General features: G+C 51.8%; 3 protein-coding genes, 1 long non-coding RNA gene and 1 other non-coding gene across 12 annotated transcripts in view; 2 read left to right on the forward strand and 3 right to left on the reverse strand.

Moving 5' to 3' along the window:
• The window catches only part of RPL3 (ribosomal protein L3), a 7291-nt gene extending 6561 nt beyond the window's left edge, over positions 1 to 730 (reverse strand). Inside the window, exon 1 of the mRNA XM_004279497.4 lies at positions 614 to 730. Coding sequence (XP_004279545.1) covers positions 614 to 616 — 3 coding nt within the window. The 5' untranslated portion in view covers positions 617 to 730. The remainder of the gene's footprint in view (positions 1 to 613) is intronic.
• Positions 67 to 131, reverse strand: LOC117196503 (small nucleolar RNA SNORD43). The gene has a single exon (XR_004476735.1). It is a non-coding gene; the product is annotated as a small nucleolar RNA SNORD43 (small nucleolar RNA).
• A 26141-nt stretch (positions 731 to 26871) lies between the features above and the next one.
• SYNGR1 (synaptogyrin 1) lies at positions 26872 to 55817 on the forward strand. Of its 3 annotated transcripts, none has more exons than XM_004279499.3 (4): positions 26881 to 27062; positions 46110 to 46347; positions 47756 to 47895; positions 51980 to 55817. In XM_004279499.3, exons 1-4 carry the CDS (start codon positions 26964 to 26966, stop codon positions 52199 to 52201), a joined length of 699 nt encoding a protein of 232 aa, XP_004279547.1. In that variant the 5' UTR covers positions 26881 to 26963; the 3' UTR covers positions 52202 to 55817. The 3 variants fall into 3 exon arrangements, with proteins under 3 accessions (XP_049549780.1, XP_004279547.1, XP_004279548.1); XM_004279500.3 differs by lacking the exon at positions 51980 to 55817 and adding an exon at positions 49129 to 49883 and having other exon boundaries at positions 26891 to 27062; XM_049693823.1 differs by lacking the exons at positions 47756 to 47895; positions 51980 to 55817 and adding an exon at positions 49129 to 49883 and having other exon boundaries at positions 26872 to 27062.
• Positions 55818 to 65359: 9542 nt separating this feature from the next.
• Positions 65360 to 80931, reverse strand: LOC117196466 (uncharacterized). 3 transcript variants are annotated; one of them, XR_004476652.2, is made up of 3 exons: positions 80778 to 80931; positions 71682 to 71795; positions 65360 to 67451 (listed from the first exon to the last, which is right to left on the reverse strand). It is a non-coding gene; the product is annotated as an uncharacterized LOC117196466 (long non-coding RNA). The 3 variants fall into 3 exon arrangements; XR_007469931.1 differs by having other exon boundaries at positions 80592 to 80861; XR_004476651.2 differs by having other exon boundaries at positions 79233 to 80861.
• A 12-nt stretch (positions 80932 to 80943) lies between these two features.
• Positions 80944 to 107070, forward strand: TAB1 (TGF-beta activated kinase 1 (MAP3K7) binding protein 1). 4 transcript variants are annotated; one of them, XM_004279501.4, is made up of 11 exons: positions 80944 to 81082; positions 94469 to 94605; positions 95003 to 95156; positions 96254 to 96340; positions 96839 to 96977; positions 97935 to 98048; positions 98675 to 98786; positions 100566 to 100710; positions 102248 to 102470; positions 103473 to 103635; positions 105218 to 107070. In XM_004279501.4, exons 1-11 carry the CDS (start codon positions 81050 to 81052, stop codon positions 105423 to 105425), a joined length of 1515 nt encoding a protein of 504 aa, XP_004279549.1. In that variant the 5' UTR covers positions 80944 to 81049; the 3' UTR covers positions 105426 to 107070. The 4 variants fall into 4 exon arrangements, with proteins under 4 accessions (XP_004279549.1, XP_033260993.1, XP_033260994.1 ...); XM_033405102.2 differs by lacking the exon at positions 80944 to 81082 and adding an exon at positions 85278 to 92201 and having other exon boundaries at positions 105114 to 105346; XM_033405103.2 differs by lacking the exon at positions 80944 to 81082 and adding an exon at positions 85280 to 92201 and having other exon boundaries at positions 105222 to 105346.
• Positions 107071 to 128469: the final 21399 nt, after the last annotated feature.

Below are 128469 nucleotides of genomic sequence, written 5' to 3' on the forward strand. Positions count from 1 at the left end.
TAAAGGTTCCTCATGCTCCCAACGGGAGCTAACTGGCAAGTGGAGGCCACTAGAACTCGACAGAACCAAATCAGAACATGACAATCAGCACACAAGTCTCTGTCCGCCCGTCAATAAGCTCATCATCTCTGGTTTCTGATAACTCTAGAGGCCCATGGAGTTGTACCAACCGTCCCGGACGTTTCAGAATGAGGATTCAACAACCCATACACAAGCCTCCCCTGCCGCCTGCGGCCTGGATTTCTGCACCTCCCACTTTCACAACAGTGCCAAACGCTCCCACCCAAGGTCCTCCTGGCGAAAGTGCTCATGACTCGGATCTCGAATGCTAAGGCCGAGATCTAGGAATAATCCATGGCTTGGAGATTGTCGGGCCTGGGCCCCCCAACCCAGCTCCCGTGGCAAGGCCTCTCGCCAGCCGACCGGCAGGCCCAAAGCCAACCTCAGGCCTCGGACATTTTCAGAAAATACACCTGACTGCGGATTCTGCTGAGTGCCCCATGCCCCTAGAGCAGAACTCCGGCACCGGGTGAGGCGAGATGGCGGGGATGTGCCGCGGATTCACTCATGCCGCCGCGACAGACAAGTAGAAGTCCGCCATAATGTCCCTTACCATCCTGCCGTCGGATGCTGCCGGTAGAGATCGTTCGACTCTCGGCGCGCGATATATAAATTCCAGTCTGGCTCCGCCCCTTCCGGCGTGCGAGCGCGCGCCCGCGGCAGACGTCGGGTCGGGGGGCGGGTACTGAGTGCCGTTTCCACGCACGCTCGTCCTCTCCTTGCTTACGTTCCGACCGGGACGTCAGTTTCGTAGGCGGGACTTAGAGGCTCTACGGCGAGCGGCTGAGTTCAAACTTAGTGAAAAGCCTCGGACTCGCCGGCAGAGAGTTGTCCTGAGGCGTTGGGCAGCAGCCAAATTTGATGAAACGGCTGTTACGGTGAAGGAGAATGGCTACGTCGGTTCTTTTCATATGAAATCCAGGTTTCATATGAAACCTCTGGAATTGAGTAACCCTGTTGGGGCTTCAGTTCCAAGGCGCTTTCCCACGTGGTATCCCGCTTCCGTCCCACACAGCGTTGTTGCCATTTTGCAGGCACATAGAAGTGGGACGAGTCGCACCGCTTCCACCCGCTCGAAGTTGGAGAGGAAAGACGGGAACCCTGGTTTCCTGGCTCCCAACCCAGAGCCGCTTCCCGGTACCAGCTTGTCTTTAATGCTTCCTGATTTCGGGCCCCCCTCCCTCAAGCCCCATCTCGGCTATTCCTCCGAGAATCTGGCTGTGGGGGCCCGTGCTTGGTTCTGAAGATCTTAGGCGACGGAACCACCTCACCGTCTAGGGTCATGGGTCCAGCTGCCCGGCCTCACGGACCCTGGCCCTCCCTGCTTCCCAGACTCTGCATGAATCGCCCTTGCTGATGTCTGCTTGGGCTCGGGGTCACCTAGGTCCTAGGCGGCTCCTAGCGGCTCTCCCTGCCGCCAGGCTTGCCCCTCCAAATCTTTCTAAGAATCAAATCCCTTTTTGTTACTTCCCATGACCCTGCCCACGCCCACCCCCAACCCTTGTTATTTCCCGTGGATTAAGCCTTAACTTCTGAGCCTGCCAGCCAAGAAGCTGCCCTAAGTAGCTACTCCAGCCTCTTCGCTGCAAGCGAATACACACACTTTTTCATAGATCACCACCTTCCACTTCCATCCTACCCCGTCCTGTTCTTGGATTCTGGGACTGACCATTGCTCACACCATTGTTAAAAAACATTCTCTCGGGCTTCCCTGGTGGCGCAGTGGTTGAGAGTCCTCCTGCCAATGCAGGGGACGCGGGTTCGTGCCCTGGTCCGGGAAGATCCCACATGCCGCGGATCGGCTGGGCCCGTGGGCCATGGCGGCTGAGCCTGCACGTCCGGAGCCTGTGCTCCGCAACGGGAGAGGCCACAACAGTGAGAGGCCCGCGTACCGCAAAAAAACAGAACAAACAAACAAACAAAAAAACATTCTCTCATGTAACCCTCGCGCCATCCCCCAGTGGCAGTTCTGACAATCCTCAGCCCCTTACTGGAAACCTTTGGGGCCAGATATGTATCCAAATTCAGCATTCTTCATGTTTTAGATAATACCGTGCAATATGGTGCACATACTATATATTATGTAATCATCCCTAAGCTGTTGAATGAAACACGTTAATTCTGCTAAGAAACGTGAATATTCACATGGAGTGGGATAAGTATAAATAGCCTCACAGTTAAAGGCTAACTTAGCTACCTAAAAAATTCAGGTTAGGGCTTCCCTGGTGGCGCAGTGGTTGAGAGTCCGCCTCCCGATGCAGGGAACACAGGTTCGTGCCGCGGTCCGGGAAGATGCCACATGCCGCGGAGCGGCTGGGGCCGTGAGCCATGGCCGCTGAGCCTGCGCGTCCGGAGCCTGTGCTCCGCAACGGGAGAGGCCCGAGTACCGCAAAAAAAAAAAAAAAAAAAAAAAAAATTCAGGTTAGTTTGGTTTTTGCCACCAAATGACTTAAGAAGATTTTTCTTAATGCCATTTACAGCAACATGGATTGACCTAGAGATTATCATACTGAGCGAAGTAAGTCAGAAAGAGAAAGACCAATACCGTGTGATATCACTTATATGTGGAATCTAAATTATGATACAATTGAACTTATTTACAAAACAGAAACGGAGTCACAGACATAGAAAACAAACTTACAGTTACCAAAGAGGAAAGGGGGAGGGATGGATTTGGCGTTTGGGATTAGCAGATACAAACTACTATACATAAAATAGATAAACAAGGTGCTACTGTATAGCACAGGGAACTATATTCAATATCCTGTAATAAACCGTAATGAAAAAGAATATGAAAAAGATATAACTGAGTCATTTTGCTATACACCAGAAGCTGACACAACATTGTAAATCAACTATACTTCAATTAAAAAAAAGTTTTTTCATTTCAGAATTGCAGACAAGGAATTATGGCCCACATGACACAAAAAACTAAGTTCAGGCCAAGAGGAAATAATTTGGCAAGTCATGCAATTAATAAAGGACAGAGCTCAAGTCTGACTGAGTCTAGGTTGGGTTTTCATGACATCAGACTCAGGGTTCAGTAGCCCTTTCACTGGAATAGGAGCTCTGTGGTCCTGAGTCACTCATTCACTCAATAAGAAATTCTTCCTAAAGGCCTGCTCTGTGCCAGGTACTGCACCAGTCTGTGGGAATTTGTAAGAGAACAAGACAGCTACCATTGCAGACCAAATAAGACTGTTTAAAATTGTGATGAGGGTTGAAAAAGATTTAACAATGTTACCAAAGGTCCTGGACAAACCATTCCCCCTAAAAGGAATTCCCTCTTTCCAGTCAGAGAAAAGAGAGTATCAACAGACCTGCACAGTCCTGCCAGTAGTGCACATAGCTCACTGGGTTATGGCCTTGGGCCTTCTTTCCCCATCTGTCAAATGAGGGATTCATTCATTCACTCAGCAAATGTGTACTGAGCCTACTCTGCCTAAGAATGACATTAAAGGACCAACTAAAGGTGAGAATAAGGTAGAAGGGCTTTCACTACTCTATGGAAGCTGTCAGGTGGGTGACCTGGAAAAGGACACTGAGGGTAGACATGAAGGAGCAGAATCAGGAGATATTTAGGATAGCAGGATCTGGAGACTATTTGGATGAGTCATTGTGGGTGGGGGCAGGGAGAGGAAGCAGAGATGGCAGGAGTCAGGATATCCGTTTTGGAATATTGGATAGATAACGTTACTTTTAGAAAGGATAGATTATATATGTAGGTTTGGATTCAGTTATGAGGTTAACTGTATCTTTCCTTCTTCCAAGAACATGTCTAAGACTACAGAGCGAGGTGTATGCAAATCAACAAGAAAAAAATAAGGGACTTCCCTGGTGGTACAGTGGTTAGGAATCCGCCTGCCAATGCAGAGGACACTGGTTCGATCCCTGGTCTGGGAAGATCGCACATACCTAGGAGCAACGAAGCCCGTGCACCACAACTTCTGAGCCTGTGCTCTAAAGCCCGCGAGCCACAGCTACTGAAGCCGGCGCGCCTAGAGCCCATGCTCTGCAACAGGAGAATCCACCGCAATGAGAATCCCGCGCACCGCAACGAAGAGTAGCCCCCGCTCGCCGCAACTAGAGAAAGTCCACGCGCAGCAACGAAGACCCAACGCAGCCAAAAATTTTTAAAATATATTAAAAAATTATTTAAAAAGGAAAAGTCTAGGGCTTCCCTGGTGTCAGTGGTTGAGAGTCCGCCTGCCGATGCAGGGGACGCGGGTTCGTGCCCCGGTCCGGGAGGATCCCACATGCCGCGGAGCGGCTGGGCCCGTGAGCCATGGCCACTGGGCCTGCGCGTCCGGAGCCTGTGCTCCGCAACGGGAGAGGCCACAGCAGTCAGAAGCCCGCGTACCGCAAAAAAAAAAAAAAAAAAAAGGAAAAGTCTATTTAAAAGAAAAAAAAAAAGTAAGGACGTGAGTGAAGGGAAATAAGATGAAGCCAGAGAGGGATTGATGCCGAAAGCTCAGCCTCTCTGTACACCCATGCCGAGTCGAATCTTGGAGACAGTTTTGGGTGAAGCAGAAAAGAATAGCTTTATTGCTTTGCCAGGCGAAGGGGGACACAGAGGGCTCCTGCCCTCGAAAACTATGTGTCCCAACCCAGGGTGGGGTTCTTAGTTGCTGCACGTGGGGTCTTCGTTGCGGCTGGCGTGTGGGATCTAGTTCCCTGACCAGGGATCAGAGCCGGGCCCCCTGCATTGGGAGGGCGGAGTCTTAACCGCTGGACCACCAGGAAGTCCCTGGTCCCTTTAATCTTGCCTCAGGGGGTTTCTCGGCTGCTCCTCCCTTGATTAGCAACTGTTCGAATCTGCCCTTTGGAACTCAGGGAAGGTCAGGAAGGCTGCAGTCTTGCCTACAAGAAATGGGGGGACAAAAAGGCCTCCGTGCCCGGGAGCCCCACAGGGCCCCGGTTTCACGATCACACCCAAAACAAACATTATAGAACTCTTGTTTGCACTAGAGTAGTCCTCCCATTAGGTTTCAAGCCTCTGTCCAGCTAAATAAGAAAGGTAAGTATGATTAGTAACATGATTCACAATATCCACATGATTAAAACAAACCAGTGGCCAAAGGAATCCACTGTGCCTAAAATAAGGCTTGAAAGAAATTTCTCTGGGGAGATGGGGTTCTCCTAAAGGAGCCAAAGTGGGATGCAGCTAATGACACCCTGAACTATCACCCCACAGCGAACACACAATGGTTGAGCATATTTGATGTGGACCAGTGAAATCAGGGTGACTCACCAAGCCCATGTGTGCGAGCTCTTTACAAAAGGCCAAAACAAGGGGGTTGGGTTACCCGATGCCGGATTGCTGGTTTAATCCAAAGGTAAAATCCAGAGTCTGGAAAGAAATGGATTAATTTTGTTTACAAATGATCCCCCATCGATACTGTTTTTCAAAATGGAACTTCTAGTAAGGAATGGAAAAGGGTCCAAGGTTTTGCTCACATCCCTGAAGGGCAGATGTTCTCTGCTGCCAGGGAAAACCAGAGACATGGACTAAACTCGGCAGAAGTTAGGGGGCTTGAGGAGCAGAATGGGGAAGCATGGGGGAATTCCCCGGTGGTCCAGCGGTTAGGAGTTGGCGGTTAGGAGTTGGCGCTTTCACTGCTACGGCATATGAAAGCACCAGGTTCATCCCAGGTTCAATCCCTTGTCAGGAACTAGGATCTTGCAAGCCACATGGTGTGGCCAAAAACAAAAGAATGGGGAAGCACGAGTGATGCAGTTTCGTCACGAGGGCGTTTCAATGTCCATCCCTCTTGCTGGACGGGAGGCTTTGTGGCGACAGAGATTGCAGGTCCTAGCCCAGAGAAGGCTCTGGGTCACATTTCGCGATGTGCACATGAACTAGAACATCACAGTTTCCAAGGCTGCCTCCCTTGCCCATTGAAGCAATAACACTCTCTCTCTTTTTTTTTTTTTAATTTATTTTATTTTTGGCTGCGTTGGGTCTTCGTTGCTGCGCGCGGGCTTTCTCTAGTTGTGGTGAGCGGGGGCTACTCTTCCTCGTGGTGTGTGGGCTTTGCATTGCGGTGGCTTCTCTTGCTGCAGAGCACGGGCTCTAGGTGCGCGGGCTTCAGTAGTTGTGGCACGCGAGCTCAGTAGTTGTGGCTCACGGCTCTAGAGCGCAGGCTCAGTAGTTGTGGCACACAGGCTTAGTTGCTCCGCGGTATGTGGGATCTTCCCGGACCAGGGCTCGAACCCGTGTCCCCTGCATTGGCAGGCCGGTTCTTAACCACTGCACCACCAGGGAAGCCCAGCTCCCTCTTTGACAAGAGCTCACATCCTGATCTTTTGTGCTGTCATTGATTGTCGCAAAGCCACCTGGCTCAGATGACAGGGCATTTGGGCCAGAGGCTCAGTTAATATGAGCTTGTGGCATGAGTGCAGCCCCTTGCCCCTGGAGCAGGAGGCTGGGCACAGAGCCTCTGGGTCATGAAGGCCCCCCTCCCTGCTCCTCCACCACCAGCTGCCACGGCAATGCCCCTCAGAAAGGGAGTCGGCTGGCCAGAGGCGCCTGGCAGCTTCTGCTCCTGTGCGGGCCGGGCCTGGTGAAATTCTATGGAGCCCTGCTGGGGCCACAGGCAACCATGGCAAACATGGCTTCTCACTGCCCTTCTGTTTCCATGCTGGGCCTCTGCATCCCGTGCGGCAGGAGTCTGCAGGTGACTGGGGGGCTTGTCCTGGCCTGGAAGCTGTGTGTGGCTGTACTGCTGCCCATCCAGCAGGCCTGCGGCAGCTGCTGACTGTCGTGCAGGGCTAGGGCCTTCAGCTGCTTGCCACACTGATGCGTCCTGTGGCTCCAGTGGCACTTGCGGTGGGAGGCCCCCCTAGCCCTGCTCTCTGTGGCCCAGTGGGCCTACTATAGCCTGGTCGACTTCCACCATGAGAACTGCAAGGCCTTGGAGTTGCTGCTGCGGGCTGTGCTGCAGCAGGTGGCAGTGTCCCTGCTGCTCCGCTGCCAGGACAGGCTGTGGGTGATCGTGGGACAGGTGGCTTAGGCCCTGCAGGGCAGTGGCCGGGCCGTGCGGGGCACCCTCCAAAGACCTGGATGCGGTCACCACCATCCTTCCAGCGACCACCATCCTTTTTAGCCAGCACTTCCCTGGACCTGACCTGGCCACCGTGAGGTGGGTTCATGCCAGCCTCCATCAGCCTGTGCCTAGTGGCTGGGGACAAGGATGCCAGTGAGGGAGAGGGAGGCTGCAGACTGGGGGCCAGTAAGGTGCCTATTAGCACCAGTTTCCAGAGCAATAGTACAAGCAAGATAGCCTTCAGGTCTTCATCCAAGCAGGCCCTTGCACGACAAGTCAAGACGACCTGTATTCTCATCGTTCTTCTGTATATCTACGCCATGTGTCTCTTCGTGCAGATCTTAAAATAAATGACCAAGTGTGAGCCAGCCTCTGGTATGTCCATGACTTGCTTTGTCAAGAAAAGATTGAATGGCATCAGATCTGTCTACCCAAGCCTTTGCTGGGCTGGGGGCAAGGGTGGGTGGTAACCAGTATGCAAGCCACATTGCATAGCAGGGCCTGGGCTAGGGGACCTGGTCTCAGCTCTGTCACTTCTATGTGTCCCTGGGGAATTTCCTGGGCCTCAGTTTCCTTCTCTGTAAAATGTGGATAATAAGCCTCCAGGGAGAAGAGATATATAAAACGGAGCCATTTGTAAGTTACAGAGTGCTCTTCCCCCTCAGGTATCCTAACAGCGTACAAGGCCTCCTCGGAGAACACTTAGATTCTATTAAAGGACATAAAAAGAAGACCCGAATAAAGAGGGACATAATCAATTTACGGGTGAACTGGCCTAATGTCTTAAAAAAGTCAATTGTCTCCAAATTAATCTACAAAGTCATTAGGATTCCAACCAAAATCTCAAGGGAGGCTTCCCTGGTGGCGCAGTGGTTGGGAGTCCTCCTGCCGATGCAGGGGACACGGGTTCGTGCCCCGGTCCGGGAAGATCCCACATGCCGTGGAGCAGCTGGGCCCGTGAGCCATGGCCGCTGAGCCTGTGCGTCCGGAGCCTGTGCTCTGCAACGGGAGAGGCCACAACAGGGAGAGGCCCGCGTACCACAAACAAACAAACAAACAAAAAAAAACTCAAGGTATTTGAGGGCAAGGGAGAGGACTCATAAAGTGATTCTAAGATGTATATGGAAAGTCAAGGTCCTTAAAATTTTAAAGCATTTAAAAAAAAAATGGAGCCAAGGTAGGAGACGTGCTCTACCAAATATTAAGACATAGTATGAAATCACAGTAGTAAAAACAATGTGGCAGAAAAAAACAGGCAGATGAGTGGAGCAGAATGCAGAGCCCAGACGTAAGCTGTGGCGACACATAGGAACTTGGTACATGGAAAAGGTGACATCGCAAACCAGTGGGGAGAGCAGGAGCTATTTAGCAGATAGAGTTGGAGAAATTGGTTCACTCTATGAAAAAATAAATAAATATGCGTCTTCTAGTTGGTTGAATGGTGGTCCCCCAAAGATATGTCTATCTAGAACCTGTGAATGTGGCCTTATTTGGGAAAAGGATCTTTGCAAAGGACACTTTGAACTAAGGATCTTGAGATTAGATCATCCTGGATTAGGATGGGGGACCCAATGACACGTGTGTTTATAAGAGAAGCTAAAGGGAGGAGAAACACAGAAGAGAAGGCCATGTGAAGCGGGAAGCAGATTAGCCAAGGAATGCCAAGGGTTGCCAATAGCCACCGGAAGCTAGGAGAGAGGCATGAAACAGTTTTACCCTCAGCCCCTCCAGGAGGAACGAACCCTGCCGACACCTGATTTCAGACTTCCTGTTTCCAGAACTGTGGCGGAGTGAGTTTCTGTTGTTTTAAGCCACCGAGTTTTTGGTGATTTCTTACCGCAGCCATAGGAGACTAATACAGATCCTTACCTTGTATCTCAACTCTATACCTAAGGTCCAAAAATATTTGTGGCAGTATACCAACGCAGAGGTTATTTTAATGTTCTTGAGGCATTTATTATTCTTGGGGAAATGATATTAGCTGCCATTTACTGAGGGCAGAACAGTCTTTTATTTCATCGGATCATCCAATCCACCCTTTGAGGAAAGCACTCTTTTATGTCTCCATTTTATAGTTAAGGAAATTGTCTCAAAAGAATTAAGTAACTTCCTGAGATCATACAGCAGAGCTCACACCTTCAACCACAAGCCTTCACCTCCTGCTCAGGTGTCATGTAGATGGGCTCTGCTGAGTTCCCTGCTAAAGGCCTAGAGCATTTATCCTATGAATGAAATCAGATGCAGGACTTCCCTGGTGGTCCAGTGGTTAAGAATCCACCTCCCGGGCTTCCCTGGTGGCGCAGTGGTTGAGAGTCCGTCTGCCGATGCAGGGGACGCGGGTTCGTGCCCCGGTCCGGGAGGATCCCACATGCCGCGGAGCGGCTGGGCCCGTGGGCCATGGCCGCTGGGCCTGCGCGTCCAGAGCCTGTGCTCCGCAGGGGGAGAGGCCACAGCAGTGAGAGGCCCGCATACCGAAAAAAAAAAAAAAAAAAAAAAAAAAAGAAAAGAATCCACCTCCCAACGCAGAGGACGCGGGTTCAATCCCTGGTTGGAGAACTAAGATCCCACATCCCTCAGGGCAGCTAAGCCATGTGCCACAACTAGAGAGTCCACACAGCCAAAAATAAAAATAAATAAATATTTAAAAAAGAAAGAAAAGAAATCAGATGCAGTGTCCCCTTGTAGACTTTCGCCTGTGCCATCCCCATTTGTTTGTGGTTCAGCAGATACTCAACCCTCAACTCACCAAGTCCAGGTCACGGTCACCTCCCACCTGGATTGCTGAACCAATCTACGGGTGCATCCTCCTGGTCCCCCTCTGCCCCTTCAAGCCGTTCTCCACTCAGTAGCTAGGTAGGTATTATACTGAGAATCAGACCATTATTCCACTGATTCAGACCTCCAGTGGCTTTCCATATGAGACCTCTGGGGACTGCCAGCTGGGTCCCAGCACATCCCTTGGTCCCAGGGTTTCCTCTCACGCTGACCTCCCCGCTTCCACATGCAGCCCTCCCCGCAGCAGAGTCTTTGGACCTGCTTCTCTTCCTGCCCGGAACATGGGCTGACTTCTATTCTTGTTAAAGCATAAATTGTAAAAGATGATAAAATCACGACACTTGTACAGATATAAAAGGAACATATGTGAAAGATTTTTATTTAGCTCATTAATTAACGAGGAAACCAGGCAGATGCTGCAAATGGTTCAAAGGAGAACACAGAACCACATAGTTATATGGAGCAAAGAAATGTTGAAATGAATTTACAAATAGACATAAAACTGGCTTTTTCCACTGGTGGGGGTGGGAGTGTCCTTCCACTGGACAGGATTTATTTGCATGTGTACAGATAAGGATTATGTGCATTGCTATCCTCTGTCTACAGTGTACAGAGATGCAAAATAGTTTAAGGGCAAAGAAGAACCTTTAAACTACAAAGAACTAGACAATCTCTGAGGCTCCAGCTTGTCATTAAAAGGATAGCCAGTGATCTCTTTTGTTTATTCCAAAAATCTTTAAATATTCCTGTACTCTTCACAACTTATCTTGTATGTTATCTCTTCGGGAGCCTTCCTCAGTCACCTGATCTTATAAACTGGCCTCTCTCCCTTCCTCAGATCTTTTTTTTTTAATTTTATTTTTATTTTTGACTGCGTTAGGTCTTCGTTGCTGCACGCGGCGGGGGGGCTTTCTCTACTTGCGGCGAGTGGGGGCTACTCTTCTTTGCGGTGCGCACGCTTCTCATTGCAGTGTCTTCTCTTGTTTCGGAGAACAGGTTCTAGGCACGCAGGTTCAGTAGTTGTGGCGCACGGGCTTAGTTGCTCCGGGCATGTGGGTCTTCCCGGACCAGGGCTCGAATCCGTGTTCCCTGCATTGGCAGGCGGATTCTTAACCAGTGCGCCACCAGGGAAGTTCCCCCTTCTCAGATCTTATCCTGCATTGTGGATTCTAACTTATCAGCTTCTTCAGAGATGGGGCTATTTTCTGTTTTGTCCAGCAGCAAGCACAGAGCAGGGCTGCAGAAATATTTGTGGGTAAATGCAATGGTGAGCCTGTTTGTTTTGGGGATATGTAAGTATTGTCCATGGAGCCTTAAGCTTGGACATCCTGGGTCTCTCTAACAAAAAGTGTAGTTGTATGTCCTGGCCTTCAAGTCTCTGGAAACTTCCCTTTTTGCCATCCCCCAAACACCATGCCCATCGCCCCCAGCATTTTACTAATTCAACCAGCTAACCTAATAGCCAACTAAACCATTGTTTCCTCAGCTGTAAAATGAGAACAATCACATCTAAATCAAGAGGTCATTTATTCATTCAGCGAACACATAAGGAATGCCTGTTACCAGATTCTGTTATACTCGTTACATATAATTCATTATATAATTATAATATTCACTATCTCAGTGATTCTTCAAAATCTCCTGAAACAGTGCTTTTCAAACTTTAATATGCAAACAAATCAGGCAGCTTGTTAGAATGTGGGTTCCGATTCAGGAGGATTGGGGTTCCAAGGCTGCTGGTCCATGGTACACACTTTAAATAGCAAGGCCCTAAGTACATCTTATTAATTATACCCATTTTACAGCCCATTCCTGAGGCTCAGAGTGGTTGAGGGTCCCACAGCTGGCAAAGGTGGAGAGGGGTTTCAGGGACAGAGTAAAGCAGAGATTCTTCAGCATTGGTTGAACATTAGAATCACCCAGGGAGGTTTTAGAAATTCTGAGTCCCAGGCTGAATCTCAGCACAACAAATTGTAGTTTCTGAGGGTGAGACTCAGGCATTAGACATTTTGAAAAGCTCTCCAGGTGATTCCAAGTATAGCCAAAACTGAGAACTACTGGGCTAGAGAATTCAGGAGGAGGATGAAGTTGTAGGTTTCAACCATTCAACCAACCTTTTCTATCTTCTGAATGTGTGCTATGTTGTGCCCTGGGGGGTTGGGGATTTGGAGATGAATCCCTTTGGTGTTCATTCAATTTACCTGGAGAGAGGTGGGGAAGGGCTGTAGGAGGTGAAGGATAGAGGGGGAGGAGGGGGGAAGGGGAGGGGGAGAGGGGGCCGCCTTTCAGAAGGAGGCAGATCTCCCCTGAGGCGAGAGCGTTTCTGTGTCCTACCCTACAGGCTCCTGGGCTGAGTAACTTGTGCTGGGGTAAGTCTCCCAGGGACCTGAGGTGACCCTGGTGTGGTTCGTGGGCACAGAATCCCCTGAAAGATAAAAAAATACATATCAGTCAGGGGTGGTGAAATAAATCACAGCTCACCTTACACGACATTAAGACATTTCACAAAGTCACTCATTCAGCACATATTTTTTGTGCACCTGTTGTGTGCCAGGCACTGATTTAGGCATTTGGGAAAAATCAGTGATTAAAACAACGCTTCCTGGGCTTCCCTGATGGCGCAGTGGTTGAGAATCCGCCTGCTGATGCAGGGGACACGGGTTTGTGCCCCGGTCCGGGATGATCCCACATGCCACGGAGCAGCTGGGCCCGTGAGCCATGGCTGCTGAGCCTGCGCATCCGGAGCCTGTGCTCCGCAACGGGAGAGGCCACAACAGTGAGAGGTCCCCGTACTGCAAAAAAAAAAAAAAACACAACGCTTCCTGCCCTCTGGGTGCTCACATTCCAGCCTTAATGATAAAAAGAGCATGGAACCGGGACAGGTACAGACAAAGGAGTAAAGACAGCATGGAAGCAGATCTCCATGCACGCTGGGACCGGACCCGTGATTGATGAGCCACAGGCATGGGGCACAGATGGACTGACAAGTGATATGTATGGTGTGGGGAGAACCGATTCACTGGGGGGAGACAAACTATGGCATCTTCTACATATGCCGTATATGAAGGCAAATTTTAGGTAGATTAAAGAAATGTACGACTATAAAGATAGCTCTTTTTAAAATGGAAGAAAAATCTTTGTGACTTACGGATGCTGAAAGACTTCTTATATAAGCCCCAGAGGGCTTCCCTGGTGGCACAGTGGTTAAGAACCCGCCTGCCAAAGCAGGGGACACGGGTTCGAGCCCTGGTCCAGGAAGATCCCACATGCCGCGGAGCAACTAAGCCTGGGCACCACAACTACTGAGCCTGCATGGCACACCTACCGAAGCCCGTGCGCCTAGAGCCCGTGCTCCGCAATGAGAAGCCACCACAATGAGAAGCCCGCGCACTGCAATGAAGAGTAGCCCAGGTTGGCCGCAACTAGAGAAAGCCCGCGCGCAGCAACGAAGACCCAACAAAGCCAAAGATAAATAAAATTAATTAATTAATTAAAAAAAAAAAAAGAAAAAAGAATCTACCTGCCAACGCAGGGGACACGGGTTCGAGCCCTGGTCTGCGAAGATGTCACCTGCCGCGGGGCAACTAAGCCCCTGCACCAAAACTACTGAGCCTGCGCTCTAGAGCCCGCGAGCCACAACTACTGAGCTTGAGCACCACAACTACTGAAGCCTGCGCGCCTAGAGCCCATGCTCCACAACAAGAGAAGCCACCACAATGCGAAGCCCGCGCACCGCAACGAAGAGTAGCCCCCGCTCACTGCAACTAGAGAAAGCTCGCACACAGCAACAAGGACCCAATGCAGCCAAAAAAAAAAAAAAAAAAAGATCGACACCATTGTAAACCAACTTACTTCAATAAAAAAATTAAAAACAAAATTTTTAAAAAAGGCCCCAGAAAAACACATTATAAGGGGGTGATTGTATTCATCTATGTCAAAATTAAGGATTGCTTTCCATTGAAGGAGATTATACTTAGCACTTGCCGAGTATTTCCTAGGTGCCTGGCACTGTTCTATGTGTTCACAAATGTTAACCCATTTCATCTCCCAGCTCTATGAGCTCTGTTCCATTCATATCCTCATCTCATACATAGGAAAACAGAGCCATGGAAAGGTACACTTGAAAGTGATGAGAGCAGATTCAAGTACAAGTAGTCTGGGTCCAAGGCCTGGGGTCATTAGCCAGGGATCCACAAAAGCTTTCTGTAAAGGGCCAGAGAGGAAATATTTGGGGTTTTGTGGACCATATAGTTGTGGGGATTCAAAATGCACTCCAGTGGCATTAAGATTATTTTAAGCTGAAAATATCTGAACAAACCGCAGCCACAGAAACAAAACTTACCTAAATGTCTTTGCTGCCTTAAGCAGAACCTCCTGAAAGATACAGCCACCATAAATCCCCGGTCTGGGAGGTTCACGGTCAGAAAGGAGACTAAGCATCATAACCTGAATATTGCTTAAACCAATTTTATCTGAAACTGTCACACCTTCCATTTGTTCTTCCATAGAAGCCCTTTCTACCCACTCCCTATCCCCTTATTAAGTGGGTATATAAATTTATTTATTTATTTATTTTTGGCTGCGTTGGGTCTTCGTTGCTGCGCGCGGGCTTTCCCTAGTTGTGACGAGCGGGGGCTACTCTTCGTTGCGGTGCGTGGGCTTCTCATTGCGGTGGCTTCTTTTGTTGCGGAGCACGGGCTGTAGACTCGCGGGCTCAGTAGTTGTGCCCCTTGGGCTCTAGAGCACAGGCTCAATAGTTGTGGCACACGGGCTCAGTAGTTGTGGCTCACGGGCTCTAGAGTGCAGGCTCAGTAGCTGTGGTGCACGGGCTTATTTGCTCTGTGGCATGTGGGATCTTCCCAGACCAGAGCTTGAACCCTTCTCCCCTGCACTGGCAAGCGGATTCTTAACCACTGTGCCACCAGGGAAGTCCCTAAGTGGATATATAAACCCTTATCTTCCTTTCTTTTTCTTTCTTTTTTTTTTTTTGAAGTATAGTTGATTTACAATGTTGTGTTAGTTTCAGGTAGTACAGCAAAGCGATTCAACTATACATATATACTCTTTTTCAGATTCCTTTCCATTATAGGTTATTACAGATATTGAAGAGATTTCCCTGTGCTATACAGTACATCTTCCCTTTACTTTAATTCAGTAGTTCTTGAAGCAAATGTGAACAGTGGAATTGAAGCAGGAGGTGGCTGCAGCCCCAGTGGCCACCACTGGGGGGATGGATGAATAAGATGTGGGGATGTACACAATGGGATGCTGGACCACATTTGGAATTGCCAAGTTCGATGCTCCTACTATAACGTGGAGAAGTCTTAAAACATAATGTGGAGTTGAAAAAGGGAAGAAACAGTAAGATGTATAGCCCAATGCCATTAATACTATTTAAAAACACAAACACAAATGCATCCATACTTAATTTACAAGGGGGAACAAGGTAGAAACACAAAAGCCCAGGCCATACGTGTCAGCAAAGCTCGGGCTCCGTGTTCTTTCTTAGCTCTCCCGGGGAGGCTGATGCACTCCAGCGTTTGAGAACCTCTCTTTAGAAACTGTTGTGAGGAAGGGCCTGGGAGCAGAAAAGGCAAGAAATTAGAGGAGACAGGAGAGGGCTTTTGACCCAGTCTGGAGACCGAAATGTGTTGTGAGCTGAGGAGACCAATGAACCCGGCAGTTTGCACTTGAGGTGAACAAAGAACAATAATTATTATTATTACCATGATGCTTGTAGGGGAGGAAAAAATTATTTTTCCTTCTACGCTTCTAAGTTCTTGGCTGGGGCTCTATAACATATGACTGATTAACAAAAGAAAAACAAACAGAAGTTTATTAACATTTATATAGTATATACACATGGGAGAAACCCATGAGTAACTCAAAGCAGTGGCTAAACCTTGGGCTTATCTTGCAGCTGCAATAAGGAACCACACGATTATAGAAGAATGACGGGACAAAGGAATGGGTTTAAGCTTCCAAGGGTGGCAAACTGTGGGGAAGTAAATACATGGGGGGGGAAACGAATGGAATACAGTTTGTTTTCAGATTCCTCTGGTGCTGTCTCTGGGCTAATAAGAGTCTAGAGTTGTCTCCAGGAAAGGAAAATTTATACCCTAGAAAAGGGGAGGGGAAAGAGAGCTTTTCCTGTATTTGCTATTTATTAAAAAAATTTTTTTCTTTTTTTTAATAGATTTATTTTATTTATTTATTTATTTATTTATTTTTGGCTGCGTTGAGTCTTCCATTGCTGTGCGCGGGCTTTCTCTAGTTGCCACGAGCGGGGGCTACTCTTCGTTGCGGTGCGAGGGCTTCTCATTGCGGTGGCTTCTCTTGTTGCCGAGCACGGGCTCTAGGCACGCAGCCTTCAGTAGTTGTGGCACGTGGGTTTCAGTAATTGTGACACGCAGGCTCAGTAGGTGTGGCTCACGGGCTCAGTAGTTGTGGCTCACGGGCTCTAGAGCGCAGGTTCGGTAGTTGTGGCGCACGGGCTTAGTTGCTCCGCAGCATGTGGGATCTTCCCGGACCAGGGCTTGAGCCCGTGTCCCCTGCATTGGCAGGAGGATTCTCAACCACTGCGCCACCAGGGAAGCCCCTGTATTTGCTACTTCTTAATTGCCTTCAGCTCAAAAGAATTCTTATGTCAAAGAGGCATATTTGGGGGTGACACATTCTGGTTTCCTTCAATGATATTTCTGTACAATGAAATAGTTTACAGCCTGTTAATCAGAATTAGGTAGATCTACATATAGTGACGTGAGAAGACTTTCGAAACACATCAAGTTAAAGAAAAAAAGCAATTCATGGAATAGTCCAAATGCTATAATCCTATTTATTTAAAAATTAGGGACTTCCCTGGTGGCACAGTCCACTCAGCTAGGGAAAGTTTGGGCAAATCATTTAAGCTTAAAATCCGAGTAATTGTATAAGTCTTTGCTGTGCACCAGAAAGCTCCTGTGGGACATTACAAAGCTCTTGTTGGGAGCCTTTGAGCAAATCCCTTCCCGTCTCTGGAAAATGAGGGGGTTGGACCAGAATCTCTTTAATGGATGGTCCCAGGCCCCTTCCACTTAGCTTTAGGATTCTAGATGAGCTGTGTTTCTAATCCAACCAACCAAAATCTACTACTATGTTGTTAAAAAACAAAACACCAGATAACAGCTGTGCTAATAAATACAGAAAAATAATAGAAAAATCACCCCTTTGTAATCCTAATTGAATCAAGCAAGGATCGTCAAGAGAGGTTAAAACCGTTGGGTGAAACACGGCTGGAAAACGGGCTGGTCAGGCGAAGTATCAGCTACAGATTATTTATTAATAACCAAGGAAAAGTGCGCTTCAACATCAGGGAGACTGATGGTCACACTTTAAGCCAGCAGCACATAGTAGGACAACCTGGCATAATGTCCCTCCCAGTGGGGTGCACGGTGAAGTGCATGACATCATATGTGAACTACTAACGTCCAAATGTTTCACATAGGTGTTATCTTGAGGAAACAGACAAATCATGCCGCTCTGGCCTCCACTTTCCCCCAGCCCCTTCTCAAGCTCTCCCCTTCAGCTCCTCTAAATTTATTGCAACTCCCACAGATGGGGTTTGCAGTGTATGTGGAGGTGACACATATGACAACTACAACATAGAGCAGGGAGGGTAAAGGGACTTCTATGATGGCGAGGTTTTTACAACCTACCTGTATGAGTTGAAGTTCTCCAGAGAAACAGAACCAACAGAACCAATAAAAATATATGTATGATTATTTTAAGGAATTAGTTCATGGGATCATGGGGGCTGGCAAGTCTGAAATTTGTAGAGCTGGTCAGCAGCCTGGAAACTCAGAAAGGGGTTGATGTTGTAATCTGGAGTCTGAATTCCTTCCCCTCTGGGAAGCCTTCAGGCCTTTACCTGATGAGATGAAGCCCACCCATATTATTGAGGATAATCTCCTTTACTTAGTCAAATGATTATATGTTAATTACATCTACAAAATACTTGCACAGCAACAACTAGACTAGTGTTTGACCAAACGGCAGGGCGCTCTAGCCATCAGTAAACTATACCAACGCATTTAATCACTCTGGTCATCCATCTCACTAATTCATTCTTCAGCTGTATCCATGCTGTGTCCTTTATTTCAACATTTATATTTTTCATTCAGTACTTCAAGGGACTTCCCCGGTGACTTAGTGGTTAGGATTCTGCGCTTTCACTGCCATAGCCCAGGTTCAATCTTGGTCAGGGAACTGAGATCCCACAAGCCATGCAGTGCGGCCAAAAAATAAAATAAAATGAAATACTTCTGCTGGATTCACTTTGATTATTTCTTGTTCCTCATTTATATCATTAATATCATCCCTTAGCTCTGTCAGGTCTATTTTATATTCTTGGTTTGTGTTTTCCAGTAGCCGGGCTTCAAATGGTATATGTCCTGCAGTTTACTGTGTTTATTTTCAGGGACTTGTCCTACTCAGACATTTAGTTATTTTAGCCTCTGAGCCCCACCCTCCCCCACGAGGACTTCAACTATTCAATCTGGTAGTGTGTATTGGGAAAAGAAAAAGGGCAGTTTCAGGCTTCCCCGGTGTCGGTGTCGCAGTGGTTGAGAATCTGCCTGCCAATGCAGGGGACACGGGTTCGATCCCTGGCCAGGGAAGATCCCACATGCTGCGGAGTAATTAAGCCCACGAGCCACAACTACTGAGCCCGCGTGCTGCAACTACTGAAGCCCGTGCGCCTAGAGCCTGTGTTCCACAATGAGAGAAGACACTGCAATGAGAAGCCCGCGCACCACAACAAAGAGTAGCCCCCCGCTCGCCGCAACTAGAGAAAGCCCGCATGCAGCAATGAAGACCCAACACAGCCAAAAATAAATAAGTAAAATTAAAAAAAAAAAAAAAAGAAAGAAAGAAGGCAGTTTCTAGTGTGTGTTTGTCCCAGGAAATTGAAGTAGAGGGGAGGGTGAGCCCTGGGGCAGTAGAGCTCCAGGCTCCACAAGACAGCCAAGCATCCCCTCTTGCTGACACTACCTCCCACTTTACCATGGTTTTACCTGAAAACACTTAGGGTGAAGGGGCTTTGGGAGGAGGCCGTCTCCCAGCTGTCATCCCTGAGCTGCTGACTTCGAGGGGAGGGGTGGGTAAGTGACTCCTGCGGCCAGTCCACACCTGTTTTCACAACTGCCACACCCGCTGGGGCTTTTGATTTGCGCTGATGGTACTTGCAACCAGCATGTGGAATTAACTTGTGTGAATGATGTGAGGTAGGAACCCAACCTCATTTCCCCCCGCATATGAATAGCCATTCTTCCCAGCTACTACTTACTTACTGAATGGCCCATCCTTCTGTTTACAGTGTCACTTCTGCTGTATAACACACTTCCATATGTTCACTGTTCTGTTTCTGGGCTCTGTATTCTGTTCCATTGTTCTTTCTGTCTACCACCTTACTTTAGCTTTATAATCAACCTTTACAGCTGCCCTACCTGTCCAATAGGGCTTGCCCTGCTTCCTCAGACTGTTGTACCAATTCTTGGCCCTTTGTTTTTCCATAAAAATGTTAGAATCAGCGTATCAAGTTCCACTAAAAAGCTTATTGATATTTGAATTGGAATTACACTGACTCTGTAGATCAATTTGGGAAGAATTGAGATCTTTATAATATTGAGTATTCATACCTGATTATCTTGGAATTCATCTCCATTTTCTTAGGTCTTCTTTACAGTAAGTCCCCTACATATGAATGAGGTCTGATCCAAGAGCGTGTTTGTAAGTCCAATTTGTTCGTAAGTCCAACAAAGCTAGCCTAGGCACCCAACTAACACAATTGGCTATATAGTATTGTACTATAATAGGTTTATAATACTTTTCACACAAATAATACATAAAAAACAAACACAAAACATAAAGAAAACAATTTTAATCTTACAGTACAGTACCTTGAAAAGTACAGTGGTACCGTACAACAACTGGCACACAGGGGCACGTTCGCATCTTTGAAAGTTCACAACTTGAAGGTTTGTAGGCAGGGGTTACTGTGTTAGGGCTTAGGTTTTATTTTTATTTTAAAAATATTTATTTACTTATTTACTTATTTTGGCTGCGCTGGATCTTAGTTGCGGCACGTGGGATCATCGTTGTAGCACGCGGGATCTTTTAGTTGTGGCATGTGGACTTCTTAGTTGCGGCATGCATACACGATCTAGTTCCCCCACCAGGGATCGAGCCTGGGCCCCCTGCATTGGGAGCACGGAGCCTTACCCACTGGACCACCAGGGAAGTCCCCACACACCCCCTTTTAAAATTACCCCTAGATTTTTAAAAAATGCATTATAAATGACTCCCTTTTAAATTTTACATTTTCTAACTACTGGCTGTGGGAATATAAAAATACGATTGCTTTTGGTATTTTGATTTTCTAGTCAGCATACTTATTAAACTCTAATCAATTCTAATAATTTGACTGTACATTCTTTAGAGTTTTCTATGTACAGTAATGATATCGCCTGGAACTAATGAATATTTCTTTCTAATCTTTGTACCTCACATGTGGTTTTTCCTTGTCTTACTGTGCTGGCTATGATCTCCAGAGCAATGTTGAATATAGTGATGGCTGGTATTCTTGCTTTTTCTCTAATTTTTAAAAGGAATGCTTTTAATGCTTCATCTATTAAGTATACTCATCCTGGGGCTTCCCTGGTGGCTCAGTGGTTAAGAATCCACCTGCCAATGCAGGGGACACGGGGTCGATCCTTGGTTCGGGAAGATCCCACATGCCGCGGAGCAACTAAGCCCGTGTACCACAACTGCTGAGCCTGTGCTCTAGAGCCTGCAAGCCACAACTACTGAGCCCGAGTGCCACAACTAGTGAAGCCCACGTGCCTAGAGCCCATGCTCTGCAACAAGAGAAGCCACAACAATGAGAAGCCCGCGCACCACAACGAAAAGTAGCCCCCACTCGCTGCAACTAGAAAAAGCCTGCGCGCAGCAATGAAGACCCAACGCAGCCAAAAAAAAAATAAATAACTTTTTAAAAAAATTAAAAAAAAGGTATACTCATCCTATAGGACTTTTGTAGATAATCTTAAGTTAAGGCTGCTGTATTTTTAGTTTGGTAAGAGATTTTATATTGAATGGGTATTGATTTTATCGAATAGTCTTAATGCATCTATTGAAATGATCATGTAGTTTTTACCTTTTAATCTGTTTATATGAAAAATTACATTTACTGATTCCCTAAAAATGAACCAAGTTTGCATTCCTAGGATAAAGTCAAGTTGCTCATGATGTATTATCATTTTATGCGTTGCAGGACTAGGTTTGCTAATATTTTCTCAGCACTCTTTGCAATGATATTCATGAATGAGATTGCCCTGAGCTTTTCCTTTCTAGTACTATCTTTCTCCGATTTTGATGTCAAAGTATTCTAACTTCATAGAATAAAATAAGTATACCCACTTTTTTTTTTTTTTTTTTTTTTTTTTTTTTGCGGTACGCGGGCCTCTCACCGCTGCGGCCTCTCCCGTTGCAGAGCACAGGCTCCGGACGCGCAGGCTCAGCGGCCATGGTCCACGGGCCCAGCCGCTCCGCGTTATGTGGGATCCTCCCGGGCCGGGACACGAACCCCTGTCCCCTACATCGGCAGGTGGACCCTCAACCACTGTGCCACGAGGGAAGCCCGAGTATATCCACTTTTTCACTCTAAAAGAATTTGTGTGAAAATGAAATCATCTTTTTTGGGTGATTGTTAAAATACACTCGTAAAATTATCTGGGCCTTGTATTTCATTTGTAACTAGATTTTTTAGCCACTGTTTCAGCTTCTTTAATGGTTATAGGACTACATAGATTTTTCTATGTCTCGCTGCATCCTTTTTGGTAAGCTATATTTTTCTATAAAAACATAGGCAATTGTCCATTTTTCTTTATTTTCAAATCTTATTGGCATAAAGTTCACAATATTCTCTTGCTATATTGGTATTATTATTTTAAATCTCTGCAGCTCTCACAATGATGTGTTAGGGCTCTTTCCTATGGACATATCGGGGATGCCTTGTCTGGGGATGCAGTGGGAGCCTTGCTTCAGCATTCGGTGGCAAGCTAAATCTTTGTCCTCCCTTCCCGGACCCATCACTTTCTTAAGTCAGAGTCCCAGGCAAGAATCCCCCGCAGTTCTATTCTTTGCTTCCTTTCCCGGTGATGGAGTGCCACCCCTGTTGCTGCCTTCAGGCAAGAGCCTGGCTCAGGTTCCGTCTCTTTTGGAAAGTTTTAATCTCTGTTATCCTACAAAAGCCAAAGCTTCGGTGGCTGCTTGGATCCAGAGCTCGAGTATCCATGACTTCCGCCCTCTCCCCAGCTCGTATTTCTGCGCTGTGGTATTCAGCTGGTACGTGATCGGTCTGGAGGGTTCAGGACCGTGGTGGTGATGGCTGGAAGGATGGGCTCAGCTGGGAAAGTGCTGAGTCGTCACCCCTGGACTGCCAGGGAATTCCCTCAGCTGGGATTCTTAACCTGAGTATGGACATGATGTCTCAGTGGTGTCAACAGAGTCAGACTTCTTACGTGACAGCTCAGGGCCGAGTGTTTCAAGAGGTGGAATGTGAAAGCTGATATGTTCTTAAGGCCTGGGCCAGGAAAAGGGCACAATGCCATCCTATTGATCAACGAATCACAAGCCTGCCCATATTCAAGGGGAGGAGACACAGACTCCACCTCTCTGTGGGAGGAGCATCAAAGAGACCACGTACTATGTCACTGTTGGAGGGTCTTCAACGACTTGGAGCACAGTGGTGTTAAAGATATATTGAACAAATGACTAGGCGAATGTGCAACCCAGCCTTAGAGCTAACTAGGTCTGTGTGTACTTCCTACATCCCTTCCTTGGGATTTCTGTATCAAATGGCACACTGCCAAACAGCTCTCCAGAAACGTACCTTTGGCAAATTTTTAACGTTATCATTATGCTGTGGCTCATGCACTCAAATACAATGAATGCGTTGCCCATTGGCCCAGGTAACTCCACACTCGCACGAAACAGACCAAACACCTTCCATACCAAAGCGGCCTCCACGGGGCAGGAGAGAAGGAACAAAGGCGAGTTACAGCTCAGCCTGGGCTGGGAACTGGAACGACCAGGCAGTACAAGGCGTGATCCAGGCAGCTCTGGGTTTGCAAAAGCTTGACCTACGAAGGACAGCCTGGCCTTGCTGCTAATGCAGAACACATAAATACAGACAGTAGAAGAGGAGGATGTTTCTATGACCTGCAATGGTAGTTAAAAAGTAGAGGTTCCTGGGTGAGTAGGGAAGCTACCCACCATTTATAGCTTTGTGTTTCTAAGAAAGTGCCTGTATACCCTGCTGTACACAGCTACCCTGAAGACCAACGGGGATGGGTAGCTCACTAACGTTTACTGAGCTCATTCTTTGTATCAAGCGCTATTCTAGGCACATTTTGTGAGTTCTCTCCTTTAATCCTGTCAATAATCCTCAGAGGTAGGTACTATGCTTATTCCATTTTTCAGATGAGGAAACAGGCACAGAGAGGTGAAGCCATTTGCCCAAGGTCACACAGTGAGTGAAGGGTGGCAGGAGCCAGGACCACCCAAGAATATCTCAGTCTGAAGCTCAGGTTTCTGAACACTACCCTTTCTGAGATTTAATATATTAGTGTGATCAAACCTTAGTGCTGGAAGGTCTAGGGACAGTCTCTAAATTCTTCACTCTTATGGTCCTATGCGTAGCACAAAGCCTTATGCATGGTGGGCTTCAAATAAATATTTATTGAATGAATAAATGAATGAACATGACTCACTGATCTGAATATCACTCACTGATTCAGCCCATCAGCCTTGCACACTTTTTTCTCCATTAAAAAAAAAATTAGGGGGGCTTCCCTGGTGGCACAGTGGTTGAGAGTCTGCCTGCCGATGCAGGGGTCACGGGTTCGTGCCCCGGTCTGGGAAGATCCCACATGTCACAGAGCGGCTGGGCCCGTGAGCCATGGCCGCTGAGCCTGCGCGTCCGGAGCCTGTGCTCCGCAACGGGAGAAGCCACAACAGTGAGAGGCCCGCGTACCGCAAAAAAAAAATAAATTAGGTATAACTTCAATACAGTGAAAGTCACCCTTTTACGGACATTTTTGCAAGTTTTGACAAACATATATAGTCAATTGTATAACTGTCACCACAAACAAGATATAGAATGATTCCATCATCCCCTCAAATTTCCCTGTGCTTCTTAGTAGTAAATCCTACACACACACACACACACACCCCAACCTCACTCCTAGCCCCTGGCAACCACTGGTCTGTTTTTTGTTCCTATAGTTTTGCTTTTGTAAGAATGTCATGTAAAGGAAGTCATGCAGTCTGTAGTCTCTTGTGGTTGAGTGTATCAGTTGTTCATTCCTTTTGACTCCTGAGTAGTATTCCATTGTATGAATGTTCCACAATTTTTTTCATACAATCTACAGCTGAGGGACATTTGGGTGGTTTCCAGATTTCAGCTATTCCCAATGAAACTGCCGTAAAAATTCCTGTACAGGGTTTTGTGTGAATGTAACTTCTCGTTTCTCTGGCGTCAATACCCAGGAGAGGGGTCGCAAGGTCACATGGCAAATGTATAGTTACCGCCATAAGAAGCTGCTAGATTGTTTTCCTAAATGGCTGCACTATTTTGTATTTTCATCAGCAATGTACAAGAGTTCTAGTTGTTGTAAATACTCATTAACACTCAAAACTGTCAAATTTTTATTCAATTTAATTAATTAAGTTACTTATTATTTTTGGCTGCGTTGAGTCTTCGTTGCTGCGCGAGGGCTTTTCTCTAGTTGCGGTGAGCGGGGGCTACTCTTCGTTGCAGTGCGCGGGCTTCTCATTCTGGTGGCTTCTCTTGTTGCGGAGCATGGGTTCTATGAGCGTGGGCTTCAGTGGTTGTGGCACGCGGGCTCAGTAGTTGTGGCTCACGGGCCTACTTGCTCTGCGGCATGTGGGATCTTTCCAGACCAGGGCTCGAACCCGTGTCCCCTGCATTGGCAGGCAGATTCTTAACCACTGCGCCACCAGGGGAGCCCTAAATTGTCAAATTTTTAAAACATTAACCATTTTAATAGGTGTGTGGAAATAGCTCATTGATTTTAATTTGCATTTCCCTAATTACTAATGATATTGAGCATCTTTTCATGTGCTTAGTTGCCATCTGTATATCTTCTCTGGTGAAGTGTGTCTGCTCCAATCTTTTGCCCATTTTTTTAAAAATGGCTTGTTTATCTTATTATTGACTTTTTAGAGTCCTTTATATATATTTGGGATGCAAATCCGTTGTCCGAAATGTGCTTTGCAAATATTTTCTCCCAGACTGTGGTTTGCCTTTTCATTCAGTCTTTTAACAAGGTCTTTGGATGAGTGTTTTTTAAAAAAATATTTATTTATTTATTTGGCTGTGCCAGGTCTTAGCTGTGGCACATGGGATGTTTGTTGCCATGTACTGGATCTTTGTTGTGGCGCGTGGGATCTTTTAGTTGCAGCATGCGGGATCTTTTAGTTGCGGCATGTGGGATCTAGTTCCCTGACCAGGGATCGAACCCCAGCTCCCAGCATTGGGAGCATGGAGCCTTAACCACTGGACCACCAGGGAAGTCCCCGGATGAGTGTTCCTAATTTTGACGAAGTCCAATTTATCGATTTTCTTTTATGGATCATGGTCTTGGTATCGTATCTAAGAACTCTTTGCCTAACCCAAAGTCACAAAAAATTTCTGTTTGCTTCTAGAAGTTTCATATAATCATAGAATATGACTGCTGTATTAAATGGGATAACGTATGTAAAGCCCTTAGCTCAGGCCCTGGTGCTGAGTTAACAGTCACTAAACAGAGCCTAAGATGGACATTTGTCTATGGAATGTTTATAAGGGGTGGCCTCACACCCACCACATTTCCTCTGCACAGATCTGGTGTCCTGTCATCACAGGATGCGGCATGTTCTGTCATCACCAGGACAGCAAAGGCCCCTGCAGATAGACATCCCTATCCAACAGCCTCCTGGAACCAGTGGAGACATGAGGCCCTGGGGACTACAGGTCGTGCTAAGAGCCAGACCTGGAAGGCAGTCATTCTCACTGCAGCGAGCACTCCTCCATCCAGCCTCGGTTTCCATGAAAGCTGGAGCTCTAGGCCAAGCAGTGATGGGGTGATGGGGATTAGGGTCTGTTTACTGAGCACCTACTGTGTGCCAGGCCCTTGGCTACAGCAGTGAACAAGTCAGACAAAATTCGCAGACTAGCAGAGGAGCACAATGAACAAATAACTACATAATTAATTAGTGGATTAAGGAAAAGGGTAGCGTGCTGGTGGGGTGGGGGTGAGGGTGTCTCATAAAGAATTGATTGCCCTTCCTAGGTCTCTGCCTCTGAGCCAGGTACCTTGGACCCCTCCAGGCTGGGGGTGGGGTTGCGCAGACTCGGGGACTCACGTGACGTCAGCGTAAAAACAGGGTGGAAAGGTCCTCCGGGGAGGTGGGGCTGTGCTTAGGAAGGCTCTGAGAGAAGGGTAATTCATTCGTGAATCGAATTCATTCGTGGTTCATTCATTCGAGAAGTCCTGCGGCATCTACTGTGTCCCAAGCACCCCATGAGGAATACAAACGCGGCCCCTGTCCGCTCACTATATTGGGGGCAGACAGAGCGACAGGAAACCAGCAAAAAAGTCACGAAGGTGGTTTCATCCAGGGCCGTAGGCTCGGAGCGGGTAGGGCGGCCCGGCAGACCCGCCACCCGGGGGCGGGGACAAGTCCTGCATTTACTGCACCCCCCCACTCCTCGTCCCCACTACTCAGCAAAGAGGTCACCAAGCCAGCGACGAGCGCGCCCTCCGCCGGCTCCGCAGCACCCGCGTCCCCGCGATCGAGGGCGCGCGCGGCCCGCCCGCCGGCGCCGCGCCCGCCTGCCCGGCGCCCTCGGCTTACGGCGCTCCCTCGCGGGAGCCCTCGGCCTAGCCGGTCGCGCGAGCAGGGGAGCGGGCGGGGGCGCCACGCACGCGCACGGACTGGCGGAGCGCGCCGAGCGGGGTGCACCGCGCGGGTGCAGCCACGATGGAAGGAGGTGCGTACGGAGCGGGCAAAGCCGGGGGTGCCTTCGACCCCTACACCCTGGTCCGGCAGCCGCACACCATTCTGCGCGTCGTGTCCTGGGTAAGGACGTCTGGGTGGCCCGGCCAAGCAGGGGGTGGGGCGGTGTGGGGGCGCGGGCGAGGGCGGCGCGCCCGGACGGACCCCAACCCCACCGGGCCTGCTGCCCGGGTGCGGCCGCGGGTGGGGAGCCGGCCGGCCGGCGTCCTGGCGCCCGCCCCTCCCTCCTTCCCGGGCTCCGGGCGGGGGTCCTGGCCCTCGCGGGGGCGCCTGCTCCCCGACCCCTGGCTTCCCGGTGTCCCCACTTCTTACTCTCCCCCCCGCCCCCCCGTCGCGGTGACCTCCAGGCCGCGACCTGGCGCCTCGTGGGTCGGGTTGCGCGCGGCCGCCTGGGCGGACCGGCGACCGTGGGGACGGAACCCTGGTTTCAGGTGGCCTTTATTCGGGGGTGGATCGGGGCGTGGATCGTTTCGCGGGGTGCACGCGCTCTTGCCATGGACGTTCAAGGAGGAGAGGGCAGGAAACCGGGTTTTTGTGGCTTAGCTGGGCTCGTGTGGAGCGACGCGCCGGGAGCCGGATACCTGGGCTCTCTCCCCGGGAACCGTCTTTCTGCAGCGTGACCTTGGGCTGGAAGCCACCCTAGAAATGTTCACGGAAAGTGAGGAGTTAAATTCCGAGGTGGGCAGCGTCACCTCCTCTAGCTTGCCTCAGTTTCCCGATTTGTAGCGAGGTGGGAGGAGCCTCCTTGAGACCTCCTTGGGCTCTGATATTTCCTGAATTCGTGCAGACACCTGGATGCCTGAGGAGGGCCGTGGGCCGGGAGGGCGGGAGAGAGGTCCCCTGCCCACAGGGAAGAGCAGAGAAGCCCGTTCTGGACCTCTAGCCTGGCGAGGGCAGAATCCCTCAGTGCAGAGAGCTGAGTGGGGGTCCCTGTTCAAACCTGGGGTCGGGGAGAGGAGGATGGGACAGAGTCAGCACACGGGGAGGGGTTCACATGACCTGGCAGCACCCCAGGGAAAGGAGGCCTGCTGCTGTCTGGGGAGGGGTGTCTGGGGCTCCCTAGGGTTGCTGGCCATTGCCCAGACCCCCTCACTAGAGGGTCTTGCCTCTGCAGGCCTGGGGCCCCTTCCTGTGGGCCTAGATCAGAAAGGCCTGGATTGGGGACACTGGGCAGGGCCCCTGTCAGCCACCCCACCGGGCTAAGCCTAAAGCCAGCTGTGGGGTGCTCAAGCTCCCTCACTTCCTGGATTTTCAAGGCCATATAAGGGTGTGATGGGTGGGACAGCTGGGGTGTTTATCTCTGGCCTCCCAGAGGGAAAGGGATCTACCTTTCCTTTGTCTAAAAACGTTAAAACCTCCCTCTGGTGCCACAGGAAGGGTGGCCACGTTTAAACCCCTTCTTCTCAAGTGCCCACCAGATGGGGAGCTCTTTGAGGGCAGGGAAGCCCTGTTCTTTAGTCTTTGGGTCCCTGGTGCTGGCACATGGCCTGGCACCCTGGGTACATCCAGGAGGGTTTGTGGTGCTGAGTTCATTCATCCGTGTGTTGTCTCCAGCTCCCCAGAGACCCTGGCAGGTCCTTGGCAAAGGTAGAGCTCTGGGGGACACCTGCCTGATGAGGTGGGGTGGCTCTGTGCACTGCTCCCCTCCGCCGGCCCGAAGCGTGAAGTCACTGGCTTTGTGACGGGGTGTGGGCGTTTTGTCTGCTTGGGTCACTTCTGCTGGTGAAGGCTTCATTTAGCAAAGCTTTATTGAGTTGGCTAGGCTCCGAGGGAAGGCGGCGTGACTCAGACGCAGCCCTTAGTGCTCAGGGAGCCTACAGTCCCGCTGGGGAGTGAGCCAGGCACCCTCAGGCAGAGGCCAGCAAAACCAGGAGAGCAATCAGAGAAGCTTCCTGGAGGAGGCGATGTCAAATTGGGCCTGGAAGGATGAGGAGGGTTTACATGTGTGCACATCAAGGTGCCGGGAGGACATTCCAAGCAGAAGGGAGAAAAAGTCACTGAGCACCCACTATGCAGGGCTGTTCTCACGGTTACCTGGCTAGTTCCCCCCACAGTCTGTATCACACTTGAGGGAACTGAGGCTCAGAGAGGCCCAAGGTTACTGAGCATGTAAGTAGCAGATGGAGGATTTGAACCCAGATCTTCCTGTCTCCAAAGCACAGTGCTTCCCCTGGGTCAGGAAGAGTTTGAAGTCCTGGGATTTCAGGTTTGGAAAGGATAAGGGTCATCTGGGTCAACCTCCATCCAATGTCCAAATCCCCCCAGAGGCCCCCACCAGTCTCCCAGCCCTGCTCACTACCTTTGCGTGAGCAGAGGTATCTGATACAGGCTGATGAACTTTAAAAAAATATATAGGTTTTTATCTGATCATAGAAGTAATACCTGCCGATTGTTGGAAAACATAAATCACTTGTGATGGTTGCACAACCATATATATGTGCTGAATACCACTGAACTGTACACTTAAAGACGGTTAAGATGGTAAATTTTATGTTGTGTGTATTTCACCAAAAAAAAAAAATTGGAAAAAGAAGCACATGTGATCCCACCACTTAGGGAGGGCTGCTATCTCCTACCAGCCTTTTTCAAAAACACGTGATGCGCTGAGACATTTTAACACGTGGGGGCACGTGGTGGATGCACATGGCCACCTGCCCTCCTCCCTCGAGCTCCCTCTGCTTGCTCACCACAGGGTCTGGCAGGCAGGGTCTGGCTGGCGTTAAGCTTCACCTTCCAGCTAATGGAGCCTGAGCATTCAGCACCCGCTTGCCCTGGTTTGCCAGAACTTTCCTGGCTTCAGCACTGATAGTCCCATGACCTGGGAGCCCCCCTGTTCCAGACAGACAAGACGGTTGGTCACTCTATCCAGGACTCCTGTGCTCCCCAAGACCCCTTCTGCCGCCCTGTAGGGCCCTAACAATGTGAGCACTTGGGCTTGCGATTTTGTAAAACTTGTAAGAGAAAGATCTTTTTTCTGTTATTTTTTTTATTTGAAAGTGGGTCCCCAAACCATGTAAGCTTCAGGGAGTCACCAAACCTGGACCTACCCTGGAACCTGAGCCCCCAGGCCTGCAGGACCCCTTATCTCTTGACTGAGGCTTTCTCAACTCCTCTCTGCCCCTGTGTGCCCTACACCACCTCCCCCCCCCCAAACACACCTGGGGGGGGGTGATTACTCACTTCGGGAATTGAGGAATGGACCCTGAGGGTTAAGGTGGGGAGGGAGCTGGTGAGCCCTCTGGCAGATCCCAACTTGGACCCTTCCTGCCCTGGGCGAGGAGGTGATGGCTAAGTTGGGACAGTGTCCAGGGTGAGCTCAGAGCTCCCTCTTCGGACCTGGGTTGGCGGGGAGGTGGGCTGTGCTGGCCGGGGGCCAGGAGATCTGGCACCAGCTGTGGCCACCCCCTCTGCCTCTGTCTCCCCATCGGAAAGCGGAGGCTGGGCTGGATCAGAGGTGCCCAATCCTGCCCCGATTCTGCAGCCTGTCAGTGACCCCTTTCTTTACCTGGAGCCAGGTGGGGGGAAGTGGAGTTTCAGCAGGGAGCTAGCTGATTTCATATAAAGGACTACCTTCTGTTTGGAATTTACATCCTTTTAGAGCTTTGAAATGACCTATGGGAAAAGAATATTAGCACTGGTAGATGAGAGGTTTTCTTTTTCTTTCTTTCTTTTTTTTTTAAAATTAATGCTCTGTTTTGGCAAAAATAAAACAATAAAATGTTGGAAATTTTGCCATTTTCAGGGTTGATCTCTTAAGGGCTTTGGCTGTAACACTCAGGATGTTGTAAGGAGGGTGGGTGTCATCCCTCGCATGACAGAAGTCAGGGGCAGGCTGGAGGTGACTTCTCTACTGACTAGAGACAGAGCTCCTGGGCCCGGGACTGTCAGAGCCGCAGTTTCAATCCAGTCCACTGGGTCCACATTCAGTGTACTCCCCGTGGCTTCCCTGTCTGAGTCGCAGTGGCACCAAGGAGTGGCTTGAGGGAGCGGTTTTACACCCTCATTTTTATCAGACCCCCTCAATCACTCCAAGCAGACACTGAGTACAAGAGCCGAGCTTGTGGGACTCCCCCGGCGGTCCAATGGTTAAGAGTCCGCGCTTGCACTGCAGGGAGCGCGGATTCAATCCCTGGTCGGGAATTCCCGACGCCGCGAGGCTCAGCCAAAAATAAAAATAAAAAAGCTGAGTTTGCTTTGCAGATGCAGCAGCTTCGAAATGAGACCCCTTGTCTCCGTTCCCAGCCAGATTGCCACACTCTAGCTGTCCCACATGGAAACTCTAGAGCCTGCAGGGGCTGGGGTGAAATGGGTCCAGGGTGGAGACAGAGCCTCTGGCCAGCTCTGGCATTCATTCATTCATTCCACAAATACCGAGTCCCTGCTCGGTGCCAGCCTGTGTGTCCCACCGGAGATGCTCTAGGTCAGTGAGAACAGAATTGAGTCGACAGGCACCATCCAGAAGGCTTGGGATGCGATGAGAAGGAAATCCAGTGGGGAGTAGGTACGTCTGCCAGGGGGCATGGAGGGCTTCCAGGGGGAGGTGACCCCTGTGTTGGTCCTAATAAAGAAGGTGGGGGTGGAGGTGCATTCCAGGTGGGAGGAACAACATGTATAAATAAATACTTGGGGGCACAAGGTCTGAGTGGGTTTTAGAAACGTTGCTGAGCTCCTGGGGACCCCGGGTGTGTGAGTGAGAGCAAGTCAGAGAGGTGTGGGGGGCAGGCAGGGTGGGCAACCCAGGGTCGGCCTTGGACGCCAGTTTCACAAGCTGGGCTGCATCGGAGGGCCGTGGACAGCCTCAGAGAGGGGTTTTAAGCAGAGAAGAGGTGTGTTTTCGGAAGTTCCCTGCGGAGCCATGTGGAGGTGTGGCTTGGGGAGGGCTCTGGGGACAGGAGGCCCAGCAGGAAATGTGTGGTGTGGTCTAGCCTGTCCTCTCCCAGCGCCAGGCAAGGCCCTGCCACTTACTCAGGGGGCTGGGTCCACGCAGGCATGTCCTGTGCTCCTTTGGTGTGTATCGCTGACAGCCTCAGAATCTTCTTGTCCTCTTCGCCTGCCTGTGACCGACCTTTGTCTGGTCCATCTCTCTCAGGCCTGGGAGAGAGTCAGGGCACGGAGGTCAACAGGAGACGTGGACGATAGGTTTCTGCCTGCGTCTTGGGCATTTCTTCGTGTCCTGGGGCAGTGTGGGAACTTGAGGAGTCTTGGGTTTGGCATCGAGACCAGGGCCGCCAGAGAGGGACCTTGGAAAATCCTCACCTGGAACGTGGGATTGGAGCGCCTGGGTTCAGGGCGGGCTCGGTTTGTGAACATGGATGTATAAAGGGCCTGCCATCCAGTTCATTCCTCTAGGCACGTGACATCCCTGCCCAATGGGTTTCATTACCCCCACTTTAGGTGAGATGCTGAGGCCCAGAGAGGTTAACTGGAGCTACTGGGATTGCAGCCCATGCCTGACTTCCAGGACGTGGCCCTTTCTTCCTGCTTTGGGGAGTCCCCAGCCACATGGGGAGTCCCACACGGCCACTTGAGCAGAGCTGTTAGGCAGGCTTGAGCCTGGGGAGAAAGAACAAAGGCTGGGGGAGGGAGGGCGGAGAGGAGGAAGAACCAAGGGGAGGAGGGAGGAAAGGGAGAGGGCAGAGGGCAGAGCTGGCACGGAGCCACAGTTGGCACCTACACCGGAAGAACCAGCTGTCCGGTGGGAGGAGAGGCAGGGCAGAGCGTCAGGAAGTGCCTGGGGCCCGAGGCCTGAGTCCGTGTTCTGCGCCCACTCCGCCCCTGACAGGTGGTGTGACGTGAGCGTCTGCCAGTGCTCTCTGGGCCCGTTTCCCCATCTATCAGATGCGGGGAGGACAGCCAGGTTGGGCTGGTGGTTCCCGACCTTTCTACCCTCAGCAAATGCTACTCCTGCTCCTAGTGGGTTGTAGGTTGGGAACTTGGGGACTGGTCAGTATTTAAAGAAGTGATGTCAGGGACCAGCCTCCTGCACCCCTGATGCTTTGTGGGGGCCTGCAGGGGGAGCCTGGGCCCCAGATCCATACTGCAGGAGCAGAACAGTGTCAGCTGGAGCCGGCAGGGTGGCCCGTGCCCCTGTGTTTCTGGGGAAGCCCTCCCTTCCTGGAGGGAGATGTGCTCACCCCACCTCTGCCTGGGAAGATGGTGTGGGGGGAGGGGACCGCGGGGAAGGGGTGGCTGGGAGAGTCCCAGGCTGTCAGGCCCAGACTGTTCAGAAAGCCATCACCTGGGAACCCCAACCATCCCGGCTCCTCAAATGACTCAGCGTCCAGGGGTCAAGAGGACATGGTCTTCCCCAAATCTTGGGCCCCCCTCTGAGCATCCCTGACACCTTTTTTAAGTTGCACTGTAACCTGGCCTCCCCCCAGACCCAGACCCGGCTTCCCCAGCAGCCTTCTCAGTGGGGGCCGTTCTTTGCCTCATGCCCTCCCTCTGCCGGGCCTGGAGATGGGACACAGTCATCCCGGCTCCTGAGGCTGCTTCCAGACCATTCTCCCCCAGCTTTGAATCTCATCACAGCACTGGGCCAGCCACTCCCCTCATTGCAAGCCAGCCCCAGGTCACTTGCCCTGTCCCTCAGCACCGCCCCGCCTTCCATCCTGCTGACTGTAGCTCCCGCTTCCGTGATCCTTCTCACAGCCTGGCCTCTCACTTCCTTGGCCTCCAGCCTCCCACAGTCTTGTCCTCCCTGCCTCAGCCACTCTCACTGGGTGTACCCTGGGCCTGGCCCTTGTTCCTGGCGAGAACTCAGGTGTCCGCCTCTCCCCACCCCTCCTGTCGTTCCAGCGCTCTGCCTCGCGCGCGGTCCTTGGCCTGGGGCTTCCTCTGTACACCGGCCCTCACCCCATCCTCCCCGCCCCCCTCGCCAGCTTGGGCTCCCTGGTGGTCTCACCCACCTGCTCCCCGCTCTGGCCCCACTGCATCGCTGCGCTCACCTGACAAAGCCCTGCTTGCATCCACCCTTGGCCTCCTCGCACCCGCCCCTCCCCCAGGCTCTCTCCTGTTCTGGTGGCCAGGCCAGCCTCGCAGGGTCCACCAGGTGCACCCTCTCACCTGCTGGAGGACTCAGATTCCCTCCTTCCCTCCCTCCCTCCGCCCTTGCCTCCATCCTCCACTCTGGCTCTTTCCCATCAGCTTACAAATGGGAGTTCTTCCCACGCCCTTGCCCGTGCCTCTGGTCCTGCAGAAGATTCGTCTATGGTCTCCGTCTCTGGTGTTTCTCCCCTGGTTTTCTCTCACTTGCGCCCTGCTCAGGCTCTCGCCCTCACCTCTCCATCTCGTCAAGATCATCCGTGACCTTCACGTTGCCAAATCCTGTGGCCAGTTGTTATTAATGGCTCTCACGGCCGCATCTGGCGCGGTGAGGGGTTCGTACGTCCTCCCATTGGTTCCGTGGGTTCCGACAGCTGTGGGACTGCCGCCTTCTCTCTAATGTGCCTGGTCTTTGCGAGACTCACAGTCTAGCGGTGGGAAATGTGGCTGAGAAACCACTTAAAGTATGGAGGTGAGCATAAGCCCTAGAGTGAGGGAACACTCACTCAGGCTCCCTCGGCTCGGGACAGGCGGGAGGGATGGGGCCAGCCAGGCGGAGAGGGGGGACATTCCAAGCAGAAGGAGCAGCACGGGTGAAGGCGCGGCAGGGCGGTGATGAGAGGCTGCTGCCCCCCACCTCCACGCCCCATGGGCTGTAAGCTCTGGGGGGCAGGGACCGTGTCTGTCAGGTCACTGTCTATCCCCAGTGCGAGACGGCACCTGGCATCTTGTCATGGCTCACACGTGGGTGAATGAGGCTGGGAATTGCCGTGCTCTGTCCTCCTCCGGCCACCCACCGTCCCCATTCAAGCCTGCAGTCTTCAGGGCTGGGTCTCAGTTTCCCCGTTTCTAAGGAGGCTCCCTGCTCTCCTGGTGTTTGTGCAGCCACAGGAGGGAGAAGACAGGGGAGCCTTCAGATCACCAGGTCCAGCGAGTCTCAGTGCCGCAGGGACAGGGCCCCTGCCCAGCAAGCCCACTCCCCACCCCCACTGCAGAGAGCACACGGAGACAGCTTGCGGGAAGATTACTGCCTAATCCGCAGCAGGTCTCTGCTTCCAAGGCTGCAGAGGTGGTGGCCGGGCCGGGCCTGGGAGGAGAGAAGGGAGCCCGCCTGCCCCGCCCCCACCCTGCGGCTCTGCACGAGGCTCTTGAGGAAGCCGAGTGCCCCCCCCACCCAGTGCCCATCACGCGCCCCTGCGTTGGCTTCGGCCCTTTCCCTCACGTGACCCGGGGGGAGGCAGGGCCTGTTCCCGTGAAGGGGGGCCCTTGCAGCCTGACTCATCCCTCAAACGCTCGGCTGCCCGTTTCTTTGTCTGCTCTTCCCGTGGGGCCCAGGAGGCAGGTTGAGGACTTCATGGGGATGCGGGCAGGAAGGCGGGCTCAGCTCATGCTGAGGGAGAGGACGTGGCAGCCTTTGTTATGGAGTGAGCTCCCTGTGGTCAGAGGTGTGCAAGCCAAGGATGCTGAGGAGAGGAGAGTCTTTCTCCCAGCTCTCGTGCTGCCTGTGTCTGCCCATCTATCAGGCTTGCTGTTCACTCACCTTGAAGCCTTTCCTGACCCTCCCTCTGGGTCTGGAGTGGAGACATACACCCAACAACTGAACCAAAAAATAAGAAAAAAATATGTAATGAGGTTATCAAGAAAATAAATGGGGGTATTGGAGAATATTGGGAGTCAGGTCTGGAGAGCTTCTCTGAGGAGGTGGCTTGCATTGAGATTTGGACGTTGAGAAGGAACCAGCAGGAGCCAGCCTGGAAGATCTGGGGAACTCTAGGCATCCCAGGTAGAGGGAACAGCCAGTGCCAAGGTCCTGAGGCAGGAATGAGCTTAGGAGGGAGCAGAGGCAAGTGGCAGGAGAGGAGGCTGAGAGGAAGCTGGAACCCTGGGGGTTGGGGTGGGGAGGGGATTTCACCGTGCGGCTGTTGGTGAGTGAGATGCAGCAGGGGTGACACGATCTGACTTAGGTTTAGAGAGATCTGGATGGTGCAGGGGCGCAGGAGTGGCGCACAGAGGCTGGGAAGCTGCCGTCATCGCTTAGCAAGAGGTGATGGTGGCCTGGACCGGCACAGGGGCGGGGGCGGGAGGCTGCATGGAGGAAATTGAGAGTTTGGGGAAGAATGAAGAAATAGACCCAAGTGCCAGGTTGGATGGGGTTCAAGGACACGCCCACTCTGGGGTCTGAGCAGCTGAGTGGGGACCAGTGTGCAGATGGATGAGGGGGCGGGGAGAGACCAGAGGTGAGACCAGCAGCCCGTCGGTGTCTTTTTCTTCGGGGCTGGACTTTATCCTCAGCCCCGGGAGGGACTGGTGAGAGTTGGGGGAGTGGTGAGCGCCCCCTGGCGCCCGTCTGGAGATGGGTTGGAGGAGGCGGGAGAGGAGGCTGTCCTGAGTCAGGCAAGCAACACTGTGGCCTGGAAGTGGACAGTAGCCGATGCCGCGAACTGGAGAGCCGGCGAGCGGGTCTGCTGGCTGCCTGCAGCGTGAGGCAGGGACCAGGGACTCCTCCCAGCCACCGGTCTGGGGAACAGATGTCTCTGTACAGGGTGAGGTAGATAGAAGGTACCATCCGGAGCTGGCAGGACCGGAGAGTCGTGGACTCCTGACCTCATCTCTTGACAGCTTGTCTGGGGGAAGACTCAGCAGGTGCCCAAGGATGTTTAAAGCCAGGCCTCTGGGAAGTTCCCTGAGAACAGCAGGGACCTCTGTCTCCACCTGCCCCTGATGCTGGCTGGGCCCAGCTGTCCCTGGAGCCCAAGTTAGCCTGATGCCCGGCACTGGCCCAGGCACAGCCTGCCAGCTCTCTGGGCGGATGTGGAGAAAAGTGGGCCGGGCCCCTCCTGCACTGTGGGGAGGTGACAGGCTCGGCACAGCAGCTGTCTCTCCTGGGTCTCGTGCTGGTCCTAGAGTCTGGGATCTGGAAGTCATTTCTTCATGGGGAGGCAGCTGAAGGTCGAGGTTTGGCACACGTTCTGGAATGGGGCTGGACCTGGGGCAGGCCTGGGCAGGAGGCCCGGCACCATGCTTACCTGCTCCGGGTCATCCGGCCGTGGGCTGGCCAGAGTCCAGGCCTCATGGAGCCTCAGCTGCCCTCTGCTGGAGTGCGCTAAGTAAGCCTGCTTTGTTGGGGTGGGTGCTTTGTTGTTGTTTATCTGTTGAAGTGTAGTTGATTTTTACAATGTTAGTTTCTGGTGTACAGCAAAGTGATTCAGTTATACATATAGGTGTATATATATATATATATATTTTTTCAGATTCTTTTCCATTAGGTTATTACAAGATACTGAATATAGTTCCCTGTGCTCTACAGTAGGACCTTGTTTATCTGTTTTGTACATAGTAGTGTGTATCTCCTAATCTGTGGGGTGTTTTTAGGTTTATTTTTTTCCTTAGAGGTTTTGATGAGGATTAAATGAGATGATTTTTGGCAAGCCCTCCCAGTGGATGCAGGGCCCCTGCAGAGGCTGTGGGCTGGCTCAGGGTCGGGGGTGAGGGTGGGCCGGGGGAGACAGACCGCTAGATGAATCCCAAGCAGGAGTATGTGCAGGGTTAGGGTGGGCGAGAGTGACTGGGAAGGAGGGTGTCCCAGGAGGCAGCTGCAAGTCACCACCTCCCAGCAGGGTTTTGAAGGGTGCGAAGGAGTTCGTTCCTGTTTGAAAGATGAAGAAGGTGGGGAAGGGTGTTCTGGGAGGTGGGAACAGCCAGGGCGAAATTATCAAACAGCCTGTGGCTTTGCTAGTGCTGGCCCTCTAGGATGGTTGAGTCGTGGGGTGGGAGAGAGAGTGATGTGAGGCCAGGGCAGGGTCTGGCAGTTCTGGGGTCTCTGTTTCTGTGTGTCTCTGAGTCCAGGAGCCTGAGATGCTGAGATTCCTTCGGTTTGCTTTTCTGAGTTGGAGATAGCTCTGCTCTAAGTGCCATCTGGAATTCGTTTTTTTAAGGCTCAGGATTGGATTATAAAGATGGTGAAAAAAACAGAGTCTTGCCCCAGTTTACCTTGGTGCTTTTTTTTTTTTAAACATTTTTTTCTAGTGCAAGGGAGGGAGGTGGTTTTTCCTGTGCCTGCCTGTGCCCAGTGGCCCCCTGAGTACCTCCCGGGGCCCTCACCCTCCATCTTCTCCTGTTTCCTGGCTGCTGGTTCTGCCTCCGCAGCCCTGTCCTGGCCCCTGCAGCAGATCTGCTTGTTGGGGTGAGCTTCTCCCTCCCATGCCTCTAACACCGTGGCCAGCGTAGAATTTCATTGTGGTTTAATTTCCGGTTCTCTGGTGGCTGCTCTGCGTGCTCCTTGCCACCTGGCCTTAGCGAGTCACCCCAGAGGCCGCCTGACACAGGGCACTGGCCTTGGATTTTTGTCAATACTCCATCCACCCTTAAACAGCCGTGGGACCTGGGCAGTTCCCTGGACGTGGGTAAAATGAGAATAAGGCCATGGACCTTGTGCAGTGAAGAGCATGTGTTTCAGTCACATCGTGGATCTTGAGGGAGTCCCCGTTCCTCCTGCCTTGGACTGTGGAACAGAAACCTGGGGCCTGGGCCTGCTTTTGGGAGGCTCCCTCCCACTCGGGGTGGGGAGACTGCAGCTAAGCAGAGGAGTTAACCTGGGGCCCAGAGGGTCCTGCAGGGGGTGTGGTGAGACTGCAAGGGCCTTGTGTGTCCTTGGCAATGCTGCTTCCCCTCCCCTAGGCTCAGTTTCTCCATCTGTAGACTCTCAGCCTGGTCCAGGGGTGGCTCCCTGCCCTGGCCCAGCCCTGCAGCCTGCGGGGGACCTGGCACGACACCTCTGTTCCCAATTCTCATCCAGCCCAGCCCCTCCCCGACTGCCCTGCTCCCCGCAGCAGGCCAGTGTCTGCAGATTCTGGTGGCTTTACCTCCAAAGGACATTCAGCCCCCACTACTTCACCCCATCCCGCTGCCCATGCCAGCCCCGCCCGCTTGTCCCTCACCTGGGCGCTGATTAGCCCCTCTGGTCTCCCTGCTTTCACCCTCGCCCCACAGTCTTTTCTCCACCATGACCAGGGTGAGTCTTCTTTTCTTTTTGCGGTACGCGGGCCTCTCACTGTTGCGGCCTCTCCTGTTGCGGAGCACAGGCTCCGGACGCGCAGGCCCAGCGGCCATGGCTCACGGGCCCAGCCGCTCCGCGGCATGTGGGATCCTCCCGGCCCGGGGCACGAACCCGCGTCCCCTGCATCGGCAGGCAGACTCTCAACCACTGTGCCACCAGGGAAGCCCCGGCAGGTGGACTCTTAACCACTGCGCCACCAGGGAAGCCCAGGGTGAGTCTTCTTAAACCTAAGTCAGATCAATCACTCACCTGCTCTTAACCCCAAAGTGACTCCTGAGCTCAGCCTTCCCCTGCAGGCCCTGGGGGCCGGCCCTTGCCTACCTCGGGGACCTCCCCTTGCTCACTGTGTTCCAGCCACACCCTGTGCACCTCCTCGAGGCACCAAGCTTATTCGCGCCCCAGGGCCTTTGCACTTGTGGTTACTTCTCCCTGGAACATCTCTCCCCAATATCTGCATGGCTCTGCCTTTCTGCAGGTGGGCGTCCGCTCAAAGGTCACTACGTCAGTGACCCCCTTTTGCCCAGTCTGTCTCCTCCTGCCTTGCTTGGCGCTTCTTCGGGACACTCGTCTGGACTCTTGTACATGTTTCTCAGCTGTTTGTCTCCCTGATGAGAACAGGGACCTTGCCCCCTCAGCCTCTCGCACAGGGCCTGGCACATACTAGTGCTTAGAAATACTTTAAAATGAATGAACAACCGATAGCAAGCCCCAGTTCTCTGGCCTCCGAGCTGCGGCCTCCCAGGCCCCGGAGGCAGGGGGCCCTGTGGCTGCAGAGCGGTCATCTCCCTGGGGAGCGCAGGCCCCGCAGAGGGGCAGCTCACCCCACCGCCACCCAGCATAATCAGAAAAGTTAGTTATAGCCCAGCACCTACCACGTGGTAGAAAGAATATTACGGAAAGAAAACAGTGGAAAGGGCCGGGGGTTGTGAGGTGGGCAAGTAGGTGGCTGGTGGGAAGTGGAGGGAAGGGAGGCACCGGGAGAGGTGGGCAGAGCGGGTACTTAGAGGACCTTGACCACCAGCCCTAGAAGCTTGGATTGTGTCCAGAAGGCCCAGGGCTGGGGATTGGGGGCGGGGGCACTTAGGTGACCTTCGTTCTGCAGGGTGGGGACCATGATCCATAGACCCAGATCTCGTTGCTCCTGTGGCTTCTCACCGCATTTAATCCAATGTGCCCGTGGCCCACCAGGTCCTGCCCTCCCTGCCGCTTCCTGTCCCATTGCCTCCTCCAGCCCCAGCTCCCTGGTCCCTGCTCCAGCCGTGCTCCTTCCCTCACCTTCAGCCTTTGCCCCTTCTGTTCCTGTGCCTGAAACACGCTTCCCCTGATCTGTGCAGGGCTGGCTCCTTCTTGGCCCAGCTCAGAGGTCACTGCTCAGGGCTCCCTCCCCTGACCACTGCCACCTCTTCCCAGCACTTGCCACCGTGGGTCATTGCCTCAATTATCTTTTCCACTTGTTTAGTGTCAGTCTGGCATTTTTTGGTTGTTTACTCTGCATCACATGCTCTTCCTTACACATAGGACCTCATTTATTCCTCACAAAATGTCAGTGGTTTAGGTGCCATTGTTGTTGGGAACTGAGACTCAGAGAGGTTAAGCCCAAGGTCACCCCGCTAGACAAGGGGCCAGGCTCTCGCCCCCTCACTCCTGTAGCTCCAGATGGTCAGCTCCCCGACAGCAGGGGCTCCACGGACGTGGTCCCCCTTGACGCCCCCTCCCAGCACAGTGCAAGGCACTGAGAAGCCTGTGACCTGTGATGAATGCCTGACGGAGGCCCAAGTCTGCAGGAGGGAGCCGTGGGCGGAGAGGAGGGCGGGGAGCCCAGGGGCTGAAGGACGGGCTGCAGGGAGCTGGCATGCCAGCTCTGCCAGTTCGACGGGTCAGGTCCAGGAGGCTGTTTAATCTTGCTCCTTCCCCTCTTGGGGACACGCCCTCACCAGCACTTTCCTCCTGGCGTCTCTGAGGACTCCCTGCTCCTCTCCCCCAAGAGGGCCCGTCTTAATGCTTCCTCCTCTGCTGTCCCCAAAGCCCGGACTTCCACCCACCTGCTGCCCCCACGCCTCCACTCAGCCTGCTTTAGGGAGGGGGTCCACCCTTGTTCCAGCCCCCAGGGAGCGTGTCTTCTCTCCCAGGGCCTCTGGAGAAGGGAGTTAACCCTTAACGAAGTCCTGACTGCTCTGCTCTGTGTACTTGTGTATAATGCTTCCATCAGCCCTGGAGGGAAGGTTAATTTTTACAGAGGACCAATCTGAGGCTCAGAGAGGTTAAGTCGTTTGCCTGAGGCCACACAGCATGAGCAGCAGGCCTGGGATTTGAATCCAGCAGGTCTGTGTGACTCCTCAGTGTCTGAAGTCTCTGTCTAATCAAGAGACTTTTCCATTTTGCTGGATTGGTGATGTCTGATGACATTGGGACTGGGCCTCAGATTCCCAGCCTGGCAGTTTTCTGGTAGGAGCCTTGGACTTGTCTTGGTGCACAGGCCCAAGGGGCTGTGTGAGTGGTAGTCCCTGGAGTTGTGCAGTGCACGGCCCAGGCAGCTGGCTGTCAGAGCCCGCCTTTGTCTCCCAGTGGCATCTTCATTGCTTGTCTGGGCTGTCAGTAGCCCAGGGGTCCCTTTGACAGTTGCTCTGAAGTCTGGACTTCGTGCCTCTCCCCTCCTGTGCCCCTGAACGCCAGACTTGCCATTCCAGTCCCACGGCCTGTTCCCATCACACTGATGCTTTCCTACTGATCCCCTGGGTCTCTGGAAATAAAGGGTCACGCCTGCTTCAGGGCCCACCTCCTGAGGCTGAGGGTCAGCTTGGTCAGGTGGAAGAGAGCGTAGGGCTGAGGTTCAAGAGACCTGGGTTCAAGTTCAGCCTGTACCCTGACAACAGTGTCACCTTCTCTTTCTGAGCCTCAGTTTTCCTTCTCTGTCAATTGGGGGCAGTACGAATTGCCCTTGCTGCTCCATGCGGAGATTGTGAAGATGCAGAGCCTGTGACCGGGCAGAGCTGTGTGCCAGGAGGCCTGCACTGGTCTGCAGGTTGAGGTGACATGTACATTCCCAAATCAGGACTGGCACATGTGTGGCTCACAGGCCACCACTGCCCATTTCAGTGCCCGTGGCTGAACCAGGACACAGCACCCCCCGCATCCTTTCTTTTTTTTTTGAATTGCAGAAAAATTCATATTACCCACAATAACCCATTTTAAAGTATACAGTTCAGTAGCATTTAGTGGATTCTCAATGTTGTGCAACTACCACCTGTCTAGTTTCGAAACTTTTTCATCACCCCATAAATACCCGCCATACCCATGAAGTAATCCCTCCTCATTCTTCCCTCCCCCAGCCCCCGGTAACCTCTAGTCCGCTTTTTGTCCTGTTTTGCCTATTCTGGGTATGATACATAAAAGAAATCATAATACTGACCTTTGGTGTCTGGGCTTCTTTCACTTCTTTCTTCACCTGTTTCAAGGTTCATCCCGTTGCAGCATATATCAGAACTCTGTCCCTTTTTATGGCTGAATAATATTCCATTGTATGGATGTGCCATTCATCCATTCATGGACATTTGGGTCAAAATCCTTGTTAACACAAGTGTCATGAACCAGCGGTCTCCAAACCTTAGTTCATGCCGTCCTTCAGGAAAAATTTTTGAATCAGTCCTCCCATTAAACGTAAATTTGAAACCCACGCACCTATGGTCAGTTAATCTATGACACAGGAGGCAAGAATATACAGTGGAGAAAAGAGTCTCTTCAATAAGTAGTGCTGGAAAAACTGGAGAGCTACATGGAAAAGAATAAAATCAGAGTGTTCTCTAACACCATATACAAAAATAAACTTCAAAATGGATTAAAGACCTAAATGTAAGACTGGAAACCATAAAACTCCTAGAGGAAAACATAGGCAGAATACTCTTTGACATAAATCATAGCAGTATTTTTTTGGAATTATCTCCTAAAGCAAAGGAAATAAAGGCAAAAATAAACAAATGGGACCTAATTAAACTTAAAACCTTTTGCACAGCAAAGGAAACATGAACAAAACAAAAACACAACCCTACTGAATGGGAGAAAATATTTGCAAATGATATGACTGATAAGAGGTTAATATCCAACATATATAAACAGCTCATACAACTCAACATCAAAAAAAAAACCTGATTAAAAAATGGACAGGAGACCTGAATAGACATTTTTCCAGAGAGGAAATGCAGATGGCCAGCAGGCACATAAAAAATGCTCACCATCGCTAATCGTCAGGGAAATGCAAATCAAAACAAAAATGAGATATCATATCACACCTGTCAGAATGGTTATCATCAAAAAGAACATAGGGACTTCCCTGGTGGTCCAGTGGGTAAGACTTCACACTTCCAATGCGGGGGGCCCGGGTTTTATCCCTGGTCAGGGAACTAGATCCTGCATGCATGCTGCAACTAAGAGTCCAAATGCTGCAACTAAAGATCCCGCATGCTGCAATGAAGACCCGGTGCAGCCAAAATAAATAAATAAATAATAAATAGATAGATAAATATTTTTTTAAAAAGAACACAAATAACAAATGTTGACGATGTGGAGAAAAGGGAACCCTCATACACTGTTGGTGGGAATGTAAATTGGTGCAGCCACTGTGGAAAACAGTATGGAGGTTTCTCAAAAAACTAAAAATAGAACTACCGTATGACCCAGCAATTCCACTCCTGGACATATATCTGAAAAAAACAAAAACACCGACTTGAAAAGATACATGCACCCCAATGTTCATGCGTTATTTACAGTTGCCAAGAAATGGAAGCAACCTAAGTGTCCATCAACAGATGAATGGATAAAGAAGATGTGGTACATGTTGTATATATATGTAATGGAATACTACTCAGCCATAAAAAAGAATGAAATTTTGCCATTGCAGCAACATGGGTGGACTTGGAGGGCATTATGCTTAGTGAAATAAATCAGACAGAGAGAGACAAGTACTGTGTATCACTCATGTGTGGAATCTAAAAAACACAACAAACTAGTGAATATAACAAAAAAGAAGCAGACTCACAGATACAGAGAACAAGCTAGTGGTTACTAGTGGGGATTAAGAGGTACAAACTATTACGTATAAAATAAGCTACAAGGATTTATTGTACAACAAGGGACTATAGCCAATATTTTATAATAACTATAAATGGAATAGAACCTTTAAAAATTGTGAATCACTATATTGTATACTTGTAACTTATATAATATTGTACATCAACTATACTTCAATAAGAAATGTGGATTTGTTTTATATATATTACTGCTACACTAATATGTCCAGTACATTATAAAACCCATGTAAAGTGTAGACATCTTAAAAAGATACAATTTAAAAAATGATGCTGCTTATATTTTTTCTCACACCTGCGCTGGAGTCACTTCCCATCATGGGTGTTAGCTAAGGACAAAAACGTGTCTGGGTCATATTGAAATTCTAGTTCCTTATTATAGAAAAGTTGGAAAGCAAAGTGAAGTGGACAATGGACAATAAACGCTCTGCAGCCTGCACCTCAAGTTCACTGTAGGCCACATCTGAGGTTCTGTTTTCCTGTTTGTGTGTTTGTCAGTTGGGTCTGGGCCTCCTCATAATCATAGTTTCTGGGGAGGCGAGAGGTAGGAGGAAAAAGCATGAACTTCAGAGTCAGGTCCCTGGGTTTGAAGCCAGCTCTGCCACGTACCAGCTGTGTGACTCTGGGCACATTCACCAATACCTATACCTCCCCTGCTTCATCTGCAAAATGCCGATATGCTGATTGTCCTCGTTAGCTGCTGCTGTGTAACAAGACACCCCAAAATGTAGTGGCTTAAAACAACAAACATTTGTTATCTCACAGTTTCTGTGGCCAGGAATCTGCTTAGCGAGGTGCCACTGCCTCTCACATCATGGTGTCAGCCAGGGCTGCGGTCTCATCTGAAGGCTGAGGGAGGATCCATTGTCAAGCTCACTTACATGGTGCTGGCCGGACTCGTTCCCTGTGGGCCGCGGGGCTCAGTTCCCTGCTGGCTGTTGACTGGAGGCCTCTCAGTTCCATGCTGCGTGTGTTTCTCCATAAGGCAGCTCAAAACCTGGCAGCTGCTTCAATCAGAGCAAGCAAGTGAGAGGAGTCAGGAGGGGGTGAGCACGATGGAGGCCAGGTCTTTGTAACCTCCTCGCACAAGCGACATCCTGTCACTTTTTGACGTATTCTGTTTGTTTAGAAGCAAATCGCTAGGCTCAGCCCACAGTCTAGGGGAAGGAGATTGCACAAACGCGGAATACCAGGAGGTGGGGTCTTAGGGGACCACCTCTGCTGGCTGCCAGCCCAGCTGAAATAGACCTGTCTTGGAAGTTGTTGGGGAGCACTTAAGGAGGTAACACATGTTACACTTGGGGTCCTGCAAGTAATTGACCTGTTGCTCTGTAATTGACAGGATTGTGACTGTTGTATTTTTTTCATTTATCATTCTTTCCACTTGTCAGGGCCTGGGCAACAGGGAAGGGTGGGACCAAGGACAGGGCCTGAGACCCCAGAACAGCCCGTGGCTCTGCAGAGCAGAGGGGAGCACAGAATGGGGCTGGGCACGTGCCCACATCCGGGGGAATCAGCTGGGGGCTTGCTGGCTTGGCAGTTTACCACCCAGAGGGCTGAGACCTCTTCTCCTGGGAGGCCAGGTCCAGTCCTAGAGGAACTGTGGTATCAGGGCCCAGGAAGACCTCTCAGCACCTGGCTGGAAGGGGAGTGGGGCCACATCTGTGGTCAGAGGGTCCTCAGTGCCTGCAGCTGAAGAAGAAGGCGATTGACCCCCGCCTGTGCTGTGTGACCCCAAGCAAGTTCCCTTCCCTCTCTGGGCCTGCCCTCTGAAATGCATGCTTAACACCGGCCCTGTGGCTGTTTGGGGTGAAGAGGGCTCACAGAGAGGCAGGCAGCGGGCCGAGGGGGTTGGCAGCCCTCCCCTCCCCTGGGGCTGGTACTGGGAGGGGTCTCACGCCCGCCCCTGCCCCTCCCCCACCACCGCAGGTGTTCTCCATCGTGGTGTTCGGCTCCATCGTGAATGAGGGCTACCTCAATAGCCCCTCAGAGAGCAAGGAGTTTTGCATCTACAACCGCAACCCCAATGCCTGCGGCTATGGCGTGACCGTGGGCGTGCTTGCCTTCCTCACCTGCCTGCTCTACCTGGCCCTGGACGTGTACTTCCCACAGATCAGCAGTGTCAAGGACCGTAAGAAGGCCGTCCTGTCTGACATCGGCGTCTCGGGTGAGCCCCCATCCCAGTGGGCACCCCCCAACCCCAGCGCAACAGAGTCCGCAGGGGGCTGTCCTGGCCGTGGTCCTCCTCAGCCTCACGCACACCTGGGAGGCGGCTGCCACCCTTCTCCCTATTTTCCAGATGGGGAAACTGAGGTACAGGCAGGTGAAGAGACAGACTTGGGGTCACAGGGCTGGCAGCAGGGAAGGGTGGGACCAGGGCTGGGCCTGAGACCCCAGAACAGCCCACAGCTCACGCGGGGAGGGGAGCACAACGACCAGAGGAGTTACCCCTTCTTTCAGTGGCCTCCTCTGGCCCCTTCCCTGGTGGAGCCCCGTGAGAAGTAAGCAAGGCGATGGCTGAAGGCCCTAGCACACAGTAGGTACCCCGGGAGGGTCAGGACCTGGAGCTGGGGAGCCACCGTGACCTGCCACCCTTGCCCTTCAGAAATGGCCTTTGGCAGAAGTACCCTGGTCTCTGTCCCCATGAGTTCCGAGAGACTGATTGGAGGGTGCTTGGATTTGGTGTCACTGGCCTGGGGTTGTGGTCTCAGGTGTCTGGCTGGGACCTCCCCCCACTTCCTGGCCCCAGGACTCTCAGGATGTGCCTGGCTTGCAGGCAGTGAGGCCCGGGGTCCCTTAGACTCGAAGGAACTAGAATGACATGAGTGGTTCTCAAACTTCGTTCCATGGAGCCCCTGGGTTCCCCAGCAGTGTCTCTGGGAGGGGCTGGGCTCTAGGCACCACCCCCGGCACACACGCTTTTTATCCTGAGCAGCTCTGGACTTCTATGGATAGACTGTGGGCATCTAGAGATCTTGTTGCCACAGGGCTCGCACCACTAAACTCCCCAGACCTCGGCTCTCCAAGGGCCCCTCACTAACCTCGGGGCCTTGTGAGGCTGCAGTCACACTAGTGGTTGAGACTCTGACCTGCTGGCCCCGGCGTCCCCTCATCCTCTCCTGCCCAGTTCTCTGGGAGGCTGCAGGGTTGGGTGGACGCTTCCCCCAGAGAGCTGCAGGTCTCAGGGTGGACCATGGGTCAGTCAGGGATTCAGCCAGGAAATGTGTGTTGGCTGAGGTTAGAGACACGCCGGCCGAGGCTGACTGACTTTTCTCTGTCTCTCCTCCCCTCTGTGTCTCCCTCCCTCTCACTGCCCGGCCCTCCCTGGATCTGCTCCCGGCCTGGCTGGTTCCTTTCTGTGGTCTCTCTCCCGCTCTGCATCTGACCGGCCTCTCTGTTTCCGCCTGCACCTTGCCTGTGCTCTCCCCACTCTGACCCCCACCCCCTCTCCCTTTGGGGGTGGAGGAGCGTGGGAGACGTGCTCTTGAACGTCCCCCGTTCCTCGGTTTCCAATCGCCTCCCTCTTCGCCCTCTCTCCCCGCGCGGGCGTCTGCCTGGCCCCGCGCACACCCCAGCCTTCTGGGCCTTCCTGTGGTTCGTGGGCTTCTGCTACCTGGCCAACCAGTGGCAGGTCTCCAAGGACAGCCTGCTGAACGAAGGGACAGACGCGGCCCGGGCTGCCATCGCCTTCTCCTTCTTCTCCATCTTCACGTGGGTGAGTATACCGCCCACCCAGCCCACACTCGCCGGCCCCAGCCAGGCTCCCGGGCTGGTGGCCTTTGAGCATAGCCATGGACTCTGTTCTGCTTCCCTCCTAAACGCTCATGGCGGGGCTGCTCCCTGAGGAAGGAGACTGTCCAGCAAAGACAGTCAGGTGGTGGTGGCAGACCCTGGCTTTGGTGCAGAGCACCATTCCTGTGGTAATGGACTCCCCCCACCAGCCACTCCAATAGTTGGGTGGTAGGTAGTTACTGTCCCCTTTTACAGATGACAAAGCTGAGGCCTAGATGGGAAGATAAGGCCTTGAGGTTCAAGGCAGGGAAGGAGCCCAAGCAGAGAGTCAGGAGACCTGGGTCAAATCGTGGGGCTGCCTCTAATTTTCTGGGCCTCTGTCTTCCCATCTGTAAAGTGGGGAGATTGGATTTGCTGTGGGGTGTGTCACAAACGCAGATGGCCACGGGTCAGGCAGGATGTGAGAAGGCGTGAGTGGACCGGGTGGCATGTGCACACAGTCCTGAAAGGGTACCCTCTGCCCGGCCCCTGTTCTGAGCAGTAATGGGGACCCACAGAGGCCAGGTCTTCCTGTTTTCCCAGGGAGCCCAGAAGTCTGAATTTCTATGAGAAATCTGATCTTTATGTGTTAGCAATTTGTTCAAGTTTCAAAAAATATATTGTGTGGGTCCAAAAAAGCATGTCTCTGGGCCCCACTGGCCAGAGGTCACCCCTTTGCAGGCTCTAGACCACGTGGTGTTGAGCACCCATCAGCGTGACAGCAAGGCTGGTCCTTCTTTCCCACTGGTTCCAGGTCCTCTCGATTTACTTTTTCTTCTCTCGTCTCCCTCCTGCAGATATCTGGGGTTACGTAGGCTCCGTTGCCACATCCCAAGGGTTCTCACCTCCCCTCTGACAGTGCCCCCTTCCCTCCAGACCTTCCAGCTGTCCTGACCCCTCCTGTGAAGCCTTGCTGCAACCAGCCTTCCCTGTCCCCGCTGCCCTCCTGGGCCTGTCCTAGACTCCTTCCTTTTTTGTGGGCTCCTGGCTATCCCTTTTCTCTTGGGGGCGGGGCTCGCAGAGGAGGAGTGGGTGATTGGACACCAGGACTTCCAGGGGTGGGTCTGAAAGCCTGACTGACAGGTGCCCACCAGCCCACTGCAGTCAGCCTCTCTGCCGGCACCTCTGCCTCTCCCTGTTCTTCCCCGCTGGCCTCACCCTTGCTGTCTCCTGGCAGAGCCTGACCGCAGCCTTGGCCGTGCGGAGATTCAAGGACCTTACCTTCCAGGAGGAATACAGCACGCTGTTTCCCAGCTCAGCACAGCCGTAGGCCCACCCGGCTTCCAGAGGCAGGGAGCCCTAATCATGCCCAGTGGCAAGGTTGGGGGGCAGCCCACTTCCTGGACTGGCCAAGATGCCAGGGCGTGCAGGGCGGTGGAAAGCTGGCTAGAGGGGCCAGTTAAGACTCACCATTCGCTCATTGCCTCCTTTGTTTATTCTTCATGTGTCCGTTCACTCAGTAAACATTTATTGAGCAACTGTTATGTGCCTAGTGATGAATCAGATGTGGTCCCTGGCCCCAGGAGCCCACATCCTGGGGAGGCGAAGACAGACAAACCAAAACCTCCCCCAAATGTACTGCACAGGTTGTAGAGGGGCTGGAGGTGGTTCCACACATGGGCTGTCAGGGTGCCGAGCTGTGGGCTGAGAGCCCGTCCCATGGCTGCAACATGAAGGCCGATTTTCCAGTCGCCATGGAGGCTGGCTGCCAAGGGGGGTCTGGCCCAGGACATCAGAATACTCATGGTCTGGCTCTGCTCTCGTGTGCTTTGTGACCCTGGGCAGACCTGTGCACCTCTCTGAGCCTCAGTCTACTTCCCTGGACTGAGGAGTGATAATGGACCAGCCTCTCAGGGCTGTTGCACAGATGAAACAAAGCTTGGCACAGGGCTTGGCACAGAGATGCTCAATAAATGTAGGTTCTTTTGTTCATTCATTCATTCATTCATTCTCTCCAAGGAGTCAAGGACACCTTCATAATCTCTACTTTGGGAGTGATTCCCATGTGGTGAATCCCTGTTCTTCCAAAGGACCTTGGCCCCCATTTCTACACAGGTTCCCTCTGCTGCCCTGGAGTACAAACTGGCCCCCAGGGCAAAGCACTGCACGGTGGAAATGCCACAGAGAGTGCACCTGCTCTGAAGAAGCAGGGCCAGGTGGACCACCAGGTCCCTGGGCTCTGAACAGAACGCCCAGCCTCACCTCTGCACCCCAGTCCAGCAGGGGCCCACACCCCTCCATGGCTCCTGTCTGTGGCTCTCTGAACTGGCTGGCTAAGGGAGGCCTTGACTCAGTGGGGATGGAGGAGTGACCACAGATATAGCACTAGGTGCCTGTAGCTAGAGGCCCCTTCCTGGAAGGGTCTGCAGAGGTCATCTGCTCCAGCCCTCTGCCTCCGTGCAGACACCAGTGGAGCCAGGGAGCTGTGGGAGGACCAGGTCTGCAGAAGTTCCTCTCAGGGACTCATTCATTCATTCATTCATTCCCCTTGTGCTCTTGTGGGCTCACTGATGGCTCAAGGGTGCTGACAACGTTTCTGGTACCCCAGGGGGGACTTTCCACCTCCCTGCTTCTCCAGGCTCCTGCATCCGAGTGCCCCCGCAGCCAGGACCTCTTACCAACATAGTGGAAAATACAGGAGGGCCACTCCTAACTTCCTCAGCCCACCTCCTTGAGGTCTGGTCTGCCTTTCCCAGGCCCCTGGCCCTTTGCCGCCTGCCTCTCACCCATTGACCCTTTTGGGTTCCTGGTTGACTCAGTGCCTTGTCAGCAGGCTGATCAAAAGGAAGGAGGTGGGGAGGGCCGTGGCCTGGGAAGGGGCAGGACCCCTGTGTTTAGGTCTGGGTTCTGGCACTGACTGCCATGAGGCCACCCTTTTCTAGGCCTCAGTCTTCCCAGTCCCCAAACAAGGGTATGTAGAACATTAGCATTTTCCCATCACAGGCAGATTACCTGGATTGGGAAGGTCTCTGGAGAAGGCTTTCAGTGCAAACCTATAAACATTGTCGTTTAATGACAGATTTAATTTATTCCCTAGCTTGGTGTGATCAGTGTCATTGTCCTTCATAACAATGTAACTGCTTTTACTGGAAAAGAACTTCCCGCCTATGCATTTATGCGGTAGACAAGTCTTTCCCAACTGGGTCCTGTGAAAAAAGGGCTTCAGTGGTCGGATAAGGTTGGCAAATGTTGCTTGCCATAGTTTTCCCCTTGGGGATCCCAGCATATATTAGTCATTAGTCAAAGCTCTGACAAGTCCTATAGTCTTCTATTTAACTCAGTTTCCCAAACTTGTTTGGTGAAGCATTTCAGTTAGAATTAGGTTCAGCGACAAATGACAGAAATCACAAATGACAGTGGTTTAAACAAAGTCTAAGCCTGGGAAGACAGTCCAGGGCTGGCATAGTGGCTCCAGAAGTCTATAGTGACCCAGGCTTCGTCCATCCCTACAATTTGGCTCATGGACCTCATGGTCCATTATGACAACTAGAGCGCCCGCTATCACACCTGCATTCCAGGCATCAGGTCAAAGGGTGGGACAGAGAACCTGGGGGTGACCCATTGGCTAGAACTTAGTCATATGGCTATGCCTAACTGCAAGAGAGACAGAATAGCTTTTAGGAGATGCCGACATTTCTCTGTCCTACCAAAAACTTTTTTCTCCATTCCATCTAACTCCCTAAGAACACATCTTGAGAAGGATGCTGTGGGCCTTGGGGGCATTTTAACACTCCAAAATGAAGACTCTAGAATTTTTGTTGACCCAGAGTGACCTCTGGGATTAGGGGCCATAGGGCAGGCGATTTCTGAAGTTCTTTGTGGCTAGAGAGTGTGGTTCTGGGCTGGCTTCGAGGACGGCCTTCCTTCCTTCCCAGTCAAGCTTGTTTCATCTTCTGTGTTTTGAGGATATTTAACCCTCTATTGCCCGTGTCCTGTGGACTAACCTCTACTAACCCAGTGCTCTTGTCTGTCTTTCCCCTAACCGTCCCCTCCCGCCTGTCCTTGTCCCCGCCAACCCCCGTCCCCAGGCGGGCCAGGCTGTGCTGGCCTTCCAGAGGTACCAGATTGGCGCAGACTCGGCCCTCTTCTCCCAGGACTACATGGACCCCAGCCAGGACTCCAGCATGCCTTACGCCCCCTACGTGGAGCCCAGCACCGGGCCAGACCCCGCCGGCATGGGTGGCACCTACCAGCAGCCGGCCAGCGCCTTTGAGCCCGAGCCCCAGGGCTACCAGTCACAGGGCTACTGAGCCACAGTGACCGCCTGCCCCCTGCCTGCCTGTGACCTGCCCCAGCTGCCCCCTGCTCCCCTTCACACCCGGCCCCCTTCTCCCTCCCAGGCTGCCCTACCCGGTCCCTCCAGGTGGTTCCACTGAGGTCCAGGGCAGCTCGGGTGGGATGGGGCAGTGAGGTGTTGGGGGGGTATCCACATGTGTGTGCAGGTGTGTCCAGCAGGGCCCTGGGGTGTTTGCATTCGTTCCTTGTGTCTTCAAGCGTTCGTTGAGCACCTACTGTATATCAGGCCTGTGCTTGGCATGAGTGCTGAAAGACAAATGGTCCCTGGAAATGGGGAAGAGGAGATGTGGAGGAGGCCCTACTGGTACCAGAAGTAGGAATGGAGAGAAAACTAGACCGGGAGGATGCTGGGAAGGTTTGGCTGCAGGGTGTGAGCACCCACAGGACACTGGGGGCTGTCACCCACTAGGAGTGATACAACTGCCCTGCTAGGAGTGTTGGCCTGTCTCCATTTTATGGCTGAGGAAACTGAGGCCTGGAGAGGTCAAGGTCACTCACCCAGGGTCATTCAGGCAGCCAGTGATAGAGATGGGGCCAAGCCCAGGCCCCCGACTGCAGAGCACCTGCTGTCCCCTGGCCTTCCCACCATCCCCCCTCCCCGAGCTGGGGGCTCCACCGCTCAGTGCTACCGTCACTCTGGGAGGGCTTGGGGACCTCAGCCCATGAGACACCCTGATTCTGCTGCAAGCCAGGGGCCTGCTCTTCCCCGACTGTTCCCTCAAGTGGGACAGCCCTGCCTCCAGGCCCCTCTCCCCACATCCCGCCAGCCCCTCCCCTGGCCACCTCCCAGGGCGGGAGAGCCTAGAGGGCGGGCCTGGCTCCCGTGTGCTGCTCCGTGCTGCGCGTATCCCGCCAGGAGCTCCAGCACGCCTTTGTGGCCTCCTGGCGACTGACCACTGTCCCCGCCTCTCGGAGGGGCTCGCTATGTCCCTGCCCGGGGCTGAGTGGACAAGGAGGCCTGGATGGGGAGCACGTCGCCCAAGGTTACAGTGAGTGAGTGGCAGGGCTGGGCTTGCTACCTGGTCTCCTTGGTCCCAGCTATCCAGCAGGTGCCCCATTCCCTGCCCTTGTGACCTCCCAGGAAACAGAACTGATCTGGGACACTGTGTCATCTTCCCTCATTTGGGGTCAGCCAGGGTCCCAGGGGCTGGGACAGCCAAGCCAAAGCCTTCCAGGAGGCCTGCCAATGGCCGGTCTCCCTATGGGAAGACAGGGGCTCTAGACCCCGCAAGGCCAGCCTGCAGTTGCTGTCGCGGGACAAACTGTCCTCAAGATGAACGGTGAGAGCCCCTGGGGCGTGGAAGGCTCCGGGAGGCCACAGGCTGTAGGGGAGAGGGTGGCAGGTGTCCTCAAAGGCACAGGGAGGGTTGTGGGGGACAGGGAGGGACTCTTACACAACGTGGGCTCTCCACTGAGCCTTAAGGGTTGGGGAGGCCTTGAAGAGGGGAGAGGTGTGGGGAGACCTGGGGCCCAGCGTCCACCAGCCAGTGCCTCGGGAAGCAGGGCCCTGGGATTGCAGGTCAGCACGGTGCTGGGTGTTCCCACCACCAGCCCCCACGAGAACCCTAAGGGGCAGGTAATATTTGTTCACTTGCCTGTTGATTCAGCAGTTATGGGGCATCTGTGCTGGGAATATAGAGACTGGGGTCCCTGCCCTCAAGGAGCTGACAGTCGTCAGAGGTGAGCATTAAACCGACAGCTGTATCCAGGGTCCATTACAGGGGTGAGGCGCTATGCGAGTGCATGACGGGCTGCGGCTCCCCAAGGAGGGGCCCTGAGGATGGGCAGCAGTTAGCTTGGCAATGAGGGAAGGAGAGGAAATTTCCTAGGCAGAGAAGTAGCATCGTTGTCCCCACTTAAGGGGAAACTGAGGCTCAGCACGTGAATTAGCAGTGGAGCATGGATCAGGTCTGGTCAAGTCCTCCCAAGGGGCAGCGGTGACGGGAGAGGACCCCAGGCAGCCAAGTGACAGCTGCTTGTTGCTGACTTCAGTTTTCCACATCTGGGGAAGGGGCTCTATCTATGGTTCTCTCCCCCTGGGTGGCCCAAGTGGGGACAGGATGGGGCTCTGGTATCTGCCAGGTTGAGCAGTGGAACCGGTACCAGAGCAGCGGTTTGCGAAAAAGGTAAGGGTGGGAGTGGGTGTGTTTCTGGCAGAGAGAAGCTCTGTGCCCACATAGGATTCTATGAGAAGTCCTCTCCCTCACCCACTCCCCACCAAAAACATCCCTTGCTGATGGGCACCAGGAGACCCCAGGGTGCTGCCCATCTCTTCCCCTGGGCACCGACCAGCTGCTGGTGATGCTGGGCTAGAGGGCAGGATACCATTTAAACTTTACCCGGTCGCTGGGTGTTTATTACAGACTCTACCTGCCGCCCCAGAATGGGAAAACTTACAAGGCCCTGCCAGGATGGGGGGCTGCTGAATCACCTCACTCAGCATTCCCCACTAGTCCTGGGGTGCTGCCCAGACAGGGTCCCGTGGTCAGGCTGTGCTGCGGCGGGGGTGAGAAACAGGAGCAGAGATTTGCAGGGCGGGAGTTGATTGAGACCCAGGGCTCCCGACTCCCCTGCTGAGTGGTTGGTGGGGAAGCCCTGCTCCTTCTGTTGGCTGACGACAGCCCCCTGGGGACCCCAAGCTTAGAGCCTGTGCTCACAGGCCAGCGGTATCCCCTTTTCCCTCCCTGCTGCCCCCCTCTGCCTCCCCCTTGCTTCCAAGCCCTTCCTTGGAGAAGGGCACCCCTGCAGTCCGACCTTGCTGAGTTTGGGCTCCCTCCTCCCGTCAAGCGCAAGAGAGGGCCAAGGAAAACTGGGTTCCACACAAGTTTAGAGCTGCACGGACGCTTAGGGGTGGTAGAGTCTGGGCCAGGAAGACAGTGACTTGTCCAAAGTCAAGCACAGAGCCAGAGGTTCGGGATCCAGGTCTCCTGCCTCCGAGTTGACACTCATCCTGCTCCATCACAGGCATCTGGTCCACCTGGGTGTGTAACAATTGAGGGACTAACTCCCAGGGTGCTGGCATCTGCTCCCCACTCCACCCTTCCCTGGTGGTTCTTGATCTTCGAAGACTGTTGGGGGTCCCAGGCTTCCCCCCACGTTACCCCCCGGGAGCCCCCAACCTTGGCCCAAGACCCCTTTGATTCTCTAAGGAGCACAAAGGGGGAGCACCCCTCCCAAGAGTTTGTGGGAGGATGGACTTGTCCATCCGTCTCCCAGCGCTGCCCCTTGATGTGACGCTCGCCATCCCCTGGTGCCCACAACCCTTGTCTGGGTGCCCTGGCCCTTCCCGCAGCGTTACGGCCTGTGTATAGTATAAATATATATATTTTCTATATATAAGATGTATAATATAAGGCTCCACAAATATATCTCTGTGCGTGTGTGTGTGCAGTGAATGGCAGTCCCCATCCTGGGCCCCCACTCTGGACTCCCCCACCACCTGGTTAAGTCTCAAGAGTGAATCCAGTGGCCCCATGGCACCCTCCTCTATGACATCCGTCCATTTGTGGTGAACCAAGTGAAGGTGGTGACTTCTGGTGACATAGTAATAAAGTGAAGACTCCAAACCCACCAGTGGACTGCAGAGTGTCACGGTGTGTTTTTGGTTCTTGGTGGGTGTGGCTTGGCATTTGCCCATCCCCTCTGTCTCCCCTGACCTGGAACATGCTTTATTTGTTCATTAATGTTTAGTAAAAAGTAAAGTCATTACGGATGAAGCCAATGCCCCTCACCTTTACATGTGTGCATGCACGCACACCCCATCGCCACTCCCTTTCCTGGTCCCTTCCCCAACCACACAGGCAGCCAAGATTAGCTTGGCCTCATTCCTTCCAGACCATTCCCATGCTCTTACGTACACATGTTTGCAGGGCGCTGTTTTTAAAGTTAGTGGCCCTCAGCTGCCACAGGATTTATTCAGACTCTGTAAAGTGCCAGACACTGTGCTGGCCCCTAGGAGTTCAACACTGAACCAGGTAGACACCCCTGCCCTTGCAGAGGTGGTCTTCCAGCAGGGGAGATGGACGTTAAACCAACGTGCAAGCAAAAATCTCAACTGTGTGAAGTGCTGAGAGTGTCAGAAGATGCGGTTTAGACCTGGGCCCTTCTGAGCAGATGACTCTTAACCTGAGCTGTCTAGGATAAGCAGGGGTTCGCTGGCAAGAAGGTGGGCTGGTGAGCATTCTGGAGAGGAACTAAAACGCTGTCCTGTCCGGGGAAGAGCTTGAGAGTGGCGGACAACAGAGAGAACGTGGAGGGTACTCGAGTTGCACGGCGCAGGGTCTTGAGGCCTGCGTAGGGGTTTGGTTCAGAGTCAGTGTGTGGAACCCACTGAAGAGCGAGTGACCGTACCAGTGTGTTCTTTAAAAAGACCACTCCGGTGGTGAGATGGCAGTCGAGGTTGCTGCCCAGTGTTCAGACAGGAAGGTCACCATGGCAATGAGAAGAGTGGAAGAAGTTTGACGGAGGAGCAGATCAGTAAATAATGGACTGAGTAAAGAGGGGTGAGGTAGGTGTGAGAACACCTCCCAAGTACTGGAAGTGCTGGAGGTCAGGCTGGCAGGGAGGAGCAGGTGAGCTTGGCTCTCAGTATGGACCTGTCAGTTATGGTGCTGGCCACGCTCACTCCCCTGCTCTCTGCAAATTCCGCAGTAGTCCCGGCCTGGGAAATAGCCTCTAGGCCTCTGATTGGACAGAGGTGAACACCTGATCCACGGGCCGCCCCTTCATAGGCTGATGGGTCCCAGGGCCTTGGCGCCATGGCTGTTATAAAGCACCGCCCCCCACCCCACCCCACACTATGACCAAACCAATCAGGTTGCTTCCCTCGGCGATGGAGCAGAGGGACTGGTCAATCGGGTGGGCGGAGACTCAGGAAGAGGCGCGAGTTCCAGGAGAAAGTGGAGAACCGCAGGTTTCAGCCTACCCAGGTTCTGTCCTGCTTTGCTTTAAGGAGGCCTGAAGGCCGCAACTGCTCGCAATCAGAAGAGCCCCACCACCCGTGGAAGGCCCGCCCTTGAGGCTGCTGTCCCCCCACCCGCAGCCCGGCGAGAGGAAGCGTACCCCTGGGACACAGTGGGGCCGGGCTCCAGCCCGCTAGCTTCTGCTTGACCCCGGGGCTCACCTGTAACAGCCTTTCCCCTCAGTCTTCAAGAAGATTAATGGAATTGTGATCACTTAGTAGTCACACCGTCCTCTATTTGCACTTTCTGTCCTCGTCATCATTATTCCGGTATTCCCTCCACCCTTTACAGTTACCACTTGTCACATATTGCCAAAGGACTTCAAAAATTGACATCGAAGGACTCAGATCTGCCATCTGGGATGGGGGTGGGGGAGCGATTCAGAGGAAAGTGTCTCAGGTGGAGAAGACTGCGCCCCAAAGGGGATGAACAGGACATCACAGTGAAGAGCGTCAGCCTTCCAAGATGACCAGCGCTCCACACTGTGATGTGGGTTTTAGAAAGTTATCACGTGGTGGCCATTCATTGGACTGGAGGGAAGTCTGTAAAAGCCTGAGGCAGGACAATTTGCAGAAGTGTGAAAACCCTTGAAAAAAATACTAGTTTTCAGAATCAGGGCCGCTACATAATTTGCAGAGCCCAGTTCAAAATTAAACGCAGGGCCTCTTGTTCAAAAAGCAGTTAAAAAAAAAATAGTGCAGTTAAAGGTACTAAAATATAAAGATTTTTCCTTTCAAAATATTTTATTACTTTTTTTTTTTTTTTTTTGTGGTACGCGGGCCTCTCACTGTTGTGGCCTCTCCCGTTGCGGAGCACAGGCTCCGGACGCGCAGGTTCAGCGGCCATGGCTCACGGGCCTAGCCGCTCCGCGGCATGTGGGATCTTCCCAGACCAGGGCACGAACCCGTGTCCCCTGCATCGGCAGGCAGACTCTCAACCACTGCGATACCAGGGAAGCCCATTTTATTACTTATAATGATAAGTAAGAGGTAATAGTGATACATGAGTAACACCATAAACCTAAAATTGAAAAATAAATTTTTTATTGTCATAATTTTATATAATACAATAAATAATAATACCTTGTTAATATGATATCTGATCATTAAACTATTCTGGCTTACTTTTTTGTAAATTCATTTATTAAGTCATCAAAACATACTTTTGTCAACTTCATTTCCATTGACATAATTAAAAGCTATGACAGTCATTCTTGGCAAATGCAAGATCACAAATAATTTTTTATAATTTTTAATTTTGAGGATCTTTCTGCTGATGCAGTTGTTACTGGAGTTGTTAAGAATATTTTATAGGCTGTCACATTAGGAGAAATTTCTGATAAACTACTTCAAAATATATCAAATATTAGTACATCTAGAACTGATGATTCTTGTGGAACAATTTTTCTAAAAAGACTTAACTCTTCATACAAACCAATTTCATATGTCTGAATTTAATTTTATATGTAAAGTTATACAGTGACATTTTAATGTTTCCCCTAACATTTTCTGTAACTTGTGGAAGTTGTATAAGAAACTGAGTGACTTCATGATTTGTATATAATTTTTTTTTTTAATTTGGTTGTGCCAGGTCTTAGTTGAGGCAAGCGGGCTCCTTAGTTGCAGCTCACGGACTCCTTAGTTGTGGCATTAGAACTCTTAGTTGCAGCATGCATGGGGGATCTAGTTCCCTGACCAGGGTTTGAACTCGGGCCCCCTGCATTGGGAGCATGGAGTCTTAACCACTGCGCCACCAGGGAAGTCCCTGTATATAATTTTAATAACCTGTTTATACATTTGCTTGCTCTATCTTCGATTACAAGGAAAAATTAATTTTAAATTGCCTTCTTCATTAATAATGAAACTTCAGTGAAAATAGAATTCTTTTCTGAAGAATATGATCTTTAAATTTAATTTGTATTTCTAAGCCTGTGAATACTTGCTTTGCAATGCTGCAGCGGTTTTTAAAACCAGAGGTTCTAGCTCTAATGAATTCTGATGGCTCCCTGATATGCTTTATTGCAACATCCATGTGTATCCTTTAGTTTTGTGATAATTTGCTGACATCTTACTGTGTGAGTGCTGGCAGCTCCTGTCCCAGACTTAGGCCGCAGAGCTTATATTTGTGTAGATGCTACAGAACGGGCTCTTCCATATGGGGTTCCTTCTCTCACCACGGCCTTGGTGGACTGCTACCATCTTCTACTGCTGCCGATCTGGGCTCAGATCCCGGCCCCTTGCAGCCCCACGGTGTCCCAGATTGCCCAGCCAAATGGGTGCACTGGGGTGGCCAGGCCAACTGCTCAGCACCCATACCGCCCACTGCCTGCTGTTCTTTTTTTTTTTTTTTCCTGCTGTTCTTGATGGCCAGAGCCTGCTTGCTGCCACGTGGTGTATCTTCTCCGCTCATACACATGCATCAGCGTCCCATTCGACTTCTGTTACAAAACAAGTTCAAGTAGGGCTTCCCTGGTGGCGCAGTGGTTGAGAGTCCGCCTGCCGATGCAGCGGACACGGGTTCGTTCCCCGGTCCAGGAAGATCCCACAGGCTGTGGAGCAGCTGGGCCCGTGAGCCATGGCTGCTGAGCCTGCGCGTCTGGAGACTGTGCTCCGCAATGGGAGAAGCCACAACAGTGAGAGGCCCGCGTACCGCAAAAAAAAAAAAAACAAGGTCAATTATTAAGAATTTCAAGATGGCGTATGCTGGCATTAAACCAAAAGCTGGGTCCATTCTGAGAGCAGGGCTCTGTGTGACTGCACAGGTCACATGCCCATGAGTTCAGCCCTGCCCAGAATACTGATTCTGCCCCCCTCTCCATTTCCCCTTTATTCTATTCTGAATCTTTTTTTTCCTTCTCCTTTTACTCTCTTTGTCAAGTACATAGCTACACTTGACTGTGGGCCTGTAATATTGTGCTAACAGAAGGAATACATATTTGGTCTTCATCCAGTCCCAGTTCCTGGCACAGAGCTCCTAAAATCCTTGGAATTTCTGAATGATATGGGTAAAAGAAATGTCTTTTATTATTCATAGTAAGCCCCTTTCAACCACACCTGAGCAGATGTTAATGAGGTGACTTTTGGAAAGCCTCTAAGGATGGGGGATTAGTTCCAGGGGTACCAACCATGTGCTTAGAGGGTTGGAACTTTCAGCCCTACCCCCTGACTTCTGGAGAGATGGGAGGGGCTGCAGATTGAGTTCAATCACCAACAGTCAATGATTTAACCAATCATGCCTACATCATGAAGCCGCCATAAAACTCCTAACCAAAGGGGTTCCAAGAGCTTGTAGGTTGGTGCTGGGAGGATGGCAGGCCTGAAGAGGGTATGGAAGCCCTGTACCCACTTCCACATGCCTTGCCCTATTCATCTCTTCCATCTGACTGTTCCTGAGATGTATCCTTTTATAATAAATAGGTAAAAATAAGTAAAGTACTTTCTGGAGTTCTGTGAGCCATTCTACCAAATTATTGAACACAAGGAGGGGGTCATGGGAACCTCTGATTTATATCTAGTAGGTCAGAAATAGTTTCTGAAGTGAAGGCAGTCTGTGGAACTGATCCCCTAACTTATGGGATGGGACCCTAACTCCAGGTGGATAGTGTCAGAACTGAATAGGGTTCGGTTAGGACACCCAGCTGGTGTCAGAGAATTGGTCAGTGTGGGAGAAACCCCACACTTTTAGTGTCACAAGTGTGAGTGGGAGTAGGTATAGAAGAAAACAGTGTTTACCTGCTGTATAGCCCAGGGAACTCTACGTCACTATGCTGTACAGTAGAAATGAACACAACATTGTAAAACAACTATACCCCGATTAAAAAAAAAAAAAAAAGGAAGAAAACTGTTTATTTCTTTTAGGGCCAGCGCTATGCTAGGCACTTTGTATTATCTATGTCACTTCTTCAACGCCTATGGATAGAGGCACTAAGCTGATCCCATTCTACTGAGGAGGAGCTGGGTAGAGCCAGCGTCACACTGGGGCAGAGCCTGAAGCACCATAGTGCACCCAACTTCAAAACCCATGGCTCTGCTGCGCTCTAGAGCCCGCGAGCCACAACTACTGAGCCCGCGTGCCTAGAGCCCGTGCTCCGCAACAAGAGAAGCCACTGCAACGAGAAGCCCACGCACCGCAACGCAGAGTAGCTCCCACTCGCTGCAACTAGAGAAAGCCCGCGCGCAGCAACGAAGACCCAACGCAGCCGAAAATAAATAAATAAATTTATAAAAAACAAAAAGCCCATGCTCTGGGACTTCCCTGGTGGTCCAGTGGTTAAGACTCCACGCTTCTCCTGCAGGGGGCGCGAGTTTGATCCCTGGTTGGGGAACTAAGATCCCGCATGTTGGGCGGTGCGGCCAAAAAAAAAAATGCTCTTAGCCACTTTGCTGCTTTTTGTTGAAATATTTTTATACACTTTCAGTAGTTCACATGTCCTTAAAGGCTGTTTTATGCAACAATTCCCCCGGCTCGGAATATTTCTGGATCAGCAAACGCTTCAGCTTTGGTACCCATCCATCCTCTGGGCTTACCCATCTCTGCTGTCTTCCCAAGCCTGTCCCAATACATGTCCTAGAAACGCTACTTCAAAGGTTTGAGAGAGCTCCGACAAAACCAAAAACCTTTTACTCAAGTTTTTCCAAAGTCTGCAGGCTTTTCAAGTCACATCAATTGGGTGGTGGCATCGGTTGAGCCCTAGCGTCAACATGGCAGACTCCCAGACCCATCCTTGGCCCTTTTCTCAATCCATACTCGCTTCCTGGGTGAGCCCATCTGGTCTGTTGGCTTTAAACATCCACCGTATACTGACCACTCCCAAGGTGACACCCCCAGCTCAGGTCACTTGCAGATCCAAGCGCCTTTACACGGAGATAACGCGTCGACATCTCCCATTTAACATACTCAAAGCCCAAGTCCTGCTGACGTTCCGCCCTGAAACCCAGACTCCCCAGCTCAGTGAACTCCGTCTTCCGCATGTTCAGGGGGAAATCCTTGGCGCGGTCCTTGGTTCCCCTTTCTGTCATATTGCACATCTGATCCATTGGCAAATGCTGTAAGCTCTTCCTAATTCTCCATTTCCGCTGTGGTCTCTAGTCCAAGCCCTTCTCATCGTTCTCCTGCTTCCACCATCGTCCCTGCTTCCACCGTGGCCCCCTCCAGTCTGTTCTCAACGCCAGCAGCCAAGATATAACTATTCGATATTATCATAATCACTGCTCCCACTATACGGTGCTATAATGTGCCAGAAACTGTTCTAAGTGCTTTCTTTATATTAACTTTATATAATCCTCACAATATCCATACAGAGTGAGTACTCTTATTATCATCATTTTACAGATAATGAAACTGAGGCACAGAGAAATTAAATAACTTGTCCAAGAAGGGAGGGATAAATTTGGAACATGGGGTTAATAGATACACACTACTAAATATAAAATAGATAAACAACAAGGACCTACTGTATAGCACAGGGAACTATATTCAATATCTTGTAGTAACCTATAATGGAAAAGAATCTGGAAAAGAATACATACATACATGTATGTATATATACGTATATATATACATAAAACTTATCCAAGGTCACCCAGCTAGAAAATGGTGGAATTGGGAATCTAAAGACCAAAGAATTCTTAATCACTAAGCTTTTAAAATACAGGTTAGAGCTTCCCTGGTGGCACAGTGCTTAAGAATCTGCCTGCCAATGCAGGGGACACGGGTTTGATCCCCGGTCCGGGAAGATCCCACATGCCGCGGAGCAACTAAGCCCGTGCACCACAACTACTGAGCCTGCGCTCTAGAGCCCGTGAGCCACAACTACTGAGCCCGTGCACCACAACTACTGAGGCTGTGCTCTAAAGCCCGTGCTCTGCAGCAAGAGAAGCCACCACAATGAGAAGCCCGCGCACTGCAACGAAGACCCAATGCAGCCAAAAATAAATAAATTAATTAAAAAATAAAAATAAAAAAAGATAAAATACAGGTTAGCTCATGGTCCTCTTCTGCTTAAGACTCTCCAGAAAGTTTTCCTGTCCTTCTGAGCATAAAAGCCGGAGTCTTTACAATGACCTACATGGCCCCACAGGATCTGCCTCTGCCACTTCTCCCATCACATGTTCTCCAGCCACACTGGCCTCCTCACTGTGTCTTGAACACACCCAGCACGTTTCTGCCTCAGGGCATTTGCACTTGCAGTTTCCTCTGCCTGGAATTCTCTTCCCCACTCCAAGTCTCTGCCCACATGACACCTTCTCAATGGCATCTTCCCTAGTCATGCCTTTAAAAACAGCAGTCCCCACCCCCACTTTATTTTCCTCCGTAGCACTTTTTACCATTTAACATGTTTGCCTGTTTATTTCTTTACTGTCTGGCTCTCCTCACTGAATGTACATCTCACGAGAGCAGAGATCTTGTCTTTGCTCTATCCCAAATACAAAAGTACCTGGCATTAAAAAAAAAGAAAGAGAGTGGATATATGTATATATATGTATAACTGATTCACTTTGCTGTACACCTGAAACTGACACAACATTGTAAATCAACTATACTCCAATAAAAATTTAAGAAAAAAGGTACCTAGCATAGAGCAGTTAGGTGCTTAATTGGGAATTGTTGAGCTACTGAATTGATCTTCCCACCAAACCTCCACTTTTCTCTGTGTTCACCATCTCAGAAAAAGATGCCATCAGTCTCCAGTTCCCGCCGGGGGTCTTATCCGAGATTTATCCCTCTCTGCAGAAATCCACCCCCGGATCTTATTGACTCAACTTCCTAAATTTTTTTTTTTTTTTGCGGTACGCGGGCCTCTCACTGTTGTGGCCTCTTCCGTTGCGGAGCACAGGCTCCGGACGCACAGGCTCAGCGGCCATGGCTCACGGGCCCAGTCGCTCCGTGGCATGTGGGATCTTCCTGGACCGGGGCACAAACCCGTGTCCCCTGCATCGGCAGGCGGACTCTCAACCACTGCACCACCAGGGAAGCCCCCTAAGTTTTTTTTTTTTTTTTTTTCCCCTAAGTATTTTTTAAACCATCCACTTCCCACCATCCTTCTGCCACTTCCTTGGTTCTGCCCTTTCACAACAGATGCCAGGAATGCATACAGTAATACACTGAGTTTGCATATTTTGAATTTTTCTGTGTCTTCTCCACCCCTGCCTCTCCCCATCCATCCCCAAGTCCTCCCAACCCGGGCCCCAACCTGCTCCTCCTGTCTCAGGAAACCCTCCACCATTGGCCCAGCTGCCCGAGCCAGGCACCCGGGAGGCATCCTCAGCTCCCCTCTCTGCCAATCTAAGGCCATTCTTTCTATTTTACCTATTTGGATATTTTGGAAAACTGCCCATTTCCTTTCCTCCTCATGGCCACCATTCTAGTCCAGGCCACCACCCCTGGACTTTTATTTGGGTTTTCTTAGCAGCCTCTTAGTCCTGGTCTCCCTGCCTGCTGCCTGGCCTGGGGTGATCTTCCAAAAACACAAGTATGATCACGTGACTCTCCCACTTAAATGAAGCCCTACTCTTTCCCGTGCACCCTCCCTGACTTGCCATCCCCAGCATCCTGCCACATTCAACTTCAGCCATTGCCCAACACCCTGCAACCCACCCCTTGGTCGTGCTGTTCCCTTGGCCTGAAATGCCTTCTCCCTTCTCTGCCTGCCCAATTCCTCTCCCCTCCTAGACCCAGCTCCGAGGTCACTTCCACTGTGAACTCTTCCCTGACCACCCCTTCCCACCTCCCCAGCACTGTGTAATTACCACCTTCCTCACCGGGGGCTCACTCATCCAGTTCTCACGAGCAAGGTCACCCTGGCTGAGATGATTAACAGGTGAAAAAGCAGTTTGGGGGGCCCAAATGGCAAAGGCCTTGGTAAACACCTTCTGTGAATCTGGGACTGTTCCCAGAATCCCAAGGTCAAATGGTAGATGCATGTGGCATGAGAAGAGGGAAATGGGACTGGGAAAGAGAAGGAGAAGGGACGAGAACCAACATGTTTGGAGCAGATTCTATGTTCTCGTGCTAAAGGCTCTGAAGATGCTACTTCATTTAATCATCATCACATCGCTGGGAGGTAGTAGGGATTTTAAAAACAAAGGAACTGGTGTATAGGATTTCCAAAACTAATAAAGGTAGCATTTCAAAGCCGTGGGAGAAAGAAGAGACTATTCAATAGAAGACTTTAATGTGAAATTGGCTATATACTTGGAAACGATCAAGTTGGACCCCTTACACTGCATTAAAACTCCAAATGGAGTAAACACAACCATTTAAGTGATTATTTATGTGAATTTGGGGTAGGGGAGGTCTTTCTCAGCATAACACAGAAGGCGGCCACCAGAAAGGAAAGTACTAAGAGACTTGACTACGTAAAAGTGTAAACGCTTTAGGTCAACAAATTAAGTTAAAAAGACAATGGAAAACTGGGAAAAATACTTCCTACATGTTACCAGAGAGAAATATAGGTTCCTAATCTAAACAGACAATTCACATAGGAAGAAATTTAAATGGGCCAGAGTTCAATTTTTCTAGTAACCAGAGAAATATAAATTAAATCAAATTGAAGTACCATTTAAAATTTACCAAATTAGGGACTTCCCTGGTGGTGCAGTAGTTAAGAATCCACCTGCCAATGTAGGGGACACGGGTTCGAGCCCTGGTCTGGGAAGATCCCACATGCCACGGAGCAACTAAGCCCGTGTGCCACAACTACTGAGCCTGCACTCTAAAGCCCGCGAGCCACAACTGCTCAAGCCCATGCACCTAAAGCCCGTGCTCCGCAACAAGAGAAGCCACTGCAGTGAGAAGCCCATGCACTGCAACAAAGAGTAGCCCCTGCTCGCTGCAACTAGAGAAAGCCCGTGCGCAGCAATGAAGACCCAATGCAGCCAAAATAAATAAATTAATTAAAAAAATAAATTTTACTAAATTATCAAACATTCATTTTAATAAAACGAGAGCGTCATGGGGCGCCATGGGAGAATGCATCATAAAACTGCCGATGAGAGAAACTGTGACAACCGTAAAGGTTATAAACGTCTTTTGCATTCTAGGGCAGCAGAGGGGATCTGTTTACAGAGACGATCGTCCCTTTGTTCTGGATTGTCTTGGAAAGACCACTTTCTTGAGCCCTCTTGGTCAGGCAGCTGTGAAGTAAGAGCTTCCTGCTGTTCTTGGGGACGCCCAAAGACAGCTGCTTTAGACTAAGATGTTAAGTATTCTATTCAGTTATATAAACTGGGTCAGCTAGTTAAAGAACTTTTTCTCCCCCCTTAATCTCGATTTTGGACTGCTCTGTGCAGGAGGGTGTAGGAGAAGGAGGTGAAGCAAGCTTTAGACGGGAGGCCAGGATTTCTTCTCCCCTGGGGTGGGGGGATGGGGAGGTCTACATGCTGGGCAATAGGGACCCAGTCAAGGGCACTGAGCCCCTGCACAGAGGCCAGTGGGGGCTAAGAAGAAAGCAGGCATGTGGCCCCCGTGAAGAATCCCAGACTGTGGACTTCCAGTTTATTTTTAATTTTTAAATATTTATTTATTTATTTGGCTGTGCTGGGTCTTTAGTTGCGGCCTGTGGACTCTTAGTTACGGCATGTGGGATCTAGTTCCCTGACCAGGGATCGAACCCAGGCCCCCCTGCATTGGGAGCACGGAGTCTTAACCACTGGACCACCAGGGAAGTCCCTGATCTCTGATTTACATCTGTATTTTGTTCTCCCCAAACCTGCAGCCAGGTTTTGTCAGGTTGGTGGTAGCTGTGTTTTAGGGAATTCAGGGGGGGTGCTGAGCCCAGAGAAGCCATCCTGAGAGCTGAAGCCTGGAGATGTCACCAGATGGCAGGAGGTTACCCATTTCTGGGGAGAAGGGCAGTGGTCCAGAGGAAGGGAGGTGGCCGAGGTGACGAGTGGCAACCAGGTCAGAGCAGGAAACAGAAAGCATGGCTTGGAAGTCACTGGCAAAGTGAGCCTTGGAAGGCGTGGTCTCCCGGGCTGACGCTTAGGTGATTTTCACTTCAGTATTAGAGAGCAGAGTGGCCCAGGGGATGCAGAATCCCAGGACCCCTGGCTGCAGGTTGGAGGCAGGAGAACAAGCCCTTTTATATGCTGGGTGACTGGAAACTGCACCTGCAAACTGGAAGACAATTTTCCAATTGCAGCAAAACCTTTTAAAAATGTGCATCTTCTGACCCGACAAAACCATTTCCGGGAGTTTATCAGAAGGTCAAAGAAAGGTAACTGTACAGCAGGGATCCGTGAACCTGGATGGGGAACAAAAACACGACACCTTTATTTCCAGGAACGTCTCGATGAAATTTAGCACTTCCTTCACTTACAAATATAGGCAGCAAACCACAGTAGAATTAGCCATACCTGTGGCTTTGCTGTCAACAGAAATCACAGCGTTGCAGAAATCAGAGCGTCGGCCACTCATCACCATTTCAGAGTTCCATCATTATTAGCCCCGCTATGGGATCTTGCTATTAAATGCATTCATAAGAAGCACAGCCATAAGTACAACCCATTTTCTTTTGTTTCATAAGACTATTTTTTAGAGCAGGTTCAGGTTTACGTAAAAGTTGAGTGGTGATCATTTTGAAATGTACAGAAATATCGAATCACTCTGCTGTGCACCAAGAACTAACATAGTATTGTAGGTCAGTATATTTCAAAAACAACTGAACAAACTCATAGAAAAAGAGATCAGATTTGTGGCAGGGGTGGGGGGGTGGGGAAAGGGGGAATTGAATGAAGGTGGTCAAAAGTACAAACTTCCAGTTATAAGATAAATAAGTACTAGGGATGTAATGCACAACCTGATAAATATAATGAATGCTGCTGTATGTTACATATGAAAAGTTTTGAAGGAAGTAAATCCTAAGAGTTCTCATCACAAGGAAAACAACTTTTTTCTATTTTTTTAAATTTTGTATCTATATGAGACGATGGATATTCACTAAACTTACTGGGGTCATCATTTCATGATGTATGTTAGTCAAATCACTATGTTGTACACTTTAAACTTATACAGTGCTGTGCGTCAGTAATATCTCAGTAAAACCGACAGAAAATAAAATTGAGCAGGAGGGAATTCCCTGGTGACCCAGTGGTTAGGACTTGGCGCTTTCACTGCCAAGGGCCCGGGTTCAATCCCAGGTTGGGGAACTAAGATCCCACAAGCCACGCTGCGTGGCCAAAAAAAAAAAAAAATTAAAATTGAGCAGGAAGGGACTTCCCTGGTGGTGCAGTGGTTAAGAATCCGCCTGCCGATGCAGGGGACACGGGTTCGAGCCCTGGTCCGGGAAGATCCCACATGCCACGGAGCAACTAAGCCCATTAGCCGTAACTACCAAGCGTGTGCTCTAGAGCCTGTGAGCCACAACTACTGAGCCCGCGCGCCTCAACAAAGAGTAGCCCCCGCTCGCCACAACTAGAGAAAGCCCGTGTGCAGCAACGAATTCCCAACGCAGCCAAAAATAAATAAATAAAAATTTTAAAATGTGTTAACAAAAATTGGGCTTCCTTGGTGGCGCAGTGGTTGAGAGTCCGCCTGCCGATGCAGGGGACACGGGTTCGTGCCCCGGTCTGGGAAGATCTCACATGCCGCGGAGCGGCTGGGCCCGTGAGCCATGGCCGTTGAGCCTGCACGTCCGGAGCCTGTGCTCCGCAACGGGAGAGGCCACAACAGTGAGAGGCCCGCGTACCGGGGAAAAAAAAGAAAAAAAAAAAAAAATTGAGCAGGAAATACAGAAAGTTCCCACATACTTCTCATCTCACTGCCCCCAGAGTTTACCCTATTATTAATGTCCTGCATTACTGATACATTTGTCACCATTGTTAAACCAATAATGATGCATTATTATTACTACTTTGAAAAAATTTGTTTTGTTGAAGTACAGTTGTGTTAATTTCTACTGTACAGCAAAGTGATTCAGTTATACATATATATATTCTTTTTTATATTCTTTTCCATTATGGTTTATCACAGGATATCGAATATAGTTCCCTGCTCTGTACAGTAGGACCTTGTTGTTTACCCATTCTATATATAATAGTTTTCATCTGCTAACCCCAAACTCCCAATCCCTCCCTCCCCCATCCCCCTTCTCCCTTGGCAACCACAAGTCTGTTCTCTATGTCTGTGTGTCTGTTTCTGTTTCATAGATAAGTTCATTTGTGTTATATTTTAGATTCCACATATAAGTGATATAAAATGGTATTTATCTTTCTCTTCCTGACTTACTTCACTTAGTATGATAATCTCTAGGCCCATCCATGTTGCTGCAAATGGCATTATTTCAATCTTTTTTATGGCTGAGTAGTATTTCATTGTATATATGAATGATACATTATGCTTAACTAAAGTCCACAGTTTACATCAGGGTTCACTCTTTATGTTGCACATTCTATGGGTTTTGACAAATGCATAATGTCACGTATCCACCATTACAGTACCATATAGAATATTTGCATTGCCCTAGAAATGCCCTGTGCTTCACCTATTCCTCCCTTCCTCTCTCTTCCTGAACCCCTGGAACCACTGATTTTTTACTGTGTCTAGTTCTGCCTTTTCCAGAATGTCATATAGCTGGTATCATACAGTACGTGGCCTTTTCAGACTGGCTTCGTTACTTAACAATATGCAGTTAAGGTTACCCCACGTCTTTTCATGAAGCTTAATAGCTCTTTTTTTTTTTTTTGGCCGTGCTGTGCGGCTTGCAGGATCTTAATTCCTTGACTGGGGATTGAACCCCCGGCCACAGCAGTGAAAAGTACAGAGTCCTAACCACTGGAACGTCAGGGAAGTCCCAATAGCTCATTTCTTTTTATCTCTGATAATATTTCCTTGTCTGGATTCCCACAGTTCTTTATCCATTCATCTACTGAAGGATATCTTGGTTGCTTCAGTTTTGGCAATCATGAATAAAGCTTCTATAAATATCCATGTGCAGGTTTTTGTGTGGATGTAATTTTCAACTCATTTAGATAAATACTAAGGTGCGCAATTACTGGATCATATTGTGAAACTATGTTTAACTCTGTAAGAAACCACCAAACTGTCTTCCAAAGTGTCTGTGCCGTTTTGCATTCCCACCAGCAATGAAGGAAAATTCCTCTTGTTCTACATCCTTGCGAGCATTTGGTGGTGTCAGTGTTTTGGATTTTAGACATTCTAATAAGTATGTAGTGGTAACTCATTGTTGTTTAATTTGCAGTTCCCCAAAGACATGTGGAGCATCTTTTCACATGCTTATTTGCCATTTCTGCTCCAGGTTTAATCATAAGCTTAGGTGATGCTTTCTGTAGGAAGACTATCCTCCCCCACTGTTATCAGTTAGCCTTTGCTGTGTAACAGACTATTCCAAAACTCAGTCGTTTATTTATTTATTTTTAATATTTATTTCTATTTATTTATTTGGTTGTGCCGGGTCTTAGTTGCGGCAGGCGGGCTGCTTAGTTGAGGCTCCAGGGCTCCTTAGTTGCAGCACGTGGGCTCCTTAGTTGTGGCATGCGAACTTTTAGTTGCAGCATGCATGCGGGACCTAGTTCCCTGACAAGGGATCGAACCCGGGCCCCCTGCCTTGGGAGTGCGGGGTCTTAGCCACTGCTCCACCAGGGAAGTCCCAAAACTCAGTGGTTTAAAATAAACTCACACTTCTGTGGGTGTTGCGGGGTTCAGCTGATCGCGGCTGGGCGGGGCTGGGTGGGGCTGGGTGCTTCAGGCCACAGCCAGCCTGAAGACCCGTGGGCTGCTCTGTTCCATGGGTCTCACACCTTCTTTGGACCGCTGTAGCCCAATTTTAAAACATATTTTGATAAATGTGTTTCAGGATAATTGGTTTCCTTTGCAAACTTTGGTATATTATTTTATGCGTTTTAAAATATTATTTTTGGGGGGTGGCAGGCTTCTCCTGGTGGCCAGGGGCTCTCTTGCACAGAGAAGGTTAAGAAATCTTGGTCTACAGGGATACACCACGCAACCTGGAGTTGAATCCTGAGGAGCAGGAAACAACGAAGACATCATGCAAGGGAAACTGGTTAATTAATCCTGGTTGTACCTTTACAATGGAATACCATGAGGGAAATAAGAACTTCATTGTAGAAGAATAATGAAATAAACATTAAAATTATATTCAGTGGAAAAAACAGGTTATAAAATAATATGTACAGTGCTATCCAACTGCTTCCCTGCACCCCTGGTACCTACTGACCTGCTTTTGGTGACTACGGTTTTGCCTAAGAACTACTCATTAAAGAAAATAAACAATTGATGAGATGTTTAGAGAAGTTAGCTGAATTCCCTAAGGTTGGGCACCTCCTCCGGGAAGCCTTTTCGATTCTCCATCCTCTTTATTCCTCCCCGCCCCCACCCCATCCAGCGTGTCTGTCCTTCTACGCCAAACCCAGGGTGTGTTTTTACTAATCACTGATTCAGGTTCATCTCTCTCTCTCCATTTGCTTCTCAAGGGCAGGGGCTCCATGTTACTTACCTTTCAACCTCCAGCACCTTCTATAGCAGCAACAAGGCCATTTATGGAGAACTCATTGGGTGCCGGGTGCATGCAAAACTCCTCACCGATGTCTATTCTATCTTCCCAGCAATCCTGAAAAGAGGATGGTAAAATTCCTTCCATTTAACTGATGAGACAAAGAAAGCTCAGAGAGGTTAAGCAACTCATCTGAGGTCACACAGTAAAGGGCTGAGCTGGGACTTGAACCAGGTCTGTCCGAGTCCAGAGTCGTGAATATACCGCCCTCTCTAAGGGTCTGATGCACGCACGGTAGGTGCTAGGTAGGTATTTGTGGAATGAGTGACTGGATGGAGGGCCACGCAGCTAGCAGTGTTCTAGCTGAGACTCAAACACCGGTCCTGCTTTTTCCATAGCCCTCTGGATGCTCAGGAAAGACACCTTTTGCCCTTTTCTTTGTCAGTTCTGACCGTCTTCCAGCAAACTCCCCTTCCTTTGGGCTCCTGAAGCCTGGGGTGGGCACTGGGGGTCTGGGGTGCTCAGGGAGGGGTCTGGAGCACCGGAAAGGAGAGGCCTTGTCTCCAGGAGCTGCCAGGTGGGGGAACAGCCTGCCTGGCAGATGGGCAGCCTGGTGGCACCGGGCTGGACTCAAGGAGGACCTGCTTCCCTTGGACGGCTCGGAAGCCAGGAGTCTCCACAGACAGAGCTGAGGGGCAGATGCAGGAGGGAGGTCACGACTGGGCCCTGGGGGTGGCTGGCCAGAGGAGTGCCCCGCACAGATATCCTCCAGAGGGTTGAGCCACAGGAGGCAGGGACAGGAGCCACAGGACATGGTGTTGTCCGCGAGCACCCGGCCATGGTCAGGAGCTGGAACCGAGCCGGGGAAGGATCCCAGCCTCGGTCATGCTGCTGGCTGGGGGCCGGGGCACATTCCTGCCGGAGTCGGCTTCCTCTTGTCATGCTGGGCCATTTCCAGGGGTTGGCAGGGACCAGAGGAAGTCAGATCCACCCGGGGCTCCAAGGGGCCTGCGTTCACATCCTGGCTCTGCCACATTCTAGCTGTCACTTCAACTCCCCGGGCCTCAGTCTCCCTCTCTGTAATAAGAGCACCACCTTGCCTTTCCCAGTTTGGACATTTTTGCATACATTCCCCCGCGTGTTGTGAACCCACGACAACACTGTGAAGCGGGTATTACGGCGCCACTTTAGAGAGGAATTCACACCGTCATATCGGATTAGAGGCCCACCTGACTCCAGTATGACCACATATTAACATATTACATCTGGGACTTCCCTGGCGGTCCAGTGGTTAAGACTTCGTGCTTCCACTGCAGGGGGTGTGGGTTCGATCCCTGATTGGGGAACTAAGATCCCACATGCCAGGCAGCACGGCCAAAACAAAACAAAACAAAACATATTACAGCTGCAACGACCTATTTTCAAATAAGGTCACATTCTGAGGTACTGGGGATTAGGACTTCATGAATCTGGGGGGACACGATTCAACCCATAACAACACTGTCATGAAGTAGGGGGTCACAAAGACAGCCCTTGAAGCAAAGGAGCTCCACTGCTTCCTAGCTGTGTGACCTTGGGCAAGTGACCTAACTTCTCTGGGCTTCATTTTTCATGACTGTAAAATAGGGATTGTGCATATCACTGACAGACGGCTCCAGCTGCTGCCTTTCCAGATCCACCCTCATGTTCCTGCCGAGGTTGCAGGAATGGACTGCTCCCAACTAGTGACTGAGTAGAGGGGAGCTAACTCGGGCTGGTCCCCACGAGACACAGGACGCCTTTAACCAGGACTCTCTAGGTCACCTGACTGACACTTTCCTATGACTGCACTACCTCCTGCCATCTGAGACCCTTCTCACTCAACCCCCCGCCCCCAGGAGTCAGACCTTAAGACCTGCATCATGGTCTGATGGCATATCCCAGACAGGGCTAATAGTAACACATTCCACAGGAGTGGTTATGACAACCCTGCACACGAAGTAATATGTGTAAAGCACTGAGAAAAGTGCTTGGCACTTGGTAGGTGCTCAATAAAAGTTCATTCATTCACAAAGCATTTATTTAGTGTCTGCTATGTGCGAAACACTGGGGTTGCAGAGATGAGTAAAACCTAGTCCCGGCTTTCAAAGAGGTCACAGCATCTTTGAAGAGGTAAACCAAAGTGAAGATAGCAGTAGTGCACAGAGAAATTGAGAGCACGACGTGGGGGTGAGCATTCTGGAAATGATCTTAAAGGAGTAATTCAGGGGAAAGTAAAGCTGTGAACGTGAGGACGCCTGGGGCTTTCTCCACCACCCACAATCCACCCCGCGCCCAGGAATCACAGAGATCAGAACGATCAGCCTCAAATCCAGATCTGATCACGTCCTTCCCCAGCTGCCAGGCACCTGGAGGCCCCCAGACACTTACGGTTCACGAAGCACCGCTGGTCCTGCCCCTGCCTCTGCTCCAGCTTTGGCTCAGCCTCACCAGCACTGAAGCCAGACAGACCATCGCTTCAGGCGTTAGCTGCCACCTTTCTTTCTCTACCAGTTGTATGCTCTTGCAGGTACCTCTGCCTGGAACACCCTTCCCTTCCATATCATTTGACCACCTCCTATGTATCCTTCAGGCCTCAGCTAAGATGTCACTTCCTCTGGGAAGCCTTCCCTGATTTCCTAAGTCAGAGGAGGTGGCCCTCTTCTGGGTCCCCTAGCCCCATGCTAGCCCTGTCACACTGCTCTGCCAGGGTCTGGTTCCTTGTCTGTTTCCTTGCAGGACTGTGAGTTCCTTCAGGGCAGGAACTGTGTTTACATTTCTATTTTTAATTTTTTATGAAAAATTTCAAACATACACCAAAAAGGGAGAGAACAGCACCATAAAATCCCATTCACGCATCACCCCAGATTATACTGATTTTGTCCCACTGGTTCTATCTCTCTCCCCTTGTTTTCTTTTTTCCCCTTTGCTAAAATTGTAAAGCAAATCATTCCCTCCCCCCAGCCATGTATTTCACTGTGCTTCTCTAAGAAATTTAATGAATGGTTTTCAATCACATGAATGACTGCTGCCAAGCTGTTTATAATAGCCCCCAGCTGGAAACACGCTTATCAGCTAACATTTGAAAATGAGGGGGTACTCAGAGGACTCTGATGCATCCTTTCAGATGGTCAGTATGCAGACCACACAGTCCCATGGCAAAATGCTTGTGACCAAGAAAAGCCCAGAAAGGCAGAGAGCCCAGCCCAAGGTGGTCTCTGCATTCTCTTTTGGCAACCAGGCCAAAATATCTGCCTGGGTTCCCAGCCAGAATGGAGAAGGCAGAAAGGAAGGTGGGGATGAGGGTGGTGGGATGTGGGCGAATCTGCGATTCTCTCTTCCAAGTATTCTTCAGCGTCTTTAACAGCACCTTTCCAAGCTGTTACCTGCAAACCAGATTCGCCAGGGCTGTGTGTGAGGCTGAACAAAGGACTGATGGCATCTGCTGGCTCCGTGGGGAGCTTGCTGGAGCCACGGAAAGCCTTGCTGAAGACCTCATGACAAAGGGCGGATCCAACCCCCAGGCACAGCCCTTCTCAGTTCCCAGAAGGTGGCCACCGAGCTGCACGGCTGTTTGTTCTGCATGGCTGTTTGTTCTTCTGCTGTTGGGGGTTTGGAAAGGCCACGGTGTGCTGGCATGGAGTTATCTGAGGTCCCAGGCCATGTGTGTGCTTCACCGTGCATCGGGGTCCTTGTCCCTGCCGGGTGGCTTGCCCACCTGGGCACCTGGAGCTTGCTCTGGCTGTTTAAACAGTTATCAAGGTCAGCAGTTGTGACATCTTTGTTCCTTGGCAGAAGCATGACTTGGACTGCTGGCAAACCCTGACCCACAGGGTTGTCCTGGGGAAAACAGGATCCACTTTACAGCTTGGTTCCCAGGCACGGTGACCCCAGAGAAGGGGGCCTGTCCCCAGCGGACTTCCTTGGATCCACCCCTATCCCTTGGGAGCTCAGTGTCCTGCAAACAGGAGGCGCTGACTTAATGCTTGTTCTCCCAGGTGCCATGCTGAGCCCGGCGTCTTTTTGCTCCCTGGAAGATCAGACTCGAGGGATTTTGGAAAAAGGACCCATCATGGTGCATTGGTTAGGGGGTCAGGGGTGGAAAGAGGCATTGGGGGGTTATCTAGAAGCCCCAAGTCTAGTCCCAGCTCCCCTGTAAGTCACTTGGGGACCTTGGGACTGCCTGTCCCCCACTTGCCTCATCTACCAATGTATCCATTCATCTCTGACTCTTCAATCAATTTGATGCCACACACGGTCACTGAGAAGCTTCCCCAGGGCCTACGAGGAGACCCAGAGCTGAAATGCCATAGTTCCTGTCCTCGGAAAGGTCACTCCAAACAATAACTGTGTGGGTTTTTTTTTTTTTTTTTTTTTGCGGTACACGGGCCTCTCATTGCCGTGGCCTCTCCCGCCGCGGAGCACAGGCTCCGGACGCGCAGGCTCAGCAGCCATGGCTCACGGGCCCAGCCGCTCCGCGGCATGTGGGATCTTCCCGGACCGGGGCACGAACCCGTGTCCCCTGCATCGGCAGGTGGACTCTCAACCACTGCGCCACCAGGGAAGCCCTGTGGTTTCAAATGATCAAAAAATGACTGAGGGAGTGATTCTTGGTGAGGGAATTGATGGGGTTCAGGGCAGGCCACCTCCAAACATGCCACTCTGGCATATTGATTATTTTGAATTAAAGTTTCTTGGGAAACAGCCAGTGAGAGAACATGCTTACCCTCCTTTGTCCCCCTGAAAAAGCAGGAAATAAATCTCCCATGTGAAGATACCCTCTACCAGGAGGAGAGGAGGCATCCTTATTGCCAGAGATAGCGAATTCAAGGTCTCAAGGCCAAGAAGGCTGTATAAACAAACTTTGTTACTTCTTCATTAATTTGCTACCCCAAGCAAAAAGGCTTCCGTGTTGTCAAATCTTCACAAGTAATTGTTTCTTTGCCTACAAGGTATAAAAGCTGCCTGCTGTAGTCACTTCTTTGAGCTTCATATGTTTGGGGCTCCTGGACGTTCGAAATTAAATTTGATTGTTTTTCTCCTGTTGATCTGTCTTATGCCAATTTAATTATATTAGACCAGCCAAAGAGAACCTAGAAGGGCAGAGGGAAATTTTTCCTCCCCTACAGGATCAAGAAAAATGTCAAGGGCTTTCATTCGCTAAGGGTCTTGAAGATGGAGCAGAAGTTCACCGGGCAGGCAAGTGTGGGAACCACAGGGACAAAGACGGAGGCAGGAAACACGTGGTTGTCTGAGAAACTTGAAGAAGTTATGCCGAGGCTTAGCTGGGAAGGGCCTTGGCGGGTCTGCTTACTTCACTGGTTGCCAGGAAAGGCCTTGGTGTCTCCTACTAATGTGTTTTTACCCACAACAGCAGGACACTTTTTTTTTTTTTTAATTTTGTTTATTTGTTTTTGGCTGCGTTGGGTCTTCATTGCTGCGCACAGGCTTTCTCTAGTTGTGGCGAGCAGGCGCTACTCTTTGTTGCGGTGCACAGGCTTCTCATTGCGGTGGCTTCTCTTGTTGCGGAGCACGGGTTCTAGGCGTACAGGCTTCAGTAGTTGTGGCACGCGGGCTCAGTAGTTGTGGCTTGCGGGCTCTAGAGCGCAGGCTCAGTAGCTGTGGCACACGGGCTTAGTTGCTCCACGGCATGTGGGATCTTCGCGGATTCTTTTTTTTTTTTTTTTTTTTTTTTGCGTTACGCGGGCCTCTCACTGCTGTGGCCTCTCCCGTTGCGGAGCACAGGCTCCAGACGCGCAGGCTCAGCGGCCATGGCTCACGGGCCCAGCCGTTTCGCGGCATGTGGGATCTTCCCAGACCGGGGCACGAACCCATGTCCCCTGCATCGGCAGGCAGACTCTCAACCACTGCGCCACCAGGGAAGCCCTGGCAGGCGGATTCTTAACCACTGTGCCACCAGGGAAGTCCCAGCAGGACACTTCTGACACCGAGTGTGTGGTTCCCCCAGCCAGCAATTCTCCAGCTCTCTGCAGACACCAATGGGGTGCCCTGTAATTTAATTCATTCTAATGCTAAGTGCCTGGAGTCAGTGCAGACCCCACAGGTTAAGGGCCGAGTACACAAGACCGTCCCCCTCTTCAGTTGCAAGTAGAGATTCCTCAGGTTACCCACATTTCTGTACAATTTGGCTACAAATCAGGGATTCCCTCCACCCCCTCCTCACCTTTCATAATTTGCTATAACAGCTCACATAACTCAGGGAAACACCTTACTTCTGCCGGTTTATTACAAAGGATACAAACAGCTACATGAAGAGGTACATAGGGTAAGATCTGGTAGGGTCCACAGAGAACAGAGCTTCTGTCCCCATGGAGTTTGGGGTGTACCACGCTCCCAGGAAGTGCATGCACTCACAACTCAGAAACTCTCCAAACCCCTTCGTTTAGGGTTTTTATGGAGGTTCCATTACATAGGCATGAATGATGAAATCACTGGCCACTGGTGATTAACTCAATTTCCAGCCCCTCTCCCCTCCCTGGGGCAGGGGAGGGGGGACTGAAAGTTCCAATCCTCTAATCACAAGGTTGGTCCCTCTGCGATTAACCCCCAACCTGAAGTTATCTAGGGGCCTCCTGACACCAGTCATTCATTAACCGTAAACTCCAGTACAGTGGAAAGCTGCTTGTTACGAAAAACAAAAGATGCTCCTATCACCTCTGTCAGGAAATTTCAAAACCCTTTCAGAAGCTCTGTGCTAGGAACTGGGACAAAGACGAAATATACATGTCTTACTATATTACAACATTGCAGAGTCAGACCTGAGTTCAAAATCCTGACATTTCTATGTTGGATGACTTGCTGAATTGGAGTTTCCTGCTTTATAAATTAGGAGATTACAATACCTATCTCACCAGGTTGGAGTGAGAAGTAAATAAGTGTATGATGAAAAAACATCCAACAAGTTCCTGGCATCCAGTAGATGCTCAATGCGTGTTTATTCTCTTTTAAAAAATTAAAGTTTACTCTGAATGTAATAAACATCAGCACCTACCACAGGTCAGGTCTCCCCATGGCATCTCATTTAATCCTTGCAGTCATTCTGTCAGGTAGATTATCACTCTCATTCTACAGAGGAGGATACTGAGGCTCAGAGAGGGCAGGTGGCTTGTTCAAGGTCACACAGGCGACAGGATATGGAGCCGGAATTAGAATGGAGTGGGCTGGACTCCAAATCTTAATTCTTTCCAGACTCTTCCTCAACAGACAAACCACCAGGCCTCAGCAACCCCGTTCATGGCAGAGACTGCACATAAGCTCCTGGTATCCATTTCCCAATCTTTTTTCAGTAACAGAAACTGTAGTTGGTCACTTTGTAGCTCAGTCCAAAGCCTTCATTTCCTGACCTCCCTTTCAGTGAGATATAGCCATGGGGCTAGGTTACTGCCATTCAGATGTAAGGAGAAGCATCATGAGGAACCTCTGAAGTCTCCTTAAAAGGGAAGGGAGATTGCTTGCAAGTAAATGTTGATTTGAAAAAAAAAAAAAAGGAGGAGGAAGCAAATGCCATCTTCCTACCTTTCTCTTTCCTTCCTGCTGGATGAACTCAGACTAAATGACTGGAGCTCAAGCAGTCATCTTGGGCCATGTGAAGCTGTGCTGGTAGGACAGCAAGATGGTGAATCACCGTCCCAGTCCTAGACTGCTTCCCTCTTCCCTCTTCTGAATATCAGCTCTTCTCTATTAAGCCTTTACTTCAGCATTTAAACAGGCTCAAGTTTCTCCCAACCTAAAAGAAAAAACTCTTCTCAAACCCATGTTCCCTCCCACCAACTGGGAAGAACCACCTATTCTCAAGGTTTTTGTGTCTCCATTTCCCAGCCATTCCTCAACTCACTGCATCTGGGTTTCTGTCCTACCATTCCATCCGAATTGCCTGGGCCAAGGGCCTCCGGACAGCTAAATCTAACAGGCTTTCTTCGGTTACCTTCTAACTGGATCTCTCAGAAGCATGTCATGTTGCTCCCCATGCCCCCCTCATCTTGGGTTCTGTGCCACCTCTGCTCCCCCTGCCTCTCTAGCTGCTCACTCTCTGTTGGCTTTGCTTACTAACCCGCTGCTCTGAGCTCTAGTCTTCTCTGTCTAAGGAATGATCTGACTTCTTTTCTTGCATGTCTCAAAAGCAACTCAAACTCAACATATCCAGGGAATTCCCTGGCGGTCCAGTGGTTAGGACTCCGCGCTTTCACTGCCGAGGGCCGGGGTTCAATCCCTGGTCGGGCAACTAAGATCCCACAAGCCACGCTGCGCAGCCAGAAAAACCCAACATGTCGAAAATGAACATTCTCCCTCTCCTCAGACCTAGCTGTTCTTGCCAGAAATCTGGGAGAATCTTTGACACATCTCTTCCCATCATCACCCACAACCAATCCGTGGTCAAGCCCTGACGATTTTATCTCCTAAATAAAGTTCACCGCCATCAGCTGACACAAACCACTCTAGGGACTGTTGCCTGGATCCAGTACAACATTCTCCTAATTGGTCTTTCTGTCTCCACGCCAATCCTCTTCTAAACACCAATTTTGTACACAGTAGTTAAAGAGATCTTTCTACCAACAGGGTCATGTCAATGGCTTGCTCAGAAGTCAACAACTTTCCTTTATCCTCCAGACAAATAGCCCAGCTCCTGCCTGGGGCTAGCGAGGTCAGAGCCTGCCCCCTACCCCCTTCATCTCACTCCCCCTCCATCTCTGTTCCAGCCACAGCGGCCTTCGGTGACACCCATGCTTCCTGAACCCACCCGCTCCCTTTCCTCGTGCCTTGTGCACTAGCTGTCCCCTCCAGCCCTTCCTTGTCGCCAGTTACCTGCCACACTGCCACGCCTGCCACATGCATAAACTCCCTTCCCAGTAAGCAGCAGCATTCGAAATGACTTACGCATGTAAATGTTGTCCTTCCCAATTAACATGTTAGCTTTTGGAGGGCCTGTCTTGCTTGCTGCTTCACCCCAAAGGGCCAGGCACAGTCACCCAATGAATATTTATTGAGTGAATGAATAATTCGCCCTCTCCCGCCCCCATAGTGCTCATAAAGTACCCTAATCCAGGGTCTTAGGAGCCCCACCTGAAAGGGATCCTGAAGAAAGTTCTGTAAATAAAGATGAAGAGGGGCTACTACACAAGGAAGCCGTCCTTCCCTTTCTCTTACGGGAGAAAGGGTGGAAGAGCGCGCCTGCGCACTCGCTTCCCTACGGCCGCATCCTACTTCGGCCGTAGGGTGGCGCTGGGCTCAAGCTTCCTGGCAGCGCGGTCCTCCTGGCCGGCTTTGGGCCGCTCTAGCCGCCTTTCTCGCCTGCTCTGGCGGGAGGCGGGCGCGCTCGCGGGGGTCCCTCCAAGATGGCGGCACAGAGGAGGAGCCTGCTACAGAATGTGAGGAACCCACTCGCTCTTCGGGATGGGGGTTGGGAGCCCGGGGGGACCTGTCGGGTGCAAGCGCGGCTCCTTCTCCGCCTTTGGTCGCCTCCCCGTCCCTGGCAGGGTGTGGCCGCCGCCCTCCCCTTTCCCGGGCCGGCCCCCCCCTCATTCCCGACCCCGGGTGCGTGCGGCCCCGCAAGGCCCGCGCGTGCGCGTTGCCGGCCGGGCCGTCGGGGGCTCGGATTCGCGGTCCAGCGGCCGCGAGCGTCAAGGGCGCGTGGAGGGTAGGAGCGTTCTGGAGCCTGCAGGGACAGTGGCGCGCGGCCGCCGAGAGAGCCGGGGTAGCGAGCCTACCCCGGGCCCTGGGCGGGTCGTGCGATAATAATCATCATAGCAGCAGCAGCAGCCAGTTGTGTATCGCTTACTATATCCCAGGCTTTGTGCCAGTAGCTTTATGTTTCTAAGTTTAATTTTTCATAACAGCCCCGTGAGACAAGTACTGTAATTCTCCCTGTTTTACAGATGAGGAAACTGAGGCACAGAGAGGTGGTCATTTGCCAAAGGCCACACAGCTGGTAAGTGGCAGAGGCAGGATTAAAATCAGGGATTCTGATTCCAGAAACCCTCCTAACCTCTAGGCTATACGGAGGGAATGACTGGGTTCTGGTCCTGGCTGTAACTCACTGTGCTTCCATCAGTCTCAGTTTCCTTATCCATTAGGTAAGAGCAGGCAGTGGGAGATGATGCCCCCCCCACCTCCCCCCAGTCTGGACCCTCATGGGATTGTCACTGGTGTCTTCCAGCACCTGCATCTTTTTGACACACATATACATAGATGCACATGCGTGTTGGCACCATGGACCGAGGGCAGGTTGCTGGTCCCCTGGGTCCTCCTCAGACATGGCAGTCTGTTGTACTTGCCTGTGGACTTGTCTGCCTCCTGTACTGGAAAATGAACTTGAAGAGAGGGGAACACTGAATAGTGTTACCAGCACCTCCCATCACTAGGTGCTGGGCATTCAATAAATTGTTTAGAAAATAATGAGTAAAGCATTTGAGGCCAGGTCCAGTGCTCAGCCCTGACTTTACAGAAATGCAGCACATCTTGGCCCTACTGCCCTAAGGGGTCTTGAAGCATTGGAACCAGAGGGTAAGGGTGGCCTTCACTGCTGTAATCTAACGAGAGGCTTTGTGTAGACTCCCTTTGAAATTGCTCCTCCAGGACGGCGATTCCCAGCTTTTCCCAGTGGGGAATGCTCTCTTCCCCTCCACACCTTTGGCTGTCCCTTTATTTTACTACTGCCTGGCAGTTTGGCCTTATCCTTTTTTTTTTTTTTGGCGGTACGCGGGCCTCTCACTGTTGTGGCCTCTCCCGTTGCGGAGCACAGGCTCCGGACGCGCAGGCTCAGCGGCCATGGCTCACGGGCCCAGCCGCTCTGCGGCATGTGGGATCCTCCCGGACCGGGGCACGAACCCGTGTCCCCTGCATCGGCAGGTGGACTCCCAACCACTGCGCCACCAGGGAAGCCCTGGCCTTATCCTTGAGTTGGTTAGGTAGGCCTGGCCCTCTGCTTTGTAGGAGGGCAGGGCCCCTATGTAAATGTCCCCAGTGTAGTAAATATTCCAGAAATACTGGGTGGATTGTGGCAGATGCTGGTGTGGTTAACTGTCATAGGCTGACGTGGCTTGCCGAGGAGAGTGGCTACCAGCTTCCCTCCCTTATCGGTGTAATGGAGCCCAGGGACTCGGGTTAGACAGAGGCGAGCTTTGCTAGCTCCAGAACGTGTGCAATCTTTTAAAGCTGGCTGGTTAGCTTTAAGCACATAGCACTGTGATGAAAGGCAAAGGGATGATAGGGATGTCCACACCAGACCCCTCCCACGCTAATGATGATCAAGACATCTCTGCTCACAGGGTATCCAAGGGTCCACACGGTGTGCTGGGCTTGGCCTGCCCTCCACTGTCCTGAGTCCGGTGAGAGTAGCTCAGACACCGTCATATAGCAGGTGGCAATGAGATCTGCTGGTCTGTAGTTACTGGGCCTGGGGATACGAAGATAAATAAGGCAGGTGTCCACCCCCACTGCATTTGCAGTCCTGCGTGGGAGAAGGAGCCTGTATCACTAATGTGATGTGTAAGGCACTCTAGTGTCAATGTGTTGAGGGGCTGCAGATGGCCTAATTTGACCAGGTCAGTGGAGGCTTGCAGGAGGGGCTGGGGATCTGCTGTCATGGTGCTGGGAGGGAGTGCCAGGGACAAGATGGCAGAGCGCTTCGTGGAATGTCATCCTGAGGAGTTTCACCTTTGCTCCCCAGGTAATGTAGTACCTTAAAAGGTCTTTTGAGGAAAAGATGAGCTTTTGAAGTAGCTTCAAAAGAACTGGGGCCCTTCACAGCCTGATAAAACAGCTCACGGGTCCTGTGTGGCCTTGGGCAGGCCACTAACATCCCTGAACCTTGATTTGTCACTTAACATCCCTGAACCTTGGGTTCCGCGCCCGAGAGGACTCCCAGGAGTGTTGTTAGTGTTAAATGAACATGTTACACTCCTGGCCTGGTGTGGTTACCTCCAGCCATGAAGCTCCGCCTTCAGTCCTGATGCGGATGAAGGCCTACGGTTCATTCCCTTAAACGTCACTGAGTAGTCAGTATGTGGCAGGCACTGTGTAGGTGCAGGGGACCCTGCCCTCGTGAAGCTTATGTTCTAGTGAGTGAGATAGGAAACAGAAAGAAGCACAGATTATATATGATATAATAATATCCAGAATATAACATAGGGGTGCTGCGAGGAAGAATAGGCCGGATTCACAGACAGCGGGGTGAAGGGCCTGTTTTAGACAGAGCGGTCGGGGAAGACAGTTGAACGTTTGATGAGATGAGGTGGGCGATGTGGGAGGGAGTATTCCTGTGTGAGGGAACAGGGGTGCAAGGCTCCCCTATTAGGGGAGCGTCAGGTTGGAGTGGAGTACGTTGGGGGAGTAGTAGAAGCCGAGGTCCGAGGGAGCCTTGTGGATCCTGATGTGAGCTTTGGATTCTGTGCTAAGTGTGATGTGAAACTCTAGGGTGGGCTTGAGTAGGGGCGTGAAGTGATCTGATTCGTGGCTGGAGAAAGAGCCTTCTGTCGAGAGGCAGGCGTTTGAGCGGCGAGAGTGGAAACTTGGGACCTGCTGCGTGGTGCTCCCCCTTGCCCAGGTGTGAGACGACAGAGGCTCGGTCAGAGTGATGGAAGAGAGGTGGTGAGAAGGACCCAGTTCTGGCTGTGTTTGGGGGGAAGAGCTGATACGGTTTGCTGACGGATCAAGTGTGAGGCGTGTGACAGAGGAAGAAAAGTCGAGAAGGACTACAGGGTTTCGGTTGGAACAACAGTGGTGCCGTTTACTGAGGTGGGGAGCCCTGGAGGAGGCGTGCCCTGGGGGCAGGGAGAATCAAGAGTTTAATTTTGCCTAAACTACTGTTTACTTAATTATTTAAAAAGTCAACTTGAAATCAAATTTTTCCTGAGCAATTATATCTATGAAATCACAGGTCCTAGCCATATATTTTTCTTCTAATGTATGTTAAAATAAACACATAGCCTTAAAATAAAAACATCCTTTAGACCATCACCTACAACTGTCTCATATGCCGTCAGAATGTGGTCCAGCTGCCCCAGCACACGGTAAGCTCCACAATTATTAGTAGCCCCTTTAAAATGTATTAGTGCTATATTTGTGATGAAAACATAGAGAACCTTTGATGGAAACCCTAGTGAAAGAGGTGGGGGCCGGGAGTGGGGTCGGTCCCAGAGAAGCAAGGAAGGAAAAGGGGGTCATTCTGAAAGATAGAGATGGCAGGAGGCATCGGGGTGTTTTAGGCTTTTTGGAGAGAAAGAACTGCTGCCCCCACCCAGAGTCATCTTGCTGAGGGCATGATTCTCCCTTTCTGAGCTTCCTTTTTGCTTCTAAGGAATCCGGGTGCTTCCGCCACAAAAACACTCGGCCTTTTCATACTATAATTTGATATTCAGGCTGTGGCCCGAACTTGGAATCATGCTTTTGTCTATTTCTGCTGCCCAGGAGTTTGAGATGAGTCTCTGGGGACTTTTATGGACTACTTTTTTTAAAAAATTAATTAATTAATTTTATTTTTGGCTGTGTTGGGTCTTCGTTGCTGTGCTCAGGCTTTCTCTAGTTGCGGTGAGTGGGGGTTACTCTTCGTCGCGGTGCGCGGGCTTCTCATTGCGGTGCCTTGTTTTGTTGCGGAGCACGGGCTCTAGGTGTGTGGGCTTCAGTAGTTGTGGCTCGCGGGCTCTAGAGCACAGGCTCAGTAGTTGTGGCGCACGGGCTTAGTTGCTCAGCGGCATGTGGGATCTTCCCAGGCCGGGGCTCGAACCTTTGTCCCCTGCATTGGTGCAACCACTGCACCACCAGGGAAGCCCTTATGGACTATTTTTATGTGACATGGTCACATGTACATGAGGTGCTAATGCTGAAATATATGTGTGCAAGGTGTGACCCCCTTAATGGGTTAAATACAATTGAATAACTAGAGAAATTTATACCAAAATATGAATTTTGGAATCTCCCTCAGAAAATCAAGTTAAAATTAGGCTTTTCGAAACAGATTCTTTCTTGTGAGAAATGAGCTTGTAACCCATCAGAGAGTTAAGTGAGCCATACTCACTGTTGTATGTGTTTATGAGGCTCTAAGCCTGAGACTCCCCTTTCTCAGCTTCTCACGACTCATGTTCAGGCGCTAAGCACCGCTTGCTGCTGGTGCTGTGGGCCTGGCATTTGCGGGCGTGGGAGAAAGTGTGCATCAGTGCGTGCAGGGGTGGAGGGGTGGGTGGTTTGTGTGAGTAGAAAATACATGACCTTTCCGAAAACTGTTCAGAAACGTGGAGGAAGGAAGCAAGAGTGTTGGCAGTCTGGTGGGTTTTAATAGAATCAGCAATGAATGCTTGGTATGGATAATCCCCGATGGCGGTGGGCAGAAGGGGGAGAATACAATTGAAGCTTAGCCGGCCACAGCAGGGTGAGAATGATTTGAGGGCCACTGCTGAAATCAGGGAGGACCAGATACTCTCCCACTCCCACACGGGTAGCACCTCCTGGAATTCTCTGGCAGCTTGTTACTGAATGTTTGAGCTGCTGTGGGGACTGCACTCTATGCAGGGCTGTCGCTGAAGGAGCACTCATTAGTATCTGAGAAATTGCCCATATGTCATTGGGTCTAAGACACTATGGATTATAAGGGCACATCATTATTTTATATACTACTAAGAAAGAAAGTGCCCTGCTAATTAACTTGTAACACACTAACTTCAGCGATATTAAAAATGTTGAAAATACATGTCTTTGAATCGGTGAAATAAAGTAGCCAATTAACAATACCAGGCTATAACCTGAGAGTTGCCACAAGTTGCCAAATAGTTAATAGCCAGTGAGTAGGTACCCAGAATGCACGGTGAGGCCACGGGATGCATTTCTCAGGGAAGGGGCCCCATGGCCTTGGGCAGTATTTTCCCAGAACCTGGAACACATTCAGTGAGGTGGTTAGGTGTATGCCGATGTAAAACGCATCCTTACGTGTGGAGGTTATTTGCTCTTTAGTTCTCTTTGAAGCTTTCTGATGATATCAGGAGATAAACTTGGTTTGGTCCTAGTACGTATGTAACACCTTTCTGATTCTTGCTAATCTCCCTTTATTTCAACAGAGAGAACACGGCTTCAGCTCAGAGTGCAGCAGCCCATGACTTAAGCTAGAATTTAATAACCTTGTTTTGTTTTCCTTTTTTATTACCATCAAGATTTGGCAGGTAATAATGGTTTTCCACTTATAATACTGAAGAGTTTATATTCAAAATGAAGTCATTTTAATAAAAGAAAAAATGGCAGATTAAAGAAAAAACATGAAATGGATAATTTGTTGAAGATGGTGAGTGGATGGTTGAGGTTTGGGAAACACGGGCCTCTGGCACCAGTGGGATTTGAGCCGGGCTTTTGTGGGTGGATAGGACTTGGAAAGACAGAAAGGGGGAGGCTCTGCCTTACCGTAGATACTATTTAATATGCTCTTTGGGTAATTTTTTTCTTATTTCTTCTTTCTTTATTTAAATAGCAAGGCAAGTTGGCTAGAAACTCATTGTTTAAAGAATGTCAGTGTGAAATAGGAGAACTTCACTCAGCAAGGTTCATATATAAATAGTTGGTTTGTTTTAAAGTATGTGCTTGTTTCTGTGACTGTACCTCTAGGGCCAGTAGCCTCTTTATTTGACGTTCCAAAAATACATATGGCTTTTCAAGTATCATAAACCTTTGGCGGAGGTGTTACTTCCCTTCTGTGTTTGGTGCAGACACCTCCTGTCAGAAGCGGGTTAGCTTCCCACGCTTTTTCTTCTGGTCACAGTTTTTTAGAAGTCATTTGGAACACTCTGTAGCAGGCCTTATCTGTACAAGATAGATGGCTGAGTGAGATTGTTAATCTGTCAAAGGGTGAGGTTCAAAACTATGTCAACAGGCTGGATGGCTGAGATGAAAGCATTAAGATATAATCCAACCGATATAAATTTAAGTTTAAAAAACTCCTCTATAGGAGTGTAGTTTTGGGGAACTGACTCAAGAGGACTTCAGAGGAAAAAGGCTTTGTTATTCTAGTTGACAGTAAGTAGAGGCTAGATGCCCATCTTTTCTTTAAGTATATGAAGGCTGTTGATTTTTTGTGTTGATTTTGTATCCTGCCATCTTACTGATTTATTTCATTTGAGTTAGTTTTATTATTTATTCTTTAGGGTTTCCAAATACCGTCACATCAACTGCAAATAGAGATGACTGTACGTCTTTTCCAAGTTGTATGCTCTCCTTCTTTTCTCTTGTCTAATTGCATGTGCTAACACCTCCAGTTCATTATTAAGTAATGGAGATTATAGGTATCCTTGCTTTGTTCCTGATCCTAATGCGAATGCCTTTTGTGTTTACCCACTAAGTAAGATGCTGGTATTAGGACTGACTGAAGTATATATATAATGGTACATTAAGAAAATATCCATCAATGACTGTTTCCTTAAGTGTTTTTATCAGAAATGGACAAACACTGCCCTTAAGCCCTGGAGTACTTACCCACTGACCTAAACACTGATTGCCAGTTACTAAAACAATGCATTTCCAAAATATTACTAGCTCAACATTATGAAAATCCAATTTCAGAAAAAGCACTTAACACTGTAGAAGTATCCAGACACTAAGCATAAATACTTTCTGAAGAATAAGGTGCTTGTTAAGTAGGTTGACCACTGTCAGACACACAGTCTTTCTGGTTTGGGGAGCTTGCTGCACTCATGTCAGCTGGGCACGGCTGCAGCAGCCAGCGTGGCATCACCCGCTCCTGAGAGCAGCTTCGTGAGCTCCCATCGTGAAGTGCTTTTACATGAATTGTTCCCCTGCCACGACACGCTGACGTGGCAAGTTCCTCAGTCATCCATTTGAGTTTGTATCCTTCCTTGTGAAAGACTAAGGTACTAGTCTTTTTCATAGTGTATTTCTCAATGCCGAGTGGGCCCATAAGTTGCTTGGGTAATTTTTTTTTTTTCTGGAAAGTATGAATTTATTGGAAAGATTTAAGTCCCTGGAAGCCTGTCTCTGTCCCTTGTGGGAGTTAGATGATGGCAGAGGAAGCACTGTGATTGCAACATCGATGACAGGTTTTGCATCGTGGGTGACACATTCATATTGTTCATCTCATATTAGAGGACGAGTTCAATCCATCTTAATCTCAGTTTTAATCACAGACAGGATTCTAGAAAGTATAAATGTCTTCTCCTCCCATGCTTTAAAACAGCTGGGACATTTTGGGGTGCCGAATACTGGCTTCTTGGCCCATCTTTTCAGGACAGGGGACACTCCTAGTTGGGGAGATGCTTTTGTGCCTCTGCCTTATCTTATGCTTAATTTCTTCCCAGTTGGAGGCAGGAGGCAGACCCTAGAAAAAGGAGTTTTTTGGGAAATTTACTTGCGAGGTTGCCTGAGACCTTTGTGAGGTCCTTGGTGATGGAGGTATATTAATCAGATCTAAGACATAGGGGATGATTGGCAATATCTGTTCCTTGAAGTATAATTCCTTGGTAATGAACTCCTTTCTGTGGCCTAAAAGGCCTTACACTGTCCTTACTTGGGCACACACGTGCGTGCATGTGTGTGAACGCAGGAGCAAGCCACTTTCCCCGCTGCTCACTACAGAGGCCACGCCAGCCTCACACTTCCTTAAACCTAAGTCATTCTATTTTCTACCTCAGGGTCTTTGCATCTGCTTGGAAGGCTCTTTCCCCACTTTCTGAAATGGCCACTGCTCCATAGACGTTCAGGTCTGTCTCAGAGGTCACCTCCCCAGAGAGGCTTCTTCTGACCACCTCATCTGAAAGAGCCCTCCCCACCACTGTCTGTCCCCCTACCCTGATGTATTTTCTCCGTAGCACATTTCCTTGTCTAAAAGTGCCTTGTTTATTTATCGTATTACATGTTTGAAGTCTCTCTCCCTAGAAAGGAAGTTTCAAGCCAGGACCCTCGGTTGTTTTCTCCACTGTGCCCACAGCACCTGGAGTAATGTCAGCCTGTTGTAAATGTTCAGTAAACATTTGTTGAATGAATATATGTATTAATCAAATATACTCTCATTGCATAATGTCATATGTGGATTCCAAAGACTGAAGTTCACACTTATGTTAAGAGAGACATTTTTGTTGCTTTAAAGTGAGACAGGTCAGGATTAAAACTAGAAACAATTTTGTGTTACTGTGAAGCAGTTATTGTTTTGTTTTGTTTTATTTCCCTGTAGCTTGACCTGAAAGAGTTAAATGCTCAGCATCATCGGGAGCTGAGCAGAATTTCAGCTCTTGTTGCCGTTCCTTTTCCGTTAGTAGATTTTAGTCATATGTTCTGTTGTCAAAGACTGCTCGTAGGCATTGGTAGCTTTTTAGCCCTTGTGGTGAAGTTGTGTGAATTTTTAAAGTCCCATAAAGAAGACACAAGGACTTTTAAAGACATACCGTTTGATGAATTGCAAGATTCAATATAGTGAAGATGTCACATCTCCTCAGATTGATCTATAGATTTGAAACAATTCCAATCAAAATCCCAGCAGGATTTTCTTGTAAATACAAGCTGATTCTAAAATTTATATGGAAAGGTAAAGGAACTAGAATAGCCAAAACAGTTTTGAAAAAGAATAAAGTTAGAGGCATCACACCAACTGATGTTATAATGTAGATTTTAAATACAGATTAATAAAGCTATGATCATCAAGAGCTTTGAGTTGGTGGAAGGATAGACACATAGATCAAAAAAGGTAATTAAATGGAGAAAGGATAGCCTTTTTTTCTTTTTTTTAAAGTAACCAGAAGTATTTAAAATACTCTTTTTTTTTAAATTTATTTTTGGCTGCGTTGGGTCTCTGTTGCGGCACACAGGCTTTCTCTAGTTGCGGCGACTGGGGGGGCTGCTCTTCATTGCGGTGCACGGGCTTACTGTGGTGGCTTCTCTTGTTGCGGAGCACAGGCTGTAGGTGCACGGCCTTCAGTAGTTGTGGCGCATGGACTCTAGAGCACAGGCTCAGTAGTTGTGGCACACGGGCCTAGGTGCTCTGCGGCACGTGGGATCTTCCCGGACCAGGGCTCGAACCTGTGTACCCTGCATTGGCAGGCGGATTCTTAACCACAGTGCCACCAGGGAAGTCCAGATAAAGGATGGTCTTTTCAACAAATAGTATTGGAAAAATTGGACATCCATTTGCCAAAAAAAAAAATTTACCTAAATCTCCTGCCTTATATAGAAATGAACTCAAAATGGATCACAGGTCTAAATGTAAAACTATAACACTTTTATTTTTTATTTATTTATTTTAAAATTTATTTATTTGGCTGTGCCGGGTCTTAGTTGTGGCATGAGGGATCCTTTAGTTAAGGCATGCAGGCTCTTAGTTGCAGCGTGCATGTGGGATCTAATTTCCTGACCAGGGATCGATCCTGGGCCCCCTGCATTGAGAGCGTGGAGTCTTAACCACTGGACCACCAGGGAAGTCCCTATAACACTTTTAGAAGAAAACAGAAGATATCTTGACCTGGGACTGGGCAAAGAGTTCTTATAGATGACATCAAAAGCATGAACCATGAAAGAAAAAAAATGATTAAATGCATTTCATCAGGGTCCACAACTATTGAGCTCCCACGCCTCAGTGAGAGAGCCCGCGTGCTGCAAACTACAGAGCCCACGTGCTCTGGAGCCTGTGTGCCACAACTAGAGAGAAGCCTGAGCACTGCAGCGCAGAGACAGCTCACAGTAACGAAAGATCCCACATGCCTTAAAGATCCTGTGTGCTGCAACTAAGACCCGACACAGCCAAAAAAATAAGGAAAATAAATAAATATTTTTTAAAAAAGGATTTCATCACAAGTAAAAACTTTTGCTTTACAAAAGACACTCACTGGTAAGTGAATGAAATAGCAGGTAGAGACTGGGAAAAATATTTGCAAATCACATATGCAAGAAAAGACTTTTATCCAAAATATATGAAGGACTCTCAAAATTCAGTAGTTAAGAAAACAAACAACACAATTAAAACATAGGTATGAGACTTTGTAAAGAGACACTTCACCAAAGAAGATATGTGAATGGCAAATAGGCACATGAAAAGATGCTCAACATCATTATTAGCCATTAGGGAAATGCAAATTAAAGCTGTGATGAGATATCATTATACACTTCTTAGAATGTCTTAAAAAAAAAAATACCATGTGATGAGAATGCGGAGCAGCAAGAACGGTCGTGCGTTACCTGTGGGAGGCAAGTGGCGCGCCGCTCTGCAAAGCAGTTTGGCAGCTTCGTATGAAGTTAAACAGCAGTCTCACTCCTAGGTGTTTACCCTGGAGATATGAAAAGTTATGTTCACACAGAAACCTGCCCATGAGTGTTTATGACAGCTCTCTTCAGAATTGCCCAAAACTGGAAACAGCCCAGATGCCCTTAAGGGGATGAATGGATAAACTATACTATGTCCATGTGACGGAATACTGCTCTACAATAAAAAGGGACCAACTGTTGATGCTCGCACCAGCTTGGATGAATCTCAAAGGCGTAATGCTGAGTGAGAGAAGCCAGTCTCAAAAGGTTATGTACTTAAAGACATAGAGTACAGTGGTGGTTGCCAGGGGCTGGAGGGAAGGGAGAATGGGGAGTTTTTGTTTACTGGGTATAGAGTTTCAGTTTTACAAGATGAAAAGAGTTATGGGGATGGATGGTGGTGATGGCTGCACAGCATTGTGAATATATTTAATACCAGGAAAATGTACACTTAAAGATGGCTTGAAAAATGGTTAAGATGGTAAAGTTTATGTTATACGTGTTAACCACAATAAAAAGAGGAAGAAAAAGGTTATGCATTGCATAATTTGATTTATGGCATTCTTGAAAAGACTGTAGAGTGATGGGGCACAGGTCACTGGTTGCCAGGAGTTAGGGGAGGGTGTGGCTTCAAAGGGGCAGCATGAGGGGGTGTTTGGGGAAGATGGGCTGTTCTGTATCTTTATTGTGGCGGTAGTTACACAAATCTCTACGAGTGTTAAAACTCATAGTCATAGGCCTGGGGCTTCCCTGGTGGCGCCGTGGTTGAGAGTCCGCCTGCCAATGCAGGGGACACAGGTCCGTGTCCCGGTCCGGGAAGATCCCACATGCCGTGGAGCGGCTGGGCCCGTGAGCCATGGCCGCTGAGCCTGCGCATCTGGAGCCTGTGCTTCGCAACGGAAGAGGCCACAGCAGTGAGAGGCCCGCGTACCGCAAAAAAAAAAAAACCTCATAGACCTGCCCACCAGAAAGGCAATTTTACTATATGCTAATTTAAAAATAAAAACAAACTCCCACACCCTGCTGAAGTTGCTCCAGGGTGCAAAGCACAAAACTAAAGCGCTGGAATAAATGCAGCATAAAAGCAATTGAAATGAAAAAATAAAAATAAAAAAGCTATGAAGTCACTCCCTGTCAGTATGTAAATAAACAAAAGATGAAATTTGCCACAAAAGCTAACCACAGGCTTTTTACATATCTGATTGCAAAAGCCTGTTGAAGTAGTTTTCACATCCTTTTTTGAAGTCTGTTACTGCTAACTTGTAAGAAGTTGTGCACAGTATTCGTGCTTTTTAAATTTTCAATAAAGCTTTTAATCCAAATTTTACTCTCCTTGCAGTTGAACTTTGATTTTCCCAGTTTTAGTTTGCTCTGGTTCAGCTTGGTGGGCACGGGAATGCCTTTGTGAACCAGGCAGGGCTCTCAAGTGGGGGCTGGGTGTAGGGGAGGCTTTCAGTGAGTTAGTGGATCACACCTGCGCCTTGTGTCAGGGTCGATTCTGGGGCTTAGAAAGTGCAGGTGCTCAGAGTGCCCCCCCAAGGAGATTTAGGAAATTCAGAGTCTGTGTTTGGGCTGCCTCCTAGACAGCTCTGTGTATATGTGCGTGTGTTTGTGTTTAAAGCTCTGTCGTGGTTATACTGAACAGCCTGCTTTGAGATCCATGGGGTAGAATGGGAGTCAGACACAGGCAAGAGTGGGGGGCCAAGTGTAGTAGGGATACACAAGAGGGCTGGCAGCCAAGCCTGGGGAGGGGCGTCCTGAAGGAAGTCTTCCTGGAGGCGGTGACTCCCGAGCCAGAGTCCCGAAGGACATGGAGAATTATTAGACAAGGACAAGGAGGGTGTTCCACGCAGAGGGAAAGAGCGGGATGTGGACAGGGTACTGCAAGCATTTGGTACTAGTGGAGAAGCATATGGCAGGGGGGCAGATGGGAGAGGACACCAGGGTGGAGTGGGGACCAGGGCGTGGAGACCCCAGTGCCAGGAAGAGTGACTGAGGCTGAGCTTCTAAGTCAGTTTCTCTAGGTGTGGATCTGTGTTGCTTGAATCAGTCCCCTGGGAGGAGCTGTCTACACTGCATATATCCTGAGCCCCGCCAGGATCAGACATTCTGTGGGCAGGGCCTGGAAATCTGCAGTTTTAACCAGTGCCCAAGGGATTGGAGTCAGAGCCATTGCAGTGCAAGGTGGGGACCACCAAAGAGTTTTTATATGAGGAGTTTGCTTCACTTGTGTGTGTGTGTTTCACTCATGCTCCACAGCGTAGCGCACTCCTGGAGATCCCTGCTGAGCCTTGCATGTGGGAACTCTAGTCTTTTTCAGGTTTCCCGGGGAAGTTTGTGGATTAGCCATAAACCATGCAAACCCTTCTGCAAGTGTTTGTTCATACACGCATCATTGTTTTCCAGGAGGAAGTGGAACCCTCTGGGTGGGGCTCCGGGCCTGCTAGGTTTTTGTTGGGGAAGAAAAAGCAGATGAGGTGGGGTCTGCCCTGGGTGAGAAGGTAACACGCTTGGTTTCCTGGTGTCCTTCCCAGGAGCAGCAACCAAGCTGGACGGATGACCTGCCGCTCTGCCACCTCTCTGGAGTTGGCTCAGCCTCCAACCGCAGCTACTCTGCCGATGGCAAGGGCACTGAGAGCCACCCACCAGAGGACAACTGGCTCAAGTTCAGGTGAGGGTGCTGGCAGCGCTCTCCTGGGCACCAGAAGTAGGTTTGCAAGCAAGAGAAAGCAGTTTTGCAGGTGTTTTCCGTGGGGCTTCCTAGTGCGATATGGCCCACGAGAGGTGGTGTCTGCTGCTGTCCCTTCCACATCTAGACCTCAGACCAGCTGAAGGCCTGCTACAGGGGGCAGGGGTATCCTAGAAAGCCGGGGCAGGGGTATCCTAGAAAGCCACGGCCGGAGTGCAATGATAGTCAAAGTGGGGGACCCACGTGGGCACCTGAAGCCACAGCTGCTGTGTCTTTTGTCTCCCCAATACCTTTCCTTTCTCCCCCTCACTCTGGAGCTGGCATCACTCTTCTGTGAGCCCCTGGTCTCAGGCCACCTCCTGCCCTCTCCCTCTGTCAGGAGTGAGAACAACTGCTTCCTGTACGGGGTCTTCAACGGCTACGATGGCAACCGGGTAACCAACTTCGTGGCCCAGCGGCTGTCTGCGGAGCTCCTGCTGGGCCAGCTCAGCGCCGAGCACACTGAGGCCGACGTGCGGCGGGTCCTGCTGCAGGTACGGGGGCTCGGGCTGGCTGGCCGTGGCTGAGTTCCCTGGGCCTTGGCCCTGTGACAGCAGAGCGTGCGGTTAGCCCGGGGCTGGTCTGAAGACCCCACTGGCTCCTTGTCTCTGCAGAAGAACCAGCTCTGGGAGCCTCTCCCAGCGGCAGGGGCAACCCGCTTCCCAGGTGCAGGGCCGGGCAGCCAGCAGCAGTCCTTCCCCACGCCTGGCAGGGTCGGCTCTGGACGAGGTGCTCCTGGGGAAGGGGATTCTGGACGTCACCTTGGACGTGGGGCATGGTGGTGGCTGCTGAGCCCTGGTGGAGACAAGGTCGTTGAGGGCGGCACTCTCCCCCCGCGTGGCTCAGGCACTCAGGCACTGGGCGCTCCCCAGGCCTCCTCGCTCCCGCTGGGCTTGTGCTGGTTTTGCCACTTCTGCGTTTCTGCTCGCTGCTGTTCTGGAGTTTGTCCTCCTGGCATCGCCTTTTGGAAGCAAGTCCAGGGGCACTTAGTCTTAGATGAGAAGTGTGGATTCCTCTTCCTCGAAAACAGCGTTCCCAGCCATTTTCCTGCCTTGGCACCTGCGGGCCCGCGCGCCGGCCATGGCCTTAGGGCCCAGTGCCAGTGAGTCTCAGCTGGCGCCCTTGGGAAAGGCGGCAGCGTGAGCTGTGTTGAGGGGCCTTCAGGATGTGGCAGTGACACTAGCTGTCACTGACCTAGACTTAGTCTGAGCCGGGCGCTGGGTGCTCAGGGCGGACACCCTCAGTCACTGTCAGAACAGCACTTCCTCTGAGGAGGCTGCGCTGCCTGGCCGGCAGGTGCCAAGCTGGCCGTCACCCTCAGGCAGCCTGACTCTGAGCCTGTGCTCCCCACCTCTCTGCCGCGTCCCGCCTCTCTGGTCACTCTGCACTGCCACCTGGAAGGCACCAGCCCCACGGGGCCATCTTCATCAGACCTTGCTCTGCGGGAGCAGCAGTGCCTGGTGGTGCGCTGTGCGAAGCCCCATCACATGGTAACCTGCAGTTGATGCAACTTGTTGCCGTTAATAGCATTTCAGCCTCAGATGACAGTGGTGTTTGAATTGGCCTTTGCCGCCTTGTCCTCTGCCTCCAGGCCTTCGATGTGGTGGAGAGGAGCTTCCTAGAGTCCATCGATGATGCGTTGGCAGAGAAGGCGAGCCTCCAGTCCCAGCTGCCTGAGGTAACGTCCCCAGCCTGTGCCCCACGAGCAGCAGATCAAGGTCCAGCTTTGCTAGGAGCAAGGACTCATCTGCCATGTCCCTCCCAGGCCATTGATACAACTGGGCCAGAGCGGCAGGCGTTAGGGGACAGTTTCTGATGGGATGCAGGTGGCAACGGGTCTGCCCTCCTAGGGCCCTCCTTGGCTGGCTACGAGCAGCCATACTCTGCGACTCCACTTGGGGTGGGCATAGGGTGTGAGAGAAGCTCCTTCCAGGTCGGTCCTCGGCCCGAATCTGTCCAGGCCTCGTCACCTGCCTGCTCACGTCATGCGCAGGTACCTTCAGGGCCGACGGGACGAGTTAGGTCACGCCTGGCTCTCCTGAAAGAAGCCTGCCCTGGGGCTGCAGCCAGCTTCCTTCCCGGCCGGGCCTCAGATGCTCTGTCTTTAAGGGAGGGGAGGTTGGTGAGATGCTCTCCAAGGCCCTGGCCCGCTCTGACCGCCGGTGATGGCTTCTAGGGCGCCCCTCAGCACCAGCTGCCCCCTCAGTATCAGAAGATCCTCGAAAGACTCAAGACGTTGGAGAAGGAGATTTCGGGAGGAGCCATGGCCGTGGTGGCGGTCCTTCTCAACAACAGGCTCTATGTCGCCAATGTCGGTGAGCCACCTGCCTGTCCCAAGGCGGGAGAGCAGGGGAGAAGGTCAGCCTCGGGATCCGTGTGTCCTTTGGGCGGTCTGCTTCCCAGACACGGAAGACCTACACCTCGAGCGTCCTGAGACCACTAAGTGTTTCCCGTTAACTCCATAGGACGTCTCAGTCCCAGGCCGGGGCATTTGAAGTACCTGCTGAGAGGCTGGTGTCCCAGCTTGAGTCCCCCCTGTGCCCCTAACTGGCTTGTGGCCTTGGGGAGTTGTGTCCCCTCTCTGGGCTACCTCAGTGGCTTCCTTGTCTAGAAGTTGCCCGGCTGTGGAAGACCCACTTGGCATGAAGGGCGGCAAGATGGGCTGGCTGTGGGCTGGAGGGTGAGAGGTCACAGGGATGTTTGGATTTGTAGGTGAAGGGCCATGTTCGGCCTGAGAAGGCGGTGCCCTCAGGGTGCAGTTTACTGCAGGGGCTCTGGAGAGACCCCACTGATACAGTCCCTCTTCTCTTCCTCCTTTCCTTAAGATTTCGTTACGGAAAAAATTCAAAACTGTAATAAACAGCAGAGTGCAGAGCATTTAATGAACTGCTGTGTGCCCATCCCCCAGCCCCAGCATCCTCCCCCGGCCAGCCTCACTCATCTACAGCCCTCTGTCCCCGCGTTGTTGTTAAGCAAACCCAGACGCTGTGTCGTGCTATCTGTAAATACTGCAGTGTGGCTCCTTAGAGAAAAGGTCTCGTTAAAATCCTAATCATAATTGTCCTCGGATGTCACTGGAAAAGTTTAACCTAATTCCTTAATATTATCAGCTCTCCCTGACTGGTGACTGGCTCCAGTGGTCTGAGCCTATTTTCTTTGCTCATTTCAAGGACTTCCATGTGTGAGATGCTTGCCTTTTCTCTCTTTTCTCAACGTGTCCCGTTCTTCACTGTGCTCTCAGCCTTTGCTCAGCTGCTCGAATTCTTCTGCAGGTACGAACCGTGCGCTTTTATGCAAATCCACGGGGGATGGTCTTCAGGTGACACAGTTGAACGTGGACCACACCACGGAGAATGAGGATGAGCTCTTCCGGCTCTCACAGCTGGGTGAGTGGGGGGGCGGGGCCTGGTGGCTCACCCTGTGCCTTCTGTTGGTCATGTAGAGAAAGGCACGAAGTGGACGGGCTGTGACCTTGGGCTTGGGACCAGCCTGCCTGGGGTTGAATCCCAGCTCTTCCACTTACTAGTTGGTGATTTTGGAACTTACTCAAGTTTTCTGTGCCTCAGTTTCCCCTTCTGTGTAATGAGGATAATAGTAACACTTAACCTCAGGGTGTTGTGAGGATTGAAAGAGTTATTACATGTGAAATGCTTCCAGGAGTCTCTGGTATGCACTGTTATTGGTGGAGACTGAGAGGCCAAAGAAGTCCTGGGGCTCCAGCTGCCGCCATGGCCACCCCCTCCCTTCCCTGTGAGCCCAGGCTGCAGAGGGAGCTGAGCTGGGCGGTGCTGGATCTGCTGTCCCGTAGGGGAGGACTCTGAGCCACGGGTGTTCTGATGGGGATGGGGGCTGAGGACACTGGGGGACTTTGGGCTAACTGCCCTCCAAGGTGCCAGCTATGATTTCACTTCCTGTTCAGTGCCTTGTTTTTGTGGATATGTCTGTATCCCCTTCTTTTGGTTCTTCTTTATGAACAAACTCTGAGGTTGTCGTGTTGTTCTTCCTCTGGTAGGTTTGGATGCAGGAAAGATCAAGCAAGTGGGCGTCATCTGTGGGCAGGAGAGCACCAGGCGCATTGGGGACTACAAGGTCAAATACGGCTACACTGACATCGACCTACTCAGGTGAGTGGCCGGCCTAGCTGCCCCCATTTGTAAGACCAGAGGCCTGGGGCAGATGCAGATTGTAGGCTCTAGGGACAAAAGGTACAGTTGAGGTAGTTTGGAGCCCAAGGAGATGCTTTCATTCTCCCAGAGAGGTTGGTGTGGGGCAGGCCCTGGACCCAGCAGGCAGCAGGCCAGGAGTTGGGGTCCTGTAGAGCTAGGCTGGCAAGGGGTTAGGTGGGGAGCTGGGCCAAAGCCAAGGGCAGCAACCAATGCCATAGGGCCTGGCAGGAGAGGCCAGAGTTGGCATGAGCTGCCTGGTGTGGATAGAGACAGACCGAAGGCCTGTTGGTCGGTATTGTCATGACTGGGGCCAGGGCGGGGCTGCCAGATGGGTTGTCCCTTCTGGATGCCACCCACTGCTCATAGCAAACAGACGATGATAATAACGGGAGCCTTCATCCAAGCCCATGCGCAGTTTTTTACATCCATTCTCTCATTCAGTCCTCAGGCCCTATGAAGTGGGTGCTTTTATTGCCCCAGAGGTATTTTCATATGAGGAAACTGACACATGCAGACACTAGGTAGCCTGCCTGGTCTCAGGGCTAATAGTGGGCTTAGGCAAGACTTGAAGCCAGGCAGGCTGAATTCAGAGCTTGTGTCCTGAACTACGGTGGCCCTGTATGCGACAACACTGTGTGTGTGTGTGTGTGTGTGTGTGTGTGTGTGTGTGTGAGTGAGATGCCCACCTTGTGTCTTAGAAAACATGTGTTACAGCTCCTTACCCTCACAAGGTTTAAATAATTACGTTTGGAACCTTTTGTCTCTAATTTGTCGGGTTCTGTTTGCTTTATGGAAAGGTCCATCTGTGGTTTAAAACAATTCAAACAGTGCCCAGGATATGCAGTGAAAAGTGAATCTTCCTCCCACCCCAAGCCCAGACTCCTTCCTCAGAAGCTGCTAGTTTCTGAGGTATCCTGCCCTGGAGTTTCTGTGTACGTGCGCGCATGTGTGTGCGCGCCGCATGCACTGTGCATGGCGCGTGCTTGTTGGGGGTGGGGAGGGAGCAAGTTGCTTTTTCAAAACACCCACAAATGCTAGCATTCCGCGCCCAGTGTTGTGCACCTCACTTTTTTCAGTCTAGGCACCCACTCCTCCATTCCTGCACACCTACAGTTTAGGCTGGCAGCATTCTTGGTAACAGTTGCTAGGATTCCAGTGTGTAGCTGTCAGCACTCACCTAACCCGCCCCTACTGATGGACCGACCTTCAGGATGTTGCCAGACTCACTCTTTCAAATCCTGTTGCCGGGAACATCTTATTATCGTTGCCCTGTGTGCATGTGTGCATGTTGGAGCTTCCCGACATTGACCAGCTCTGATGGTGCATCAGTTCATAGTCCCTCTGCAGCTAGAGTGTATGTGGGGCCTGGGTCAGCTTGGAGGAGCCCAAGAGGAGTGGGCTTTTAAAAGAGAACCCATCCCTCTGGCTGTCCCACCCTCCCCCTGCCACCCCCCAGCTCTGTGGACAGGAAATGTGGAGTGGGACCAGGATTGGGCATTTGACCTTGGCCGTTGTGACCCCAGCCTCGCCCTGGCTTTCCTGGCCCTCTGAGCTTTATTTTAAGAGCTGCCCTCAGAAGACAGGTGTGTTTTTCTGGTTTTCTCTCTCCTCTCTTTCTTTTCCTCTTGTCAGATGTGTGTTTTATTTTACATTCTGGATGTAGATTCTTCTCACCAGAATAAATGTCCCCAGGGGGCCATTCCAAGCACAGCTGTGCCCTCTGCTCTCTTCCCACAGCGCTGCCAAGTCCAAGCCCATCATCGCGGAGCCTGAAATCCACGGTGCACAGCCCCTGGATGGGGTGACTGGCTTCCTGGTGCTGATGTCTGAGGGGCTGTACAAGGCCCTGGAGGCAGCCCACGGGCCTGGGCAGGCCAACCAGGTGAGCTGGGCCCGAGCAGAGCTTGGCTGGCCAGCCTGCAGGGTGGCATGCTCCCCAGAGCTCTGATTCTCACATGCTCTCACCAGACATCTTCTCTGCGTTCAAAGTTGGGGGAAGAAAAAGCCCAGAGTTCCAAGAACACCCATCCTACCCAAAAGCTTTGCTCATCTGGGCTTGAAGCAGTGCCAGTCCCCAGGGTCCTGAGCAAAGCCTAAGGGAAGAGGGTGAGGGAAATGAATTTCCACAGGCACACGTGGCTCTGGAGACTGGGAAGGTCCCGGGTGGGCCGTGGAGGAAAGCCCAGCAGGAGCGCGGCCTGGTACATAGAGCGCCGGCCAAGGAGTCATGCGGCCCGCCCAGGTCCCGCTCCACTGCCTCCGTCGCTTCCCTCTTTGAGCTGCAGATGATACACAGTTCATTCCTTGTTTCTGAGATGGGGATGATGACTTCTGCCTTTGTGGGGTTGTGATGAGGGCTGGGCGTGGTAGACACAGGTTCTCAGCCAGGGGGAGCTGCTGCTTTTTCCTACACCTTGGGATGCACGTGTCAGACAGTCATCAGTAAAGCGGGACTTGGAGGCAGTCACATTGAGGATGACCTTGAAGGGAAGCTGCCTTTACCTGACCTGGGCTTGCTGGGTCAGTCAGAGAAGTTCAGCTTGTGTTTCTCCTTCCATCTGTGATTCTGGTGAGAAGGTAACCTTTTCTGCTCTGTCCTAATTAAAAATAATGAGGGCAAGTCTTAGGCGCCTCACTGTCTCCTAATACCTGTGTTCAAGGTTTTTCATCCATTTTATCTCATTCCTTCCAGTAGCCTTATAACATGGTGGGGGCAGGGGCTCACTGCCATGTCAAGCTAGGGAACTTGGGGCTCACAGAGTTCAGGGTCTTGCCTGAGGTGACAAAGCTGGTCAGTGCTGGAGCTGAGCCCCCCGGACCGGGCCCAGGTCATTTCCCGTTACCTGCCCCTGCCCTCCTACCTCCAAGAGACTGCAGCCAGCCATCACGTAGAGGATTTTGTGTTTATATTTTTTATCTTACCATAAATGTGATCTTTTTTTCCTTTCTTTGCTCTTCGTGATAAGACTATCCAGTGGCTTCTACTGGGTTCTAGAATACACGGGACAGTGGACTTCTCTGAGGGCAGAGACTCTCTCTTCATCCTGACATATCATCTCCTACAATAAGTTTGTTCCAGGAAGGAAAGCCAACAGTTTGTACTGAGCTTAAAGTGCCCTCACGTCCATTATGTTGTTTAATCCTCACTGCAACGCAGTGAGGTGGATATTCTCCCCCATTTCTTTGGTGTGTGGAAGCCAAAAATCAGAGAAATCACAAGGTCACACCTTTTCTAATGAGAAAGTTCCAAAAGAATTATCCTGAATACCTTGAGAAGCTCAGGTTGCAGGCTTGGCCGGTGGGGACGTCCACTTGCTTGGCTGGTGACCCCTAAGTGTCCTGATTCGGCTGTGAAGGTGTGGCCTACACTCCCTGGGCCCCCTCGTTCCTCACCAGGTTTGTGCTCCCGTTGCCCCCAGGAGATTGCCGCCATGATCGACACGGAGTTCGCCAAGCAGACGTCCCTGGATGCAGTGGCCCAGGCCGTGGTGGACCGGGTGAAGCGCATCCACAGTGACACCTTCGCCAGTGGCGGGGAGCGTGCCAAGTTCTGCCCAAGGCACGAGGACATGACCCTGCTGGTGCGGAACTTTGGGTACCCCCTGGGAGAGATGAGCCAGGCCTCACCCACCCCAGCCCCAGGTATGTGTGCCGCAAGCCCGTGCCCGAGGCCGTCCGGGGCTGGGGTCGGGGCAGAGCGGTGAGGCCACGGCCTTGCTGCCTGGGGCGGAGTGGAGTCGGGAGGCCTGGCTTTGAGCAGTTCCAGGCCGGGCCCTGACTTTAAAGCTGTCTGAGCTGTGCTTATTTTTCCCCTTTTGTCTGTGAAATGAGGCCAGTACCACCTGCCCTGGCCTCCTTTGAAAGACCTGAGTGCACGGGAAGCACTTTGCAGCACCACGGGCCACATCGCGGGCCACATCGCGGGGACAGCGGCAGCTGCGGGCTCAGTGCCTGCTGTGCGCCAGCCACCTCGCCCGCATATTTCCTTTCGTCCTCATTAACAACCCTTTTACAGAAAGGAAACTGAGGCCCTAGAAGGAAGGGACCTAGCCGAGGTCGGGCATGTCAGAGGTGAGGGAGAGACGCTTTACTCTCCACCTTTTAATTCTAAATCATGTTGCCCAGGAAGAATTACTCTTTTGTTCTCCCTCCCAGTGCTGCTTTAGTGTCAAGACCAGCAGTTCCTGGGGCTGCATTTCTTTTTCTTTTTTTCAAACAAGCAAGCCCTAGCACTCAAGCATCAGATGGATTTGTTCTCCCACGGACACCGGGGTTACTGGAGTTTCTCTAGCTTGTTATTGCAGCCGTATTTTTGTTGGGCCAACCTCAACTAGGAGCATACTTAGCCCTTGGGTTAAAGCACCGTGGGAAGCCAGGCAGTAACCCTTTCGTTGAGGCAGCTCAGCACTTCTCTTCCTGCTTTGAGCACCAGCAGTGCTTTGCTGCTGCGTGGAGGCCCCTGCCTGGCCCGGAGGAGTCTCTGCCACGGGTACTCCTTCGCTGTCCTAAGGGGCAGAGGGTCAAGCTAGGGGATCCGAGCCGGGCCACCGCCTACCTTCTCAGGCCCTGGAGTGGCCCTGTTGCTGCCACCCCAGGGTCCCCCCGAGCCACACCCTGTAGCCCACCACTCTCTTCCTCCCACAGCTGCAGGAGGACGCGTGTACCCCGTATCAGTGCCTTACTCAAGCGCCCAGAGCACCAGCAAAACCAGCGTGACCCTGTCCCTCGTCATGCCCTCCCAGGGCCAGCTAGTCAACGGGGCCCACAGCGCCTCCACCCTGGACGAAGCCACTCCCACCCTCACCAAGTAAGCGGCCACCCCCAGCCCCAGCCATCTCAGGCCTGCTTCCTGGGCACAGCCCTGGGTCCCTGGACAGGAGTGGCCGTAGGGCCACGTCCTGTGCCTGAGGAACCTTGGATGAGACGCCCTGAGATGTGCTGGGGTCTTGTTCCTCTCAAATCCCCCAGTTCCATCCCTGGGGAGGCCTCCGTAGCCTCCCAGGCGGGACTGCAGCTTCCAGCAGCTCCTTGAAGCCGGAAGGGAGGGGGTGGAGACAGGCAGCTCGTGCTGACAGCCTGCTGCTCGTTTCTGCTTGCAGGTGCCATGTATTCGTTTTCATTTAATGGGAAGGTTGTCCTCTTGTTCTTTTCTCTTCTCCCGTCTTGGCGTGTGTGATTTGGGGGGCCTCCCCCATGGTATCTGTGCTTGTGGGACATTGTTTGGCCTGTGCCGGCTTATGAGAGCCAGTGCTCTCTGACTGAAACGTCCGATTTTAGCTTTGAAGCGAGTTCTCTAGTTTCAGGCTGGGGGAGGGGTGGAGGCAGCAGGGGGTCTGGAGCCTGGGGGTGTGGTGGGCGGGCCCCCTCCTCACTTCTGGCAGACCTGCCTGACAGGTCGGGTGTCTGCCTCGCCCCCTCCACGTCTGGGGAATGTACCCCCACCTGCCACACCAGGGGGCTGGGCTCTGGTTTCCACATTCCAGCCCTGCACAGAATAATAGAGGTGCCCCACCCAGCCCACTCAAGATCTGGCCGGTTGGAAGGGCCACCGGGAAGGTTTCCCTGTGCTTCGCAGGGGCCTTTCCTGCTCCCTGCCCCCAGGCTGCTGCCGCCTCCCCTGTGGGCTGGAGGGGCCTGCCGGGCAGCTGAGTGATGGGCATCCTAAGCATTGTACGGGTGGCCTCCCCACCCCTGCAGGGCTGCTCAGAGGAGCCACCAGCTGTGTCCACAAAGGCAGGGCGTGTAGCAGCCATCCCAGACCAGGCAGGAGAACCAGCCATTCTTCTGTGCCTCCAGCTCCCTGGGTCCCTCCATCCTGCGTCAGAGCTTAGTTGCCCCCACCCCCACCCCGCTGCCAGGCTGGCCCAGCTCTGAGTGCTGGGAATGTGCAGGACAGTGGGTTAGCAGGTAATTCCCAGATGTTACAGGCTGTGTGGCAGAGGGTGGGTGCCCGGGGAGCTCTGGGAACATGGGGGGCCCGTCCCCACCCAGCTTGCGAGAGAAACGAGGAGGAGGGAGTAGGGAGGTTTTCCGGGAGAAGAACCCTGGCCTGCCTGTGACCAGTGGGGTTTGGTCTGGGATGGATTTGGAGAGGTTGGAGTGGATGGCGCCCAGCTCGGCGCCGCTCCGCGGGTGGCAAGTTCTGCATCCTACGCAGTAGCCACTAGCCACGCGGATTATTGAGCACTGAAGTGAGGGTTCCATTTTATTTCATTCTAGTTAATTTAAAGAGCTGCATGTGGTTAGAGCTTCAAAAATACATTTGACTTTTCCTCTGCCCCGAAGGACATCTGGCCGGCTGGCCCTCGTGGTTGCCTTTGTGGCCTGTGCCCTGAGGGGCTGGCCAGACGCCACGGCCCATCACTGATTTGCCCCTGTTGTGCTCCCAGCCAGAGCCCGACCCTGACCCTGCAGTCCACCAACACGCACACCCAGAGCAGCAGCTCCAGCTCTGACGGGGGCCTTTTCCGCTCCCGGCCCGCCCACTCGCTCCCGCCCGGCGAGGATGGCCGCGTCGAGCCTTACGTGGACTTTGCGGAGTTCTACCGCCTCTGGAGCGTGGACCATGGCGAGCAGAGTGTGGTGATGGCGCCGTAGCCCGGCCGCGGAGTGCAGCCCGAGCAAGACCTTGTCTGGGGACGGGGCCCAGCTCCGGCAGGACGGGCCTTTTCCTGCCATTTGCCTGTGCCCCAGGGGCCAGCAGGGCCTGGTGCTCAGCCTGCATTGTACTCTCACTCCACAGCCTGTGGTGCTGTAGAGAATGTTCTCTCAGTGCACCAACGCAGACCGGACCCCTTGCCACGGCGGCAGCACAGGGGCCGGAGGCTCAGTCCCCCGGCAGCCTCAGCCACGACCATGGCTGTTTCTCAGAACAAGGGGCACAAGGGCGGCAGCCCACAAGCCCCGCGAGTGGCAGCCACTGCTTTCCCAAGGCCACCCCCTTCCCGACACCATCTCCCCTGGTGGAGCCTGTGGCCACTGCTAGCACCCCCTCGCCCCTGGGGGGTGGTTCTCGCCTTCTCCAGCCGGCCTCCAGAGTGGAACCCCAGTTGGCGTCTGCACCTTCGAGGCCTGCACCCGTCCCTGGGCCCCGTCCCTAGGCCTCTTTGGGCTCAGGGGCACTGAGATGGCTGCAGAGAGGGCAGTCAGGTGGAAAGGAACCGGAGAGAACTGGTCCAAGAGGAGCACTGGTCCTGGAGCCCACCAGAGTGGGCAGGCTGGGCAGGGCTGGCTCCCCAGGGCCGGGTGAAGAGGGGAGGTGTGCCCGGCCTGAGTGGGGGCAGGGGCCGCCCTTGTCAGGCCCCTCCGGGAGTGGCGAGGCCCTGAATCGGGGTGAGCCAGTTCTGCTCTGCTTTTCCCCGCTGGAGCTGGGGAGGGCCCCAGGGTGGGAGCTGCTAAGACTGCAGTCTTAACCACTGACTGTGAGTCTCTGCCAGCGCTACGATAACAGACAGGTCTTAGGCCAGGCCTCGGGGCTCACTGGAAACAGAGAACAGTGGAGAATGGTTCCAAAAGGTCCTGGAGACCTGCTGCTCTGGGTGGTCGAGGGCTTTGGAGACGTGCACTGTTTTTACAGACACTTAGGGTCGGGATCAGGCCAGCCCAGGCCCTCAGTGAGACCATTTCATGCATGTTCTCTGCGTTCAGTGGGGAAGGGGTACCACCAGGGCTGTCAGCTGGAATTGCCCTTCGTATTTTCAGAGGAGGAAGCAGGCTCAGGAGACTCTCACCTTGTCCAAGTCACGCAGTCAGTGGTGGAGCAGAACTCAAACTTTCTTGTCAGTCTCTGAGGCCCCCCTGGGTTTTTGCCAACACCCCCCCACCTGGTGCCCAGCCTCCTGCCCCATGATGCCCCAGACACAGCTCACCAGGGACTGGCTGCTGTGCACGGCCTCCAGTGTGCTTGGACTCTGAAAAGTCGAAGGCCAGTTCCAAGGTCCCATGTGGTCCAGGAACATGTTTTCCTGTGGCAGGGCGGGGCCCATTGTGGTGCCGGTTTCCGAGGGGAGCCGCGGCATGAGCAGAGGAAAAGCGGATCTCGGCAGAGGGCCCTGACCCCCCTCCACTACGAAGCCATCTCCTTGTGCAGGTGAGCAGATTCAAAATCAGTCACAGAGGCTTGGGCACAAAGGGATCCTCTTCCGAGAACGTCTCTCTATGCTGTTTGGTCTCTAGAGATAGAATCACTTTTTTACGTCAGTAAAGAGATAATAAAGGGTGGTATAATGTGTCGTGCTGTTAATAGTCTACGGGTGTCTCGTGTAGCTCGCGGCAGCCCTGGGAGGTGGCCGTCGCCTCCTGCCCTGCTCAGCATCTGGAAGCACCAGCTCACCAGGCCTGGGAGTGGCAGAGCCGGGATGCGAACCCGGCCTCCGGACCGGACCGGTGCTGCCACCTCACAGCCTGAGGGGAGGGCGCTGGGTTGCTCAGCATCCCCCGAGGTCCCTGCACACCTGGAGAGGGTGACTGTCCTCCCCTGCTGCACGCCAGCTCCTCCTCTTCCTGAAGGCAAGGCCGGTTCTCGGCGTGTGAGTGTGGTGTGGCTGGCAGGGCTGCGGGTCACCAGGACCCAGTCCTCGCACTCCCGCTCCCCACTGGTCAGTAGACCTTGAGAAGGTTCCTCGGCCTCATTTTGGTTTCGTCTGCATGGAGGATACTCTATGAATACTAGTCCACAAAGCGCCTCTTCCCGCTTTACGGGACTTAAGACCTTGTCCCTCTAACACTGTAAAGTCACGTATAAGGAAGGGTCTGCCTGGGGCCTTGCGTGCAGCAGGTGCTACTTGCCACTTCCCCTGGGAACCCAGACGCTGGGCCGTGGGTGTGGTTATTGCCTCTTCTCAGCGAAGCCTAGAGGGAGGCTGTCAACCGGGCTCCCGGACGTTTCCTCCAGCAAGGGCATCTTTCATGATTCTTCTTTCTGGGCCCCCTGCTTTGAAGCCAAACAAGGACACAGATTCCTGCCAATCCTGACGGGCTCGGCACGAGCACGCGCTTTGTTCCCACGCAGAGGTGATGTCAGCCCGGAGCAAAGAAGGGCATTTCCATGAGCCTCTGGGCGTGCAGCCTCCTCAAGGAGGGACACAGTGTCTGGCAGCCGGCTTTGAGGAGTATTGACACCAGCTCAGGGACTCCATTCCTGCCTCCGAGACACCCCTGCCTTCAGGCTGTGTGGACCAGCCGGCTCATCCAGCCCCTTCTTGCCCCGTTCTCCCAGGTCCCTCGGTGGGCCAGGGCCAGGGTGGGCCTCAGGGCCCCCGCCTGTTTCTGCACCCTCTTGCAATTGTCACTTCAGCAAAGCCTGCCCTTTGCCCAGATGGTGCTGAGCTCAAGAACCTTCCAGAGCTCCTGCGTCCTGCCTCGAGGCACCTGCTGCGTTGGAGTCCTTCGTGTGCTTACCCCTCTCCCCCCGCCCCTCCACCCTGGACCCTGCACAGCCCCTGGGCAGGTCGAAGAAATGTCAGGTGAACGATGGTAGGTGCACTGCCCAGAGAAGAACTTCTGGAACTTTCCTACAGGAAACATCTTTACCCTGTAGAAAACTCCCACCCTAGTACCCCCCGAGTTTGGAAGTGTGTAAGCAGTTAGATGTCTCCTTACTTTGAATATCGAGGTGAATTCTGCAGGCAAACCCACAATAATCTCACGGTTGTTTTAGTACAAAAGCAACATTTTTTTCAAAAATAATATTTAAAATTACTTATTGTCAAGTAAATTGATGCTTCAGGAAGTGCTCCACGTCAGTCCTATAGGTTTGTAGGTCTCAGCCCATCGCAGGGAACCCAGCAGGACCCAGGTGGAGGGGCCCAGGTGACCCTATAACACCCGCTAACTGCTACGTGCCAGATGGGAACTTGCGAGGCATTAACTCCTGAGAGGCCCTCACGGTGGTCGCCCCCCACATGCCCCCCAGTGCCACCAGGCAGGGATTTGTGTCTGAAGGTTCACTGGGTCCTATTGTTAGTTCCCACTTTGGAGATGAGGAAATAAAGCACAGACAGGTGAAGGAGTTTGCGTGGAGCGACCAGGAGACAGATTTCTGCTCAGGATCGGAAAGAACTTTCTAATGGCGTGTGAGTTGTTAAACGTCGGAAGGGGCTGCCTGTGGGAGGTGGGAGATTCCGATCTTTACGGCGTGTGAGCAGAGCTGCACCCACAGCATCTGATGGAGCCAGAAGCGTTGAGCTGCAGGCCCAGCCTGGGTGCACGTCAGAGCTGTGTGCCAGTGGGGGTGGGGGGTAGTTGTTGAAAATTACAGATTCCTTGGCCCTACCCTGGACTCACAAATCACAGCCTCCAGAGGGAGGCCCCCGAGTCTGGAATCTCACAAGACCACGTGCTCCTGGAGTTCCTGACTAAAGGCCGGGCTGAATGGCTTCTGCCCTCCTGCCTGCTCCGTGTGCCCTTCCGTGATTTGGTGCTTCTGTGAGTCCTACGTCTGTGTGTCCCTGAGTGGCCTTGGATGAGGCCCAAAAGCTCTCTGATCCCTGTCTCATCTCAAATGAAGGTTTACAGTTCAGCTTTTTGTGAAAACAAAGCCCCACGCCTATCATTTAATGAGTTGTAACCATGTACCAGGCATGTACCTGACGTGATCTCACGGGATAGTTAACTCTGCAAGGAGCAGATGTCAGTGATCCCACTATAGACGTAAGGAAGCCAAGACTCGGAGAAAATAAGCCAGGTGCCCAGGATCACACAGGAGCAGGAATTTGAAGTCGGGACTTTTCTCTGTGCCCCACAGTGTTTCCTCATGATTTTCAAAGGCCCTTCCAGGCCTGAGAGCTGGGATTTGACGGCAATCTCTCCATGCTAGTTTAACACACCCTGACTCTCCTGGGTGTAGGAGGGAAACTTTCACAAGGACCCTCTGAGATCAAAGGTCACACTGGAATATTGTCACCTGGTCTAACTTGTCTGCTGGATTGGGGACAAAGGAGGTACCAAGCCTTTCCCAGCACTGGGACTTGGCCCTCAACTTCAGACCAGGCGGGAATCAGCCACAGCCCTGTCCTAGCAGAGCTCACAGGCTGGGGCTACCCCTGACCAAGACTCAGGGGCTCCTGGAAGGCTGCCTGGAGGAAGTGGGCTTGAATCTTGATGGAGCAGTAGTGATCAGCTGGGGGAGGAAGGGAGAGAAGGCAGGAGCACAGGCCTAGGGTGTGGAGGGCCTGGCGGGGCGGCCGCAGGGGGCCTGGGGACACCATGGGGGTCAGGCCATTCTTTCTCGAGAGTCCTGGAGGAGACAGTGCACATTTTAGCGGGGAGCGGGGGGGCTGGGCTGACAGAGCAGGTGACAGGGATCTGGGAGGAGAGGCAGGCAGTGGTGGGGTGGCAGGGAGTGAGGGGGAGTGTTGCTGGCGCCAGTCCTTCCCAGGAGGTCCGAACCCCTGAGGCTCTGTGTCTGTAGCACCTAATGAGGTCGGCCCTGCCTCGCAGGGACCAGCAGGGCTTCAGTTCCCTTTAGTGGGGTGGCCTGCAGTTGCGGTCCTGGCCCCAGCCTTCCTGAACTTCCAAGCACCCCTGGGGTCTCAGGCCCAGGAGGGAGATCCAAGAAGCGTCCAAGAGCGGGTAGGGGGGACCAGGAGCTGAAGGCAGAGGGGTGTCCCCTCACGTTCGGCACTTGGCGGCTCCAGGCCTTTGCCCAGCTGTGTCTTCTTCCCCGTGTGCCCTTCCCTTTTTCCTCTGTCTAGCGACAAAACACGCCTAGCGCCATCTCTGTGCAGCCCTGAGCCAGAGGGTGTGGGTGGGGGGGGTGGAGAGAGGAGGGAGTCAAATGACCCAGTTAAGACTCCTGCCCTGGAGAGAAGATAAACCAGCACCTGGAGCTCCAGCCCGAATAGGCCCCGAGACCCAGGCTGAGCTGGGGACCGCTTCCGGCTGATGGGTTCAGAAGCTCCCCGGAGTGGGGGCTGGCGTACTTGTGAAGGATATGGGCTTCCAGGCTAGTCGTATCCTGACAACCTCCCTAAAGGTGGCAGACTAAACACATACGCCAAACGTCTTCTGCTCCTAAAGCCCCGTGAAGACTACAGAAAGGAATTGATTCTCTTTTTTTTAAGGTATAGGATTCCCTGGCGGTCCAGTGGTTAGGACTCCGCGCTTGAAAGCAGAGGACCTGGGTTCAATCCCTAGTTGGGGACTAAGGTCCCACAAGACGTGTGGCACAGCCGGAAAAGAAAAAAGAAGTATAAACCCATGAGGATGGGGCAAGCAGGACAGGAGGCAAATCAGTGCAATTTTGAAGCTGGAAAGTAAACGTAGAGTGACGGCTGACTTAAAGGACTCAGGCTTCCCTGGTGGCGCAGTGGTTGAGAGTCCGCCTGCCGATGCAGGGGACACAGGTTCGTGCCCCGGTCCGGGAAGATCCCACATGCCGCGGAGCGGCTGGGCCTGTGAGCCATGGCCGCTGAGCCTGCGTGTCCGGAGCCTGTGCTCCGCAACGGGAGAGGCCACCAACAGTGAGAGGCCCGCGTACCGCAAAAAAAAGGACTCAGAAAAGCCACATGCCAGCCAAGCAGGGTGGCAGCTAAGCCCCAGCGTGATTTACCCCACAGGACCGCCAAGGGCTCAGCCTGAGCTGGCAGCCCCAAGTGGGGGTAATGGATGGGGGTGAAATAAGGAGCAGTCAGACCCCCAAATCCCCTCCCAGAGCTGCTAGGTAGTCATCCTCCCCCAGCCCAGCAGGAAACCAGAGGCATTCTCTGGCAACGGTAAACCAGGGGTCCCTGGCCTGGGGATAGGGGCATTGTACTGAAAACAGGGAGCTGAGAGTCAGGGGCTTCTGAGTCTGGGGTCCCACCCTTGTCTCCTGTCCTGCTCCCAGCGACAGCCAGGCCTTTACCCTCCAGGCAGGACACTGAAGGTCCTCTCTGGAGATTCGAATCCTCCCAAGAACAAAGTCCCAAAAATACTGACATGGGGGGGGATCCCCAGCAAGTGCCCCCCAAGCCTCCTTTCAGCAAGATCGAGTGTCTGTCCTAACACACCCTGAGGGAGCAGCCGTCTCTTCGACAAAGTGTATCTAGGACTCTGGTAGATAAGGTAAAAAAGACAAACAGAAGCAGCCTTTACCATATGACCGAGCAATTCCACTCCCAGGATATGGAAACATGTCCACACAGAATCTATACACAAATGTTCATAGCGCCATTGCTTATAACAGCCAGAAGGCAGAAACAACCCAAACATCCCTCAGTGGGTGAATGGGTAAGCTAATGGTGCTCTGTGCGTACAATGGAATATTATTCAGCCATAAAAAGCAACGAAGCCCTCATAGATTCTATAAAATGGATGACCCTTGAAAACAATATGCCCAGTGAGAGAAGATAGACACGAAAGGTCATGTATTGCCTAACTCCATTTATATGAAGTGTCCGGGATAGGCAAATCCGTAGAGACAGACAGCAGAGTAGTGGTTGCCAGGGGCTGGGGGAGGAAGGAATGGGCCTGATTGCTCAGTGGATACGCCGTGTTTTTCTGGGGTGATGAGAAAGTCTGAAACTAGAGAGAGGTGGTGGTTGTCCAATGTAAACACCCCAGGGACCACATAGAATGGTACACTTTCACATGGTTGAGTGTATGTTATGTGAACTTTATCTGAATTAAAAACAAACAAGAGAACCGGCCAAGGCTTCTGAGCTCCAAGTGACTGCTCTAGACTCGCAAAGCACCTGGATTAACCCGCGAGGGTTATGTTTCCAACAGAGAGAGAATTCAAACCACAAACGCCATGCTGGATTCCGCAGTGGTCACGCTCAAAAAGTGAAAAGATACAAGTGAAATTGATAAGGACAGAGTAAAGGGACAAAGTAGGTGATTAAATAGTTAATCCCAATAGGGGACTGTAAGTAAAGAAAAAAAGTGTGGGAGACCCCTGTAAGTTAATGATAACTCAAGAAAGCAGGTTTGCTTAACCACAAAACCAAGCAGGTTTGCTTAGCAACAAAACCATGCAACAGAAGCATGAGATGCCTCAAAACAATAAAACAATGGTGGCAGGAGACCCACATCCTGCCCAGTGAGCTCAGTAAGTTAATGATTCCCAGGACACACTCCTCTGTGTGCGCTAACAAAAATATAAGGGTGACATTATACTGAAACCTGAGATGATTTACCATATTTTAGTATATGTTATCACTTTTTGCTCATTTCTGTTGCACCATGACAATCCCAGCTTGACCATGGAGGGACAAGAAAACTCCCCCACCTGACGTGGAGGAGGAACTGATGATGGAAGCTTGACATCTACTCAAGAGTGAGGAAGAAGGTGGTCTTCTCTCCTCACTTTTCCTTTGATTATAAAACTGTAGCCCACTAAGTTCTCGGGGCGTGGCACCCTCTGGCCCACCCGCTTGTAAGCCTCACACGTTCTATTCTAATAAGTCACTTCTTATCTATCACTTTGCCTCTTGCTGAATTCTTTCTGCCCCGAGACATAAAGAACCAGAGCTCCTTGGAGCCCCCAAGACGCATTGCTGGGGTTTCCAAATTAATTTTAGTACTCGACTTCCTTTAACCCAGCATAGCCAAAATATTATCATTTCAACATGCAATCAATATAAAAACTACTAATGAGATGGTTCTTTCATGCTAAGTCTTTGAAACATGGGTGCCTTTACCCGCACAGAGCATCTCAAGTACAGGAAGGCTGGCCGAGTTCCTGCACTTCATAGCCACTCGTGGCACATGGTCACCCCAATAGGACGGCGTAGCTCTAGAGAGTCTCAAACTAGAGTCTCGGGACATAATTTGCGGAGTATGAGAGTTTTCAAATTAAAACTGTGAATTAGGGACTTCCCTAGTGGCGCAGTGGTTAAGAATCCACCTGCCAATGCAGGGGACACGGGTTCGATCCCTGGTCCAGGAAGATCCCACATGCCGCGGAGCAACTAAGCCCGTGTGCCACAACTACTGAGCCTGCGCTCTAGAGCCCGTGAGCTACAACTACTGAAGCCTGCGCGCGTCTAGAGCCCGTGCTCCGCAACAACAGAAGCCACCACAATGAGAAGCCCACGCACCGAAACGAAGACCCAACGCAGCCAACAATAAATTAATTAATTTTAAAAAGAACTATGAATTAAAAACAAATTGACGATAATCCTATTTAGGATCATCTGAGCAATCACCTAAAAATAAGTCCTAAATTAAACATAGAATTACCACATGATCCAGCAAATCCGTTTCTGGGTGCACACCCAGGAGAAGAGAAAGCAGGGACTTGAACAATTATTTATACACCAACGTCCATGGCAGCATTATTCACAGTAGGGAAAAGGTGGAAACAACCCATCGATGGATAAAATGCCTATTGACGATGAATGGATAAGCGAAATGTATCCACACAGTGGGATATTATTCAACTTAAAAAGGAAGGAAATTCTGACACAGGCTACAACACAGGAACCTTGAGGATTACACTAAAGAGAAATAAGCCAGCCACAAAGACAAATACTGTGTGTCTCACTCCTATGCCGTACTTAGGAGTCAAATTCATGGAGACGGAAGGTAGAAGGGTGGGTGCTGTGGCGTGGGGGAGGCGGGGATGGGGAGTTAGTGTTTCATAGGGACAGAGTTTCAGTTTGGGAAGATGAGAAAGTGCAGGAGGTGGATGGTGGTGGCTCTGCAACGATGTGAATGTACTTAATGCCACTGAATTGTACACTTAAAAGTGGCTCAAATGGTAGATTTTATGTTATGTATATTTTACCACAATTTAAAAAAATAGGTCCTGCCCCTCAGTGTGTTGGGTGGGTGCTGACCAGGGCAGTTGAGAGTTTACAGTCTCTGGTGGTTAATGAGAAAAGATGCGGGGAGACTCCGTGCCCAGCGAGGCCTGCCTGGCTGCCCAGGACGGCCAGGAGCTGTCCCGGCACTGTCCCTGCTGGGGCCTCGCAGGCTGGGTGGGAGAGGACAGGGGTGGTGCAAGGAGCGGGGAGGGCCCACACTGTGGCCAAGGCCCCCCGGCCCCAGAGAACCGGCTCTTCGTTGTGTCCCCTGGACTGCAGACCTTCTGTGGTGAGAGCTGGCAAGGTCCGTTCCTGTGGTCAACTTGTTTGTTTGTTTGTTTGTTTGTTTGTTTGGTTACACCATGTGGGATCTTAGTTCCCTGACCAGGGATCGAACCCCTGCCCCCTGCAGTGGACGCACAGAGTCCTAACCACTGGACCACCAGGGAATTCCCCTGTCACCTTGTACTTTTATTGGTTCTGCTAATATTCTTTATATTTGTTTGTACATTTGCTTTGGTTTTAATGTGGGAGGCAAACGTAAGCACAAGAGGTTTATACCTGGCTCTGAGTCTGTGTGTAGTAAGAAACACTGTAATAAAAACCATCGAAGACAGCCCCAGGGTCCCGGAACTAATTTTTTTCTTTAAGAGAGTGTCCACACGGCATTGCTTGGATGTTGGGGTAACGCTGTGCTTTGGCTTCTGGGTCTGTTTCCCTTGAAGCACAGTCATCTCTGTGTCCCTGCAGGGCCAGCGTCCAGGCTGGGCCAGCGAGGCAGCGGAGCTGGAGACTCAGGGAAGGCTGGGGTGGGGCTGCATCCTGGGTCTTGAAGAGGGAGTTTGAGGAGTAGAAGATGGGGCTGGGGAAGGGCCCATCTCGGGGGGAGGCACCCGCCCCAGCCCAGAGGGTGTCAGGGCATCCAAACAAGCCCCTGCTTTGCCCGACTGTCAGGGGTGGGCGGCCAAGAGACCAGCCTTCCCCCTCAGACACCCCGCAGCTCCCTCCTCCCCCTACCCCGGACATTACCCTGTCCTGTTGGTCTCACCTCCTCTCTCAGCGCCACCTCACCTGGCCCAGCCACCATCACTTCTTCCCTACATCCCTGCACCTATAGCCTCCCCTGCCAGTAAGGGATGTACTGCGTCCAGCAGGCCTTCACTCATTCACTCAGTAAACATGCACTGACTAGGGCAGCACCGATTAGGAACCAAGCAAAGGCCCTGCCCAGTGGGAGACAGACAACGAACAAGGAAATGTAAGTGACATATGACAGCAAGCGCCGCAAGAGCGGGAGGAAAACAAAAGGAATCGGGGGAGGGGTGCTGTGATACCTTCCCTGGGTCCTCAGGTGGGTACGCGCCTCCGGGCCCCTCTGGGGATGCCTGCCGTGATCCAGCCCCCGCTCCTGGAGGATCTGATCACGTAGCCTGGCGGCCCCGGTGAGTGCCCCAGCCACAAGTGGTGAGAAAGCCGCCTTGGTGTGGCCTCAGGAAAGGGGGCCTCAGGGAAGCGACGTGTCCAAGGCGGTGTAGCTTAGGGGGTGTGCTCCTGGGGCTGGGCCCAGGCCTGACCCCACTTGGCCATCACATTACATGGTGTGGCTGTGTGACGTTGGGCGTGTTACCTTCCAACTCCGAGCCTCAGCTTCTCCACCTGTAGGATGGGCATGGAATGGTAGGCAGAGACACTGCAGGGATCAGCAGGGCCTGGAATCCTCCAGGGAGGTTGAAGAGGAGCAGCCCAGGGAGGGAGGAGTGGCTGTCATCCCAGCCTCATTTACAGCAGCCCCTCTCCTGGCTCCAGGGCTGGAGACACTGGAATCTCACGGCTGTCTGCAAAGACAGATGTAGGAGGCCTGGCAGACTCCCGGCTCCCATCAGATCGCCCTGTGGGCCAGGAGTCCAGGTAACAGACGCCCCCACCAGCAGCCTCAGAGTCTGCCATGTGACCATCAACGCCTCCTCCTACCCCCAGGGCCCAAGTACTGATAAGCCTGGGAGGTGGAGGAAACCGGTTGGGAAAGCAGGAGCTCTAAAGCCCCCCTAACAACTCTGAGTTCAGGGCTTGCTCTGCACCGCGAGCCCTGGGACTTCCAAACCTCTCCCAGCCTCAGTTTCCATGTCTATAAAGTGAAGATGGTCCCTCCCGAGATAGTAGGAAGAGTAGATCATGATAGGTAAACCATCCTCTACTAGGAACGAGCTTTTTTTGTTGTTTTTAATTTATTTATGGCTGCATTCGGTGTTCGTTGCTGCGCGCAGGCTTTCTCTAGTTGTGGCAAGTGGGGTCTACTCTTCGTTGCAGTGCGCGGGCTTCTCATTGCGGTGGCTTCTCTTGTTGCAGAGCACGGGCTCTAGGCGCGCGGGCTTCAGTAGTTGTGGCTCGCGGGCTCTAGAGCGCAGCCTCAGTAGTTGTGGCGCACGAGCTTAGTTGCTCCGCGGCATGTGGGATCTTCCCGGACCAGGGCTCGAATCTGTTTCCCCTGCATTGGCAGGCGGATTCTTAACCTCTGCGCCACCAGGGAAGTCCCAGGAACGAGCGTTTTTAAGTTGGTGATCATCTTGGTGGCAGTGGAGTGTTGGTCACAGGAAATGGGGTGGGGGGATCTGGGGTCACCTTAGTCCTCCCTTCAGCCGCAGAGGAGCCATTTCCCGTGAGCTGCTGAGAATTCAATCGGGAAGCTGGGGTCTGGGTGCAGGGCCAGGCCCAGCTCTGCCTCTTTCCTGCTGTGTGGTGTGGGCAGGTCACTCCCCCTCTCTGGGCCTCTGCTTTCTCTTTGGGGGCTGGTCTTGAAGGTAGCGAGGGTTGGCCCCCTAGGGGCTAGCCCCGGGACCCAGCTGCTTTGGACACCCTCCCCACCCCCGCCTGGGGCGAATGGCAAGGTCTGCTTAGGCGGCCCTGGCACCCACCCAGGCTCCTTCCTGCACAGAGATGACCCACAAGATAAAGTGGCGGGAGTGTGGAGACACGGCTTTCAGGAGACAGCGGGCAGTGAGCAGTGCGTGTGTCCAGGCCCACAGGAAGGAGGGTGGGGGATGGGGGAGGGCAAAGCTGGGCACAGGGGTGCAAGTGGACCCCCGGCTGGGGGACAGACGCATACAGACAGGTGGCTCCACGGTTGTCTTGGCAACCCCCAAACTCCATCAGCCCCAAGTAGACGTGCTTGCTCTGGGGAGCAGCTGAAGACACAGCTCTTGCTCAAGATTCCCCCTTGCACCAGCCTCTCCTGTGTAGAAACGTGGTCCTACAGTCCGTCTGGGGCAGACTGAGTGCCCTTCTTTCCATCGATTTCTCAAACAGGAGAGCCAGAAATGGGATGGTGGGCGGAGGGAGGAATGCGGCCCCCCGGGGGAGCGCGTGGGCCAAGCTGCTGCTCTCTTTCTGTGTGGACTCAAGGCCCTCCAAGGGCCCTTTCAGCCCAGCCCTTCCACACCTGGCCCCGCAAGAGGGACCCCGGTACCGCAGGGGCTTGGTGGGACTGACAGAGGTGTGGCAGTGGACGGCCGTCTGCTGCCCCTGAGTAGCCTGGCTGGGGCCACTGGCACGTCTCCGTCTTCCCCAGAGCAGGAAAGGGTGGAGGTGGAGGGGAAGGTGGACAGGCGTGGAGACACAGGCCTAGGTGGTGTCGGGGAGTCACTTTGTCTTTTGGCCTCACCCTCCCCTTCTGTCACTTGGAGCTCCATCATACGTCTCCCAGGACGGTCGGAGGCTCAGAAGGGGTGGTGTTCCTGTGCGGACATGGCAGCTAGTAGGTTCCTGTGGCAATAGCCCTGGAGAGCATCCTGGTATCTCCGGGTCCCAGGAGACTTTGGCCAGCTTGAGAGGGGTCTGCCTGATTCAGTCCTGGAGAACTTTTTAAATAAATTTATTTATTTATTTAGGCTGTGTTGGGTCTTCATTGTTGGGTCTTAGTTGCTGCGCGTGGCCTTTCTCTAGTTGTGGCGAGCAAGGGCTACTCTTTGTTGCGGTGCTCAGGCTTCTCATTGTGGTGGCTTCTCTTGTTGTGGAGCACAGGCTCTAGGGCCCACGGGGTTCAGTAGTTGTGGCACACGGCCTCAGTAGTTGTGGCTCGCGGGCTCTAGAGTGCAGGCTTAGTACTTGTGGCACACGGGCTTAGTTGCTTTGCGGCATGTGGGAGAGTGGATGGTGACTCATGAGAATGTGGAGGAGGGAGCGCCCAGGAAGCTCAGAGGCCCAGCTGCAGGGAGACGAGAAGGGTAGACCAGTTCTGGCCAGGTCCAAGGGGACCCAAGGTCTCAGAGCCCTCTCTCTCCAGTCTCCTGGGTCTTTCCCCCTCCTAAGGCCCGGCGGCCCTGCTCCCTGCGCCCCCGCCCCCCAGGAGTGAGACCGCGAGCCCCAGTGGGGAATGAGGCCGGGCCTGCTCTTCCTGTTGATGACAGCACTCTAAAAACTCCCTGCCTCGGCTTTGCTGGGGGTGCCTCGCTGGCAGGGAGAGATGCTGTGGCCTTGCCCGCCACCGGCCCTGCCCTGATCGGTCCTCCCTGATACTGAGAAACTTCCGTCCAGCAGTGCCACCTCGGCCCCACCCTAGCCTCACAGATTCTGAGCAAATGCAGTCCTAGATAGTGATGTTCACGAGGGGGCCAGTGGGGAGGAGACCATGCGAACCCTTCCCCCACCTCCAGCCTCTGAGGACCTCAGAAACTTCACAGCGGCCCCTGAGTACAGGCTGTGGATTCAATCCTGGCTCTGCCACTCTTAGCTCTACCATCTTGGGAAAGTTACCTCTCTGTGCCTCAGTTGCCTCATCTAAAAAATGGGGAGAAGAGAGGGCAAATGTAACCACTCTGTGCAGGCCCTGTTCTCAGCAGTTTACATCTAGCAGCTCATTTAATCCTCCCCAAAACTCTATGTGGGCTAGGGGCAGGGGGCTCTGTTATTAGTCTCACTTTACAGATGAGGAGATGAAAGCACAGAGAGGTCAAGTAACTAGCCTGGGCTCACACAGTTAGTCATCATTCCGGAGCCTATGCTCCATCCGCTCCTGCAGTGTCTGCTCCCCATCTCCTAGTTCCTTCCTTTTTTTTTTTTTTTTGGTAAAATATACATAACATAAAATTTACCATTTTAACCACTTTTAAATGTATAATTCAGTGGCATTAAGTCCATTCACATTGTTGTAAAACCATGACCACCATCCATTTCCAGAACTCTTTTCATCTTCCCAAAGTGAAACTACCCATTAAACAATAATTCCCCAGGACTTCCCTGGTGGTCCAGCGGTTAAGACTGCACTTCCACTGCAGGGGGCACGGGTTCAAGCCCTGGTTGGGGAACTAAGATCCTGTATGCTGTGCAGCCGAAAAAAAAAAAAAACCCAATAACCCCCCATTTCCTGTCAACCACCGTCCTGTCTCTATGAATTTGGCTTCTCTGGGTACCTCATGGAACTGGAATCATACACTATTTGTCCTTTTGTGACTCGCTTATTTCATTTATAATGCCTTCAAGTTTCACCCATGTTGTAGCACCTGTCAGAATTTCCTTCTTTTTTAAGGCCGAATAATATTCTGTTGCATATTGACACCACATTTTGCTTAACCATTTTTTCATCAATGGACACCTGGGTCGCTTCTACATTTGGCTATTGTGATTAAAGAGGCTGTGAACACGGATGCATAACTACCTGTTCAAGTCCGCGCTTTCCATTCTTTTGGGTATATACCCAGAAGTAACATTGCTGGATCACAGGCTAATTCTATGTTGAATTTTTTGAGGAAGTGCTGTACTGTTTTCCACAGTGGCTGCACCATTTTACATTCCCACCAGCAAAACACAAGGGTTCCTTCTTTCACCCAAGTGTGACTCCAGGCCCAGGGAATGCTGGCAGCCCTGGCAGGGCCAGGTAAGAAGCTGGCAGAGACTGTCCAGCAGCTCCTGAGTGAGGGGCATGCGGGGAGGGGCAGTGATGCTGGCCATCCTGGTGGGCACCAGAAAGCCTGTCCTGCCAACATCCCCATCTGTGGACACTGAGCTCTGGGCTCAGTCCTCTGGCTCTGACCTTTCCTGACCCCTCTCTGCCAGACCAGGCTGCCCCAGTGCAGAGGGAATGAGAGGGGCCCACGTGGGAGACGCTGGCAGGCTTAAGGCCATGGGGCAGTCAGACCCTGGGGCAGGAGGGTCCCTGCTCAACCAGGCCTCGCCCTGCCCTGCTGCATCCCTTTACCCTGTCATCCCCCTTCCCCAGCCTCGGTTACCTCCTCCCCCTTGTAGGGACAAGCCTGAGAATTGGCTTTGTGACCCGGGAGATGCAGAGCTCCTTTGAGGAGCTGCCAAGGCCAAGGCCCTCACTGTGCGGGTATCTGGTGGTGAGTCAAGGGGTGTGGCTGTTCTAGAACCCTGGCTCCTGGCTCCCACCCTGGCTTTCTCTACACACTGCCCAGGCTACCAGCATCCTCCCAAGAGGTGTAAGGCCAGCAGGCCCCCGAAAGTCTGGACTCATCGAAGGCCCTGGTCCCAGGCTGAGGGTGGGTGCTCTGCCCTCCAGAGAAGGTGCCAGAAACAGGGTGTTTCTTCTGCACAGGCCCCAGTCCTGGCGAGGCCTCTTCGGGTCCTACCACCCCAACCTCCGCAGCCCCAGCCCCATAGAAGGTGCCAGAAACAGGGTGTCTCTTCTGCATAGGCCCCAGTCCTGGCGGGAGGCAGGGGCCAAACATTCTGAAGGTGGCAGCGCAGAGCCCAGGGGAGTGGTCTGGGCTTCAGAGCCTTGGGGCCACATACATGCTGTAGATTGAAGGCCATGGTTATGGGGTCTTGTCCTCGCAGCTTCATATGGTCTCAGGCCCCATCCTCTCTCTGAGCCCTGTCTCCTCACTGGTGTAATGGGGGGTAGGCTGGAACCATTCCATGACCCTAAACTTTCAGAAAGGGAGAAGTCAGGGGGGCTCTGAGTGGCTGGAGTTTCTGGACAGTAACCAACTACAAGTAGTAGTAATAACGGCCCTTGCTATGTTCCAAGCATTTTTTTTTTTTTTTTTTTTTTTGTGGTACGCGGGCCTCTCACTGTTGTGGCCTCTCCCGCTGCGGAGCACAGGCTCTGGACGCGCAGGCTCAGCAGCCATGGCTCACGGGCCCAGCCGCTCCGCGGCACGTGGGATCTTCCCAGACCGGGGCACGAACCCGTGTCCCCTACATCGGCAGGCGGACTCTCAACCACTGCGCCACCAGGGAAACCCTGTTCCAAGCATTCTGACACGTGTAAACTTGTTTCATCTTTACAACAACCTTATATAGTAGATACGATTCTTTTTTTTTTTTTTTTTGGCTGCACCCCGTGGCATGCGGGATCTTATTTCCCCGACCAGGGATCGAACCCATGCTCCCTGCAGTGGAAGCGCAGAGTCCTAACCACTGGACCACCAGGGAATTCCCAGTAGATACAATTCATATTCCTACTGATAATTTACAAAAGAGGAAACTGAGGCACAGAGAGGTTCAATGACTGGCCCAAAAGTGCAACAATAGCAAAATTCAAAGCCTGCCTTGTTGACCCATGTTCTAACCCACGATCCTATACCATAATGTGGCTGAGGTTTTTTTTTTAAACCAGAATTTTTATGAGCACCTGAGCCTTTCCAAGTGCCAAGTCCCTGAACTTCAGGTAGCAGCTGGCAGGAAGCGTACAAGAGTGGTCAGAAACCTGACCGCAAAGGCAGGTGGTATAAACCGGAGGGTCGGCCCGTAGGGGGAGGGGAGAGGCCCTCGGCCTTTGTACTAGTCAGGCTGCAGCTGGGGAAGGGCAGGGGCAAGTGGGAGAGTGGCTGGAATGGAAATTTCTAGAAACCCTGTCATAAGAGTAGCTGCTGAAGAACCTGGGAGGAGAAGTGGTGCAGGGACTCTTGCCAAATTTCTGAAGGACTGTGGCATTCATGAAGAAACTGACTTGCTCTAACCAGTTCCAGGTGGCGGGATCTAGGATTTCTAATAGCCAAATCTGTCCCACAATAAAGAGCTGCTGTGGGAGAGAGTGAGCGCCATGTCACAAGAAGCATGTAAGCAGAGCTGCCTGGGACGGGGGTCGGAGGAGTTGACCTTGAGCGTGAGGCTCAGTTGAGCCACATCTGCGCAGCCACAGTAGCCTTGGGGTGCACATGGGTGAGAGGTTACCAGCTGACCCCTGCTGCCAGCTTGGGCCCCCAGGTGGAGACCCAGCCCCGCCCAGGGCCTTTCTCTGTGGCCGACCCACAGAACAGATTTCGGGGTGAACTCCTCTTTTCTTCCACTCCCACCCGTCCGCCCAGCTCCGGCTGGACAGCCAGGGCTCCCCGCAGCACCTCATTATTTACAGGCTCAGAGAGCCTGCTGAGCCAAAGGACCTCTGAGACCCCTGGAGGGCCACCTCTGGGCCCGGGGCTTTCAGGCTCAGACAAGTGAAAACAGTCTGGATGTTCCCAAGGTCGCCTTCCAGGCGTGGGAGATGTGACCGAGGGGCTGTGGGCAAGGTCCTGGCTCAGCAGCTGTGAGGATGGAACCTCGCTGATGGGCCCCAGGAGCGCAAGCTGCCATCGGGTGGACATCGTGGGTTTGTGCCCCTACCTCTGTTCATGGCGTTTCAAGGCGCCTTTGCCAAGGCAGGTGCTGGTGGTATGGATGGGAGCCGAGGCTGCAGGAGGAGGGGGCTCTGGGTGGGCGGGGCCCAGCCCTGCCCTCCCGTCTGTGGCCCACAGGAATGTTGTCGGGTGAGTCTGTGGGGAGTGCCCAGCAGTGTTTTGTGGGTGCAGGGTGTGTATCCTGTGTGTGTGCACATGGGGTGTGTCTGTGGGTCTCTGTGTACAAGGCTGGGTGTGTATGTGTGAGTGTGTGAGTGACACTAGGGTGGGGAGTCTCCAGTGGGCACACCTGCTCCATGCATGTGCCAGGCATAGACACGCAGGTGTGGTTGTGTGTACTTCTCTCTGTGGGCACGACCACTGGTGTGACCCAGCGCGTTCCCCTTGGCGACCCGGCCCCCAAGCCTCACTCCAGCAGGCCCCCCTCCTGGCTGGCATCTGCCACAGTGGGGGTCACTAGCTCAACTGGTGACAGTCCAGCTCTCAGTACCTTTGGTGTCCTTGGAGCTTGTGGGGGTCCTCAGGCTGAATCCCTCCCTCTGTGTCCCCTGCACACTTTCTGCCTCTAGCCAGTCCCTTCCCTGTCCACCCTCAGCCTGGATGCCCTCTCCCCTCTTTTGCTAGTTTGCGAATCTGCCCCACCCTTTGAGGCCTGGCTGAGATGCTGCTTCTACCTTCCCAGCCCCGCAGGGGGATGGTATGGCTGCCTCCTGTTGTGTTTCTGTCTCATCCCCTGCTCCCCATGTCCCAGGTTCTCCTGGGGGCAGGAAAGAGCGTGATTCGTCTAGCCCAGGGCCTGGCATACGGTAGGTGCTCAATCAATGAATAGATGTAACCTCAGCCCCGCCCAGATGTACTCTCCTTCCTCTCTCAATGGGGTCTGCAGATGTGGATGAGACAACTTGCGGGGGGACCCGCCCCTGGTGGCTGGAGCTCTGGCTCTGGAGTCTGAGTCCTGGCTCTGCCCTCAGCTGTCGGGTGGGCTCTGTCAATCAGTTTCCTCACCTGGGGTTTCAGTGTGTGAGGCTTGGGGGGGGCTCCGGGGAAGGCAGTGGGGTGGAGATGGAACAGGCTCCCGAGTTTCTAGGAGAGGTTGCTGGGGCCCAACTAAGTGTGCAGCTCATGGTACAAAAAGCGACTGGCTTCCTGGGTCACGTCCGTTTACAACCACACAGCCGCCCTGGCCCTGATGGGAGGACTCTTCCGTCCGAAGGTCTCCCTCGCCCCGCTCCCTCCGGAAGGCTGACACTTCCCTCTCTAGGCTCCCACCAGCCCTCAAGCCCCACACACAAGACACTTACAGCTGAGGGATGTCCCCCAAACCCACACGGGGGTGAGGTGTCCTTCCTACGGAACAGAGCTTACTGAGCAGCTGCTGTGTGCCAGGCTAGTGGGTACTGGGGAGACAACAGCGGGGTCAGGATAAAGGTCGCTGCCTTGCTAGGGGTTATATTTAGTGGGGAGACAAGCAAAGAACAAGAAACATAGGAGGGGCGTTCCCTGGTGTTTAGGATTCTGGGCTTTCACTGCCATGGCCTGGGTTCAGTCCCTGTTCAGGGAACTGAGATTTTGCAAGCCGTGCAGCACAGCAAAGGAAGGAAGGAAGGAAGGAAGAAAGAAAGGAAGAAAGAAAGAAAGAAAAATAAGAAATTACCTAGTGTGCCAGAAGGTGAACTACTGGGCATATACCCTGAGAAAACCATAATTCAAACAGAGTCGTGTACCAGAATGTTCACTGCAGCTCTGTTTACAATAGCCAGGACATGGAAGCAACCTAAGTGTCCATCAACAGATGAATGGATAAAGAAGGTGTGGCACATATACACAATGGAATATTACTCAGCCATAAAAAGAAACAAAATTGAGTTATTTGTAGTGAGGTGGATGGACCTAGAGACTGTCATACAAAGTGAAGTAAGTCAGAAAGAGAAAAATAAATACCATATGCTAACACATATATATGGAATCTAAAAGAAATGGTACTGATGAACCTAGGGGCAGGACAGGAATAAAGACGCAGATATAGAGAATGGACTTGAGGACACGGGGAGGGGGAAGGGTAAGCTGGGATGAAGTGAGAGAGTGGCATGGACATATATACACTACCGAATGTAAAATAGATAGCTAGTGGGAAGCAGCCGCATAGCACAGGGAGATCAGCTTGGTGCTTTGTGACCACCTAGAGGGGTGGGATAGGGAGGGTGGGAGGGAGACGCAGAGGGAGGAGATATGGGGATATATGTATATGTATAGCTGATTCACTTTGTTATAAAGCAGAAACTAACACACCATTGTAAAGTAATTATACTCCAATAAAGATGTTAAAAAAACAAAAAGTGCTAAGAAAAAAGAAGAGCAGGCAGAGCGATCAGGAAGCCTGCACCTAACAGGGTGCTTGGGGAGTCCCCGCATTTGCACTGAGACTGGGAAGAGGAGGAACCGTGCAGCACCTGGGGAAGAGCATTCCAGAGGAGGGAACAGCCAGCCCGAAGGAAGTAGATGAGCTCAGGGAGCGCTGAGGGGGCAGCAGCTCAGACGGGCGGGCCCTTGTGGCTCCTCACGCTGGGTGAGATGGGAGCCACAGCAGGGTTTGAGCAGAGGAGGGAGGGGGTCGGACTTGTGCCTTCCAGAAACACACTGACTGTTCTATGAGGCAGGAGCAGAAGCACCGGTGGAAAAGCTACGGCAAGAATGCAGGTGAGAGCCATGGAGGGGTGAGAGGGCAATGTGGGAGCCCGCAGGATCCTCCACCGTGGGAGGAGAGTGGAAGAATTGGGGGAGGGGCCTCTGAAAAGCCAGGAGAGCCCAGGAGTCCCTCAGCTTGGTCCCCCACCCTTTGAGAATCCGATAACAGCCATGGACCCTCAGCAGCAGCAAAGGCCTTGAGGTGGGAACTCTCCACATAGGGCATGAGCAAGGCCTCTGGGAACCAGAGTGGCCTTCAAGGGTAGGGGATATGTGGGTTGGGTCTTGAAGGATGAGTAGGAGTTTTTCCAGAAAGGATCTCTGGGCAGGGCTAATATATGCCAAGGCACAGAGGTAAGAAAAGTTGGAGAAACTACAAGCTTTTCAGAGGGCTGCTTGCTGTACGCTTTGGGGAGGGGCTCAGTAATGATGGAATGGATGAATGAATGAATGAATGAATGGAGAGCATGTGAGGGAGGGTAGGAGAGGATGCCAAGTTTGGTGACTTCATCTGGCAGGTGATGAGGAAGGAAGGGGACTAACATTTATGGAATCCTTCTGCTGCCAGCCCACACGCTGTCAGGCAGTCACCTCATGTCCATTCTGCAGATGAAGAAGCCAAAGCTTTATTTATTTATTTATTTTTTGCCACACCACCAGGCGGCATGCGGGATCTTAGTTCCCTGACCAGGGATGGAAGCAGTGCCCTCGGCAGTGAAAGCGCAGAGTCCTAACCACTGGACCGCCTGGGAAGTCCCGAAGGCAAAGCTTTGAGCCAGCTCACTCCGCCCGTGGCGCTGCCGTGCTCCTGGCCCCCAAGGAGCCTTGGCAGGACAGGTGCTTGGCCCTCATCACGGGTCCTGGAGACCCAGGGCCAGGCGTGAGATGACCCAGGGAGGGGAGAATGTAGTTCCCACAGGCCAGGCGGCAGCTGCCAAAAGGGATAACAGACCCAGCGATTGTTCCCAGAACCAAACAGGTCCCGGGGGAAAGGGGACAGCAGATCTGTAAGGCAACACCTGCCTTGGGGTGGCTAATCTTGTATCTGGCCTCTCTCAGCTCCAGCCTCCCACAGCCTCCTTGTCAGGCAGCCTGGCCCCAGAGGAGGAGTGGAGAGGGAGGACCACCTACTGAGCCTCTGCCTCCCCACATCCCTCTGATGGCCTGGAGACACGGCGGGGAGTGAGTGAGGGGAAGGGAGAGGATGGGGACGCCCAGGTTCCACACTAATATCAACGTGATGACTGGGCAGGGATCATCCCCATTTTCCAGATGGGGAAGCGGAGGCTTAGCACAGTGAAATGACTGGAACAGGCAGTGGAAGTGCATTAGAACCCAGGTCTTTTTTTTTAATTTTTAATTTTATTGAAATATAGTTGATTTACAATGTTGTGATGTTGTGTTAGTTTCAGGTGTACAGCAAAGTGATTCAGATATATATATATATATACTTTTTTAGATTCTTTTCCATTATAGGTTATTACAAGATGTATTTATTTACTTTTGGCCGTGTTGGGTCTTTGCTGCTGCGTATTACAAGATTTTTTTAAATAAATTTATTTATTTACTTACTTTTGGCCATGTTGGGTCTTTGCTGCTGCGCGCAGGCTCCTCATTGTGGTGGCTTCTCTTGTCGCGGGGCATCGGCTTCATTAGCTGTGGCTCACGGGCTCTAGAGCGCAGGCTCAGCGGCCATGGCTCACGGGCCTAGCCGCTCCGTGGCATGTGGGATCTTCCCGGACCAGGGCTCGAACCTGTGTCCCCTGCATTAGCAGGCGGATTCTCTTTTTAAAAAAAAAACTGTTCTTTTTTTTTTTAATTAATTAATTTTTATTTTTGGCTGTGTTGGGTCTTCGTTTCTGTGCGAGGGCTTTCTCTAGTTGCGGCGAGCGGGGGCCACTCTTCATTGCAGTGCGCGGGCCTCTCACTGTCGTGGCCTCTCCCGTTGCAGAGCACAGGCTCCAGACACGCAGGCTCAGTAGTTGTGGCTCATGGGCCCAGTTGCTCCGTGGCATGTAGGGATCTTCCCAGATCAGGGCTCGAACCCGTGTCGCCTGCATTGGCAGGTGGATTCTTAACCACTGTGCCACCAGACAAGCCCCTAGAACCCAGGTCTTAATCACGACAATACTTGGCTTCTCTCCCTGTCGAGCACCTACTGGCGGCCAGCCCTCTATAAAAGCTGGAGGGGAAGAGACTGGGGAGGAAGGAACTGGGGGTTGTTTCCCTACTGGCAGCTATCTCAGAGGTGGGCTCCTGGCGCTGCAGGGCCTGTACAGGGAGGGTGGAGAGGTGGGGCCTGGGCAGGTTGTGTGTGACTGGGCAAGTCACCTGTCATCTCTGTTGGGGTGGGTGGCAGGCATTTGCCACGTGCAGTCCCCAACACAATGGGCAGATGGAGGCCGACTTTGGTGTGGCCCCAACCAAGTCTGACTCCCCTGTGGTCTCCCAAGAAGCTTGGGAATCTGGAAAGTTCCAGAGAACAAGGACCCAAGTGGGGAGAGGACACAGCATGCTTGAGCAGGTCCCCAGAGTCTCCCTGACCCGGCCAGCTCCGGGCAGGGCAGGCCAATCCCACTCTTGTTCCTCCACACAACTGCCCTCCCTGGGGGGTGCCTGCCTTTAGGTCCCTCTCCAGTGCATGGGCCTAAAAGC

Source organism: Orcinus orca, chromosome 11 (assembly GCF_937001465.1).
Source record: "Orcinus orca chromosome 11, mOrcOrc1.1, whole genome shotgun sequence".
Classification (NCBI taxonomy): domain Eukaryota; kingdom Metazoa; phylum Chordata; class Mammalia; order Artiodactyla; family Delphinidae; genus Orcinus; species Orcinus orca.

Bases quoted from the DNA above. Each gene is read 5' to 3' on its own strand.
- TAB1 (XM_033405101.2), top strand. From the start codon at position 92,070: ATGGATAAACTATACTATGTCCATGTGACGGAATACTGCTCTACAATA. The intron at 95,157-96,253 runs GTACGGGGGCTC...CTCTGCCTCCAG, and splicing joins TGCGGCGGGTCCTGCTGCAG to GCCTTCGATGTGGTGGAGAG. The intron at 96,341-96,838 runs GTAACGTCCCCA...GATGGCTTCTAG, and splicing joins TCCAGTCCCAGCTGCCTGAG to GGCGCCCCTCAGCACCAGCT.
- SYNGR1 (XM_049693823.1), top strand. From the start codon at position 26,964: ATGGAAGGAGGTGCGTACGGAGCGGGCAAAGCCGGGGGTGCCTTCGAC. The intron at 27,063-46,109 runs GTAAGGACGTCT...CCACCACCGCAG, and splicing joins TTCTGCGCGTCGTGTCCTGG to GTGTTCTCCATCGTGGTGTT. The intron at 46,348-49,128 runs GTGAGCCCCCAT...GTCTCCTGGCAG, and splicing joins GTCTGACATCGGCGTCTCGG to AGCCTGACCGCAGCCTTGGC.